General features: G+C 49.2%; 7 protein-coding genes across 11 annotated transcripts in view; 2 read left to right on the forward strand and 5 right to left on the reverse strand.

Annotated features, from left to right (window-relative positions):
- Window positions 1-4,712: 4,712 nt before the first annotated feature.
- On the forward strand, window positions 4,713-35,110 carry COL8A2 (collagen type VIII alpha 2 chain). Its single transcript, XM_014258529.2, has 3 exons — window positions 4,713-4,801; window positions 25,157-25,347; window positions 29,736-35,110. Exons 2-3 carry the CDS (start codon window positions 25,173-25,175, stop codon window positions 31,655-31,657), a joined length of 2,097 nt encoding a protein of 698 aa, XP_014114004.1. The 5' UTR covers window positions 4,713-4,801; window positions 25,157-25,172; the 3' UTR covers window positions 31,658-35,110.
- A 115-nt stretch (window positions 35,111-35,225) lies between these two features.
- ADPRS (ADP-ribosylserine hydrolase) lies at window positions 35,226-40,900 on the reverse strand. Its single transcript, XM_005529787.3, has 6 exons — window positions 40,667-40,900; window positions 39,258-39,354; window positions 38,297-38,504; window positions 38,023-38,207; window positions 37,831-37,931; window positions 35,226-37,315 (listed from the first exon to the last, which is right to left on the reverse strand). Exons 1-6 carry the CDS (start codon window positions 40,893-40,895, stop codon window positions 37,023-37,025), a joined length of 1,113 nt encoding a protein of 370 aa, XP_005529844.1. The 5' UTR covers window positions 40,896-40,900; the 3' UTR covers window positions 35,226-37,022.
- Window positions 40,901-41,050: 150 nt separating this feature from the next.
- Window positions 41,051-47,236, reverse strand: TEKT2 (tektin 2). The gene is made up of 10 exons (XM_005529786.3): window positions 47,123-47,236; window positions 46,008-46,179; window positions 45,516-45,641; window positions 44,609-44,814; window positions 43,973-44,116; window positions 43,379-43,493; window positions 42,933-43,040; window positions 42,412-42,555; window positions 42,131-42,210; window positions 41,051-41,450 (listed from the first exon to the last, which is right to left on the reverse strand). The coding sequence occupies exons 2-10, from the start codon at window positions 46,161-46,163 to the stop codon at window positions 41,249-41,251; spliced, it is 1,281 nt and encodes a 426-aa protein (XP_005529843.2). The 5' UTR covers window positions 46,164-46,179; window positions 47,123-47,236; the 3' UTR covers window positions 41,051-41,248.
- A 9,447-nt stretch (window positions 47,237-56,683) lies between these two features.
- On the reverse strand, window positions 56,684-81,946 carry AGO3 (argonaute RISC catalytic component 3). 2 transcript variants are annotated; one of them, XM_005529785.3, is made up of 19 exons: window positions 81,856-81,946; window positions 75,060-75,231; window positions 73,915-74,035; window positions 73,172-73,380; window positions 71,867-72,003; window positions 69,630-69,764; window positions 66,742-66,829; window positions 66,464-66,611; window positions 66,036-66,155; window positions 65,424-65,546; window positions 65,115-65,248; window positions 64,501-64,685; window positions 64,068-64,227; window positions 63,340-63,430; window positions 62,354-62,548; window positions 61,893-62,027; window positions 61,220-61,321; window positions 59,989-60,188; window positions 56,684-58,998 (listed from the first exon to the last, which is right to left on the reverse strand). In XM_005529785.3, exons 1-19 carry the CDS (start codon window positions 81,872-81,874, stop codon window positions 58,890-58,892), a joined length of 2,583 nt encoding a protein of 860 aa, XP_005529842.1. In that variant the 5' UTR covers window positions 81,875-81,946; the 3' UTR covers window positions 56,684-58,889. The 2 variants fall into 2 exon arrangements, with proteins under 2 accessions (XP_005529842.1, XP_014114006.1); XM_014258531.2 differs by having other exon boundaries at window positions 56,684-59,028.
- A 2,655-nt stretch (window positions 81,947-84,601) lies between these two features.
- On the reverse strand, window positions 84,602-107,656 carry LOC102107009 (protein argonaute-1). Its single transcript, XM_005529784.3, has 19 exons — window positions 107,546-107,656; window positions 100,415-100,598; window positions 99,588-99,708; window positions 99,276-99,457; window positions 98,890-99,026; window positions 98,654-98,788; window positions 98,312-98,399; window positions 97,075-97,222; window positions 96,853-96,972; window positions 95,918-96,040; window positions 95,388-95,521; window positions 93,987-94,171; window positions 93,669-93,828; window positions 93,287-93,377; window positions 91,442-91,636; window positions 91,181-91,315; window positions 90,191-90,292; window positions 89,202-89,401; window positions 84,602-88,777 (listed from the first exon to the last, which is right to left on the reverse strand). Exons 1-19 carry the CDS (start codon window positions 107,568-107,570, stop codon window positions 88,669-88,671), a joined length of 2,574 nt encoding a protein of 857 aa, XP_005529841.2. The 5' UTR covers window positions 107,571-107,656; the 3' UTR covers window positions 84,602-88,668.
- Window positions 107,657-109,058: 1,402 nt separating this feature from the next.
- Window positions 109,059-121,555, reverse strand: LOC102106829 (argonaute RISC component 4). 3 transcript variants are annotated; one of them, XR_001331935.2, is made up of 19 exons: window positions 121,227-121,555; window positions 120,426-120,546; window positions 119,275-119,456; window positions 118,735-118,871; window positions 118,521-118,655; window positions 118,268-118,355; window positions 117,689-117,836; window positions 117,493-117,612; window positions 117,138-117,266; window positions 116,853-116,986; window positions 116,207-116,391; window positions 115,798-115,957; window positions 115,571-115,690; window positions 114,466-114,781; window positions 114,060-114,194; window positions 113,200-113,301; window positions 112,786-112,985; window positions 112,193-112,693; window positions 109,059-110,666 (listed from the first exon to the last, which is right to left on the reverse strand). XR_001331935.2 is itself a non-coding variant. In XM_088067371.1 (18 exons), exons 1-18 carry the CDS (start codon window positions 121,436-121,438, stop codon window positions 112,585-112,587), a joined length of 2,733 nt encoding a protein of 910 aa, XP_087923497.1. In that variant the 5' UTR covers window positions 121,439-121,555; the 3' UTR covers window positions 109,059-112,584. The 3 variants fall into 3 exon arrangements, 2 of the variants coding, with proteins under 2 accessions (XP_087923497.1, XP_087923498.1); XM_088067371.1 differs by having other exon boundaries at window positions 109,059-112,693; XM_088067372.1 differs by lacking the exon at window positions 115,571-115,690 and having other exon boundaries at window positions 109,059-112,693; window positions 121,227-121,549.
- Window positions 121,556-129,160: 7,605 nt separating this feature from the next.
- Window positions 129,161-139,128, forward strand: part of CLSPN (claspin) — a 13,216-nt gene continuing 3,248 nt past the window's right edge. Inside the window, exons 1-18 of one of the 2 annotated variants that reach the window (XM_014258455.2) lie at window positions 129,161-129,248; window positions 129,998-130,127; window positions 130,623-131,080; window positions 131,402-131,563; window positions 132,162-132,251; window positions 132,471-132,543; window positions 132,797-132,905; window positions 133,443-133,996; window positions 134,468-134,659; window positions 135,082-135,266; window positions 135,636-135,838; window positions 136,002-136,066; window positions 136,442-136,647; window positions 137,224-137,384; window positions 137,471-137,697; window positions 137,891-138,005; window positions 138,713-138,794; window positions 139,101-139,128. The exon at window positions 139,101-139,128 is cut by the window's right edge and continues 64 nt beyond it. In XM_014258455.2, coding sequence (XP_014113930.2) covers window positions 129,210-129,248; window positions 129,998-130,127; window positions 130,623-131,080; window positions 131,402-131,563; window positions 132,162-132,251; window positions 132,471-132,543; window positions 132,797-132,905; window positions 133,443-133,996; window positions 134,468-134,659; window positions 135,082-135,266; window positions 135,636-135,838; window positions 136,002-136,066; window positions 136,442-136,647; window positions 137,224-137,384; window positions 137,471-137,697; window positions 137,891-138,005; window positions 138,713-138,794; window positions 139,101-139,128 — 3,079 coding nt within the window. In that variant the 5' untranslated portion in view covers window positions 129,161-129,209. The remainder of the gene's footprint in view (window positions 129,249-129,997; window positions 130,128-130,622; window positions 131,081-131,401; window positions 131,564-132,161; window positions 132,252-132,470; window positions 132,544-132,796; window positions 132,906-133,442; window positions 133,997-134,467; window positions 134,660-135,081; window positions 135,267-135,635; window positions 135,839-136,001; window positions 136,067-136,441; window positions 136,648-137,223; window positions 137,385-137,470; window positions 137,698-137,890; window positions 138,006-138,712; window positions 138,795-139,100) is intronic. The other variant, XM_014258456.2, reaches the window with a different exon arrangement.

A 139,128-nucleotide genomic window follows, 5' to 3' on the forward strand; every position in this document is an offset into this window, starting at 1 on the left:
AGTACCCTGCCCTCATCACATGGGTCCCCAGTACTAATAGGAGCACCCACCCCTACCACCAGGGCAGGAATGGCACAGGGAGGAAAGATACAAACTGGGAGGGTGACAGCAGCAGCTGGGCTGCTCCTGACAGCCCTTTCTTGAACCACCTCCGTTCAGAGACAGCTAGGTGCTGTGGGGTCACCCCAACTCCGGATTGGAGCAGCCCCCAGGACCCAGGGACTCCATTCATCCACCAGCTCTGGAGGCAGATTTATTAGCTCGTAGCCAGTGGTGTTTATGGTGGGCTGGACTGTGTGTCCCCAGCACATGATGAATTTACAACGTGCCAATGAGTGGATTTATTCCAACCCCACTGTCAGTGAATTAATCACAGCAGCCACGGGAAGGCTGGAGGTACAGGTGGGGAGAGATGCCAGAAGAGGAGGGTGGTGGGGGCACATGGGGGCATCACAGGGACGGTCCTGCCTCTGGTTGTGTTGAGCTGCGACGAGTTCCGGGCCTGCCACATCCCCTCCAGTGCTCCTGGGAAGGGCCAGCAGCCTTCAGGGCTGCCCTGGGGAGAGATCTAAACTTCAGCTTCCAATTCCATGTGCCATTTCCAAACAGAGGTCCGGGGGCCGCCAGCTACCACCTGGGCTGGTGCACTGCAGACAAGGAAGCCTTGGAAACAGTAGGTGAGTGCAGTTTTTCCATGCATATGCATATAGGAGCAGAGTCAGCTGCCAAAGTAAATACAACCCTTCCCTTTCCAAAAATGTCCTCCAGGAATTGTAAAGGATCCTGGATCAAGAATTCTGTCTCAGATCCTTTTTGCTTTCTATTGGGGGAAGTGTATGAACTCACTGCAATTCAGCCCGAGCAAAGGCAACGTGAGAGTGTTTTTTTATTGCATGCACCAAAGGTGCTGGGAGCCGGAGCCACTATGTGTACCCCGGGCAGGGCTCATGCAGGAAAACAATCCCAGTAAAGAGCTTTACAGCCACCGAGGAATGTGGAACCTCCACCAGCCCGGCCGAGCCTTGCAAAGCTAATTGCTTTGGGATTTGCTCTTTGTGGGGGTTGAGTCTCCATGGTTGCTGCCTCAAAGGGTCCCAGCTGCCCTTGCGGTTCATTAGGATGCTGAGCGGGGAACTGGAGATGCCTTTAGGAGGCTGCAGCGGTTGTGGGGTAAGGGAAGGAGCCCTTCAGTTCCCAGCTGCAGGTCTGCCCTCTCCCATTACAGTCGGTGAATACCCCGGCGGGGTCCGCAATGGGAGCCGGAGGTGGCAGCGGCAGCCCCACAGCTGCTGAGCTGGGCGCTGTCCCTGACCCCAGCGGGACCATTCCCTTCGATCTGACCCAGCGGGACCCATCCCGGGCTGATTCCTCAGGAAGAAACACAGGGATGTTTTTTGAGGCCGATGCATCCTCGTGTCTCCCAGGGTAAGGGCTGCAGTGGCTGATCGTGGTGTGGTGCTGCACCCACCGCCACCGCAGCCCGTGCCCCCAGGCCCCGGCTGCTCGCGTGTTTTCTTAACTGATCTTTTCTTGCTCATTTAAGTGACCTTGGAAAATGGGATTTTGGCTCTTAAGTCGTTCAGGGGCTTTTGAAAATTTGACTCTAAATACTTTCCAAAGTGCATTTGTATGAAGTAATTCTCTCCAACCTCCCACAGTGGTAGTCAGATTGCATTTAATCCATCACTGAATGTTCCCGAAAGCTGGGATCTGGCACCATGCTCCACACGGAGCCGTGGCTCACCCCGCAATGTGCCAACATCACCTCTCCCTGCCCGGTGTCCTCCTGCTCAGGCCACCTCTCACCTGCATGTCACTGCTGGCACAGCGGGGCGATGCTCCCAGCCCCTTGTCTGCCCTCATCAACTCATACCAGTACCCTGAGCAGGCACAGCAGCACACCCCGGCTCTGGTCAGCACTGCCAGCCCAGCTCCTGGCCCCCTCCCACCCCCATGATACATTTTCCCACTGAGCACCAAGGGCTGGTTTTCCAAGCACAATTATCCATCTTTGTGGAAACATGGAAACGATATTCCAATGCATGGAGCTGATTTGATTATGTCCGTGACCCACCGAAATTAAGTTAAAGCATTTTTCAGCCCTAGATTGAATTATGTCTCCTCCCTCTCTCTTGTTCCTCCAGTGTGGAGCAGCTGGATGGCTGGGACGGGGATTTTGGGGAGGCAATGGGACCCTGAGGTGCAGCAGTGCCCAGGGCTGCTGTGGCACTGGAGCTCTCACTGGTTCACGTGTGGCCCTGGCAGGGCCAGCACAATGCTGGGGACACCTTGGAGCCCTGGCACAGCAGTGGACACACAGCTGCCAGGAGATACAGGCAGCAGAGCCACTAAATCCCACTCTAAGCCCAGCTTCCCTCTCCCACTGGGAAGCAGAGCCATCAGCAGTGGCTCAGCACAGTGTTGAGAGGTATCAGTAGTTCAGCTCAAATAAATAAATTTTAAGTAGGATGAATTACTCAGAGTTATGGCACTGGGTGAGTTGGGATGTTGTTCTCCTTCCTGGCTCAGCACGGGGAGCTGGGATTGCTGCGGCCTCAGGCTGCAAGATTTGAGCTCACACCTGGATACCTTTTGGGCTGGAATAAAGTTAATTTCATTGTAATTTTCCCAACAGCTGGTACAGGGCTGGCTTTTGCCTTTAGTACAAGAATATTGATAACACACTGATGGGTCAGGTGTTGCTTGGAGTTTATTCAAGTCCTACATATTTTTCAGTTCCTTGCTCTGCCAGTGAGCAGGTGCACCAGCACCCAAACCAGAGAACAGGGGGCTGCAGTCAGAAGCAGCTGTAACTCCACAAGATAGAAAAGAAAGAACCTAGTGAGGCGTTAGAAGATCCCAGAGCAAAAATGACCATTGCTGGGCAGTGAGAAGAAACCTGTGCATGGCCAGGAGCAGCCAGAGTGGCACAGCACAGCTGATGTGGCATGGCCAGGGTGCCATGGCTGCACCCCTGGCTCCATCCTGGTGAAGGGACAGCTTGGGGAGGAACAAGCCAGCACAGGAGCAATGACAGGCAGCAGAGGCCAGCACGGAGAGAGGCTGCAGCCGATGATTTGCTCTGCGGGACAGAGGAATGTCTGTGCTGGCAAACAAGTCTCTGAGTGGAGGAAATGCTTTGCCAGTGAGAGCTCTGGTTAAACAACGCTGGTTCACTTCTGTGGGAGCTGCCGTGCCAGTGGAGGCCCCTTGCCCCTCCATGCTCTGCCCTGTGCCCTGGTGCTGCAGGTGGGATAAGGGCATGGGCAGGAGAGCTGATACTGCAGGAACACCGTGGCTGTGGTGCTGAGCTGGTGGCAGAGCAGCTGCTGCTAGCAGCCATCCCGAGCAGTCACCGTGTGCCATGGTTCATCCGGGTTCAGCCCTGGCCTGGAGAGGCCTTGGGGCTGCTCTGAGCTGCCCACTCTGGCCCGCTGTGGGGATTGGGGACCCCCAGCCTTGCCTGCTCAGGGCACAGAGGGGACCCCAGCCGCGTCCACCCTCGCAGGGCACAGCACATCAGCATTCCTGGGAGCAGGGTCCGGCCCCACGGCGGTTGCTCTCCGGGGAAAGGCATTGAGGGGGGATTAGCCGTCTGATGCCCCCCTTGCTCAGGCGCTTAATACGGAAAACAAACACCCTTGTGCACCCAGCGGCCTCCATCCCGACGGGCTTTCTCCGTGCCCGTTGCCTGAGCAACCCTAATCTGCCTCCCGGGGCACACCGGGGTCCTGCATCCCCGCGCCCATGCACCCCTGCAGCTGCGGCAGTGCCTGCGGTGGCCCGGCTGTGCCTGGCACGCGGCTGCCAGCGGGATGTCACAGCTCCTCCGCCTTGGCCGTGGGCAGTGCGGTGGCTGGGAAAGGCGAGAGGAGGGGGCTGCAGGCAGCCCGTTCTCCTGTGATTGAGGACACCTCCGTCCTAGTGTGTGATTTAATGCTGTGCCAAGACACGAGTCATCAGGACCCGGTCCGAACTGTTTTGCCCAGGGCAAAGGAATTTTCAGGGTGGCGGATTTCCCCCACCACAGAAATGGGGATCATCTCCTGCTGTGGCCCCATCTCCACAAAGGAAGTGGGCGATGGTTTTGGGTGAGCGTGGGGGCAACGCTGCTCCAGCCCTGGGCTGCCGAACGGGCCAAGAAGGGGAAAGAATGTTGGACCCCATTGGGCCCCATCCCAGGGGCAGGCAGCACCCAGTTCCGCGGGCTCTGCAGATGGACGGGAGCTCTTTTCCCACCTTTATGGCTGCTATTGCTGACATCAGCATCCCCGGGGCACAGGGCATCCCTGCCCCGTGAAAGACGGGCGGGTCTGGGGGCGGCCGTGCCCACGGGCCCCTGTCCCGGGTGGGGTGGCGAGGAGGGGCCGGGGGGCGGGGGCAGGGGCTCTCGGGGGTGCGGTGCGCGCAGTCTCCCTCCCGCGCCGGAGGAACGAGCAGCGCGGCCGGGCTGGGACCGGCGAGAGGAGAGTGGAAAAAAGAGGGAAAAGAGAGAAATCTCAGCAGCCGCCCCGGCGCGGCCCCGCTCCGCACCCCTCGCACCTTTGGTCCCGCTCTGCATCCCCCGCACCCCTGATCCCGCTCCGCATCCCTCTCTCCGCATCCCCCCTTCCCCCTTCGCATCCCTCCGCACCCGCGGCTCCGCTTCGCATTCCCCGCACCTCCCGCACCCCCGTCCCCGCTCCGCCCTCCCTCCCGCCCCGCTCCGCCCCGCGGGGTGCCCGGGCCGGCCCGGCCCGCCGCGACCGCCAGCGACCGCCCGTGCCCGCAGCTCCGCTCCGCTCCGCCGAGGGGAGGTGAGGTAAGGTCTGCGCCGCTCGGCCGGGATGGGGTTAGGGCCCCACCGCTCCCGGCCCCGCTCCTGCTCCCGCTCGCCTGCGCATCCCGCGGGCTGCGCCGGGCTCGGGCGGGAGTTGATCCCGTGGATTTCCCAGTCACGAGTCCTGCTGTTCTGGTGCCCTTTCCCAGAGGAACACCGCAGGACGCTCCAGCCATCCCTCCTCCGGCAGGTCTGAGACCGCTTTCCTCTACTTTACTTTTTCTCATCCTTTCTCCCTCCTCTGACCCACCTCGGTCACGTCCCATTCCCAGGGAATCCTCCTCAGAGCCTCTGCCGTCTCCCAGTGCCCAGACCTTTCTTTCTGCTGTTAGGAAGTATGTTTATGAGAACAAAAGTGTTTTGGGGAAAGTGCCGTGACCTTTGGGACAGCCACTGCTGGCACTTACTGCCCCAGCCCCGCCTGGAGTCTTGTCCCCTCCCGCAGCTCCCAACATCTGCACCCGGGTACCTGCACCATTCCCGGGTACTGGCACTGTGGTGCCTTCCACAAAAACCTTGGGAAACACAAGGTGCTTGTTTTTTTAAGAGTGTTGCTGTTAATTGGCTCCTGAGCTACCAGGTTCTCCAGCTTTGAACATTCCCAATAAGCCAGGAAAGATCCCCCCTGTACGGTAGCCCCAGGCCAGGCAATAACCTACCAGAGATATTTCTCATCTATGGGCAGCTTTGCTATAAGGAACATGTTTAATAAATCATAAGGCCGGTGAATTCCTGGGATTTTTATTGCTTCTGTAAAAATGCAGTTTTGATCCGTCTGCGAGGGATACTGGGAAACAAAGCGGCTCTTTTCAGAGCCGGATCCTGCGAATTTAGGACACAGACCTGGCAGCAGGGCTGGTGGCTGCAAGCCCCCTGGGCAGGGGCGGTGCCGTGCTGGGGCACGTGCTGTCCTGTCCCTGCTCTTTTAGGGATCAATGTAACCCAGGTGCCTGAAGCCCCATCTTGGCTTTCCTCACTCCGCTGGGGCTCTGGACACAACCTCGTGTGGAGCTGAGGCAGCGATGCCAGGGGAAACATCACAGCTGGAAGTGCAGTGGGGCCGCACCAGGCTTCCAGTTACATTTTTCCTTCTTGTCCTGTTGTCTAAAGGGAAAAGAAGCAGCAAGACCCAAACTGCTAAAAAATGGGAGAGGTTCTTGCAGGAAGACTCACCTGGTTTCCATCAGTCCAGCTAACCCGATCTCTCAGCAATGGGGTGGTGGATTCTCTCAAACTGGCCAGAGGAATGGCAGTAAAGCAAATTTCTTTGCCTGTTCCAATCTGAAAACTGGGTTTAGAAACAGGAGCAGAGCTGAAACTCAAACAGCACACAGAGATGTGAATCCAGCAGCTGTCAGGGGCTCATTGGGATTTCGGAAACCACTGGTTTGCCAGGGCAGTTGGTTGTGGGTTGAAATAGGTGGTGAAGGCTCTGCCCCACTGCACTGGGCCAAACTGAGAGGCCAGGTTGCCTTTGTCCAAGGAGGCAGCAGTGTAGTGATCAGGATTTGTCCCCTCTCCTGCCATGCTTTTGTTTTAGGCAGTGCAGAGCCTGGCCACAGAGGCGGGGAGGGAGCGGTTTCTTTGTACAGGGAAGCATTTAAATTCTTTGCAGTGATTCATATATTCCATTCATATGAAACACAGTCCTGCTGAGTGTGAATGGGGACTGCGGGGGGATTTTTTTAAGGCAATAAGCCCTAGAAGTGTCAAAAGTTATTCACACCTTGGTGAAATCAAGGATATTTCTGGCAGTGGCTCTTGGCAGGGGCTCAGCACAGCTCGCCTTGCAGTGGGTTTTCAGTTTCCCACTTGGATATGGAGCAGGGGGAGCACTGGGGCAGCGCTCCCATTCCCTGTGCTCAGTGCTGGAAGATTTCCTGGTGCCAGAGGGGCCCAGCATGTGCTGTGCCCAGGGGTTGTGGCCCAGAGCTGCCGCGGTCACACAGGACCCCAGGGCTGGTGAGCAGCCACCTCTCAGTGAGCCCATGGCTGGGTGAGGTGCTGTCCCTCGAGTGATGGCCACCAAGGCTGTGACTGTAGCTACAGACCAGCTGTCCCCATCGGGGCAAAGCCTGCCCTGTTTGCCCTCAGCACAGGGCACAACAACAGCCCAGAGAGGAGTCTTTTGGGGGGTGCTGGGACCTTGGTGAGGGGCTCCTGAGGTCAGTGACCCTAGGGGGGTCTAGCTCTGGGGGGCTGGCAAGTCCCTGTTGAGGAGCATTAGTCTGGGGGGAATCAAGTGGAGTGACTGGAGGCCAAGATATGGGGGCATCACCACGATGCCACAGAGTGCCCCAGGCGTGGGGGCAGCACCTGCAGGAGCTCTCACCTCTGCAGGCCGCTCCAGGATGCTTTGAACCACTGTAAATCCTCTTTGGAGGAACTGGGAAGACAGTTTTATGGCTGCTGGGGAGGCAGATTAGCAGGGTGCTGTTTTCAGTGCTGATCCATCACAGGATGCCGGCACTGCGTGGTGCATCCAAGTGCTCGGCTGCTGGCATTGTGTGCAGTCTCTCCTGGGAAGGTGAAGATGAAACCACCTGGTTTTAGTGCTCTGTCTGCTCTCTGGATCTGGGATGTGGGGGACAAAACCTCCTCCATGGGCCCTGGGGGCCATGGCTGGCAGTAGCTGGGCTCTTCACATGCCACGATGAAGGCCAATCAAAGGGATTTGGGCTGTGGCACCTGCAAAAGGCGGGCGTGGGGCTGGTTCTGTCTGTCCCTACACACCCCTCTATTATTCTCTCCTATTTCATCTTGTCCACAGCCCAGGAAGAAGCAGAATTTCCATTCCTCTGCACTAAAGAAAATATCTGTGACAATAAAATCTCACAGTTCAGAAAAGGAAGGGATAAAAAGACACCAAATTGCATTTGTCTTCCCTCAGTTTCTCAACCCACCTTTTTCCCTCTGGGAGATGGTGCCCCATTGACTCTGTTGGGCATGTGCTAGACTCTGAGCATCCCCCGTCCCCCATGCACTTTGTCACAGCTAATTAGAGAGGGAAATTAACTGCCTTAATGAAGGCAGCGGGGGAGGTGGGGGACACACACATTGACACATGCCCATTCCCTCTTTTGCACTCAGGGGTTCCCTGTGATGGGCATTTGGGGAGCAGGGCAGGATTCTGCTAGAACCTGGCTGTGTCCTGCAGTAATCCAGTGGGATTGGGACCCTCAGGGTGGCTGGTGAGGCAGTGGTGACACTCCACACTGCCAGCCCCCCAGCTCTCCCCTCCTGCTCAGGGCTCATCTGCACATTGCTTCCCTGCGTTGGCGACTTGGATGCCGGCACAGACATAATAAACCACTTTTCCTTTTCTCCCTGTCACTGGAGCCATTCCTGAGTCACATCCCTGGCAGCCTGGCTCTTCCCCAGGGCTGTCTGCTCTGGCTGCATAACCCTGTGCATCAGCTGCAGACTTCAAAGCAATGGGATCCATCCCAGCCGGGAAGAGCTGGAGGGATGGCAGCGCTCCGGGAAACATCTGCACGGGGCCAGGGGGGTACAGGGGCTGGCGTGGCTGCTGGGATGTGATGCTCTGCTCCCCAAAAGCCTGGCTCACCCCTAGGCATTGCTTGTCTTCCCCAAAGAGCTGCAGGAGCTGGACTCTTCACCAAAGCCTCATCCTGCCCTGTTCTCCCACATTCTCACAGAAGCATCCCAGGAGCAGGGACCCCACGGCTCCTGATGGCTGCTGCCTCTCTGCAGCACTCTTGGGCTTGGCTGGGGAGATGGGTCCTACCAAAAATGGGATGAGATTAAAAAAGAGCTAAAGGTGGCAGTGTGAGGGCATTTGCTGTCCCCTCAGCCCAGTGGCCGTAGAGTGCTCCCATGGCTTCTGGCTTCAGTGTCAGCCGAGTTCACAGAGCTAAGCTCCAGATCACAGGCAGCAACTGCAGCCAAAATCTGCAGAGCAGCCAGGTCTGGTCTCTGTGACCTTCCCTGGGGCCAAGCCCATCCCGCTGGCCCATCTAGAGACGTTTGTCCTCAGAGTTTCTTCCAGACACCTCCATCCAGGACAGAGCTTGGCAGGGATCAGTCAGGGAGGAGGACAACAACTTCAATGTCTACCTGCTGTGGATGCAGTGGCCGATGCAATGCCTTGCCCAGCTTGGCTGTTTTGCACCAAAAGTCTGAGTCCTTACTTCTTGCAGCACTCCCAGCCCAAGTTCTGCATTCCCCAGGCAGGATGTGGCCCCAGAAATTGCCCCAAACCAGCAGATTTCTGCAAACCTGCTGCACACCGGAGCAGCCTGGCAATGCTGGACCCCTGGGACCTCGCAGCACTCCTGTGCCTGCCCCACAGAGCTCTGGCTGTTGCTGAGAGTCTCTTTATTGTTCTGGTGGAGGGTTTTGTTTCACTGCTGCCTTCCAAGTTCCCAGGGATCTAAATTCTAAAGCAGGGTCTTGTAAAGAGCCCTGTCCAGATGGGCGAGATGATATTGCTGTATCAGATGAGAACTATCCCTGTCTTTATCCACAGACAAAGCAGCAGTGGGAGCAAACAAGGATAGAGCCTTTCTTCAGAGGCACATTAGCCAAATAGGAGACTTCACTTTGTTTTGTTCAGAAACCTAAGGCCTTGAGGCCAGACCACCTCAGGGCTGCCCTCATCCCTGCAGCCACATGAGGATTTACCCCTTTCCCCATGCCCATTTTCCTAGCAGGGCAGGGCAGCAGGTCCCGCCTATCTCATTGCTGGGGTGTTCCCTGTCCTGTCTCTCCTGTGGCAGTGGTGTCCATGCCCCCAGGGCTGGGAAGGTCTCAGCAGTGTTGCAGGGATTGGGCAGCACTCAGGCCTCTTCTGGGTACCCACAGAAGGTGGGTGATGCTTTGGTTGTGCCCCATCGTTGTGGGATAATTGAACCCACTCAGACAAGAGTCGGGGCTGTCCAGAGCAGCTGGGGCTGCTCCATGCACTCACTTGTGGTGATGCATAAACCCTGCAGCCAATTCACCTGCTTTTGGATTTCATTACAAGACCCAGAATTCAGCCCAGGTTTGTTTTAAGAAGTTACCAGAGGCTGAGAGAGCCTGGGACTGATTTATGGCTTCCCATCAAAATCATGTGGTTTCACCATGAAACTTGGAAGCTCTGGCTGCATTTTTCCTTTGGAGATTTTGGCTTGGTTCCAGGGCTGAGAGTGTGAATCCAGGGTGTGCATCAGGGCTGGAGTGCTCGGACTCTGCGACAAATGGAGGAGATAAGGATCCCCACAAGGAGAATATTTAATGTCAGGACAACACAACCATCGTTCTCAGAGAAGCACCGATAAGGCAGCGGGAGGCTTGGCATGGCACAAAGCTGCAGCAGGTCCTTTGCTCTCACTGTAACTTTCATTTCAACACTCAACACTTATCTCCCTCACATCCTGCTCCATGTCATCGTCCAGAGCAGCATCTCCCAAGCTGCTGTGCCCAGGCAGGCTGGGAAGTTCCACTGCCCTCACTGAAGTCCTGCTCTGGACTCACAGGGTGAACTGCCAGTGCCCACCGGGGTCAAATATGTGGGCTTTTGCCAGAGAAGCATATTTTCAGCCTCAAATATGCATTGTCAACAACTTCAGAAAGGTATTTCTCACTGCTCTGTGTGCTGTGAGCCAGCAGACAAGAACAAGACGACTTTTATTGCTATTTCTTCATATTTCCTGATATTGCCAGTCTGGCACTCACAACCCATGGGCAGATCCTGGCCTGGGCCTGGGTTTGGATTACAGCAGCGATACCTTTGTCTTTGCTTTGCCTTTAATTTCAGATGCTTTGTGCCCTGTAGGGCTGAGCTGATAACCCTGGAGGGCAGAGCCCACAGCCCCAGGGTGGGAAGCCTGGGTCAAGGGCAGACCCCAAACCAGGCCCATGCCCAGGCACTGCAGGCACACAGAATCATTAAGGTTGGAAAAGCCCTTCAAGTCCAGCCTTCAACCAAATACTCCATGCCCACTAAGCTGTGCTGTGAAATGCCACATCTGTTTTTTGAGCTCTTCCAGGGATTCTGACTCCACCACATCTCTGGGGAGCCTATTCCACAGTTGGAGCCAGGCCAACCCCCTGCCCCTCACAACAGTTCAAAGACTCCAAAACCCATCAATTGCCATGGGCCCACAGACCTCTCAGGGTCACGTTGTGGGGGTCTCAGCATCTAGCTCATGGCAGTGCATGAACAGAGGAAAAGAGCTTTGTGTTACATAAATAACAAGGTCAGGGCCCTGCGAGTTGCTCCTGCTGTGCACGAGTGCTATGTCCTGCCAAGCATCCCCGGTGTGGGGGCCAGCGGGACAGCAGAGTCCCTTCAGGGCTTGGGTGCCTTTATGGTTTTAATTTAGTGGCTTTTTAAAGTCAAGATGAAAGGGAGAGCCAGGCAAGGCCGCAGCAGTTCCTCCGTCTGCATCCAAAGGAAGCTGGTGGGGCCGTGCTGAACACCAGTGGCTCCATGCCCTCTGCCCGATCCTCCGCTTGCTCCTTCCCACCGCTGGCACAGACATGTCCACACCACGAATGGACCCAGTCTGTGCCAGCACTATGCTGTGCTAGGAAGTATCGGCTCCTGTGGCAGTGTGGGATGACACCTGAGGCCTGGCATGGGACACTCAGGTGTAAAGCACTTTGACAGCTCGGCACAGTTGGTGTTGATGGTCCTTTCCATTACACCTCCCATAGCCATTCATTAAAGACCACACGAGATGTCATTGCCAACCATCAGCTACGGGCCACGACAAGACCCCAGCACTCCTTCAGCAGCCATAAATTGAGCTGTACAAGGAGTCTGTAATTATTTTATGCCAAGCCTGGTATTTTCCTCCCCCCAGGGAGGCACTAGAATGAACAAGAGCAGGCCTATGCCAAACCATGCCCAGGCAGTGCTTTTATGAAATCTTGGGTTCGTCAGAATTAATTTCATTTAAAACATTCTTCTCATTTTTCATAAAGCACAGCAAATCTGCGGTACTTAGGGTAGGAATGCAGCCAGGGTGCTGCCGGGCAGACGGTGAATTACCCGCGGCAGATGGGCTGTGACGGTGAGGTCACCCCCAGTCCGGAGCTGCGCCAGCCTCGGCTTCCTGGGGGCATCTGGCTAGGAAGAGATGCTGGAGTGACTGTCTGGGAAACAGCCAGGCATGGGACTCCAGCAGTCCCATCCCGTCCTGTGCTCCCAGGGGATGTGGGAGTCCAGGTGTGTTTGTCCCCAAAGCTCTGTGAAGGTTGTGGCCATGAGCATTCCCATCCCAGTGCCCGGTGCTGTCCCTGCATGCCTGGGATGAGGCAACACAGAGAGTCTGCTTGAGTCCCCTGGATGGTAGCAGCTGACCCAGGGGTGGAACCTGGTCCAAAATCTGAGCAAAACTGCTCAGATTGCAGATTTCAAGTGATTTTTGGGGCTGGGGATACCTAACTAGGGCTGGGGGCTGAAGCAGTGTGGGAGCAAGGGTTGGGAGCTGGTGCTCCTGCCCTGTACAAGAAGGTGTGAAGACCAGAGCTGTGGGAGAAGCATACCTCTGTCCACTACTGTTGGGGCATGGGAGGGGCACCTTCCCGAAGGTAGGACCTCTGCAGGGCTGCTGCTGGAGGACTCTTGGCTTGGGATGGAGTTTAGTCCCTGGGGTCCAACCCCAACTGAAGAAATAGTTCAAAAATCACATCATTCTGGAGATCTGCCCACTGGGAAAGGGTGTAACTCCCCTCCCTTCAGCCCTCCCCCTCTTGCAGCCTCCCAGGACAGAACCCAGGTGAGCATCTCAGCCACTGTGTCCTCTTAGGATGCAAACAGAAGCTCGTGACCTTGGGTGACCCTGGGTCAATGGGAGGAGACACAGGACACCTTTGTGGGATTTAGAAACCAGAGGGAGCCAGTGGGTCTGTCCAGCTGGTCCCACTGCAGGCGGGGATCGTCTTGCCATGCTGGGAACCTCATTTGCTCTAAACTTCCACCTCCCACCGGGTCAGTGGGCTCCAGCCTGGGAGAAAGCTGTCAGGCGTGAGTTAGGGGGATTAGAAGGTTTAGCAGGTGTCAACCCTCATCTTTCATCCTGGTACAGGGAAATCCATGGCTTCATCTTCCCTGTTCTTGCACGAGTCCTGCCCTTTCCCTCCATGTGTTTGCTGCTAACTGGGATGGACTGGAAGATGGAACAGCACTGGGGTTTGCACCATGGCCAGAGCCCTCCGAGCACCAGCCAGCTCAGTTTTGGCTGGATGGGGTGGTCAGCAGCTCCAGAACTGTGTGGCACAGCCAAGTGCCCACTGATGACATTTGCCAACTGCAGGGTTGGGTTGATCCACATTGCTCTGCATCTTGCCATGGAGCGTGAGAGCACAGGGCTGGGTGTGCTGCTTATTTTGGTTAAATTGAGTTTTCTCTGGGAGATTGGGGGGCGCGGAGGGCCTCCAGACAAAAGGCTTTTGTGAGCAGAACTGCAAGCTGATCCCCTTTTGTGGTTTTGCTTTTTTGGATGATACAATTTGTTATTCCAAGAACTACCCAGTAAATGGACCCCATTAGCTGAGTCCCCAGAGCAGCTGGAGCTGGAGCTGGCGCTTGCACTGCCTTTGTCTGCATCCACCTTGGAGTGCTGGGGCCATGGCACTGCTTTGCCCTTGGATGGTGTCTGGGGGAGATGGAGGGGCAGGAGCTGCTGTCCCTCCTTGCTGGTTGTGCTGACGGGGCATTTTATGGGATTGGCCTGGGCTGGGACTAGCAGAATGCACTGGGTTCATTGAATTCCCTGTCACACTCATGTCCCTGGCACACACTGACAATAATTCAGTTGTTGCCACACTGCTGGGGGCTGGAGCTGGGGCAATCCATCTAGGGGCAGCCCTTCTGGCCCCTCACACAGGGCTGGAGCTCACCCTCACACTCAATGGGAGCTGTGGGAATTCACATCCCTCTCTGCCTTTGGGCACGAGCAGCATCCCCTGCACTGGGGGCAGCATTCAGGATCCCACTGGCATCCTTCCACCTGCTCCAAAGAGCCCCTGCACAGCCAGCACACAAAGGGCAGCTGCGGGAATGCCATGGCAGCCATGGCAGCCTGTGCTGTTGGAGCCTGGCCCCGGGGCCGTGGTGCCAGGGCACGGCCATCTCTGGCCACCAGGGCTGGGTGGTCTGGCCGGAGTATCCTTGGCTTGCTTGGCACTGCCTCCCACTGTGCAGGGATGCTGCTGGTTCTGTTTGTCTTGGCTCCGATGGGCTTTTTCCTGCTTGTAAGAGGCTGGAGCTGCGCAGGAGCCAGCGGGTTTATAAAGTGTCGGACACCTCTCTGGATGGTGCTGAAAGCTCCTGAATTAGACCTACCACCCTGACACGGGGCATGTGGCTGCTGAGTTCGGGAGACACCCGTCGCTCTCCCGGCTTCCCAACCCCGTCCTGGTCGCTCTTGCACAAGAGCCCTGTGTCCCCCTCCCTACCCCTCCTGAAGTGCTGGGACACACTGCCCTGGCCATCTGGGATGTATTCCTGCTCCCACCAACCTCCTAACGGGACATGTTCCCCAGGCCTGGCTGCCCCACAGCCAGTAGGGGTGTCCAGAAGTGAGCAGCAGACACCAGAGCCATGCCTGGAGATGAAAGGACGGGTGCGGGAGCATCCCAAGGGCACAGCGTGTGCTGCCACCGCGCAGAGGAGACATTGGCTGCCGCGAGTGGCCCCTTGGCTATCTCTGGTTGCAGAAGAACCTGGAGGAGAGTGCCGGCCTCAGCACCTCACCTCCTGCACTGCCCGGCCGCACACGGTGTGGGGCTGTGGTGCTGGGCTGCTGCGGGCAAGAGTGGCCAGAGGCCGTGGGACACTGGCCTCGCACGGAATTTGCTTTCCATTGGCTCATCAGGACCATGCTCCAGCCCTGGCAGAGCCCAGCTGGGGCCGTGGGAAGGGGCAGCCGTAACCTCCCAACAAAAGGAGCCCGGCAGTGGGCAGGAGACAGTGCCGGGAGCCAAGTGCAGGGGCAAAACCCCGTCCAGGGCTCCTCGAAGTGACGGCCTCCGCTCCCCGCTGCCTGCGGTGCGCCGGGGGATGGAGGCCGCCGCAGCCCCCGGTGCCTCCCTTGGGGCAAAGGTCGGCACATATGGGGGTTCCATTAGGGAACCGAGACCAGAGCCCTCCTCCCACCGTGCCCCCGGCACATTCCACCCAGGGCCTGGCATTTCAACATGCCGAGCCTTCAGAAAACAGCATTTTAATGCTCTTGCTATAAAAGCAGTGGAAAATGTCCGTGGGCTTGTGCAGGAAGGCTCCCGGGAGCCGGCCACGCCGTGGGTGTGCCGGGTGCTGGCTGAGCCCTCCCAGAGCAGCTGGGATGGGGTGTGATCCTATGGAGTCCCACATCTCTCCGAGACACCCCTGCAATCACTCTGCTGATCCCAGTTATTTCTGTAGCAGGGGTGAAGCTGGTGCTGCCTGTCCCAGGTGGGTTCTGCAGCCACTCGAGGCACGAAGGAGGTGTCACCTCACCCTCCCCAGGCATTGCCTGCTGCCATCCCTGTCTCCAGAGCTTTTCTATACCCTCTTCCCACCAGGCTGAAAGCTGAATGGCTCCTTGGGTATCTTTTATCTTCTGTTATTTTGTGGGGTTTTTATAATTGTCCTTTAGAAAAATAGGATGAATAGGTAAATTTAATTTTTCCCCGTGTTTCATTGCTCAGAAATGCCAGGCCCGTGTGGCAGCGTGGCACCTGCAGCACATGCCCAAACGGGGCTGCCATGCATCTGACACTTCCTAGAAGGCAACAAAATGCCCCAGGTTTGGTCTGATCCCTGCATCAGGTCTGATCCCCAGGTTTGGATCTATTTCCAGATCTGGGTCTGTTCCCAGGATCTGGGTCTGCTACTAACACGGGGAAATGATTGGCATAACAGTTGGGGTCCCTTGGGTGCAGTAACCATGCCAGCCCCATCCTGAGCACCTCGGCAGCCTCCTGGCACCTGTGCCAAAGGGACCAAGGCAGGGGGTCCTGGCTGGGCTCAGCAGCGTTCTACTGGCAGGAGGAGACCCTCTGGGCAGTGGGTCCCGAGTGGAGACTGAGGGAGGTTCCATGACATGACATGACACAGGCCGGAGGAGAACTCAGAGTGAGCTGAGTGTTTTTCCAGCTTGAAGCCTAAACAAAAGGTTTTGTAATAAGTGTCTCCTGTCCCCACGTTCAGTGTCCGGTTTTGCGCCTCAAAGCTTCTGAATGGGAGCATTTGAATGTACCAGATGGGAGCACAGGGGTGCAAAACCACAGACTGACCCTGAGGCACCAGACTCCATCCCATTCTCAGTCCCCTGGGACACTGCAGGGACATGGAGACAATCCTGAGTGCCGCTGGCTGCATGTCCATCCAGGGCCAGCATCTCTAACAGAAACAAATGAGTCCTACTAAGAAAATATTCCATATATTCTGCACTGCTTTCCACTGGTGCTGCAGCTCCAAGTTCCCAGTTTTGCTTGTCAAAGGGTCAATGGTAACAGCGACACCCAAGGCAGATGCTCTGGAGTCATGAAGGTCACTGGCTCCTCTGGGCCTTTCTTAGCCAGTTCCCAGCACTGTCCCAGCTTCTCCTTTCTCCATCCTGGGTCCAGAAGTGGTTTTTCCTCTGGGATGATCTGGGACACATTAAATCTATACCATTTCCCTCTGGTCTGGCCCTATCCAGGTCTGGTTGCTCTGCAGATGCTGTATGCCCTGAGCAGGGCAGAGCTGCCCAATGGTGTCACATGGGGAGGAGAAGAGCAGTGGGAGATGAACACATCTATGGGTGCAGGGATCCAGGCAAAGGGGGTGGTCTGGAACCCTTTCAAACAAATTCAATGGGATACTTGACTGAACTGGAAATTTGGAGCCTGGAAATGAGAGTGTGGCTTTGGGTCATAGCACGATGGCATTAAGTGATGTTGAAAGATGGTTATCGACAGAGATGGTGCACATGGCAGAGTGGAGACACTGAGTGGCACCTCATGTTCCCCAGGACATGTCATCCAGCTGTCCTGTGGGACTCTGCTGCCTCTGCATGGTGTCCTGGGGCACGGGGGGGTTTGGCATAATCCCCAGGAAAGCAGGGCCACTGGAATTCCCTGTGAGGCTGTCAACTCCAAGACAAAGGAAATGTGAAAACTAAAAAAAAAGAAAAAATAAATCAAATTGAAAAATCAAAGAGGCTGATTCAGCAATGGTGAAACATCTTGTGACAGCATCAGGCAAATTTTTTCCAAACTAAATTCTGGGAAGAAATCTGCTTGATTTTTCACAACCCACGTCTGTCCCAATGGAAAGGCACGTGGGGGTTGTCCATTGGGATGAGGGCATGTAGATCCATGGTGCTGTGGGGCCTGAGGAGCACAGCCTGGCAGAGAGGACGCCCCCTAAAATAGGGATTACAGGGCACAGGGGAAATCTGAAATCCAGCCAGGAACATGAGGCTGTGCCAGACGGGAGCATGGGATACAGGAGTGTCTTGTCAGGGTTCCCACTGAACACCTCAGGCTGGCTGAGGTCTCAAATCAGCTCACAGAAATTAAATTAAATTAAATAACATAAATACTGCCTGAAACGTGCACTCCATCCCCTTCCCTGGGTGTGGAAATGGAGAAGCAGCCACACACAGCTACTGTGCCAGGAGTGCTCCTTTATGGTGCATGGCCTTGGGGGCAGCAGAGGGTGGGGATGAGGAGGCGATGGCGAGGGGATGGGTGTAGAAATGGTGAAGGAATGGGGATGGCAAGGGGATGGGGAAGCCAATGCCGAGGCGATGGCAGGACGGAGGCACTGCCCCAGCAGGTAACCCCATCCCCTAGCACTACCCGCCAGGGAGGGACACAGCCAAGCCTCCCACTCCTGAAATTTATTTTAATGTAAACCTAGCTGTAAGGCAGCTTTTTCTCATTTTTAAACTATTTCATATCAATCCTTGGCCTGACATTTGTTTTCTTTGAGTGCGGTGGGGAGTGCGGTCGGCATTGCTGAGGATATCTCCTCTGGAATCTTGGCAGAGGCGGCTCCCTATCTTTGAAGAAACGGCAAATGCAAAACAGAAGGTCGATATTAGAGAAGCATAAACAATATTTTTCCCCTGTTAACCCCAGAAGCGGCGCAGGGGCCAGTTCGGCGACACGGCGGCGGGGGGACACTGACCCTCCCCTGGCACACGGCACCTGCCCAGGCCGAACCTCAGGCAGGGGCATCCCAGCACCGCTCCGGGCAGGTCCCATCACCTGCGGCCACGCCGCTGTCCCCAAGGGCTGGCACCCACCCTGTGGGACAGGGAGAGGTGGCAGTCGGGGGGTGGTCGCACCGGGAGGGTTTGCAGTGGTCGGGGAGGGGCTGGTGGAGCCGGGGGGGGCCCAACCAGGGTCTTGCCCTGTTGGAACCGAGCTCTGGAGTGTCCCCCGAGGAGATGCAGCTCCGAGGGTGAAGCGGGTCTCTCCGGATGTTTTGTCAGAGGGGTTTTGGGGGGGGATAATCGCGAGGAGGATGTGCGGGAGCGGGGGCTGCTTGAGAGGGCAGGCGCAGGCAGCAGTGCTGGCACCAGCCGGCCTCACCTGGGGGATTGCTAAAAGTCTGGAAGAGGAGAGGAAATGGAGATCAAAGGACCCAACAAAACCAAGGAGACAGTATTTCAAACTCTGGCGTTAAAATAAAATTACTGTTAGTATAAACAGAGCAAGGCAGGTTCTTGTCTGAGCAGCTGGGGCAGAGATGGGGGATATTCCTGGTGTTTTAGACAGGAGAGGATGTTTTCACAGCAATTCACACATTTACTGTCGTACCTGAGCAGGTGCTGAGGGAGGAGTGGAGAGCTCGGGTGGGAAAACCATGGGGTGGGGACACCGTGGTGGGGATGCTGTGCCAGGGACTGAGCTGCTGACCAGTAGCACCGGCTGTCCTGGGGCATCGGGAGTCAGCTCAGGGGTGCTGGCTCCATGTTGTCCCACTGCTCTGGAGCTTGTATTTACCACGGTGAGATGCCACGTCTTTCCTCTGGGAGAGCAGGTGCTGCTGCTGAGGCTCCTTGTTGCTCCCGGAGCCACTGTGGGCTCCCCAAGTGCTGTTATGGGCTCCCAGTGCATCCCTCTTAGCAGCAGTTCCCTTCCCGTGGGATGGGTGAGCAGGGCTGGAACAGCCACAGTGCTGCTGCCCCACCATGTCCCAGCCTGCAGCCCCCCAGAGGGAGCCGCCCTGAACACCCTTCCCCAGAAGGCTCATTATAATGAAGCTGGTGACCCCAGCACGAGGCTGGAAGTTTAAATGTCTGCAGTAGATGGCCACTTGCCTGCAAATTCCCTGAGACGGGAATCGCTCTCTGTGGGTCCCTCCAGGCTTAGCAGATTTCTTTGCAGAACACCCGTTGCCTTAGAAAACATTATTTCTGCACAGGAACTGCGAGAGCAATGTGGGTCTGACCTGCAGACCTCGAGGAAACTCCAGGTGCTTCCCACTGCTCCCCCCAGGACCCCCGGAGCAGGGCTGCTCCAGCCAGAACAGGCTCCTTGGGAGCGATGCCCAATGCTCCAGCAGCTCACTGGGGCTGGCAGCTCCTGTCCCTCCCTGTGGTGTCTGGGCAAACGCTCCACATCCCACACCAGGATCTGGGCACAAGTGTCTGTGCTTGGTCACGGCTTGAGCTTGGGTTTGCAGAGCAGTTTGGACCCTGCACAGCCCCTGTGAAGTCCCCTGGGAAGGGGTTCCAGCTGAGGGGATGGAACCCTCCAGCACCCTCAGCACCCTCATCCTTACTGCAGCCTAGCTCTGGCACTTGGCTACTGCTCTGCTCTTCCAGCCCTCAAGAACAGCGTCACATCTGTCCCCCGGGCAGGCAAACATCCCACTGGGAAGAGGAGGAGGAGGAGAGGGGAAGAAGAAGGGAAGAAAAAAAAAATGAATCCCCACAAAAATGTCTTCATAACAGGAAACGTCTCATAAAATACCTGTGGTTTGGCATATGTGATTCGACTGGTCAAACTATGCACCTGGCAGGGAACCCTGTTATTAATGCTGCAGCTCTGGTATTTCGGTGGAGTGGAGGTTGGCGGGGGGATGGGACCAGGGATTTGGGGTGCAGAAACCCTCCGCTGGGGCCAGGGCAAGGGAGAACATATCCTTTGGGTCTCACTCACCTCCGTGGGCAACTTCCCAGCTGTATATCAGTGAGGGAACTGCAGCACGACAGGGATGACGTGACCCAGGCTGAGCCTTGCCCCAGGCAGGAGCCTGATGTTCCTGCAGCTCCGAACCAGGGTTTTCCACCCACACCCGGGGGTCTCCGCCTGGCCTGGTGGTGCCCACTATTCTGCAGGGACGGCCTCAGCCCCACGGCAGCGATCGCCGGTGCTCTCCGCGCTTCCGAAGAATTTTGACAGCTGGAGGTGAGGGATTAAGCCCTGAGCCATGACCTGCGGCTGCGCTCCCGGCGCACACGCCCGGGGTCACTAATCGGCTTGAGCTGAGCCCTGACCCGGCCGCCGCGGGATCAAGCGCTGGCACCGCCCCTGATGCTGGCACCGCTGCAGGAGTCCGGGATCCCCAGCTCCAGGCAGTGTGAGCAGTGGGCAGCCTGCACCACCGTCATGCTGTGCTGGGCCGTGCCATGACCTGCTGGGCTGTGCCAGGCTGTGCCATGCTGGGTCATGCCATGCCATGCCGGGTCATGCCATGCCATGCCATCCCGTGCCAGGCTGTGCCATGCTGTAGCATGCCATGCCATGATGTACTGTGCCGTGCCATTCCATGCCATCCTGTGCCGTGCCGTGCCATGCTGTGCTATGCCCTCCCATTCCATGCCATGCCATACCAGGCTTTACCATGCCATGCCATGCCCTGCCATGCCGTAGCAGGCAATACCATGCTGTACCATGCCACGCCGTGCCAGGCTGTGCCGTGCCTATCCTGCTCCATTCAGGGCCAGGCGCGGGCACTGTGCGGGGGAGCAGGTCCCTGCAGATGGGGTGTGGCGTTTTTTCTTCGTCAAGGAAAATGTTTTCTTTTTCCTTGGGCTGCTGGCTAGCGAGGCTCCGGCTCCGGCTCCGGCTCCGGCTCCGGCTCCGGCAGCGCGTACAGCAGCCTTGGATGGGATCAGGTGTCATGCAGTTAAGGACAGGCTGGTGCCATGTCTCCCCCGCTCTCCGGCGCTGCTCAGCCGAGCTGCTCCCTGATGCCTTTGGCTTTCGCAGCCCGGCCTGCGGAAACAACGTGCTGCTCTCCCTCTTCATAGCTCACTTTTCGTTTTTGACTCGGTTTACTATTATTTTTAAAGCATGTGTAGCGCAAAGCAAATCATCGACCTCCCGCTGGACCCGGGCCAGCCCCGTGTTGGGCTTGGAAATCCTCCCTGCTTTATTTTTTATTGTAAATGACCGGAGGATGGAGCAGCTCGATGGGACACGGCGGCGGCCAAGCCTGCCTGCTCCAGCCCACCCACACGTGCCGGCTGCTCCCGGTGCTTCCCTTTTCCTGCGTCCCCCCGCCCTGGGAGAATGCGAGGTGCTTCCCACTGCTCCCCCCGAGCCACCTTCTGCCACGGCTTCCAGATGTGGCGGCTGTGCCTTGTGATCCAGAGCACAGAGACTGAGATGGGTACAGGCATGGGGAAGAGGATGGGGAGAGCAATGGGCATGGGGACAGAAACCAGGATGGGATGAGACCTCACCAGTGAGCCTGGGATGCAGTTGAAGTGCATCAAATTCCCCATTCTGCCTCATCCCTGAGCCCCTCTGCGGGGCTGGTGTGGCCCTGGGGTGGATGTAGGGCCAGAGCTGGGGTGCATGCCAGCAAGAACATGCTGTGCCCCAAACTGACCACACTTTGACTGCTGGGTTTAAACGAGTTCCCTATTGTGTCGACCTTTAGTCACAATGGCAGATCCCCTGTGGATCACATATATTGACTTAAAAAATAATTAGCCTCAAAGAGAGCAGGCGCAGGGCCGGCCAGGCCCTTCATTAATATTTAAGTAACAGGGGCCATAAATCAGCCCCAGCTCAGCCAACAGCCCTGGCCGTGTCCATGGGGAAGTGAGGCCATGGTGTTCACAGGAACATTGCCCAGTCCACAGGCATGAGAGTGCTGACATGGGCTCTGTGGGGAGAGTGGGACAGTGTGGGGGGCAGCAGCCCTCTTCCTCTGGGAATGACCAGGAGCATGCCAGGAACACGCTGGGAGCTCAGCAGGCTGCCCAGCACAAGCCACAAGCAGTTCTGGAGTGATGAAGGCAGCACGGACTAGTTGTTTTCCTGCAAGAACAAGGTGACATTTCTTGTATCTTTTCTCATGCTTTAAGTGTGAGATTTCTTTCCCTGTTCCCAGTGCTTTCATGGCATGCCAGGGGTTTTTAACACGTCTGCTCGCCACCTGCCAGGGGAGCCGACACTCGCACCATCAACATTGCAGCGGCAGCGGCTCTGAAGCCGTGCCAGGGGTCTTGGTGCTGGGTCGGGGCCCTGCTCTCCCCAGAGCCTAGCAGAGCGGTGTTGCTGGGCCCCGTCCTGCTCCAGCATCCCCAGAGAACAGCATGGACCCCTCAAGTGCTGCCCCTGTATGAACCCTCCTGGCTCAGCAGCTCCTGCTGGCCTTGGCTTTGTGTCAAGGGATGGTTTTGCTCGTACTGGAGTGTGCTGGGGAGGGCTGGAGCTGCCTCTGTGCCCAGCCTGGTGGCTGCAGTGCTCAGGCAGAGTAGAGTGAGCCAGGTGGGGCTACAATTGGGACCCCCAAAGCATCCCTCCTGCTCCAAGTGGGAAAAAAATTAATCTTGTTGAGTTTCTGTTTGCCATGCAAGAGCAAGTTCTTGATCCCAGACCCCAGGACAGGCAGGTGACCCCCAGGAGGATGGGCAGGTGTCCCTCAGGAGGATGGGCAGGTGACCCCTGTCTGTCTGTCTCTCTGTCTGTCTTTCTGTCTGTCTGTAGCCACCCCATACACATAGTGGATTTGCTACCATTCGCAACCTGCCAGGTGAGATGGGAGCGTCGTGTGGCTGCTCTGTGTGATTAATTATCACTTCATAACACAGGAGATTTCAAGTATGAAAGATCTTCTCCACAAGCACGTTGTGCACACTTTATCCATCATATGAGACTCCAGATGTTTCCATTTTATTGTTTTTAAATCACTGCCTGGAGAGTGCGAGTAGCAGGAGGCCTCAGTGCCGGGCATGGCCGGTGGGGACAGCACAGCACAGGAGACCCCTTTTTTTGAGGAATATCTACCTAGGGGGCTCAGGCCAGGCTCCCCCTGTTGCTCTGCAGAGACTGGGGCAGCTGGAATGACCCAGCTGAATCAAGGGGGTGGCAGAGGACACAGAGCAGGGAACTCAGTTTCACATCCAATACACAACAAAACCGAGCTCAGATTCCCTTGTCCTCTCTCCCCCTTCACTCTGGCTCCATTGTCCCTGCATCCCACATCTCACTGAGGGCTGAGGTCTCACAGAAGGAGGATGCAGTGCCCAGTAGCAAGGGGCTGAACCACCCCTGGGTGCTGCTCCTATGGCAGCATCCTGAGAAAACAGCCCAGTGGAGGGGAGGAGCAGGGTGAATCCAGCTCAGGTGGGAGAGGAGAGAGTTAGGAAGGGAGGGAGGTAGAGATGGAGGCACAGAGGTCATACCAGGTAAGGAAAACAAGTAAATAGCTGATTCAGGGGTTTGTTCTCCTCTTTTATTTAACAGAAACTGTATTTTTACAGCTGCAATCCCTTAAAATGGGATTCTTTCCCCCTTAAACAAATCCTTGTAAAATAATGCTTCATAAAAAGAAGCGTTCCTCTCCTCGACCCTGAAGACAGAAAAACAATAATGACGGCGAGGCTCCGGCCATGCTGCCAAGGAGGCCAGGGCTGGCTGTTACTCATGTCCCTGGCAGTGCCACCCGACCCACAGCCTCGGCTCCGGGTGTCTCAATGGGAATGGCACCGCTCCAGGCCCGTGGCTCTGGTGGGATGGGCAAGACAGAGCTCCTCTTCCAGCATCTGCCACCCGCATCCTCACAGGGTCCATCGTGCTGCTGGTAGGGCCATCCCTGTCCCCTCCAGCCCTCAGCTGACTCCCAGACTATTTTCCAGGCACAGGAGCAGCTGTCAAGGCTGCCTTTTCCCTGGAGACTCCAAAAACCTGCCAAGCCCTTGTGGTGTCAGGAACAATCCCATGCCAGGGCTCCCTGCTCCCTTGACTTAATTTGCTTTAATTTTGTTTTAATTTGGGTTGTTTTTTCTTTCAGCTGCAGCTTTTTTTTTTTTTTCCACTGCTGCTTCAGCAAAAGCAATTCAGGAAATTCCAATGAAACCCTGGCATGCAGCAGCCCTGCCCCTGCTCCCCGGCAGGACAGGCCATGAGCTTAATTCTCATTAATAACCACCACAGGTCAATTATTGCAAGGAGAAAAAGCAGCACAAAGCTCTGTGGCGTCATGTGTTGTTTAAGCTTCCAAAAATAAATGTTCTTTGCAAATCAATCTGTTTGCAGCTCTGCACATGCAGCTGACAGGGAGAGTTGCTAGAGGAAGAGAGTATTTATAAAGGGAGTTTATTTTAAATAAACAGGCACTTAGGGCTGAGGCTGCTCCCATGTCCTGTCCCTCATCCTCGGTGCAAGTTCCCAGTGCTGCCTGTGAAGCGCCACAATTGAGCCAAAAACGCAGCAAGTCTCTGGCTCCCACATTGAGGGTTTGGCCCAGCACCCACCTGGGAGCCTCAGCCCCCACTGACTGCCCCCAGGGAAGGCAGGGCTTGGCAGTGGCAGCCTATGCCTCTCACAGGGGCCTGCTCACTTGAGGGATGTGACAGCAATGCTGGGCTCAGTGCGCTGCAGGTCTCATCTGCCTTTTTTTCCCCCTCTTACATTTGTTAAAAACGTATAAGGCATGTGAGAGTTACCAGACACTCAGGGAAGCTTCTATAAGACTCCACTGGACACTCCCGTGGTTGGTTACAATGCAAGATGAGGGAAGAGCCTCAAGCTGTGCTAGGGGTTGTTGAGGCTGGACATCAGAAAGAATTTCTCTGTGGAACGGGCTGTGAGACATTGGAAGGGGCTGCCCAAGGAAGTGGTGGATTCCAAATCCCTAGAGGTGTCTGAGGAACAACTGGATGTGGCACTCAGTGTTTTGGGCTAGTGGCAAGGTGGGGATCAGTCACAGGTTGGCCTCAATGGTCTTGGAGGTCTTTTCCAACCTCAGTGATTCTGGGATTCCATTCTATAAAATGTATTTACCATGCATCTCCCAGCTGTGATGTATTGGGAAGGGCAGCATGATCTCTGATCCACAAAAATGCAAATTCAAGGGAGTCCCGCTCCCACGGAGATTCCCAGCTGGTCCTGGTGAGGTGGGGGTGTGTACCCAGTCTCACTGTTGCTTTGTCACTGTTGCAGGAGCCGTGGGAGCAGGATGCTGCCAGACGTCGTGGCGCTGCTGCTGATGCTGGGGACGATGGTGATAGTGCTGGGCCCTCGCTTGGCCACAGGCGGCGGCGTGGGGGGCTACACTCAAGTCAAGTACATGCAGCCCATGGTGAAGGGACCCCTGGGACCCCCGTTCCGTGAAGGCAAAGGGCAGTACCTGGGTAAGAGATGTACTCTGTGGGACTGTGGGAGGACACGGGGCAGTGGGGAGGGGACATGGCGCCTCAGAGCAGTTGTCATCCTCTACCCTCAGGGTCAGAACTCTTGGGAGCCACCTGGCACAGCTGCTGTCCAAAACACTTTGGGCCAAGCATGGAGGGACCATTTTGATCACTAACCCAGTGCAGAAGGACAGGATGGACACGGGTAGAGGCTCAGCAGGGAAGTGAAGCCCTTTGCTGGGGCTGGAAGGACACCCATGGGCCCCTTGTTCTGGGAGCCAGGGGACACGAGGGACCCTCTAGCCTCTGGCTCATGCCCTCCTGCCCCTCCCCAGCAGAGGGAAGCACAGAAGTCCCAGCACTCACCATCTCTGCCTCTCCCTGCTGTTAAACCTGAGCTGTCCTGGCAAGGTTTTTTCCACTCCTCCACCTATTCCGTTTCCTTGTCTGCATTTTGCACCAGCTGGGAAAGGAAAGAGTGCCAAGGCTGGAGCTGAGACCCAGCCTGGAGAGGGAAGAGCAGGAGAGAGACATTTCCTTTCTCAGAGAGCAGCGACCAGAAACTCCACACGTTAAATCGCTCCCCACCGAGTGATGTGCACCCAGAGGGGCAGAGACACCGGGGTTATTGTTCTGCACAGCTGGGGCTCCAGCACCTCGAGCCTTCTGTAACCTGTCCCCAGCTGCCCTGCCTGCATCCACCTCAGTGCTGGCACCACCATGGGATGGGGCACTGCTGGGCTCAGGTATCCAGACCCACCAGGTCGGTGCTTGGCCCTTGTGAAGAGCACTGGAGCTTCCCCACAGGCTGGACCTTCCCAGGAACTGAAGTCTTGGCTCTGGGAGGAGAAACTGAAGAAGGCTGGGCCACCGGTGGCTTATTTACTGGAGGGCTGAATGGCTTATCAGGAGTTCAGCTCAGCACATGTGTCAGAAAACACACAGCAAAATCTGGGGCTGAAGTGTGCTATAAGCCCCCCTCTCCCTGCCCCCTTCCCAGCTGTTGTAAAGCTGCTCCCTGAATCCCAGCCAGAGCCAAAACCTTCCAGCGTAGCACAGGAACACTTCAGCTGCTGGTGGGACTGGATTCAAATATCTCCCTGCTGTTCTCCCTTCTTTTTTTCCCTTCTTCCTATGCATGGGAGTGGCTTGCATTGCCTCTGAGCAATGCTGTCTATGCTGGGGAGAGCAGCAAGTGTGCCAGGCTGGGACAAGGAGGAGTTTGGACAAGCTCTGCCAGGTTAGACCGGGCAGAGGGGACATTGAGGCAGGGCAGAGCAGAGAAGTCCCCTGGACATTACTCCTCTAAAACCCTTGGGAAAGAGAGGACAGGTGGGGGACAGGAGAGGGGGACATAGTGACAGCTGCAGCCCAGGCCACTGGCTGTGGGGCTACACAGAGGCAGCTGGGGAAGCCAGTGCCTCCTGGATCCCACAGAGCTCCCATCTCTGCTTAACCTCTAATTTGGCAAAGAAAATCCCTGCTGGCCTTCTGCCCTGCTCGGGGAGCTCAGCTGACTGGCCACGATGGCACAGGGCTGTGCCGTGCCTCTGCGGGTTACCCCGACCCAGAGTGAGCTGTGGGAGGTCCCCGGGCTGCCCCAGCCTGGCCTAGGGACCAGGGGTTTTCTCCTGCCTCCAGGTGCCATCTGGTGAGTGACAGGTTTCCTCAGGGTGCCAGACACCTTTTCTCACTCAAAAATAGCTGCCCCAGAGCATAAAGCGAGCTCAGGGGAGGAGATGCTGCTAAATGCTGAAATGCTCAGGACGTTGAAACAGAGATTTGCATACTGGGATTTCCTTCGGCTTAATTTAAACCATGCTGATGGCCCTGCAGCCAGGTAAACCCAGGAGTGAGTGCTGTGCTGGGACACCCACTGCTGGGAGACAGTATTGAGAGGTGCTAAAACACTGATCCCACACAACATCCCTGTGAGCCTGTGAAACTCTCTCACAAGACAGGGCTTGGCAGCCACTCTGGAACAAGCTCAGCTGGGCTCTGCCACAGAGCAGCCAACCTCTCCTTCCTGCAGTGTCATCTGGCCGTGCTGGCCAGACCCACTGCTGGCTGCTCATGGCTGGGAACCACTTCCCATCCTGATGGATTATTCCTCTTACTGGACGGTCTGTGCTGCTGGATCCCTTCTCCAGGCAGGAGGGGTTCTTAGCGGGATGAACGCAACTCCATAGGGGCTGCAGCTCCCACTTGGCCATGTCCATGTTCCTCAGGAGGTGGAAAGCTCCTTGGTGCCCAGGTGGGAGCTCCCAGGGGGTCATTCCTGCCCAATCCCCTTCCCACTGCCCCAGCTGGCTCTGCATTAACATTCATGGCAGCTCAGTTCATGCTTCAAGGGGAACACAGAACCCCACGCTAGTGCTGCGAAACACAGAGCTCCGAGACATGTGTCTGTGGTAAGACATGGGCTTTTGAAATTGGACACCAGTGGGGCTGCAGTGTCCCAGTTTCTCTCCGCTGATGGTTTGGTTTTCCTGTCTGCTTTTTTGGCCGCCTGCAAGCTGGCAGCTCCTGCCTGGCGTTTCTCTCCACTGCCTTGTGTGAGAGAGTGTGTGTGTGCTTTTTCCTTCCTTTGTGGGTTCAGCTGTAGATCCTTGTTCTGATTCCATGCAAAATGACCTAGAAAAAGAATTTATTTCAAACCATTGCAAGAAAAAAAAAATTAAAAAATGGGGGGAGAAAACACATTGAAATAATTTTCTGGAGAATTTTTTTCCAGAATTCAAACCCTAGAAATAGTGCAGCACTGCACAGCTCCCTTGTCCTCTTTCCCACACCATTTTCCGGGGTGAGGAGCAGAAGTTTGCAGAAATCCAGTGGCAGTGTCATGACAGACAAGTATTTCCTTCATCAAAAGAGCCAAGTGACCACAGCTACAGCTGAGGGTGTGGGCCAGGCTTTGATTTATAGATAAGCTCTAAAAATGTTTCCATCACCCAAAGGAGAACACAGCAGCACTGGGCTGGGAAGGGCCAGAGCTAATTGCTGTGTTCAGGGCAGGCAAAGCCACCTCCAATGCTCCGGGAGCTGTGCCTGCTGCTGCCACAGTTATTCTTTTCACGTGTCTCAAATCTCCCATAAGCTTTTCCCGTTAACTGAGGAAATCTCCGTGCTGGCGGATCACAGCACGTGTGTCCGTGCTCCCAAAGCCCAGCTTGGCTCACTGAGGAGGCCAGACTGGCAGACCTTGGGGACCTGTGGCATGCAGCCTTGTATCCTGCTCCCACCCCAGGCAGGATCCATCCCCATCCCAGGAATTCATCCATATAGATCTCTTCCTAACTGGAATGGTTTCCCTTGGGCAGATTTGATTTAAATTCACCCAAGATGTCACAGCCCTTTCCTCTGCCTTTCGCATTTCTTATTATCGTCCCATGTACATGTGACTGTTGAGTATTTCCTTCATTTCAAACTGCCCAAAAAAGAGTTTGTCAGATTTATTCTTTTTCACCCTTTCCTGGTGTCACGTGGGAGGTGACACCCTGCCAGGGCCAGCCTTGAAGAGTTATTTATGCTCACATCTGTGCTTTCAATGCTGAGTTACGGTGGGCATGTCATCTGCCTCTCCTTGCCTTTGGAGTCTCTCAGCCCATTAGTTTCTTTCTTATATCCGTTTGCAAAAGACCTCAATAAATTCTTGAAATGTCAAGTGGTTGTGGCCTATTCCCAGCTGGGCTGACTCATTTGGATGGACCTGAGGCTGCATTTCCCTCACAGCTCTTGCCTTTTCCTCCATCCCCAGAGCTTTTTTGCTCTTTGGTTTTTCTCTGCCTTGCTGGACTCAGGAGCTGCGCCAGCAAGCACTGTGGGCATGGCCTAACCCATTGCCTCCTCAGGCTCTCAAGTACATGTCCAAGAGTTCTCTTTTTAATCCAAAAGGATTAAAGGCCCTGGACTTGTGGGACAGGCTGAGGGATTATCCTCAGTCTTGGCTCGCTCTGTTGCCATCCTCTCAGCTAAGCCCAGGCAGGAGCAACTGAATCCCACGGTGCTTTTCAGGCTGCTGGGAAGTGAGGCAGCTGGAGGTTTGAATCCAGCTCCAAAAACACCCTGCAGTAACTCATCACCAAATAGCCCTGCCAGAGCCGAGAGCAAGCACTGGCACCTTCCATGGTGTCACCTGACATCATGGAGGGATGTGAAGCTGGAATGAGAACTCTGGGCTTTGGCCTTGCCTCAGGACAGCCCTGCTGATGAGGGGACTCAGGAAGCTGCTGTGGCCATATTTAAGTGGAAGGGTCCCCCTTCTAGCCCAGCCCAGCCCAGCCCAGCCCAGCCCAGCCGTTGCTGAACGTACCCCGGTTCCAACATCGTAAGGACGCTCCTTGCCCACAGCCAGCTCTAGAGACACTCTGCGTCTCCTCTCTCCACAGACATGCCGCCGCTGCTGCCCATGGACCTCAAAGGCGAGCCAGGACCGCCAGGGAAGCCCGGCCCGCGTGGACCCCCCGGGCCTCCCGGCTACCCAGGAAAACCGGGCACGGGGAAGCCGGGAATGCACGGCCAGCCTGGGCCCGCTGGGCCCCCTGGCTTCTCGGGCATTGGGAAACCCGGCATCCCAGGACTCCCCGGAAAGGCTGGTATGAAAGGGATGCCCGGAGCCAAGGGCGAGCCTGGCATGCGTGGGGAGCAAGGGCCGAGGGGACTTCCTGGCCCGCCGGGGCTGCCCGGGCCAGCCGGCCTCTCTGTCAATGGGAAGCCGGGTCCCCAGGGCGGCCCCGGCCTGCCCGGGTTTCGGGGAGAGCCTGGCCCGAAAGGAGAGCCGGGTCCCCGCGGAGAACGAGGGATGAAGGGTGAGAACGGCGTGGGGAAGCCAGGCTTACCGGGGCCCCGGGGGAACGGGGGCCCTCCCGGCCCCGCGGGGCCCCCGGGGCCCGCCGGCGTTGGGAAGCCTGGCCTCGATGGGCTGCCGGGCGCACCCGGGGACAAGGGCGACATGGGGCCCCCGGGCGGGCCGGGTGTCACCGGGGAGCCCGGCCCTGTGGGGCCGCGAGGACCCCCCGGGATCGATGGGATCGGTGTCCCGGGCGTCGCGGGGGTGCCGGGAATACAGGGCCCCATGGGACCGAAGGGAGAGCCCGGGATCCGCGGCCTCCCTGGCCTGCCAGGCCCCACGGGCTATGGGAAGCCAGGCATGCCCGGGCTGAAAGGAGACCGCGGGCAGCCCGGGGCACAGGGAGCCATCGGCGATAAGGGGGAGCCCGGCGTTGGTGGGGAGCCGGGCGAACCAGGCCCTGCCGGCATCATCGGCCCGCCGGGCCCGCCGGGGTCTATGGGGCTGCCGGGCAAGCACGGGCTGCCCGGCCCCAAGGGGGACGTGGGGCCGAGCGGGCCCCCGGGAATGCCGGGGATGCGTGGAGACCAGGGCCCGAACGGCTTCGCGGGGAAGCCGGGGATGCCGGGAGAAAGGGGCCTGCCCGGGTCACTGGGACCTCCCGGCCCAACGGGCCCCAAAGGTGAACCAGGGTTCATCGGCCTTCCCGGGGTGCCTGGGTTGACGGGTGGCCCCGGGCCCAAAGGGGACGGTGGGATCCCGGGGCAGCCGGGGCTGAGGGGCCCCTCCGGCATCCCGGGATTGCAAGGACCTGCTGGTCCCATGGGGCCTCAGGGGTTACCTGGCTTGAAAGGGGAGCCCGGTCTCCCTGGCATTCCCGGCGAGGGGAAGACCGGCGAGCCTGGCATGGCTGGACCTATCGGTCCACCTGGAATGCCGGGAACACCGGGGCTGAACGGGCCACCAGGCCCACCGGGGCCACCTGGGCCACCAGGAGCTCCCGGGGTGCTGGACGAGACGGGCATCGCAGGGCTGCACCTGCCAGACGGTGGCGTGGAGGGAGCTGTGCTGGGCAACGGGAAGCCGGGCAAGCCTCAGTACGGCCGCGGAGAGCTTGCTGCCCGCATCGCGCCAGCCTTCACTGCCATCCTCACCTCCCCCTTCCCCGCATCCGGCATGCCTGTCAAGTTTGACCGGACCTTGTATAATGGACACAATGGCTACAACCCAGTCACCGGGATCTTCACCTGCCCCATATCTGGAATCTACTACTTTGCCTACCACGTGCACGTCAAAGGGACCAACGTTTGGGTGGCCCTGTATAAGAACAACGTGCCAGCCACCTACACCTATGATGAGTACAAAAAAGGGTACCTAGACCAGGCCTCGGGCAGTGCTGTGCTTGAACTCAAGGAGAATGACCAGGTCTGGGTACAAATGCCCTCGGACCAGGCCAATGGGCTGTACTCCACGGAATACATCCACTCCTCCTTCTCTGGGTTCCTGCTCTGCCCCACATAACGGCTGTTGGGCACTTTTCCTTTTCACCCACTTTAGCCATAAACTGTCTTCTTTTTTTTTATAAAAAAGTGTTTTAAAATTAATGCAAAAAAGAAAAATCACTGGGAAGAACGCGCAAGACATTGTCATGAGACCTTGCTTCACGCTGTTTGATCCAAGAGTCAAGAGGGTAATTGGGAAGGAGACATCTATCCATCTACCTTTCTTTTTTGGGGGGAGGGAGAAGGGAGGGAGGGGAGCAACTTCCTCAACAAAGCATATTTGGAATAAATACCCCAGTGACTGGACATCAAACACAGGAACACGCTTGGGATGGCAAGGATCTGGCTCTGTGACCCAGAGAGGGTCAGCTGGAAGACCAGACAGACCCCTGTGGTCTGTATCAAGTGCCCTCATTTCCCATTTGGAATGCTAGATAAATAAATCCTGCTGTGTCATGGCTGGCATGTTTGGTAACCAACGCAGGGTCCCGGGCACTTACACAGATCCGTACAGCAGGGATCCACGCTGGATTGAGAAATTTCCTTCCAAACCATCAGATGCCCAAGTTTCAGGCTCGCTGACACCTGTTTTTCCAGACTGTGCTTTGGGGCAGTCTCTCCAATTCACTCCGGGTTCAGTATGGTTGGATTTATAATCCTAAAGAGTGGAACACTTTGCATAAGCACCTTCTTCTAAGAAGTAAATATTATTTTTAACCCTCCCCCCCAGCATCTTTAGGAATAAAATCATCCAGGCACTGGTACCTGGGAGGATGCCACGACCGGTTGCAAAGGCAGTGAGGGAAGCTGGGACCCTCATGATGAACAACGATCTGCTCTCTCCATTCACCTGCTGGGAAGTCCAAGGGCTGGTCCTGTCCCGTCTGTCTCTGCAGCCCAAAGACTTGTTTGGCCTCAGGAGCATCTCTGCTCACATAAGGATGGCACTGTGAGGCCAGCTCACGGTGCTGCCAGCTGGTGTGACATAAGGAAGTGCCACCGATGGACAACTTGCTTTTCTTGTCTCACTATTTTGGGATGTGTGAACTCTTGCATTGGTGTCCCCCCTTTCTCTGGGGATCTTGGAATTAAGAAAATATAGTGCTAGTTCTAACTTTCCAAGCAGTGATTTCACCATGGTGCTAAGACTCATTTAAGAACATAATTTACAAGTGTAGTGCAATACGTACCTGTGACAGGGCACCAGCCCCGGGGCCACTCCATGACTTAGGCTGCCTGTCGTTACCACTTTGTCTCTCTAATGCTTGGAGCGTTACTGACCTGAGCATGAGCTGCAGGGCTCTAGGCCAGGCATGATGACACTGCCCCACATAGATCTTGTGGCTCTGCAGGTTTTGTTACAGTAGAACAGTCACTGCCACTCCCAGGACAGGGATGCTGCACATCCCAGGCCAGGAGCATGCTGCTGCAGTCAATCCATGTGCATATTCCACTGCATGTCCCTCTGCAAAGGCACATCCCTGAGAAACAGCAACAGTTTGGTCACCAGCTCTGACCTTTGCATTTTCCTAAAGCCTGTCTGATGGCCAAAGAAATGTAGCAAGACTGGGACTGGGCTTGTTTCCAGATGGACTCTGAGATATTTAAACAACTTTTCTTTTCCTATTTCTGTTTTGCTTGTTTGTTTTCTCCTCAAGCCTGTCCTGTGTTTCTGTCTCTTGCCATTCAGGCCTTCCTTTTAAAAACTCACCTATCCCTGAAATTAAGAAACACAAGAAGGAAATTTGCAGTTGGAAGGCCAGTGCTCTGGGCACTGCCTGTTGGGACTGTGTGTCCCCTCCCTGTGAATTTCTCTCCTTAAAGCTGCAAGTTTCATGCAGAGATGAAATTCCTCAAGCTGAAAGGTGTCTGATCCCACTGGATGTTTTTAACTCCTGAGAGCAGGGTCAGGACCATTTGGGTTGTGGTCCTAACAGGTTATTTCCCAGCAGGAAGAGGAATAGTCCCTAAAATTAAAAGTGGAAGCTTAGATGATTTTTCCAAGCCCAGGTTTGGTAAGGGAGGGTTCTGGGAGGGGATTTGTCTCCTTTTCTGTGGAGAACAGAGGGATTTGAGCTGGTCCAACCTTGCACAGGGCCAGGAGCTGCCACGCCTGGTGGGAGCTTCATGCTGCTCCTCAAAGCAACTTATTTATACTGTGCCTAATCTACAGCCCATCTCTTCTTGTTCTGTTCTGCTTCATTCCAGACTTCTTGTTCGAGCTGGCAAAAAGCAACAACCAAACTTCTCACTGTAACCACCCCCAGAATGAGTTTGTCCTGTAGATACTGTTTTGTAATTCCACTTTCCCTTCACGTGCAGAGCGAACCCATAATCACCCCTCACAGCTATCTAACCTCTTACATTTACAAACTAATGGAAAGCAAAGATATTACACGCACATAGTTAGGCTAAAAAAAAAAAAAAAAAAAAAATGCACAGGATGAGGGAGGCTGTTCACTCTTCAGAAGGGTTTTTTTTCTGGAATACTGAGTACATATTAGCCAGCAGAAAGGATTATTTTCTGTCGTGTGTGTGAGCGCATGGGATTTTGGTTTCAATCACAAGAATAAAAAAGGTTGGGTTGGATGAGGTATGTCTATTTTTAATGCTGAAAACTGCATTAGTTGTGCATTTTTATATACAAATTCTTACTATTTTTTTTAAATTTGCCTCTAGTATCTTCATTTCTAACCTAGTATATAGAGGTTTTTAGTTTTGTAAATACTTACTACATGCACTGTCCTAGTAAAAGTTGGTTTAAAATGCACTCTTTGTGACCCAAAACTGACCTGCTCTTCACAACTAAAACTGCAGTACTTGATTGTATTGACAAACATCAATAAAACTTACTGTATAGAGGGTGGGTTCAGCTGTGCTTTGTCCTGGGACTTACTCTGTCTCATACAGTTCTCTTACACTGTATTCCCACCTCAAATCATCTCGCTCATTCCCAGCACATTCCCTAATTAACAGCCTTATGCAAAACATTATTGCATGCTTCTTGTGATTAAGACTCCAGAAATTCAGTTTTAGAAAAGGTTGAAATCCATATCCTTACAGCTGGTGATTTTTAATTTGAGTGACTCAAGTTGAAGTCTTAGGAATTCCCTTTCCATGTGTTTTTTTTCTCATGATTTTTTTTATCCTACATCACTCACCTTGTGCACAGCCAGCCTCCATCCTGAGTGAGTCAGGAACACTCAGGACTGGTGACTTACCTGTAAAGCACCTTCACAAGCGCACAGTCCAAAGAGAATTTTCCCACCTGATCTCAGCTGGCAGAGGCAAAACTTTTCCAGGGAAGCTTGGCTGACACACAGGCACCTTCAAAAGCTCATTCCAAGGAGCAAGCCATCCTCCTGCCTAATGAGGCTCCAAGTGAATTCCCTGGTCTCTGCACCATCATCACATGCTGGATTCCAGCACCTGAACTCCATCCACAGGCTAAGAAAAAGGGGCCTTTCCAAAGGCCCTCCCTGCAATGCCCAGCATCAACTCACCCTTGTACCAAGAACCACTCCTGGTCCTCTTGGCACTGAGGATGCACAACTTCATGACTGGAGTGAAAACACCAAAGCAGTGGCTACTTAACAAAGATAACTGAAGGATTTTACTTCTTTCCAAGGAAACTAGGGCTCTAGTCTTTAAACAGGAGCTCTTTGCTTGTCAGGAGTTCCAAACATTTAAAATTATAAAGCTGCTTCTTCTTTTAAAGAAAAGAAAAATATCTTCTTTTACATAATTACATTAACCTGGTTGCCCCTCTGGCAGAATAATGTAGAAAACCTGGTATTTTACAGCTCAGATCTGCAGCACAATACAAAAATATACAACAGACAAAAATTCCACATGTTCCCAAGACAAGAATCCATTTATACAAGGAAAACCCATTTAGAGCATCACACAAAAGACTGGAACTTGAAGGAAGCAGACTACAGGGAAAACTGGAAGGACCCGTGGCAGCCAGATCCCCACATGTGCATGCAGCTTGACACAGCCACCATGTGCTGACACCACTGGGGAGCACCATGGCCATTTCCCAGTGTCACAAGACATACTGGAGAAATAACAAGAGTTACACTGTCACATTTAAGTTTATAAACATTTCCATATGATGACTTTTCGTTTTCAATTATTAAAAAGTTTCCAACCCTTTCTATATGTGCCATTCCCAAGCTGTTTCTCCCCTTTTGACCAGCTCCACTAGGAAAAGGTTTTAAATGTAAAATTCTGGAACACAGTTGTGCTAGAATGTTCTTGGCCACCAGCACCAGCTTCTTTTAAATACTGATGTCCCCAATTAACCCACCTTTCCTTTTAATTTTGGGGCAGTTTTTACCAAGTACAGAGGCTAAGACTGTGATAAGTGACCTCCTGCATCCTGCTCAAGTCACTTTTGTGGCTGTCTGCAGCAGAACCAGGCATTCTATCCCTGTACTACTTCCACTCCCACATATGCACTCCACAGAAGCTGGACTCTTATGTGGATCTGTTTCAGTTTGGGGTACTCTGTAATTTAAACAGGAATGTCACTTGGTGCTCTGGGCATATACAGGATGCATGGATTAGGAACATGGGAGCAGCCAGAGTGGCTGCAGCAGTGTAACAGCAGTTGTGCAAGGGGGCACAAAGTGCAGCAGGTGCCTGCGGGATCATAGGGTCAAAGGCCAGGAAGAGAGCAGCAATTAGTGACACCCTCTCCCAGCAGGGACAATGAGCCAGCCGAGATTGTCTGCAGGCATCAAAGGTCTCTCACAGAGCCATCAGCAAGGCAAAGAAATCCCTTCTCCCTTCACTGGCCCTTCTCATTCTGCCTTTAAGGCAACAAACCTTCCCAGAAACCTACACTCCATTATCCTAATTCAGCATAGGTGACACCTGGGCCACCAGGCCTCTCTGGTGACTCTTGTGACATCCCTTATTTGGGCAGCTGAGGATGATCTGCTGCTGTACCAGGAGTGTGGATCCTCCCAAAGCCACTGGACAAGCCACTGACTACCAAAACAGCCCATGGACACAGGAGCAGAGTAAAACAGGGAGAATGTCTGCAGATTCAGACACCTGCCAGTAACTGCAATGACAAATGGCACAATGGTGGACAAAGCAAGCAGCAGAAATCCTATGGAAGTGAGACACTTATGTACACTCAGGGAGCTGCACCCACTGTCCAAGTGCAGCCACTTCCCAGCTGATCTGTGACTGAAGGGGATGTCCCCTCTTTTCCAAGCTGGCGCTGGCTCCCAGCTCCCAGCAGCAAGCACCCTTCCCAGGTGAGGCTCACTGGCGTTGGCTGATGGTGCAGATCCACCACTGGGTCTGACCAGAGAAGCAGAGCTGACCATCCCTTCACCTTCAGAAAAGCCTTGGTGCTGCCCCAGAGCTCAGAGCCGCTGGCAGTAGAGTTCATAGAGGCTGTTGGCCATCCTCTGGGTCTCCTGGAAAGACTCACAGCTCTGCTCCCAGCTCGGGGGCACCTGCTCCTCCCCGTAATAGGCACCGGCAATGGCCCCCGCCATGGTGGCGATGGTGTCCGTGTCTCCCCCCAGGGAGATGCAGAAGATGATGGTTCTCTGCAGGGCGTTGTAGTGGTCAGGAATGTCAGGATCAGTGTCCATGCAGCGCAGGAAGGAGTAAATGGCAGTGGGGACGGAGCGCAGTGCAGCGATGCCATTGCCTGGAACACACCCCGTCAGTACCCTCTGGGCTTCCATCCTTTTCCCTTCCTACTGCAACTTGATGTTGCCAGTAACTTTCCATAACGATATCATGGATTTTACCAGGAAAAGGTGCATAAGTTTGTCCCTCAGAAACTCCCCAGTTCCCCAGTACCACTCACATCCTGCAGAGCAATTCCCAGTTACCCCAGTACAGCCTGGCCATACACATCTACTCATTCCCATTCAACATGATGGCCCAATAGCCCTTAAAGAAATCTTGGAATGTTAAGAAACATTAAGCAATGTAAATTTCCCTTAGCAAGACATTTTTTTCATATCAATACATAGAGAAAATCACTGGGTTGAGACTCAGAATTCCTGATTGGTAAGCACAGGCCGCTTTTTCAGCATATTCTGTACCTGACAGGCAGCACAGACTGAAGAGGAATCTGGGGGAATATACATCTACCAGGCTTGCTGAGTTAGTCCTGCTTCCAGCTTTCCTAATGCTTGTACTAAGAAATGTACTCACCCAACTCAAACAATACATCTGCTTTGGGAACACTGCTGAGCTCCAAAAATTCCTTGATTTTCTTTAGACGTCTGGAAAATGGTAAATCCTCAAACCCCAGCCTGCAAAGAGAGAGTGCAGTCAAGAGGAGAGAATGTGAAGAGCCAGAACAAATCACCACAGCAGGGTTGGGGCTTTCCCCAAGCTACTCACGCTCGGGCATCACTGAGAGACTTGTCATTTGCCTCCACGTGTTCCATGTGGCTGATGAGCTGCTCCAGGAAGGTTTCCCTGCTGAGCCCTTCCTGCAGTGCCAGGTGCACAGCCAGGGCCTGCAGGATGGCCCCATTGTAGCCCAGGGAGTTGGCGTGGGTCAGCTCTGCACTCAGCTTCGCAAACTGCCAGAGAAACCCCAGTGTCAGAAAAGCTTCCTGGGACACTCCCCTGGCAGCAGGGACACCCAGAGAAGCCCAGAATGTTCCATTACCTTCTTGACATCCTGGACGTCGGAGTAGACGAGGGAGATGCCGGCCACTCTCATGGCCCCGCCATTCCCGTAGGAGCCCTTCCCATTGAACTGGGCTCTAGCGGGCTCAAACACGTCGTTGCACTTGGGGCTCAGGAGCTTCTTGAAGACATTGACCACGGCCATCCCATAGCCCCTGTTGGGCTCCTTCTTGTATTCCTCAGCAAACCTGGCAGGGTGGGAAAACACCCAGGGGTTTGGTCTGTTACTTGGGGTTTGTGATTGGATGAAGCCTCTTGCTAAAGTGAATTAATAACACACATGTAAATCAGTGACAGCCAGGGCTCAGTGATTCAGTTCTGCAGGGAAACAATTCCCAAAGAACAGTGTGAAAGAAGGATGTATAAACATCACCTTCCATAACCCACTTGTTTCCCTCTCAACTCTGCCTCAAAATAGAAGCAAACTAGAAACATTTCCGAGGGTCACAACCACAAGGAAAGTCTTTTGTTCAAGTTCAATGGAAGAGTTTTCTAAACAAAGAAATACTTTCCCTTAAGTGGAACCAAATGCTCTCAGGGCTGGGGATTCAACAGGGAAATGGATCATAAACAAATTCAAGCTGAGCTCACTGCTATTCTCTCTCTAAATTAAGGGCAGTACAAACATAAATAGCAACAAATAAACATGAAACAAAATGTTTCTGGACTCTCTAAGCATTCTCCTCCCCAAAGGTGAACACACACAAAGCTGACACACAGTAGCACTGCGCTGTCAAGGCAGCTTCAGACTCCACACTGAAGCTGACGCTGCTGCACAGTCCAAGGCATGGCAAAGCAACAACAAACTAAAGGATTAACCACCTCTTTCCTAACTTTTTCCCCTCTAAATACTAGTAATTAGAATTAGTCTGCCTCAGGCCCTGACCCCTTCCACAGACAGTCACAGTGATGGTTACACCTTCAGGAAGCCTCATCCTCACCTCTTGGCCATGTCAACCTCATCGAACTCCTGCTTGGCCAGCAGTGACTGCACCACCGACCTGCTCATGGCCGTGTCGTCCGTGTACGGCAGCGACTCTGCAACGGGAGGGCAAAGAGTGACACCAGCAGCCAGGGACAAACTGCTCCTGCCCTTTGCCAGCACCACCCTCATCTCCAAGGCCTGACTGCCACAAATTGCCTGGAACAGCTCTGGTTGTTCCCTGGCAGTGTCCAAGGCCAGGTTGGACGGGGCTTGGAGCAACCTGGGACAGTGGAAGGTGTCCCTGCCCATGGCAGGGGGTGGAACTGGATGATTTTTAAGGTGCCTTCCAACTCAAATCTGTCTGGAATTTAAGTTCCCCAGCACTCTGAGGTTGACACTGCCATGGTTGTCAGAGTAAGGAGACACAGCCAGGGAGCTGCATCCACAGCTATAATGACACAGAATATACTTCAAGATTAGTAAGAGCCAGGAGAAAATGTATGACATCCAGAGGCATATATATGGACAAGAGTCAGGCCAACACAGAATCACAGATTTCCAGGACGGTTTGGGTTGGAAATGACCTTAAAACCCACCCTGTTCCACTTCCTGACATGAGCAGGGACACTTTCTACTATCCCAGGTTGCTCCAAGCCCCATCCAGTCTGGCCCGGAACACTTCCAGGAATGGAGCAGCTACACCTTCTTTGGGTAACCTGTGTGTCAGGGCCTCTCCACCCCCATAAGGAAGAATTCCTTCTGAGTATCCCATCTAACCCTCCTCTCTGGCAGTGGGAAGCCATTCCCTGTGTCCTGTCACTCCAGGCATTTGTCAATAAACTCAATCTTTCCTGCAGACTCCTCTCATGCACTGGAAGGCTGCAATCACTTCCTAAGAGCTGAATAACAACTCTGTTCTTCTCTCGCTCTTCTACTCAAGTTTTGGTACCACTGCTCACTGCTGACACCCCAGCACTGTCACACCCATTCACAGCACACTCCACCTCAGCTCCCTGGAGTAGGAGCAGCGCGCCGAGCAGGGCAAACCACAGGTCCCTCTGTATCAGCGGCGTCCCTAAGGAATTCCTAGGAAATCAGGAATGGGTGTTGAATCCCCACAGCACAGGGGCCCAGAGCAGGGCAGGGGACAGCCAGGGCAGTTACAGCTGAGAATGCCCCATAACCAGGTGAGGGGTAAGGACCTGGGGGTCCCACGTTTCAGTGGAGCAGAAGTGTTGCAGGTTTTGCAGGTTGGGCGCACCCCAAAGCCCAGTCCTGGGGGTGCTGAGGGAGTGGGGCACAAACATCCCAAAGCCAGAACACCCAGGGGAGTTCTGGGACCTAACCCGAACCTCTGGGGTGCCGAGTGCCGTGCGGGGTTTGTGAAGGGGGACCAGGGGATGTGCCGCGCTCCCCCCCACGCACCTCCACGTGTGCTCCCCGCCGCTTCCCCTCCCTCCTCAGGCGACGCCGGTTCCAGCCCTTTGAGGAAACTCAGCAGCTCCGGCAGCTTCACGACGCTCCTGCCTTCGAAAACAGCTCCCAGGCAATCACCCAACAATGCCCCGGCCAAGCAGCCCCGGAACCGAGCGAGGCCCGGCCGGGGACGAGCCGGGAGCTGCCCGGGGCCTGAGGCAGAACCCGCCGCCGCCATCTTGCCGTGCGCGGCGCCTTCTTCCTCCGGGCCGCCAGGGGGCAGTGTGCACACTGCCCCCTGGCGGCCCGGAGGACCGAGGTGCCCACAGCACACTCGCCTGTTCCTTTAATCCCTCCTGGAACCCAGATGGATTTAATCATCGCGGATGACAACTGGGGACAGGCCCTTTATTGTTTATAAATCTCCTCGGAGCGCGGGAGGCTGTAAACATCATCCAAGGGCCAGACAGTTACAAAACAAACTAGGAGGAGAATTCCATTCTCCCAAAACGCAACACAGATGTCGCTTTTCCTCGCTACGGAACTGAATCACCGGGAGTTTTCCCCCGCGCTTGCACAATTCCCTGTAGGCTAAGCCAGCTCCAGCTGACTCTTCCTCGGCAGGTTCCTGGTGCGGTTGATGGCATCGACTTCTGGTTCAAATTTCTCCACAGGGACCACGAGCTTTTTCCGGGCGTCCATGCACTTGTTGTCCAGCTGCAGAGAATTGGTTTTGTAGCCAATATCAGTTTGAATTCGGTGAAGTTGTCGGTAAAGAGCATCCAAGGCATCCCTAGGAATGAGCAGATGGGACAGGAGCTGGGATCAAATGCTGCATTGCTTCCCAGGAACAGGCTTCCCAGGGAATGGTCACAGCACTAAGCCTGCCAGAGCTCAAGGAACATTTGGAAAATGCTTTCAAGCACAGGGTGGGATTGTTGGGGTGTCCTGTGCAGGGCCAGGAGTTGGGCTCAGTAATTCTTGTGTGTCTCTCCCAGCTCAGGATATTCCATGATTTTAAACTGGACAGGAAACACCCAACTTCCCACTTTCTGACAGCATTTGGCCCTGTACAAAGAGGAAACTCATCAGATACTTATTGTTTGGGGCAGTGAATAGCGAGGCTGCACACTGCTCTGAGAGGGCAGCAAGAAATGTGCACCCAGGGAGCTGCCAGCACACAGCAGCACTTCTGTTCCTTCCTTGTCACTCTCTTTTTTTGTCCCTTTTGGCCCAGCCAGGGCCTGGATGAATTCAGAGTCAAGCAGGGGTCAGAGGAGCCTCATTCCCATTCCAGCACAGACCCTTGTGCCTGCATCCTGCACCCACCAAGCCCAAACACTGCTGCCCCTCATGAGCCCAAGTACCACGAGCACCAAGAGGCTGGAGGCGTGCCCAGAGCAGGGACACCCACAGCCTCATCCGGTCAGGCCAGTGCTGAGCACTGCTGTTCCTGGGCAGCAGGACACTCACTGTGACTCTGTCCGCTTCTTCTGGAGCACACGGATTGTCCCCTCCAGCTGCTGGACCTCGTCGGTCAGTCCATACTGAGCCTGCAGGGAGGAGGGGACAGCACTTAACAGGGTATTGTCAAAGGCCACAGTTCCTTCACTTCCCTCTCCCCCAGCTCTGACATTTCCTTGCTGTGCTATGTCACTGTAGGATCCATTGCTCAGCTGCTCCAGAATTCATCCACGTTTTTCAAAGCCCCATTCCCAGTCAGTTCCCTGCAGGGACCACGCCATGTGAGGTACCTGATCCCGGCAGAGTTCAATGTGGGGCCGGTAGGTGCGCGTCTCCAGGCGGGTGTGAGCCACTTTCAGATCCAGTGTTCTCTTCCGGAGATCTTCCTCCAGCTGCCGGATCTCCTCCTCCATTTCAGCAATTTCCTCCAAGGTCTAAGGATAGACGTGTCATGAGGGACAGCCCAAGATACAGACTGGGAAACTGCTCCTCATGTCTGTGGGAATGTTACTGTGCTGGATAGATTTTACTCAAGGGCTTCTGAGGACTGAATCCTCGGCTTCCATATGGATCAGGATGGTGCTGCTAAGACAAGGGGTGAGATAAAAAGGCCCAAACCTGGCAGTGCTGCCAAGCAGTGCCAGAAAAGCACTTATGAGAGGTGGGATACTGCTGGGGTTGTATGTGTGCCACTGAACAGCAAACGTGTAGAAACTATGCTCAGGCTGAGTCACTTTCCATGTAACAAACAGCCTTTGGGATTCCATTCCCAGCCAGGGTTGTAGTCGATGACCAAAGAAACAACACTTACATTCTGCTCCTGCCATCTCAGCTCACTAAGGGCTCCTTCCATGTCTCTAATCCTCTTCCTCAGTGCAAACTCTGTAGCTATACGCTGAGCATCCAGCTCATTGTTTGTCTGAGGAGAGAACGGCTCCAGTCACACATGGCTGCAAGGTGTCTGTGTCCCCCCCAAGCTGTGCCTGGAAGGCTGGGACAAGCCCAGGAGCAAAACTTGGGTTTGGTTGCTGCCACATGTGTGCAGGTCACACTCCCCCAGCAGCCAAAAGGCAGGGATCAATGGACAAGGACATGTCCTCCAGCTTGCTGAGACTGCTGCAAGCTCTGCAGTATAACCAAACTCCTACTTAAACTAGGAGGGCAGCTGCTCCCAAACAGATACAGAGACATGCCTCCCACTCTCCCACACCAGATCCAGAATGGCATCACAGATTCTGGGCCAAGAGAGCAGTTTACCTGGGCAATGCTAAGTGTGATTGCTCCTCGGAGATCAACTGAGGCTTTCATTTCTGCCTCAGCATGGTCCTTGTTGCACTGGCTGTTCAGTTCCCACTCATGAAGTGCAGTTGTTCTGTGAACAAATCAGTTACAAAAATAAATGGAGTTTGCAAGACATTTTAAAGGAACCACCTGCCGCAGGCCAGGATGGCAGCACAAAATTATTCTGGTCACATCTTGCCTAATCTCCTCAGAAACTGAACCCCATCAGGCCCAACATCTGCTCCACCCAGGGACACATCCCAACCATGGAAGGGAATGCCAGGCAAGTGAAAATGGCACAGCTCAGGGGGACCAGCTGCACAGAGGTGACACCACCTGCTGAGTGTCACCTACAGCCAGACAGGAGGGAGGCAGGGCACCTGGCCCCTGCTGGATTTGTGGTGACAAAGACTATCTCCCAAAAGTCTGTGGCTTCCCTATGCCACAGCCAACTTCTGTTTTGAGCTCTCTCCAAAACTCTACCCATCAAGCCCCACAGCATGGAAGGAAAAAGTATCCCAGGGCTCGGGGCAGATTTGGCCACACAAGGACAGATTTTTTTTTCCTTACCCGTCTGGGATCCGTGTTGGATTGACCTTGAAGGAGATGTTACCAGAGGTGGGACTGAAGGACATGCACTGCCGATCAAGTTCCAATGTTTCCACCTTGTGCCTGTGGTCACAGCTCAGCTGCTGATGAGCTTCCTTTAAGAGACTGCAGAGAACCAGGCTTGAGTCAGTGGGGAGCAGGCCCAGGGCAGGGGCAGCTCACAATTCCCAAAGCCTTCATCACTGTGTCAGTCAACTTTGTGATGTAAATTATGAGCTCCCACACTCCCTGGGAAATGGGCCCGACCTACCTAGCAGTGCCTGCCTGGTTGCCTCGGACCCTGCACTGCTATTGCCCTGGAGAATGGAGCTGCAAAGGACTCCCTGAGTATCAGGGTCTGGGAGCTTTAACACCTTGTGGCCACTGATTCCTAAATGGGCAGGTGGTACAAGAGATCTGGGACAAAATTTCCAAAGGGTGATTGTGAAGTTGCCCTTGACACACCCTTCCCTGCAAACCCCAGACCCTGAAAATCATCCAGGGCTCGTGTGTAGTTCCCTGCCTGCCTGCCCATCTCAGCATGGCATTAGAGGCATATGAAGTATCTGGGACCAAGCAAAAAAGAGCAGTCATCAGCCAAAAGCTGTCACTCCTCACCAGAGCTGTTTGAAGGCATCATCCACTCGCTGCTGCAGTTCTTTCTTGGTTTTCTCAATCACCTTCACCTCTTTGAGTAGCTCCTCTTCCACAGGATCTCTCACCACATCAATGTCACGACGACTCTCACGGAACATCAGGCACTCAATGGCAACATCCAAACACAAGTTCTTTGCCTGGATGGCATTTTCTGCTGCTTCCTTCACCTGGAGGAAGCAATCAACCACGTGTAGGAGGGATCTTTTAGAGATGGGAAAGAGAAAGGAAGGGGAACCCACCCATACCATCATTAAGAGGGATCACATCGTCTTTGCAGTTCTGAAACCTTTTATCAAGTCTGGAATAAAAATTTCCAGAGCCAAACACCGTAGTCCTCTACACCTGCTATTTGCATTGAGAATCACACCTTGCTGGGGATTAACAACTGCGGAAGCAGCAGCAGCCTCTGGGTTTAGAACTCACAGTATCAGAGATCTCCCACTGCTATTCTCTATTTAAACCCAAAAATTTTTGAAGGATGTTAACATACTTCTTATTATCCTTCAGAGATTTATAAAAAGTCCAAACAAAAAAATCTACCCAGAAATCCAAACAGGAGCATGCAATACACAGCTGCATGACATGGCTTGGCTGAGCCAAGGACACAGTGGTTTGTTTTCCAGGAAGTCATTCCATCAAGTATGGATCTCAGTATAAAATATATATATATATTTATTTATTTATTTTTATATATCTATATCTATATCTATATCTATATCTATATATATATATATACAAATATATCTAGTGAGAAGCCCCCCCTTGAACTACAGATGGGCTTGCCCATTGCACAAGACGAGCCTCAGTTATTTCGCATCCCATGTTGAGAGTGTAAGTTCATTTCCAGCCATCTGCCTTCCCAACATACTTTGGTTAAGGCATCAATTTCCAAATCAATCTCTGTGAGGCATTTGGCCAGGGCCTCTCTCCATCTGTCCACGCTGATGATACGATCATTGAGGCGGGTTCGGCTGTTGTGCTCATCCCATCTTGCCTGGAATTAGAGAGAAATGCCATTACTCTTTTTAAAATTGTAGTTGTGAATCTTGCTGAAACCCTTCCTCATTTTCAGGACTGACTGAGCCTCTCACAGGAATACAACACCTTGCCATTTGGAATCACAGTCATTTACTCAAATGGAGAGCACAGAGAACATGAGTGCCAGTGAATGTGCGAAACACACAAGGGGGATTTCATGACAGTACAGATACATCATTGCAGGTGGGTTTACAGGGAGCAAATGTCCATATTTAGCATGTTCTGTACAGGTACCCATACACCCAAATCTAAACACTCTCCCCAGCTCCTCAGCCCACTATCCTGACAAACCTGTGAGCAACCCCTCTGCCAGAGGGCTCACCTGGTTGCCAGTTTCATTGCGGAGAGCTCGTCCTTCCTGCCGGATATGATGGGAATTAAAACGCTGCTGTTCAGCATCAGCTGAGATGAGGAGGGAGTTGTTCTGCCAGTCTGGCAAGGTGAAGCGCTGGCCTGGCTTTATACTTAGTGAGGCCATCTCGCTGAACAGGTGTCTGAAAGAAGTGGAAGATTTATGTGTTTATTCATGGAAATACACCCAAAATGGAGCTGCAGCCAAAATCTACAGAGCTCTTCAGGAGAAAAGCAAGCAAGTAGCAAGCTACAACCTGGCACCTGGCCTAATGCAGACTCAAGTCCTTAAAATGGGGGAGCACAAGGACAGATGATGGGAGCCATCCTCTGCCCTGGGCCAGAGGGAAAAACCCTGTGCACCTGTCCCACCTGTTCCTCCCTAGGAATGGAACTGTTTTCAGGGACAAGGAGCTGCTCACAGCACCAGCTTCTATATGATATTTACTGAGTTTGGACAAAAACAGCTGAGGACATGACAGATTTTGTTGTGCTACCGCTGAAGGCTCAGCCCAGGGCTGTGACCCCAGGGGGCTCCAAGGCTTTGAAGGAACAGCTGAGTTTTTAAGCTTATCCTTTTTTCCAGCACACCATGCACAACGGGCAGAAACTGCAGACCCCACTCCAGAAGGTCCAGGGAGCTCCCGAGGGGGCTGCAGGTGCCCAAATCCACGGTCAGGGGCAGTTCTGGGACAAAATCCCTTGGCAGCGGGATATGCCGTGTCTGCCGCAGCCCCCGCGGGCACAGGGCGCTGGGCCGGAGCACCTCAAGCACAGCCACCGACATGAAGTTGGGCTGACGGGGATGTCCAGGCCAGCAATTCCTGAAGGGAAGGAAGCCTCGAGGGAGGGCACAAAGGGCCGCGGGGCACAGGGTCCCGACCACAGGTGGAGGGGAAAGACGGAAAGGGGAGAAAGAGGGAAAGGGTTCAGCCGCCACCTCGCAAGGGGTCTCACCCCGGCTGGTATGAGGGCACTCAGCTCCTCCGGACCCACCGTGCTCCCGCTTCCGCCTCAGGGCTGGGCCAGGGCGGGGCCGCTCTCTCCCCTCACCGTTACCGGCCGATTTTCCCCCTCTCCACTCACCGTTCCCAGATGACCTCCACTTTCCTCTCACTTTTAATGGTCGATCCCCTCGTCTCCCCTCTTCCCTCACCGTTCCCGGCCGATCCCCGCTGTCCCCTCACCGTTCCCCGCTCTCGCGCGGGGCCGTTGCCGGGCGGCCCCGGCGGGTGCGGCGGCGGCTCTTGGGCGGGTGTCGATGACAGGGACACCGCAAACTGCAGCAAAGCAGCGCCCAAATCGGCGCAAAATAATATGGTTTAAAAAAATCCCACGAAATGGCCCATAAAAGCAGGAAGGAACCGGGGGTGTCCACTTCCAGAGCCCTTTCTCATTTCCACAGCAGCCATCCTGCCCCAGGATGTGGGCACTTCGACAAGCTCTTGCCTTTTTTTTTTTTTTTAAGTTTAGTTAAACGGCATTAAAATACAAAGTAGACCAAAAGTAAATGGCTTTCTCTCCTTAGATGCGCCTGGCGTGCCTCTGTCCACATTTCCCCAACCCAGACCAACACTTCCATCTGCTCCTTGCTTTGGGAATAAATCAAAATGATGCAAGTATAAATAGTCTCACACACGTGCATTTCAAAAAAAATTTATTTTTCAAATGAATACAGTTTGTTTACAATACACGCAAGTTGATGGTATCTATAGCCAGCAGAGATCGATGACTGCTGTGTCCTATACACAGTCGTACAGAGGTTACAGATGCCTACGAGAGGGAAGGAACAGTGAGAGAAGTCGACATTTTACTGTGCTGGAAGGAAAGCAACTCTTGCAACAGGTAGAAAATTTTGGCAAGAACAATTTTTCCGGAAAGGGAGAAGGGGCAGAGGACACGGCTTCTGCTTAGCAAGTACATCTCAAACACCAACACGTTCCCTCCCACCCCGCACAGCTGCAGCCCACGGTACAAAGAGGCACACATGGTCAAGATGGTTAAGTAAAAATAAAGGCTTTTACCAGTTTGTTTGCCATCCATCTACAATCTATTTGTGCAATGTCTCAAGTCACAGCTCTACTTTACTCTTGAAACATTTCCCTTTTGCTTCGACAGCCCCCAGGACCTTCATGGTGGGAACACATTCGTGTTCCTGCCGAAGCAATGGGACACCAAAACAGGGGAGCAGTTACCAGCATATGAGAAAGAGCAGACACATGGGAGAGGATCAATCCACGAGGACTGGTTTATTAGAATTTCATTCAGAAAAAGAATCCCAAACAGCATGACTTTTTTAAAACAATTTAAACACATGGTGTTAAATACACAAAATTTCTATGTGTGACATTGTTTCCAGCAGTCTCCAAAACTAACACAGTTCACTGGCCAGTGATGTTTATGGCACACACAATGCCACCTGGGCCACCTTCTGAAAATCCTTTAATATTGGCTCATAACCAAAAGTTACCAATTACTGTGAAAGTTCTGAAGTAACACCTGCTGACAGGCAATGTCTTTGTCCATGATCACGGACCTCCAGCCAGGTGAACAGCCCAGTTTTTCCCCATCAAGCACCGTTTATCCATCATGAGGCAACCTGGGGAGCTGAACTACTTATACCAAGGGAAAAGAAAAGAACATCAGGCAGGAGGGTCCATACCCTGCAAGCCCAAAGTGTCACTGCTCCCCTGGAACACTGATCTGTACACCAGTGCCTGTAAAATCAACATTTCTGACTCAAAACTCACTCTGCCTGCCCCACTGCTGTGCTGCAGCTCACTTTCCACATCTGCCTGCAAACAGATACCAAACACAATGAGCTAGAAGCAGGTTTTTCTACAGGAAAACATGTAGTTGTCTCAAGGTGAGGTTCAACACTGAAAACTGCAAAAATGAGAAGATTTCACTGAAAAACAGAAATCACATTTAAAAAAAAGTAAACACTACAGCCACAGGAGAGAAGTGATGCACAAAAGCGAGTACCCAGAAGAAGCCATTGTGCACTGCAAAGTTGCCAGAAGCCAAACTCCATCTCTGGCATTCTTCCTCTCACCAAGTTTTGTTGGTGTTCAATTATCCTCACTACTTCTGGAGCAATACTCAAGTTTTCACTCTGCTGGAACACCATCAGGTTCCAAAACTTCCAAAAGTTCTTTAAATTCAGCATTGCTCAAGTGGGCATCACTTTGCTATTACAACTGAGTGGACACTACCTACCAAGACATATATTTCCTACCAAAGAAACTGGTTTTGAAGATATTTAAGTGATTTGCAAGTGTAAGCAAAATGAAAGTTTATTAGTAACTATTTTAAAAACTAACTTTTGCACACCTATACTGAAATGGGTTGTGGATCTATGATTTATGGGCAAGCATGGCCCTAAACTCAACATACAGCCATATTTTTGTGTTGCTAGATAGTGTTACAGAATTAATTTTCCAACTGCCAAATGCATTTGAAAGACCTGTGTAGTTCTCAGCAATAAAAAAAAAAACAACTGTAATTTAAAAAACCCATTTAATTTCAAACTTGCCCTCTGAGCATCTGTTTTACAACAAATGGGTTCATTTAAAGAAAGCAAGATGGCAAACATGGGACTGACCCCAAGGGGCTTCAGTCTTGGGCAGAGCTGCAATGGGATGGGAGGCAAGAGCTCCAGCTCCCAGCAAGAATGGGCTCCAAACAACTGGATTCACTGGAAGATGCAAACATGCAAGAATTGCACGGGTTTATATCATGAGTTCACCTTGTCATGACATGGTTCACCCTCAGATTACCTAGTAACTTACTCTCATAAGGTGACATGAATCATCACAAACATTTTCTAGATGATAAATGAGGCAGAATTGTTTCCCCCAGGTCAGAAAGGGAACCTGCTTCAGAGACAGCTGATTCCAGAACTCCTGGCTGGCCAGCTTACCAATGTCTCAAAACAGCTTCAAAGAGAACTTGGGGGAAAAGCTCTTCCATTTTGGTCTGAAAACCCACTTTTTTTAGCAGCTTAAAGCCCAAACTGGCATCTAAGCACACAGGTGCCTACTTCTGCACAGTGCAGTGTCTACAATGGGGATCTGGTGTCAGAGGATGGGGGATTGTTCCTCTTTCCACACCCAAGTGACCACACGATTCTGTTCCCAGACACAGCCACCCCCCTGCTGCTGGCAAACTCCTTTTTGAACTTATCTGTGATGTTTAATCCTCACCTCCACGTTCCCACCGAGTCAGAGCTTTGCACTGCTCCCTGACATTCACTGGACAACATTCCCCCATGTCCCTGCAACCTCCATGTGGGTGGAAAGGGGAGAGGCAATGGAGTGTATGGAAAGCTGCAGGAGCATGGTAAAGAGTGAGGACATCACTGGACAGGCAACATTCAAATAAAGGCAGAATTAATGATTCTCATTAGATAAACATATCAAGGTTAAATTTTATTTTAAAAAATTGCAAGTCTACCAGGAAGTAGGTTTATTTGATGACATTACTCTCCAGAAACCACTTATTTTAAAAGCTTCTCCTCTCTGGGTAGTTCTAATTCACAAATAATTCAGGGCTTGCTTTGATTAAGTAATTCAACAGAAATCCAAGTCTGACCAAGGACTTTGAGCTTTAAAAACAAGAAAAATACTAACCATCCTACCAATGCAAGTACAGGTTTTTCCAGCTCTGTTCCTGGTCAGAAAAAGGCACATACTTGCTCTCAGTGAGTTCAAGTCCAACACAAAAAGTTCAGGATACTCAAGCTCATGTCTGATGTCCCCATCAATGTCCCTGAAAGGTGTGAGCTGATCACAGCTCACCTGACACCCACCCACGTCCTACCCAGTCCTTTGTTTCTACAGGCTTTTTTCACCATCCCACTCTCACATCCAGAACTGATCTGTGCTCCACTCAGTCAAAGCAGCCTCAACATGGCTAATTCCATACAGGCAGTGGAGGGAGAAAGACCCTGTTGAGGGAATGGGGAGGTAAGAGCTGAGTAAAAGCAGAGCAACTGCAGTGCTACAGCAAAATGACCTCTACACCTGCCTGCTCCTGTTCCTGGGAGTCGGGTACACCTCCAGGTAACCAGCAATCTCTCAGGGCATCTGTATTGTATAGAAGGGCCACATATTGCTCACAAATTTGAAAATCACAACTCCCTTGGGTCACTGCTGTTTGAACCAGTGGATCCACTGGAAGTTGCATCTGTTTCACCCAAGTAAGGGATTCCAAGGTTTGGATAAAACCACAGTTTGATTTCAGGGGGGAGCTGTCACAGGCACTGCCACCTGCTTGCAGCACAGTCCTGGAGAAGAACAGGCACCCTTAAAAATATACAGGAACATGCTTTTTCCCCTCATATATTAGTTTTTGAATTATCAGTCAGAGAATAATAGAGTAATTTGGGTTGGAAGGGATCTTTTAAAGCTCATCCAGACAAATCCCCCTGCTGTGACCTGGCAGCTCTGGACCAGGTTGCTCCAAGCCCCAGCCAACCTGACAGCTTGGATGTTTTCAGGGATGGGGCAGCCACAGCTTTTCTGGGCAACCTGTGCCAGTGTTTTATCACACACATTGTAAAAAACTTCTTAAATCTAATTCAAACTGACCTCCCTTAGTTTAAAACCATCACCCCGTATCCTGTGGCAACTGGCCCTCCTAAAAGTTCACTCCCATCGTTCTTACAGGCCTTTTTAATTACTGAAGGGTACTGAAGGAAAATACCAACTGTCAAGTTTTGCTTTTTCATTTCCTACAGGAGGCAAAGGAGGCTCTGCTGCTTCTTCATTAGCATCAATATTCTGTTTTGATTTTCCCACTTGGTAATTTTTAAAGTCTGAATAACTCCTACTGCACTCTGTTACTCTGAGTCTGCCCTTTCAGCCTCTTCCACCTTTTTTCTTTCCCTTGTAGACCTGTCCCAACAGCCACAGGATCTCAATGTCCCACAGGTTCTCCATCTCCTTGAGAAGGTCCTCCCTGTCCACCTGCATCTGCTCCTTTGTTGTGTTTTGGTTTGCTGGGTTTTTGTTTTTTAAATTTTAAAGTATTTTAATAATGTCTATTTTTAGTGATTTGTTAGCTCTTATTTAATTTGGATACTTTAAACCATCATGCACCCTCCAACAACAGCAACAGAAACACTTCTACTAGAATTAACTTCCCATGTGGCAGCTCATGGACACCAAGGCAAGAGATTTGTGTCCAACAGAAAAAACTGCTTTATCAGGTGCAAGTTCATTCCTTTTGATAGAAAGAAAAGGCACCAACTTTCCTTCTAAATCTCAACAGGTTCAGTATGAAGGAATATACAGATCCAGTATAAATGAAACAAAGCAGCTGGTTGACAGACAGGGGAGGAGATGGAGAATATTGCTGCAAACAAGCTGATGGTACAAGGTTTTTGGCCCTTTTTAGTCTAAAAGATAGAAACAGCTACAACTAAAAGGGTCAGGAGACACAGTTTTGGCTCAGAATTTAGACTGAAAAATGCTTTCTAAACCCCAGCCTAATAACATTGAGAAATTGGAAATATAAAATAATTGAACATCATGGCAAGCTTAAATACCAACACAGTGGCATTGGGCACTGCAATAAGACAAGAAAGTTGGTACAAGCTACAAGAGACATTGGATCATGTCTCAAACTTTAATCAGAAGAAATTGCAGAGCAGAGAGTCAACTTGTGCCTGGGGAGCTGCAGCATCCCCTGAACAAGGTGTGAGCAACTCAGCAAGGGCATTGCCCAGTGCTGGGATTCTGAACCCCATGTATTTTGCTGACTATGCCAGAAGTTCTGCTTGCTCCTACAAAATCTGGACATGAACATATTCCTGCAAAGAGACCACTTGGAATTACTCAGTGAGTTCTGTGGCTAAGCTCCTGATATTTAAAAATATCCTGACATCAAGTTATTCCACATCTTGAATGCCCAACACTATAAACAGTAATAAAATGCACAAAATCATTCTAGTTGTAGAGAAACAAGGTACCTTGCAAGCACTTGTCTATGGCAAGCGGGTTAATTGTCTCCTCTCAAACACAACTGGTTAAGCCAACTTTCTTTGGAGAAGAAAACCAAAACACTCAGAAACTTCTCCTGCCTAAAAATAAGTGTTAAAAGCAACACACAGAGCAGACACACAGACTTAGCAGACACACAGACTGAGCTGCACACAGACCACCAATAAATATATAGAAACACCACAACAAAGGACAAGGCTCATCATAAAAGAAAAGTCCCATAACTGCTATTCAGACCAATACCAAAAGAAAGGGAAGTGTTTTTTGCAGGCATGTGCAAGCACATTACAGTGTCATCAAAGCACAACTTTGCTATTATTATTACTTTATGCAGCATTACAAGGTTACTGAGGTGCAGTGTTTAATAGTCTAGTCTACAGCTTTTCCTGATTGCAGGAACGCTCACCAAACTCACCATGGACCCACCCCCTCTGTGGCATTGCCCAGACATCAAGCTGCTCCCATCCAGATCTCAGCTGGCAATCAGAAGACCCACTGACCCATCCTGAACACACACAAGCCATGTGAGGACCAACCATCTCCCAGGCCATCCTTAAGACATCTTTCAAAGACACCCTTCAGTTTGTCTCCATCTTTGGGAATGTGCTTCCCCTAAGAGAAGATATTCTTCGGGAGGTATGGATTCCTCTCGGCACCAGTTATGTCCCCACGGCTTCTCCCACACCCCAAACCCCCAGCCCCCTCAATATGAAGAGGTAAATCACATAGACCAAACCAAACCTAACTACAGCCTACCAGCTGAATTTGGTGATCGTTCCTCAATGCCTCTCCCTCCAAAGGAAAACACCTTCCTGGTCATTCTTGGTCCTGACTCAGAGAAACTGATGCTTGAAAGTACCTAAAAGATACCATCAAACACTTGGCATTTTCAATAATTTATCTTAAATTTGCAGCCACGTACAACTGGAAAATAAAAATCTACAGCACCATCTTCTAAAAAGGCACTTTCTGAGGACTGTCTTGCTTAAAAAAAATAAAAGTCACTCCAAGTTTTAAACAGTGGAACTGCTTTGTTTGAAAAGGACCCTACGGTCCTGACCCATGTCAGGTGAGGGGGTACCTCAGACAGGATGTAAAAGGCCAGGGCAAGTGGGATGGAAAGTGGATGGAGTCTCCCCAACACTCTCATTCTTGCCAAACCAATGCTTTGATATTTTCCCTTGAACGCCTCTCCCTTACAATTACTTCCTCTCCACATGCACCTTTGTCTACTCAGGGGACAACAATTTGGGTGTCATGAAGATCGGAAATTTAAGATTCTGCCTGGGAAGTAAGATGTAGGATCCTGTATCAATCTTGCTCATACCTCAGCTACAGAAAGTACAAAATCTTCTACCAGCAGAAAGCATCAACGAGCTCAAGCTCTAACCACGATATTTTACAAAAACAAGGAGTGAACTGGCTAAGTGAAGTTTGATTTCAACATGTGCCAAACCAAAAATGATATTCCGAACACACAGCATCAACCTAAAGTACCATCTTTGGGTAGAAAAGACAGACAGAAATCTTTCCCTTTGACAACCCTATGGAATTTTTCACTAGATCAAATCAACCTGCCAGTAGCAGCCATGAAACTCCACAGCACTGAAAGGGACAGAGCATTTGCCCGGCCTGACCAGAGACCACGATGGCCATTTAGAAACGACCACGTTTGAAAATTGAATTTACAGGTCCAACATACATAATCTGAGCTTTTGATTCCTTAGTTATAAAAGTGCTTTGAATAAGGTTCTAAACCCTCAGTTCACAAAACAGGGAAAATACCAAAAGTGGACAAGATATGAAGAAAGTATAAGAAAAGGGGGAAGAAAAAAAAACAAGGCCTCAAGCTTGAGCTTGGAATTTCACCAGAGTGAACTTTAAGACTAGTAGAAAACCAGTATTTGTAGCTGGAATTTTTACAGTAGACTACATGGTATCTCATGTTGAGCATTTTATAGGACAAGTATTTGTACATAAAGAAGTGAAAATCATTTAGGACCAAGAGCATCTTGAAATAATTTGACTGACAACTTCCAGAAACCCATTTTACTCCTGAAAACCATTTCTGTGGCCAAACTCCCAAAAGAACACTGGAATGAATCCTATAAAAATAACCTTTGGACACGTGTAACCAGATGACACACGGAACAGTGACACAGCGATCCTGAGTCAAATGGCCACGGCTCAGGTCCCTAGAAAGGGAAAAAGGCGACTTACAGTGGAGTCACTCCTCCTGTTGGCAAATGTCGCGAGTTTAACACCTCAACCACAAACATTCTATGATTCTCTCCAGCCCTGGATCTAGAGTGGCCAGGTGGGAGGTTTGGGCAGGGCTGACTGCATGAGGAGGGGCTCGGTGATACCCTGGGGCTGCCCCCACCATGGGAGCACTTAGTGGCACTTGTTCAGTACAAGTGAGGTCTCAATGCAGTGTCTGAGGAGACGGGAACTGCTTTTCTCCACAGGCAGAAACCCGAGGCCGGTGTCTGCAAAACAAGAAGAGCCATCAGCCTGTGCCCATAACCCTCTTTGGACTATCCACAGCCAGCTCCCAGCCGGAGAGGGGGATCTGCTGTGCCACTCAAGATTTCCTCAAACAGCACATAAAATTTGAGATTTTTTTTTCTTTTTCTTTTTCAAGGAGAGCAGGTACAAAAATAAAAGAAATCCATATACTCTGAAAATATACTGGAAACTGCCACCACAGATGAGGTACCATTTATCCCGACCCCCCACCCCCAAACTGCAAACATCAAAATATATATGTTTTTAAACAAAAGAAGAATATCTGGCTATTTAATCTCAGTTAAAATGACAGCACCCTTTGTTACACTTGATATTTCACACCATTAATTCTCTTTTGAAAAAAACCCAAGATATCTAACTAACCTTGATTCCTTGCTTTTCTCCTCATTCCTTAGTGCAGTAATTGTCCATCTCCATTTAAATAAATATAGCAGCTACAGCGTCATAAATGTGTGGCCCTCACAACGTCAGTAACTTGATATCGTAATACAAAGTATCGGCACTTGACGAAGATATTTGCAAAACTAAGGAGAGATTAAAACTTCCAAATACTCTTCACATGAAAACCAGGTACAATGTTACCTTGAAAACTGAAGTCACTTTGCCAATGAAGTTTCTTTAGTTTTTGGTGAAAGTAGGGAGCAAAAAAGCTTCTCAAATCCGAGTCACCGAGCGTGGGCAGGATGAGAAGCAGCTTTGAAAGGAGAGTTAGAAGGCTTTGTAAAAAGGAATTTTCAGCTAAATGCCAGAAGTCCACAAGAACTCTTTGTAAAATTGTTTTCTTTAACAAAAAAAGTTCTCTGTTGCAAAAGAAATTTCTGTATAAAGCTTAAGCTGAACCTTTTACAAACGGCTCTGCTACTGAGAGAGCTTTAGGAGAAAAGTGTCAGGCCACAGACTGGAAAAAACATCTCAGAGACTCACTGAGAAACCACCTCACTCAAAGGACTTGGTTGCAGCCTCCTCCCTGCACCACGTGTGTCCGAAGGCACTCGCAGGGACAGGGCACTCTGAGCTGGGACCCCCTGGCTCTGGGGGCCCCCAACCCCTTGGGGCCCTGCTGAGCCCCCCAGCCACCCCCACCTCCCCTATGAGCACCCCAGTCATGCCCACCCCCACCACTGTTTCCAGTGCAATTTTAGCTTTGCCAAACTAGTATTTTACATTATTTTCCTTGGTTTTGAGAGATAAAATAGGTATCTACATCAGCTGTTAGTAAAGCTCTTGCAGACAGTGTTGTGAACAGCACTATGGACATTTTCATACAATATACAAACACACAAAATACAGTACTTGGTTTTTCTGGCAGAAAAAAGGGGGTTCATGCCTGGTGAAGCAAAATGGGCTCAGATTTTAGGCTCAAAACACAGTATATTGGCAAACAGCTGATTTGTTGAGAATGAGGAGAGAAGCTACTTAGACCAACCAGGTTTTCATGTGAGAGCAGGTGGAGGTCGGGAGGGCTGGGATCACAGCAATGCCCATACAAACAGCTGCAGTAAATATACTATGAACCAGTGCAAATAAAAACAGTCAAAAATGCAGTTCACAAGTTTACAAAGTGCAAAACTACCCAGTCCCCTTGTTGAATAAACGCTCGTCTCTGACATCTTAAACATTGGTTTTAAAGTGGAATGAAAGAGTCCCATTGGTTTGTTTCACATTTCAGTAATTTAACATGTTAGAACTATCCCAGCCCTCTTTATTTGCAAAGTGAAATGAAGTTACCAATAACTTAATTTTAAAAGGAAAGTCACTATCAAAGAGGAAAAAAGCCTAAAAACTTTTATTAGTTCCAGACATTTTACTGATGTCAAATAGGTTTAACTAAGCATGTAAAAACTGAGCTCTTAATACAAAACCCTGTCCATTTAATTCAAATATGCTCCACATTTCAAAGCCAAAAATAAGGCCAATTCCTTTGTTAAATCAAAAGACTGCAGCAACAAGTAAAGCTTGCAGAAGTCTAGAAGCATTTTTTGTATTTTTTTTGATTTAAAAAAGGAAAATTCAAGATTCCTTCTGACTATAAAACTTTCCTTTCAAAATTAAGGCTTTTACTTTGTCCTTTTAAAATCCTGGAGGTGTCCATTCTCCCACAGTCCGTGGTACAGACAGTGCTTCAGTACAGCTCAATGGACACAGTTTTTCTTTAGAATGCTTATTGCACTAAAAGATAGCAAAACAAGTTGTCAGTTTCTTTTTTTTAAAAATAAACATGATTACATTTCTAAAAAATAAAAGTTGCTGTTGACCATATGTTCTGTAATAATTAAATTAAAGCATTATTATTATTCTAATAAATATAAAAGAAACAAAAGGAAGCTAAACTTCAAACACACATACATATGAATCACATTAAGGTGTGAGAGGCAGCAAGTAAAGTAGCAGGTTTCTTTTTTTTCCAAAAAGACCTTAGCTCTAAAGTTTCAGTTCTGGTGATTACTGTATGTCATCCCAGAAAACCTGGGACATCGAATCTTACATGAAGCTTCAACAGATTTGACTCGCCAGATAGGAAAAAATTGAAACTTTTGGACTAGGTAAAACAGCAGCTTTAGTAAATTCCCCCAGGGAGCAAGAAGAGTTGGGTCACTACTGCCTGCACATGAACCACGAGCTTCTTGGATTGCTTTTGAAAGGGAACTCTTGGAGCTGGGAACTCCAAAGCTGTGAGAAAAGACACAAAGGCAGCCGTTGGCTAAATTAGGTTCAAATTATTGGATTAGTGTGCAAAACATCTTCCCCCACTCACTGCTTCCTAGCTAGTGTTGCATTCCAATGCACTTGGATATGTTCACACATTCGAATGCTCGATGGCAATACTGAGAGAAAGATTCCTCAATGCATGGGGTTTAAAAACTTATTTTCTTTTTTGCACACTTCCCTTCTCCAAACAATCACTGTGATTGTTCCTAAAAGGTGGTTTGTTTTTTGTTTTAAATTACACAACAGATTTTAGTTTATTATTACTTATTTTTTTTGCAACAATAGTTGTGCTGCCGAGCAACTTGAGGTAAAGGCAGAAGAGGGTTAAACTACGAGAAATAATAATTAAAAAAAATTATGGCGGTGCTTCCCACAGGAGCCCGCCCCAAAAAAGCAGTTGGCTGGTTTCATATTGCATAATAGTGCTGTGTTCCTGGATGAAGTAAACAATCTTCCTTGTGTCAATTTAAGGGTGAGCCTCTCGCCCCTGCACAGCGTCAGCTCCAGCACGATGGGAGGCACAGCCCCTAAACCAACCCCCTGGAAACATACATTGTATGTGGCTTAAGTTCTCAGTTCTCCTCTCTGTGAGTGTCTCCCGGGTCATTGACTTAAGCGAAGTACATCGTGCGTAAGGTGTCTTGGTGAATCTGTACAGCCTTCGCCAGGGCCTGCGGGTCTCGCCCGTTGCTCTGTCCTGACACGTGGCTCCCTTCAGCACTGCAGGGAACGAGGGAGAGACAGGCAGGGCTGTAAATTGTATTAATTTGGATCAAAAAGCTGCTTCTGCATCTCTTTGACAGAATCACTGAGGCTGGAAATGACCTCTAAGATCAAGTCCAACCTGTGATTGATCCCAACCGCATCACCCAGCCCTGAGCACTGAGTGCCATGTCCAGTTGTTCTTGAACACCTGCAAGGATGGGGCTCCACCACCTCCCTGGGCAGCCCCCTTCCAATGCAAATTTCTCCTTTCTGTGGAGAAATCCCTCCTGATGTCCAACCTGACCCTCCCCTGGCACAGCATGAGGCTGTTTCCCCATGACTTGTCCTTGTTACCTGGAAGCCCAACCAGCCCTGGCTGCACCCTCCTGTCTCTACAACTGAGAAGGTCCCCCCGAGCCTCCTTTTCTCCAGGCTGAGCCCCCCCAGCTGCTACCCAAAGGACTGACTTTCCAGACCCTTCACCAACACAGCATGAGTGTCAGAACTGGACATTGAGAAATATCAACTCGTGTTCACCCAGCAACCTTGAAGCTTTTGACAAATCTCTTCACCATGGCTACTCAGCTTGTTCAGCTAAAAATAAGCTTTTTATAAATACACTGATGGCTTGAAGGTTATAAAATATTCCTGACGTACAGAGTTAGATAAGTGGAAGCACTTAACATTTGGTTCATTCATGACTACTCTGATCCTATAGCAAAAAAACTAAATCCATGGCTTGATTCCCTCAGACCACGTCAGAGTCATAACTAAATACTTCAGTAGCTGAATTCTTTTAATCTGAGTGTTATTCATTAAAATCCACCAACCCACACTGGTTTGATGTAGAGCAGCAGCTGCCAGGAGCGATGATCTAACATCAGTCCTAGAGGCAACGAAAACTAAGTGCAAGACCAGCAGGAACCGCCTGTATTCAGGTGTCTTTAGGCCTGACAGTAGAGGAGAGCAGCAGGGACTAAACCCTGAGCACAGTCTGGGATTTACCTGTCGTGTTCCTTGTCCACGAGGTGGTAGCGTGCTCTGAATGCCACCAGGTGAGCGTAGTAGGCAGGCGCGGGGATGGAGACGGAGCGGGTGCAGCGCACGTATGTGTGGCACAGCTGGTACGTCAGTAGCTGCAGCTCATCTGCTGTGAAACAGTTGTCATCCCACAGGACATGGTAGTGGGAGGGACGGCTGGTTCCCTGCAGAGATGGGGATGGAGGGTCACTTCTCTGGATTTCCATAAACAAGCCAGGTTTTGATGTTCAGAAAGGGCCAGACTATCTAGCGTGAGCTCCTACATAACAGCAGCCAAGCAAGTTCAGTTTTATGTCAGGCCTAAATGTATTTACAGATGAGTAAGTCTAACATATACATGACTATATTGCTCTAAATGTTCTTGCTTGGATAAAACCCCTTCTACATAACCCTCAGCGATCAGCATCTGCTCCCAACATGACTAAACCACAATTACAGCATCTTTTACCTACCTTCAATTAAACTGTTTCTCACAGAGAAACATCTCAGAGAAATAACCAGTGCTTTTACATCCCTCCAGCTCCTGAGCACCCTAATTGCAAGTATGAACACTAGAAACTCAAGTTAAATCTTACAGTGCACCTGAATTGGGTAAATAGTTGTGCTTTAGCCAAGCTAAAAGTCTCTCTTTTTAAAACAAATACACCTGAAGTATCAATTTAGTTGAGGTTGTTTATGCTTTGCTATATTAAACACAATGAGCTGCAATTTCAATAAATTTCTTTTTCCAAGGGGCCAAAACCAGCTTCCTCAGACACAATGTAAAGATTGACAAAAAACCCACTGAAATTATTCAAAACTGGAAAAGAAGTAATGCCCAGCCAATCTAAACAAAACTGATGACAATGCGGTCAGACTCACATGATAAAAATCTACAGAACAAATTTCTTTTTACATTTTAAGCAAGAGTCTGATAAAAGCTGAAATCTTTTTTTTCAGAAATAATGTTACAAAATAAAGTGGCTTCTTTAAACACAAACTTTAAAAAGCACCACTTACCATCAGTGCAAATTTAAACATGTAGCAGAGACCACCTCTTAAGCAAATCATTCTCCAAGTCCCACAAAAATGTTTTATCTCAGATAAAACCAAGCTAAAAGAACATTTCCCTGCTAAATAACTGTAATCAGGTGTCACAAAAAGGAGAAAAACAATGTGTTCTAAATTCACATTTACTTACACAAAGCGACCATACCTGTATTCCAGCATGGCTACAGAGGTAAAAATCAAATTCGTAGGGGTGTGTAATGTCTGTATCTACAGTTGTCCCAGCTGGAATATTGCCACTGCGTCCAACCTAGAGAAGAGGTTTGGTAAGTGTGGCCTCAGCTGTTTGTAACAGCTCAACTGTAATGAAAAATGCAAGCTTCTATTCACCACTGGCAAGGTTTCAGCACATGAAGTGCCACAGAACTGTGTGGAACGTGCCACTACATCAGCCTCGGAGATTTGACAAGGACACTGGATGGCTCTCCAGCACTTTACACAACACTGCACCTCCAGCGCATCAGAACTTTCTGGCTCAGACTGAAGAGCTGCACAGATATTTGTATTTAGAGTTGTCAGCTTCAGTTTGGATTGACTAACTCAGAAAAAAGGTTCCACCATTTTGTACTTTCTTCTATTACAACTGCTAGAGATTGGTTCCAAGTAGTCACATGGACTTTAGCTCCAATGAAAGGTTGTGAGGGTTTTTAACATACTTAAGGTCAATGATTTTTCAATTTGAGGCCCCATTTTATCAAATCAACACCTCCTTGCATGCACATTCAACCAGAAGGACAGAAGCCCATGCTAATATTTTCTCCAGCAGCCTAAAAGCTTGACATGAAGCTTTCCCAAAAGGCTCCTCAGAGGGCAGTGATTACCCTTTCTGTTCTGTCAGCACAGAACAGCCGTGTATGGTGTCGCTTCTGCACCACAATGTAGGTTATTCCAGGCTGGTAATCCTTCTCCAAACTGATGCAGGCTTCTCTAATGGCCAGCAGTTCATAATACAAAACCTACAAGCACAAGAACAGAAGAATTTAGGTTTTCTTTCCATTCTATCCTATATACACCACCTAACTTGGTGTAGTTAACAGTAGGCACAACTTTAGCACACAGCTGGTAATCTCAGAAAGTACTTAGAGATATGTGGTTTCCCAAATTTGTAGACTTCTCCTTCCCAGACAGGAAAACAGCTGCAACTCTTCTTACCCAACAAGATAAAAAATCTCTCTCCTTAAAAGTCTCAATTATTTTGTGTAAATGTAAGCAACTCAAACAGTACAAAACAAGACCTGCAACTATTACGGAGTAACAGAAACCTTCAAGAAACTGAACCAACCTGTCGGAACTGTCCCTCAGAGACCCCATCCCTGTAGAAGATGATACGGGTGGGCTTGAACCGTGTTGATTTGTAGAACTGGATGAGCAGCTCTCTGACCATGGAGGCCAGGTCCTGGATGATCTCCTGCCGGGGCCGCTGGACTCTCACCGTGGCACAGTACCGGCTGGGATGAGCATCCATGCTGCCTACAACCTGCAGGGAGAGTGCAGCAGGGAAGGGGCTTCAAGATCAAATCTATACCAAAACAATTAAAAACAAAAAAGCCAAGAGCAGCAAGTACAAGATATTTGTGCTAGACAACAACCACAGTAACACTTTCAACAGGAACTTGTATTTGGTACAGGTTTAACACCTTTTGCCCCCAAGCATCCTGAAATGCACCTGCAGAATTTGTCTTCTCACTATGGCATAGTTTTATAATCCAGACAGACTTTTTTTTCTGTGATGTTTTCTCACCTTTTACACTGAGAGAAACCTCCCTTAGTTAAACACAAATGCAGTTTCCATAACTGCAATCAATGACAACTAAAATACCAAGGGGACGAAGTAGGAGAGGATTGACCAAGCCTCCAATCACCACCTTGAGTTCCTGGACTGTACCAACATAAAAGGTAAGAAATATCAAAAAAAATTCTGCCAAATCAGGCCTTTAATTACACTTTTCTCCTTTAAAAAGACAAAAAATGTTACTAGCTAATGTCACCAAGCTGTGTTATTTCCTTGAGAGTATTTCTGCTGAAATATATTATTTAACAATGCCATTTTACCTTGATTTAAAAATTAAAGAGCTAAGGAACCACTCTGAAGTATCAGGCAGTTTTTTCCTTTTAAATACATGGTTTTTAATGTCATTGGGAATCTGTACAAAGAACTGGCATAAACCCTGAAAAGTATTTGATACAGATATAGTCCATGAGTTGCATTTACTGTTCTAACATTTACTCAAGATGAAAAAAATACCATGTAAACTTAATAAAACTTACAGCAGCAATGGAAGGCTTCTTCCCATCTCCAGCTGGAGGGTGAGTGACATCAGCTCCCAAAAAGATCACTGGCTGCTGGAACACAGAAGGTCTTCAAAAAGAAAAAAGTGCTAAGTCACACTTGTAGCTGAAGAGCTGCCGCAAGGTCATTACTCACTGTGGGGGTTGTTTGTGTCTCAGCCTTATCAGGTACCTGGGCCAAGGCTCAGCAATGGGATCTTTGTGCACAAGAGGTGAACTTGGAACCCTCCCCAGCAGAGCCCAAAACACACTGCAAACACACTGCCAGAACTGGGGCATGATTCTGGTGGGGAGCAGTCTCAGGCCTTCAGTGGAGTGGCACAGCCAGGGGCTTCAGAGGCCCTGGGGGTCCCCTGGGCACCACTGAGCTATAGCACCAGCATACACATTACACTGTTCTCCAGTATCTGAGCACCAGGATGGTCTTACACTGCCTTTAAAATATTCTTCCTCACACAACTGTTCCTCATTTCAGCTTTGATAGTGATCAAACATTTGACAAGAATCTTGGCTGAAGACCTAATGCACAGACCAACCACCACTCCGAGCCTGTGCTGGAAGGAATTTAATTCTACTTCAAATACCACATACTATTATCAGAAGACTATTTTAACTTAAAACTTGGCCACATTTAAATTTTGGGTGCTAAACAGCAAATGTAACCACATCTGTTAAAAGAAAACCCAACGCAATCTCCAGAGTCTTACCGTTGATGAGGTACAAGGATGTTGTTGATTCCTCCTAGTTTAACGTTAATCTTCAGGCACAGGTTTGAGAGGGTCTGTGGAGATGTTTTAATGACGTTCTTGACCTGAACACATTGTGTGGCCATTCCCAGCAGTGTATCTCCCACGCGCTTCACCTCCGCTGGGAAGCAAATACAAGGAGACAACTTGAGTCCATTCAAGGTTATTGCTGCATTTCTATCTTAGCTAAGTCACAATAACTTCAGAGTACATACTCTGCAGTAACTTCTAACTTATCTGCATACTCAGACCTGCTTCCAATTTATCTTCCAACACAAAACAGTGGTTTCTAATACTTAAGGGATGGTTCTGAGTGATTTTTAACATATGCTGGGCAGCAGATTTCTCCAAATGATACCTGACATAACAGGTGCAGACAGAGGTGTGCCCTTACCATACACAGGTGTCTTCCCTGGCAGGATGACAATGATGAGCTGAAGCCCTGAATAGGTGTTCTTGAGGTGTCGGAACATGGGCTCCACGCTGTCTGCACCCTGGGCATACTTGCAGAAGCAGGGCTGGCCCTGGATTGGCATCCCAGCATCCTTGGAGATCTTGCGCAGCTGGTCTGTGAAACCCCTGAAGAGAGGAGATTTTTGGATTTTTGCAGTAGCAACAGTACATGAGAACGCACAAAGGGACAGAACCATCAAAGGAGGATGATTCCAAAGAGCTTTTAAAGCAGCATTTAAAAAAAGGTTTGTTATGTGAAGGCTGTACAGCTGTGAAATGCCACAGGCCAGAATGGGTTAAAAAATAGTCTAGACACCTTCAGTACTTTGTTCAAGATGTCAGAAGGGACTATATACAGTGATGTCACAGGACAAACACCCCACAGTGTACCCAGTACAGTGTTTTGACTGTAGCTTCCAGCACAGAAGCACACCAGTTCGGATTCTCACCCTAATATCTCACATTGAACCCAGGTAAAATGCTCATTGAAATCCTACATTCATGTTTCACTCCATTAAGAGAACAGTCCAAAGCCTGAACCACAACATGCCTTACTTCAGAATTTCTTCTCTGCACTGTCTCTGTGTTGCAAAGCAAGCTATGGCCCACATCTTGATCTCCACCCCAGTGTGGAACTGTTTCCCTCGCATGTCCCACACGCCGTGGCTTGGTGTTGCCACGGTTCGATTCTGGGGAAACAAAAGCAACAGACACTCAAGCAACTGAAAAAGAAGCAGCCAGTGCTATTTGCAGTTTCAGGATAACAAAGAAGAGTTTATTATTCAAAGTCTGATCCCTGTAGAGTCAAGGTGTACAAGAAATCACTCCTCAAAAAGGAAACCAGAGGAAAAGCCAAAGCCTCACCCGTCCTCCGTACTGCAGCATCGGGGCTGGGAGCACACGTCCTGTCACATGGGCCATCTCATCCCGCACTTTGAACTGGAACTCTTGGACAAATGGATCTGCATCATAATTTGCACTTCTCACCTAGGAGAGATTTTTCCATGTTACATGGAAATGTACATGTTATTTTACATGTTATCTGATTATAATCCATATAACAAGCCATAGGCTAACAGGAACATTGCAGAAGTGTTCTTACAACAATTTCATTGAAAAAGGCTCAGAATTGACTGCTCAGCACTATCAACCCATCCCAAATGAAAACAATTACTACCATTAGATATATTGGATGAGATGGTTTCTGTTCCCTTCATTATGCAAGTGCTCATTTGGAGTTTGTTCGTTCTAAAGGATTTTTTTGAGTGTTTCTTCACAGTAAATTAGTTGTAGAGATAATAATGCAAGAAAGAGCCTGTAATCATACTATCATTGCAGGCCATTTTAAATACATCCTATTAAAAATGTAGTTAAAATCTATTCAGCTAAAGGACAAGGAGGAATGAAAAGACTAGGAAGTTCTGCATGGATATAATCCAGCCCAGTGTTCCATGGAGCTGGGATTGGGGCACTCACCAATCTGCTGATCTCCTCCTGCCTGTCTGGGGCAGACCTGGCTGTCGCTTTTATCATGGTTGATGTCTGATTGTCTGTGAGCTTCTTGATACAACGCTGGCCTGCCACGATGTTACACACCTGCACGGGGAAATCAGAAGCATTGATTCACATCAGAAGCACTCAGATCACATCACACTGTACACACACCACAGTCTGCTGTCACTATAAACCACAAGCCCAACATGTTTAAGCAACTTCCTGTTCTTTCTTGTATTTCTACACTTTAAAGCACTTTAGGATACAGACATTCTTTAGTCTGAAATTAAGAGGGTTGAACATGTAAACCTGTGAACACATTTGTATTGCAAAGAGCATAAATTCTTAATGTTTTGCAAACTGATAGAACCCATCCAAACCCAGCTGATCAATCAGAGTAAGGCTCTTACTTCTAAAGGCAGGTAGGTGTGTTTTTGTTCCTGTCCCACTTGCAGACAAGGAAGGTGAGGGTATTTCAGCTGGAGGTTGTATTTCTCTCTGAAATACTGTGCTACTGTCCTCTCCACAGTCTGGCCATTTTCTAGCTGTAAAGGAAAGCTGAGAAGACAGACATGTTAGTAAAATATTAGTTGTCAAATAACATTGTCCCAAAATTAATGGAATATCAGGTCCTGTTACTCAGTGTGAAACTATCACACATTTCATGCTCTGACAAAAAGCCTCTTACGTTTGATGACTTGCAGGCCGTCTTGTTACGTTACAGACACGGTACTTCCTTCTCATTGTCCCACAGTGAGTCACTTCTACCTTTAGGCCTGCATAAAAGCATAAAAAAACCCTGATGCCATAACTACACAAACATGTACACAGAAGGCACAAGGTTTCAAACCATAGAACATAACAGCTTTGGGATTGTCCTAGGTTGATTATGATGTTAAATTGTATCCCCATTTGTCCACCTAACCCAGACACAGGTTTTGTATTCTTAAAATTCCATCTAAGAGTAAAAGTGAGTGGAAAAGAAGCACCAAGTCTGTTATCAGAGACTGTACTTGCTCCCCCCACATCGGGAGTTTTGACTACAGCACAGACAGACAACAAGAGACAGATCGCCTTGGCTTTCCAACTAGCCGGAGCAGAGAGGTCTTCCTGGACTGTTTTCTTTCCCTTTTTCTGAAACGAATCGAAGCTGCTCTGAACTGGGGACTCGGGGGAGCACCGGGAGCTTGCACCCGTGGACTACCGGGAGCCCAGCCTGGGCAGCGGCATTTTCCAGCACCAGAGGGACTGATAACAGAGCAAACACCCACAGGAAAGAGACCCTCTGAAATTTGTCATCTTTTCTGAACGGCGAGAGGTTTTGTAATTTGGTATCGTTCATTTTTGTGCTGGGTAGGGCTGTGCCTGTGAAATAAACAGGTTTTTTCCACTTCTCTCAGAGAAATCTCTTCCCAAACCGGTTGGCGGGGTAGGAGAAAAGGGCCATGTGGGTTTGCTTCCCAGGGGAGCCTCATTGGAGGTTTTCTCCCAAATCTGCCCTAAACCAGGACAAAAAATTTGCCCTAAACCAGCACCAAATAGCACAAATGTAAGAAACTATTATTCTCTAAACATTTTTACTTTCATTATAATTTGAGTTCTGACTAATCCTCATTACTATCTTCAGAAAGAAAGCATGATGTAGAATATTTAATGTTCAGTGTCTTCTGAATTTCATTTAGTAGTTTCATTTAAAAAGCACTGACTGAACTCAGAGAGAAGTTTTTCACCATATCCTCTTGTTCTCATTCTCAGTCTTGAACATCTCTCCAAACTATCAGTTCCAATGTATTTGAAATTAAAAGGGCAAGACCAGGTTTCTACTTTATCATCTTTCCCCACAGCTTTTTATTTGTTTGTTTTTACATTCAGCCCGTAATTTTCTTTAATTTCAGTGACCAAGTTGAACTTTGAATTTTGAGCATCTCGCCTCAAAGCATCCAGCCTACATACCAGAGCCTCTCCAGACTTACCTCTGCCCACAATAATCATGACAGTGGCAGCTCCAAGAGGCTCTGGGGGCTGTCGCTGTGACTGTGGACACACTGTGCTGCTCACACAGGGCAGCCTCAACATCTGCTGGGAGCACTGAGCTTATCACACAAGGGCTGCACAGCATCCACACGCTGCTGTCTTTCTCCAGCCCCAGGGGACAGAAAGCAGCTAAAAACTGAGCCTGGGTATTCAAAGGATTCACCTCCAGTAGTAAAGTCTAATACTGGTGAAGTCTAGTAGTAAAGGCCTTTGGGAGAGCAATTGGATGGCTCATCCTGTTGAGGTATGTGGACCACTGACTGAACACCCACTCAAAATCAGGTCCCCAGGTACCAGACACCAGACTGTATTTAGTTTACTGGGGACACAGACATCACAAAGAAGCACTGGCTGTACCTCCTTGCTCCCTGACAACACTAACTGCATCAAGAACGTCAGCATTACTCACAGTCAAAAATAAACCACCACTGCCCTGACACGGCATTAAGAGAAAATAGAGAAACCATGGGGCACTGTGACCACAGACAAGGGCTGATGAACACAGAGATATCTGGAATCCATTCCCTGCTCTGTCATTACTCTGCTGTGACACTACCAAGGCAGTGCCCTCCCCCAGTGCTGCTCATACACAGCCAGCTCTAATGCAGGGCTTGTTTTGCTGTATGTGGTCACGTCCTGGCTGGAGCTCTCAGACCCTAAAGCAGCAAAGACAAGTCTGAGAGCAAAAGGATAACTTTCAACATTTTCTGACTATGGTAACAGAGCCTCTGAGGCATCTGAGATTAAGAAGAGGCAGTTTCTCAATCTCCAGTTACCTGCCCTACAGAATGAAGACAGGTAGATGCAAAAGGGGGCATGCTAGGACTAATACAAAATAATTCCTGTAAGTCTTTTTTCAGTCATGACTATTCTGTGAGCACATCCCTTTATGACTAGAGTTCAAATTTACTTTTTAGTTGCCCAGGATTTCAGTAGAGTCTAACGTTGCATCAGGTGTTTAAGAACTGAGCTCCTTCACATCTTTTCCCTCTGCAAATTACACTGCAATGAAGGATATGGGAAAATACAAACCTGAGTAGCATATATGGAGTGAAACCACTCAAACCAGCAGCTTATGCAATTCCTTTGGAATGGAATTTGGCCTTCAGCTGCAAGTGGTACTTGTTTTTCCACAAGACAATCAGTTATTAGAATTCACTGTAAGAACACTCTTTCAAAGATTCAATGTTAGCCTTGAAATCAATGTTCACTTTGCCACAGCAATGAAACAGCAGGAGCCCACACACAATGCCAGGTAGCCTCAGGGACCCTGGGTTAGGAGAGGCTAGCACCAGCCACTTACCTCTGCCCAGGCAATGAACAACATGCTCCCTCTTGGCCTTTAAGGCACTAGGAATGTTCTTCAGCTCTGCAGAGCAGCACTGTTTCTCTCAGTATTAGAGCTACATACATGGACACTACAATTCTCTTGGCAGTTCCATGCCCTTCTGATGCATGTTAACCAGGTTTCCAATCAAAACAATTCCATCAGAATTACCTTTATTGTGTCACCTGGGACAAAACAGACCCATTTCTACTCACCCTTTATCTCTTTGGTGAATTTTACCCGATGAGAATCAGTCAGAGGTCTTGGTTGTTCATCAATATTATGAATGTCAAGGACTTCACACATGAACTGAATTACGGGTTGTGCTTTGTAGAAGGCAGTGGCAGAAACTACACAGAGCAAAACATTAAGTGTAAAAAACCCCAGTCAAGGTATTGTGAAGCATTTCATACATCAATATTTCTTAGAATTCCACGTAAACCTCAGGCACATTTAGAAACAGAACAGCAAGTTCTGCAAGAGTAAAATATCAAAAAGCCAGGAAAAGGTCCACAGTGACACATCTGTTCCTGGTACAGTCATTCTGCTACTACCTGGAATTTCAGAGGTTTGGAAGGGTTTTTCCCCAGAGAACATTTATTTCTAGAGAGCTGCAGCACCCCAGAGAGACATTCTCATTCACCTCTGAATGAAGCTGCAGAGATAGGACTAATACCTCTCTACCTCAGACTTTTGAATATTAAAAGCTAACATAATTCAACATACAATATAATTTTGTCAATTACACAATCTGCTCAATTACTGAAACAGTATCTGGTGTAGACATGAGCACTATTTTGACTCTGCACAAATTGTGTTCATGTAGTGGGGAGCAGAACCCTTGATCTATTCAAATCTCTCACCCTCCCCACAAGCTAATGACACTATCACTTTAAGGGATAATATACTGTTTTTAAGCATGACAGCTGATTTATTCCATGCAAGGAAGATCATAAATTACCTTATGGACTAAGTTATAAGCAGCTGAAACAACACCTTTGGCAGGAAGGGTGAGGTGGGACTAGACAGAGTTCAGACACAAACTCTTCCACACATTTAAAACTTTAAATGGTAACAACAGTAAAGAAATACTCAACAAGCATTTATCAGTTTTCCAGATCTCATGTACCGAACCCGCCACATATCTGTGCTGATACAACCCAACATTCTTCAGACTTATGTCACTTGAGCAGCCTACCAACCTCACATGACACATCAGCCAACACCTCCAGATGCCTAAGACTGCTCCAGATTTCTGAGTGACCCCAAATCCTCACTCTCCCCACCCTGGCAACATGTGGGTTGTCTCCCACAGCAACATTTTCATGGAGAACCTCATACAACTAAACAACTGAAAAACCTCCAGTGATGGGATTTGAAGGCAATTTCACAGCCTCAAATCAGGAAACAGAACAGCTCTGTGAATCACCACTTACAACGGACTTAAAATTTCTCATTCACAAGGAAGGACTGAAAAACTTCTACTCCAAGAATTAATACTACACTTGCTAATGCTGGTAAGAAAAACTTGCCTCACAAAGTAACAGCACAGTACATCATCAACTGGTGTAAATTCATCCTCTTCTCCTGCCTGAACTGCAGTTCTCTCAGTACCTTGCACATAGATACCAGCACTGGTTCTTTCTGGGACAGGTTAGGATTTTTACATTCATTTTTTAAACCACAGCTGCTGTTAGAAAGGCAATTTTACAAGAATAAACCGTGTGACTTCAGTCACACAAGAATCACCACAATTTACGTAAAGCAGAACACGTGGACTTACAAATTTCCAGCAAGACAGTTCAACATCTGCAATATTTTATTATGCTCCAAGACAGATGCTAAGCACAACCTGACTTGGAGTGCTCAATGTAGAGCAAGACAGTTTACCTTGGGTTTATAAAGCCTTTCAAAGACAGTGGGAACTGAATGCACATCAGAGAAAACCTCAGGCAGCACCTGCACCTCCACCACTGACACTTTTCCATAAGGGTTTTAACAACTAAATAGAGTCGAGTGCTCACAGGATGAGGAGTCTGACAAAGGCACCAGCCAATCTCAGATCCATTCATCTGGGACTCAATAAAGTGCTGCAGAGCTCATGCTTTTGCATAAGAAAGTCTATCCCAATCAGCCTTATTCAGAGAAGTGTTTGGGTTATGTTTTACAGAGTTTTCTTGGAAGTACTGAGCACCACTCACTGTGTACAGCTGCACCGAGACACAGCGCAGGCAACCTGCCTCTGTCACTGGGGATGCACCAGGACTGAAATTAAGTAGGAAAACAAGCCCTGTGCAATTCCTTTTTACACAGGGATATTGGTCTTTATATGGCAGCTAAATTTCTGCTCAAACATTGACATGATGACAAATATAAGAAAAAAGACTAGAATTTCTGGGTAGCCTTTGCCATACATGTCTGGTCTGAATCTCAGCCCTGAATCTCCACTTACCATCGATGTTGAGCATCATTTTCCACATGGCAGGCCGGACTGACTGATGGAACCCAAACCAGACCTCCCTGCCCCCTCCCAGGGGGTGGTCATAGCCTTCTGGAGCTGAGAAGAAGGAGCGGCCCACAGGGGTGTACCTAGTGAAACAGGTGGCCACACATTTATATTCTTGCTTTCCAAACATAAAATTCATGTAACAAAGACTATAACACACAGCATTATTATTTTTTTGGCATTTTGTGCACCAGCAATCTGTGCCAAGAAGCAACTATAAACAAAATATCCTGAATGCTTCTGTTCCTATTGCAGTGCTTTTAAATTTAGACAAAAACATTCACTATTTTTAGCAATGCACAAACCACTTTCAGTTTTTACAACAAATCAAGAACTAAGTTAACGTACCCTTCCTGATCTTCTGCTTCAAGAAAGTGGAATCTCCACCACAGCAGAGTTTGCACAACAGCCTTGTCTACACTGACCTGACCCTTAAATACCACTTTTCCTATTTCATAGGGACCTTTTGAATACAAGATACATTGAGAGAAGCAAAAACTATGGGGGAAACAAAGAACTAGAGGAAATGATGTTTCTCTCACAAGTAGAAAACAGCTGCTCCTGAGCCTCCACACCTCCTGTTTTGTAATGCACAGGCATTAGTATAGAGGTTAACATCTTCAGATCTGGGGAAGCTGAGGAACACTGGATTCCAAACAAAACCACAGGGCACTTTTTTTAGGAGTCAGCTACACGCAGTGACACCTATCAGAGCAAAGCCATTGTGCTGCCTAAAGCCAACAAACTTCAAAAGCAACTTTCATTGACCAAATCAGGTGAAATTAGCCTTCTCTAAATTTCAGGGTTCTGAGATAAAATAACAAATATGAGACTTTGTTCAGCCAGGTACCTGGTCCCAGCCATGTATTTCAGATGTGAGAAGCGTGCACCGGTCACAGTATATCAATGGATTAGAGAGACCTGTGCTTTTTCACAGGCACTGCCATGACTTGGCTCAGGTTGAGCAGAACCAGGACAGCAGCACTACAGCTCACTGGAACCTCTCAACATTTCAGTGAAGACCTATTATAAATGCCTGCTGTTTCTTGATCTTTTCCAACACACATATCACCTGCTCTGCCTACAGAAATACTTGTACAGGACTGGCTACAAGCTCCCCTTTCAGCTCACCAGCTGTGCTGCAAAGGGGAATGAGCAGTTTCTCTTTCCACCTGTGAAGAAATGGGGATGAAGGTCTCCCAGTGGGGATACTTCAGGTAAAGACAGACCGCAGGAAGACAGTGAACCTACTTCATGGAGGGGAGGTGTCGTAGCACCACATCGACAGCATGAACAGGGTTAGTGCTGATAGGTTTGTCTAGTTCCAGAGGCTCAGGCAAGGTTCTTCCTGTCAAAACTTCATGCAGCAAGTGCCAGCTCACCCGAGAAACAAACTTTATTGACACTTTGAAGGGACGATCTTTTCCACCTTCTCCGGGTAGTGTCACATCCAAATCCACCTGGGCAGAGGAGAAAAGAAAGAAATAAAAAGCTTTTTAATCTGGAGTCTGGTAGCCTTGCGACTACCCCTGTCCGTAACTGGGCCAGAGACTCAAAAACTCAGATATTGAAAAGACAGCACATTTGATGAAAGTACATTATCAAATGCACAAAGTGATGAGAACTGGGCCCTGACCAAGCAAAAGAAGATAACTTTTTGTCAGCTCTAATCATTAAGTGATACATTCTAGAAAAACTCTGGCTTGGTTTTTCAATTCATTCACAAGATCATATGTTGCAGTCTGTAAAATGAAATGTTTTAATCGATTTTGCTTTAGAAGGCAGCTACGAAATTCTACAGGAAGTTCTGAATGCAACTGTTCCATGAACATTTACACACACTGGAATTTGCAGGAAATGTATCAGAAGGACTCAGTTTCAATACAGATACTGTAAGATAGTTCCAGCTTTTCTGACATAAGCAATATTTAAAGTTGGCTTTTTTCCTTTCCTATGAAGCTGCTACCAATACAGCATCATCCCAGTTATCTTACCCCAGTAGTGGCCACAGGAAGTGGATTGGCTGTATAGAGGCTTCTTTTCCCATCATAAACTGGTCTACGGTCCCCAAATATTGTCACTTTAAAATGCTGCACCATAGAGTCCACCACGTCCCTGGAAAAGGGATATTTACATTGAAGATGTTTCTGAGGAAGGATCAGACCCAAGCTGGCTCTCACTCCCTAGTGTTTTGCTGAAGTAGTTGCAATAAACAATACTTGAGTGAATTATAAACACCCACTGCTATTCCAAAAGGTGCTTCACATACTTGAACTAAATAAATAAACACTACAGAATAAAATAAGAATCAATGCAAATGTTTAAGTACTGGGAAATACTGGTACTGAAATGATTTCAGAAACTCCTAGAAATGACCAAGGCCTTTGCATCATCTTTATTATGGAATACAAGGACACTGTTACCTTGGGAAAAACCCACAAAGTGGTAGTGTGAAAAAACAGTACAAACCCCCAACTGGAAGCTCTGCCAGTTCATTGTACTGTCTGCAGCAATGTTTATCTGTTCCTCAACTGATAAGAGTTTTGAATTCTGCCTACACCGGTTATAAACATGAGATGCCCTAACAAAAAAGGTTTGGCTTTAAGTCCTTAACAACCTGAGTTTTTACAAAATCATGTAAAAGCCTAATCCAATTTGCACACAATTATAGATTTGCCTCCCTTGCTTTATTATAAATTGATGGCAATAAAAATTAACCTGACACAAGCACTGAAATTACACTTGAAAAACCATCATGAAATTTTCAGCTTATACAAAGATGCTTCTTGATGAGAGTAGTAGATAAAAAGAGACTTTTGGAACACCTCCAACTGTAACAGGCCTTTGGAATCTGAATTCTTTGGGAAATCTTGGTGTTTCAGTCGCACAAAATGGAAACACTTTCCTTCAGCACATGCAAACAGCAGCAGCTCTCAGGCACCATGTCCTGGTCAGGCAATATTAACCCAAAGTACTTCAGGAAGATGATACTGACTTCCTCTTCAAGCTGAATGAGCAGCAGCACTTTTACCTCCCAGCTCGGAGGTGGGGAAAAGGAAAGAAATTCTCCCTTTCACAGCTCTTGATGTTAATCAATATTCACATTGGTATAATCTACAAGACAAATGTGTCTTCTCACCTGTTCACCCGCCGAGGACACTTATCTGGTTTGATATCCACCTCATAGAGGTAGACATCAATCTTTGGGATTTCAACTTGGAAGCAGTTGGCCAGCAGTTTAATGGGTTTGCCCATGGTGCCATATCCGGGACGTCTGGGCACCATAAGCAGGGGCTGTGCCCCCACGGGTCCTGCAAAGGAAAAATCCCACAGATTAGGAGAAAAGCACAACAGACAAGCCCCTGAACCAACTCCCGGGACAACCAGGTGGGCACCAGAGCCAGCACACTTGAGGAAAGGAAATCAGCTGTCTCCAACAGCATGCTGCCCATGAAATTCCAAACAAATGCTTGCCCATTATTAATCCCTAAGCCTCCACCTACATCTAGACGGTTCTCTTACTCATGAGCTTCAGCGATCAGCATGAATAAAATCAGGAGGTTTTGTTTAGGAGATTTCCTAAAACAACCCAACTAAAAATCCAAAACAAAACAAAACAGAAAAAAAAAAAAAAAGAAAAGAAAAGAAAAAAAAAGAAAAAAACCCCCACAAACCAACAACAACAACAAAAAACCCAACAAAAAAAAAATCCTTAAACAAAAACCACCCCAAAAATCACACAGAAAGTTTTACAAGTCTTTTCTGAATACCCTGGTAATAACCAAGTGGCTGCAGAGTACAAAAATACAGAAGTAGCTCTGGACTGATGCACAGGATTTGAGATAAACTCTTCATTTCAGCGTCAATATCAGCTTAGTCTTGGAAGACAGATTATTCTTGAACTTTGCTGGCTGAAAATGGATGAAGAGTAAGACCATTACCTCCCATCTAACTGCCCCCATAAAGCCAATTTGCCAGAAGAGTAAAGAATCAGATTAAGACAGGATTGTAAAACTCTTGATTACTTGTACAGTAGAGAAGAATAGCCAGGACTGCTAAGAGAAACATCCAAATCTGCACTGAGATAGGTATTTTGAAAAGTAGCTAAAATACCTGCCCAGATTTGTTCCATTCTCATCTATTTAATTTGTTTTGCATCATTTACATGAGAACCCTCCACTCAAGATTTGCATTACTCATGCCCTACAAATCAAACACAGTAGTAAACATAGCCTATTTCCCAGAACTTCTACTAGTACTTCCACTTAAAAATACCTCTTTCCAGTTAAGAAACAACAATAACCCCAAAATGCTTGGTAGCCTGAGTTTTGAGAAGTTACTCGTGGCACAAATGTCCTGATTAACAGAGCATTCAAGCAAGGTAGTGCAAAGTTCTCCCCTCTCCTCCTACTCGGTGACGCAGGCAGCAATTCCAGCCCACTCGTTTTCATAGCAGAGTTAAAATGTCAAGTGCTGGGAAAAAATATTTTTTATTTGCCTTTTGATTAATCTCCATAATTTCTGCAAAAAAAACTGTATTATCTTGAAGGAAATCATGTCCTGAGAACAGGTGAACATCAAGGCCAAGTTCCTCTGTAACATTTGTCTGGCTCTAACCAGAAAACTACTGAAAAATTCTGAGTGGGGCTGGCTTGGAGCCATAAGATAAAACAAAACAGAAACCAAGAAGCATCATTTAAAACCCGCTCACAGACTCTGCTTATGCAAAACTTGTTCCAAGCATCTGCTCTCTTCAACTTTTCCTTCATTTTAATACTCTCACATGAGTAAAAGCAGCCCTAGAATTTACTCCAGCTATATTTGCAGAATATAAGCATAAGCAAAAAGAAGTTACTACAAAACATTTAAGTGGCATAAACAAGTTACTAGTTTATTTTAATATTCTGAAGACATACACACCATAGTTTATATTTAGTTCCTATATGAAGGAAAGACTAACAAAACTGCTAAAATGAAGATAACATTAAAAAGATTCTTTTAGTCTGGTCAGTGTGTCCCACTCACCCAGCCCACCCTGGAAGAAGTTAGAACCCAGATTTTGGCAAACAGGAATTAAATGACCAATAAATGAATCAGAAGTGCAGGTCTACATACTGTTCAGGTATAATTTTGAAACATTCAGCTATTTTGCTATTATTGTGTGAATCATAAGCTCCCTTGGACAAATGAACTTAAAAACATGAGTATGCCAGTACTGCCCAGATACAGGAGCACCCACTTAGAAAACCTTGCTTTCAAGAGACACTGATTTGCCAGATTCTATTGTGAAGGTCTTGTGTTAGCGGCTTCAAAGCTGTGACTCAAACCCAAATAACCAGCGATGCTCTGGGAATGGTTCCGCCGCCGATCTATCGGTGACTCACCCAACCTCATGCCTAAGTCCTGTGTCAAGCCCATGGAAATAAACATACAAATCAAAAATATTCCAAGTACTATTATTCTGCAGAGTACAGGATGCCTGAGTGGCAGATCCTTTCCTTCAGGTCCTTTAACAATTGCAAAAATAAAGTGGGTCAAGGCTCAAAAACCTTTCTCAAACCAGCAGGACAGTGAGGCCTCCTCCACAGGGAACAGCTCCTCAGTGCTTCCAGAGACTTCTGCACTGCTCAGCTGCCCAGAGACTTGAGAGGAGAAACTTCTTTGTGTTAAAGAAACCAATATAAAAATGAAATTGAGGAAACTGCCATTACAGCACCAGGTAAGTACCATAGAATCATGGAATGGTTTGGGTTGGAAGGCACCTTAAAGATCACCTTATTCCTACACCCTGCCATGGGCAGGGACACCTTCCACTATCCCAGGCTGCTCCAAGCCCCATCCAGGCCTGGCCTTGGACATTTCCAGGGATGGGGCAGCTTCTCTGGGTAACCTGTGCCAGGGCCTCTCCACCCTCACAGGGAAGAATTCTTTCCGAATATCCCACTAAGCCAGCCCTCTGGCCGTGGGAAGCCATTCCCCTGTCACTCCAGGCCTCGTAAATAGCCCTCTCCATCTTTCTTGTAGGCTCCCTTCAGATACATTCCTAAGACGTTCTTAAAAGTCCAAAGAAAACTCCCAATCAAGTCTGTTCAGTGTGCTGGAGTAGAGCTCAATTCATAAAACCAGCTCAGTAAAGTCCTCAGCACTAAAACTCAACTGACTTATAACAGAAAGCAATGAAGGCACAAACAGCAACTAAAACTGGTGTCTCAGACAGATTTTTGGAAGGCTTTTGTGCAGCAAGGGAGCACATCTCAAGATTATGGAATGGATTGACTTGGAAGGGACCTTAAAGCTCCCCCAGTTCCACTGTGGAAGTCCCTCTAATGGTTCCAATGAGCTCTGAGTGAGAATCTTTTCTTCCACGCAAGTGTCAATGTTCCAATCAAGCTTAAACACAGCCGAAAGGGACGGTGATTCCTCGGCAGCCCAGCCAGCACATGGACATGTCTGGCCTGCATCCAAACACTGGCTGCACCTACCTAGCAACCAGAGAAGCCCTGTCAGAATAAAGCCTGAACACAACGAGCAGGAGCTCAGAAACCTGCAAATGCATCCAACACACCATTGTACGAAAAACTGCAGCTTCTGGCACGCACAACATTTTTACAGAACGAAGAAAATCCCTGATCTCCAGCAGGATGCTAATAGGAAATGCAGATTTCCTTACAGAAAGGGCCATCCCCACCGAGCTTCCAGAAAAAAATTATCCTCTTTCCCACTGTGTCTTCATCATTATAAAGCCAAATTGTATTAACAGAAATAACTTAGTGGTTTTATTTTTGTTTATACAACAGTTCTAAATCCTGGATTAAAGCTGGATGGATGCTGGAACAGCCCAAAACACATCATCAAGACCTGAGCAGGTAAATACAACTTACTCTGGCTCAGGAACACGAGGCAGATTTGTGGAACCAATCACAGGCTGGGCTGGAGCTGCACCGGGGAGAGCTAGAGCTCTCCATGGAGGGGGAAAAATAAAAGATTCCCTTTTACAGGGGCCCTGGCCCCTACTCAGAGCCTGTAGAGTCCTAAGAAAATCTTATCACTAGCAAAAAATAACCTAGTTCTGGATTAAAAAAATACATAGAGAAGGTTTGACTCAAACGTCGGTTTCAATGATCCAGCTCCGTCTGCCAGAAATCATGAATTGCCTCATTTCTATCACTTGGCCTTGCTGGGTGGCATTACATTATTTATGATTAATGCAATCCATGTTTTCTAAACATTCCTTCTCGCAATCTAGGGTTTGGTTTTTTTCAAGGTTTCAAATACTAAGTCATGTTCAAACTCATCAAAAGCCAACATTTGATGCCGTGGTTTGTGACTGCCAACTTCACAAGCAAATACTGGTGTGGTAACTCATTCTGGCCTAATGGATTTACAGAAAACACACTGAAGTGTATTGGGAGAATTTAAAAGACAATCAATGCTTCTGAACCATTAAAAAAAATCTAAATACAAAAAGCTTTAAGCCCAAAAAAGCAGCTTATATGCACACAGTGAATGAAGTTAATACCCAATTGCTCCGGGAGAAGAGAATGTGCCAGCCCACACAAACCCTGCAAGGGTTTTTCCTGGAAGGTATTTCCACAGACTAAAATCAGGAAGGTAAAAATTAGCTCAAGAAATAGTCTTTGACATCTTCACCCCTGAGAAAGTAAAGCTCCGGGGATGAAACAATTTGTGAAGTTCATACTGCAAGTCGAACAACTTCCACAGCAACTCCAAAGGAAATCTGCCACTGTATCTCACAGTAGAATAACTTTTGAAGGCAACTATGAATCAGCCCCTTCCCTGCTCTACCACACCCACAAAAAGGGGACTTTTAATGGGTCTCCCAAATCACTACTCTCAATCAGAGAGAAAAACCACTTCTCGGGATTTTCTCTGCCCAAAGTTTGTATGATACTTGTGAACATTAAGGATGCCTGCATTGCTTCATTAAAAACTGAAATTAAAAAAACACAATTTAACACTTTTAACACAGAAAGCTGTGAGCTTTGAAAGAACAAGGTAGGACAGGGAAATGAAGACAGCATTGATACAACTTGGTTACACCATGGAACATCCCCTGTTGGTTGAACCTCCCTGCCTTTTGGCATTCTCCTGGTGGAAGTACAAATGCCTGACCTGTGCAGAGAGCAGCTTCTCCTTCACTTTCCCCACCAAACACTTTATTGCTGTTCCTCAGTTTGGTTTCACCACAACCTACGTCCCAAGTAGCCACCTTCACATCTTGCCCCTATTTTTAGTGATGTGAAAATTCCACAGACCAGGATAGCCATAATACTCCCCAGATTCCTTAAGCTAAGCCTCTCACACAAACAGGAAATCACCTACAGCACTGCTTTACCCAAGATGTCCTGGCACACGCTTCCAGACTTTACTCCAGGGACACTGAGACACCAATCTTTGTTCCCCTCTCTGCTTATTTTATCCCATGTTTTCTCTTCATGCACAGAAAACAAAGCACATCTCAAGTGTCTTTCTCTCTTTCATGACAGAGCTTTAATCCTCATTTGTTCTACCAAGGATGGTTTGTGTCCTCCTGTTCCAACACCCCAACATTTGGAATGTGAACACTGCACTTAACACTTCACTCATCACACAGCATAGGAAGAACCATCCAGCATGCTGGACACTGCCAGAGCCCAAAAGGAACACTCTGCAGCAGCTTTGATAAAATCCAACATATTGCAGCCTAACAACAGGTAAATCCACTCCAAAGGAAAACTAAACCATTTACTTGCAAATCTGTTTATCAGGAAACAACTACAATTGCACCAGGTTTTAATCAGAGTTTATTTAATACCGTGAAAGAGAGCATCATATGAATTCCACCAGATTGTTAAAATCCTGCATCTTAAAATATTCTCAACCCATCACAGCCTCAAACCAGGCAACAGCTGAGGTAGGGAGTTTTTCCAGCCAAATCCATCATTGTCCTTAAGTCTCTATGTTAGAAAAGGCTCTCCATATGGAGATGGGAAGGCACGTCTTGTGTTAACACCTTCAGTCTCAGTCTTGTATTTTCACCACCTGTGGTACCTATTCAAGTGACAGACATGGAACTCCAGGTGGCTTTGGACATTCCCTTTGCCATCAACGTACAGCCAGGGAACTGCTGATTAAACACTGCCCAACCCTGCATCCTCCTCTGCTGTTCTGCCAGACTTGGAATAAATTACCTTGAAAAACTGAATTAGAACTTTCTTCTCCAACCCTCAAAATCCATTTAAACAACAAAGTTGATAAATACTGAGCACGTGCTTCTCAGCAAAAGGATCAAACGGCCAAAATATGAAGATTTTCATAGAATCACAGAACGCTTTGGGTTGGAAAATAACTTACAGCCCATCCATTCCACCCCCTGCCATGGGCAGGGACACCTTCCACTAGCCCAGGTTGGTCCAAGCTCCGTCCAACCTGGCCTTGGACACTACCCAGGGATGGGGCAGCCACTACTTCTCTAGGCAATAGCCACCTCGGAATGATTATTGTGAAGCAGCACACCCAAAGGCACAGGAATGAGCCCTAAAAGTCAGCGCGCTGACACACAGGGGCCAAACACCCGGTGTGTGCCCGGCAGGGGCTGCTCGAGGGAGCGCTGCCCGGTCCCGCCGGGCTCTGCGGGTCCGTCCCTCGGGCACCGGCACGGCGCGGGTTACGCAAGCCGGACACACCGGTTATGAAATACCGACAATTCCTCCTCCACCTCCGGCACGGGAATCAGGGCCCGGAGAGGCTCGGCCCCGGCTCTGCCCGGTACCGGGGCCCTGCCCGCGGGGCTCAGCTCCTCCCGCCCGATCCCCCACGGGATGGGCTCGGCCCGGCCGCTGCCCCGCGGCACCGGGGCGAGCACCGGGAGTTGGGGGGATGGCGCGGGGGGGCCGTTCCCCAACCCCGCCAGAGCCCGCCGGGCCCGCCCTCACCTGCGCTGCCGATTTCCATTCATGGAGCTGGGGCGCAGCCGCTCGGGGCTGCGGCGGCCGGCGCGGGGCTGCGCTGGGCGGCGGTTCCTCCGCCGCGCTCCCGGCTGGGCCGCTCCCGGCGCTGCTCCCGGAATTCCCGGCGCTCCCGGTGCCGCTCCCGGCGGTCCCGGCCCCTCACGCGGCGGCGGAGGCGGAAGTGGCGTGGCCGCCCCACAGCCCAGGCTCGCGCGCCCGCTCCCGCCCCGCCGCGCGCGCGCCCCGCCCGCCGGAAATCCCGCCCACGCTTCCCCTGCCCCCGTCCTTTCCGGGGGAAGGGGAAGAGGCGCCGGAAGCGGGCGGGGCGCGAGCCAGCGCGGTTGCCACGACAACAGCGAGGGGGAGGCGGGAACGGCGGCGGGAGCCGGCGGGGCCGTCAAGGCCGGGGGAGCGTGGGGCGAGCCCCGCGGGCACGGGCGCCCGCCCCGGAGCGGGATGGACGGCGTTGGGACACCGGCACGGCCCGCGCCGGGAAAGCACAACGTGACCCCATCGGGAGTCAGAACGGAAGCACCGGGGGGCTATTCCCGACCCCGCAGTGCTGTGGTATTTCAGTACAACGCATTATGTCTGCGGCGTTTTCTACCTGCAGCAGCAGCTGCCATGTGCGGCGGCTTCGAGGGCTTCCAGCCCGGTCCCCAGTGAGCTCAGCTGATGCCTTCTTAATCCTCGCTAACCTAGCCAGAAGAACCCCCGCGCTCTGGCCCCGGTGGCACCTAAGTGTTGTCATGCGCGGGACATGGACACGCTAGGAGCGCCGAAGCCGCCGGCACGGCCCGTGAGCTGCCCCGGTCCGGGAACACGCGGAACGAGTCCGGCTGCGACAGCGCTGCGGGAGCCAGAGCGGGGTCGGGCCCTGGACGGGCTCCCCAGGGAATGGGCTCGGCCCCGACCCTGCCAGAACTCGGGGAGTGTTTGGACAACGCTCTCAGCGGAGGGTGGGATTGTTGGGGTGTCTGTGCAGGGCCAGGCATTGGACTGGATGATCCTTGTGGATCCCTTCCAATTTAAGGATATTCCATGATTCATAATTCGATTATTCATTGTATCAACATAAATTCAGAGTTTATGCTTGCCCTGTTCTCATTTTTTGAGACTTTTTAGCGATGTTCAGTACCGCTCCGTTACGGATTTGTTACACAAACTGGCACCAAACAAGCAGAGGGGTGAAAGAGGCAAATGGCATGCCGGGAAGACATTTGAAAGTGAGAGACGCAACAGGCTCAGTGCTGGCTCAGACACTGACACCTTTACCTCTATTTCCTCTGCCCTCAAAAGATCATTTTTTAGTAAGAACAGTATTCTGAGACTTGTTCAAATGGGTTTGAACCTGCTACTCATTGTGAAGAAAGAACATGACTTTTTCTGGTAGTGAGAGGGGCCCTTCCCCTGGGAAACAACTGAGCAGGTACTGAAGAACTCGAATTTTGGGCCAGAAGTTAAAGACCCATAATCCAAATCTCAGGGTCATTATTAAGAATTGGCATCCCAGAGATTCCCAGCTGAACTAGTCTTTAAAAGCATAAATTTAGTTTTCAGGTAAGTGACACAGGATTTTAAACCCATGCAAATTAAAGGTAACCTACTAGAATATTTCCTTAACTGAAATTGGGAGTGGGAAATGTGATCTCCAGGATGAAGCAGATATGTGAGAGAGAGGCATCTCTACAAACACACATCCTTCAGGGGCAGCACATCCGGTCCCACAGCTCGGGCACTGTAATCAGCACCAGGGCTGGGGCTCAAATGCCAATCTAACACCTGAAACCAGTTTTCTGACCTGTTTTCCAAGGACTCCAGACCCAGCTATACAAGGCACAATTTGCTGTTGTACCTCACGCAGAAAAAGCGCCTTTAAAACTGCTAAAGATTCTGTTATGTAGTAGGAATCATTTAAAATAGGTGATACAACCCACAAAACAGCCAGGTGTGTGCAGGACCTGTACAGGTGCCCAGCTCCGGACAGAACTTTCTTGTGCTGCAGTTAGGTAAATTAACTGATGAGTGTCTGCATGCCATTAGCAAGGACTTCCTTAAAATTCCTTGGCATTATTCAAAAACCCAGTTACAGCTCAATTGCTAAATCATTCATTGGCTTAAGGTCTGCCCCTGCACCTTTGTAAAGTAAAACAAAGAACTCCTCCAACAAAGAACTCAGAGGATGGCAAACAACCTCCAATTCTGGACTGTAAAATTCAACCATAAGCTGCTGGCATTGGAGAAGGCTAGGATGTTTGCAAGAATTGCAAAGCTGGGAAATATAAAACATGATGTGAAATGTAAAACATGAGGCACTGCAGAAACCCAGAGGATCAAGTTTAACCTCAACCCAAAAAGGAGTCTGAAATCTGTCCTTAAAGCACCTCAGAGCCAAGAGCCCCTGAAGCACTCAGAGAGGCTGGAGGAACAGCAGATTTTGATATACATTTCTATCATCTAATAACCCAGGAGCCCAAAATCAGTCAGTTCTCAGGTGATGCTTTAATAAAGTGGAATTGTACTATATTCCCAGAAGTTTTAAGCATGTATTTGTTTGCTTAAGTGTTTCCTCTCATTGGACAGTGAGAGGTGTTGGATCCTCTGCAGTGTCTGATGCAATTCGGCTCCAGTCAGTGTTTCCCTGTTTGTCCCCCAGCCTTTCCTGAGGGAATGGCTGGGATGCACGTGTCCCTTCCCCACGCGATGTGACTCAGGAGTATTTTTATGTCAATAAAAACATATTCACATTGCTTTTATTTAGGTCTTCTGCCAACAGTTACAGGGTAACAGACACTTGGGACTGCAAAGTTGAAGTTGCAAGCAAAAATCAGGACCAAGACAAAAAAAAAATCCACAAATGCAATTAAATCAAATCCAATATAAATACAATGTTCTGGAGCTCTTTAATCATACTGCTTTCTTTAATAAAGAGGTGGTTAGGATCTTACAGTATTTTTTTGGCCTAATCCAAGGACTTTGTTACTCTTCACCAGTCTTAATTCCACACATACAAAAAAAAAAAATTGATATTCAACCTTTAAAATATAAGCCATATTTTCTTAATAAAATAAGTTTTGTGCTGCTGCTTGTTTAGTAAGTACTGTACATCAACTGTTCACGGCTATTTAACAAATGGACCATACAGAGTTCAAGCTAGAGCAAAAAAAACCCACAAGAAAAATAACAACCCAAACGGAGCATCCTGTAAACACCCTATGTACAGTCCCACACTTGCTCATAGAAAGGAGGTACGAAAGGGGCTGGAAATCGAACACAAAAGCACTGGAGTCCTGGAAATTTTCTTTCACAACTACTGAAGTGCAAATCACTCGGGCAAGATACAAATTTCACTTGTTTATTGCTCTCCTGCTGTCTGGCTTCCCTTCCTGAAACAATCACATTCTTTTATTTCACACTGATTTTCCAAGAAGAAAACCTTCCATGAGGCAATGCTGGATGCTTGGGCTGTTTGAGACATCATGTGCGATCCAAGAACACCCTGACTGCCCTGGCAGCTTCGGGGAGAGGGCAGAGCAACCCTCCCGCCCCATTCTTTTCAGATACAAGGTAAGGGAAACGACAGCATTCAACAGGTAAATGAAAGCTACTCCTCTTCCCACAGAACTGCATGCACTCAGCAACACTTCGAATCGCAGGTGGAACTCGTGCGCATGGAGAAGGCAGAGACTCGGAGCTGATCGGGATGCCCGTGTGGGGTGTGTGGCTAACTACAGATCCTGATTTGTACCTGGGGTAACACCTATCCGCTACAGGCAGCAAAACGCACCTCAACATGCAGCTACTTGTTTGCATCTCGGACAAGAGAGGGGGAGAAATGCCAATGCTGGAGCGCGGAGAGGGTACGGTGCATAGTCTGGTATAGAAAACATGCAGGTCACTCCAACCTCTCTAAACTTCTTCAAAGTGGAAACAGGGTTTAAGGGGCACAGCAGCTACTGAGATTGGCTTTTTTGTTTATCCAAAATCATGAAAACCCAACACAGAGGGGGAAATAAGGTCAGAACATGATCTGCAAGACAACAGCTGAGTTTCAGAAGCTGTGAAGCTTTTGTGTAGTTAAAATTGCTGTTAAAAGTAGGTGCTACATCAGCAAGTCTTCATTCATAGTTTTCTATGAACAGCCACCTTACAAATGAGTGCAAATCTTAAAGGTCCATTTTACATTTCAAGTCTCAAGGTTAAAAATAAATTGTTACAGAGCAACAAGCTGTTTCTGTAAATGCCCACACTATCTCTTTTCAAATGGTTAAAAATGGCACGTGCTATGCCACAGCTACTAAAAGACATTTCAGAATTCTAGACCCAACTAAAACACTAAAATAAAAACAAGGAACCAAAATACCTTTGCCCCTCACTGCAGAGCAGCAGCCAGGTGCGTTCCGGTGTAATGCTGGTGAACAAACTGATTTGCAGAGAGAACCTTGACCTTGACCCCGGTTTTATAAATAAGGAGGAGCCTTCTAACACCAGGTGAGCGGGAACAGCCCCTCTGAGATTGTTTTGCTTTCAGTGAACACAAGCCAGAGTTCGGAGGATGAGATGGAGGTGCTGATTGGTGTCACTATGCAGGCACTTGTGTAGAGGAATGTAGGCTTCTCATGTTGACACTTAAGTGTTGATGTGTTCCCTACGCTCTAAAAGCCTTCCTAAGAGTTCCCTACCTACTGACCACAGATGGTTCCTGGTCTCCTCCCCATCACCTTGAGGGTATACAGCAGTGGAGGTTGACACAAGATGCAAAGGAGGATATGAACCAAACACTGTGGTCTTGAGGAAAACAGGACTGTGCTAAACGTAAAATCTTCACCAAACGTGACATCAGTGGGCTCAGCACTTAGTTTGCATAGCATAGTGATGTTGTCACTGTTCACAAACACGTTGCCCCAAAAGGAAATGGGAAGAGTGAATTCCCAGGGTTAGGACAGCACAATGGGCCAACATGACTGGTGTGGTTTTCATGAAGGCAAGGCAAGTTTCAACGTCAGAAAGTACAAACCAAAGACGTTTTCATGTGCTTCTGTCCGCGCATGGGCCAGGGGCAGCGCTTGTGTGGGGCCACCTGGGAAATGCGTTCAGCAGGAAAATGATACCAGAGCTCTTCCCCTCAGAGCGCGGCAGGAGCGTGTGCCTCATTTGTCTCTTGAAGGAAGTGCTGTGAACACTTTCATAGAAAAAACTCCAGATAATGTGCCCGGATGATATTGGTACTGAGCTGCCACCACGGTCCCGCCACCGTGCGTACGGTCACTGTGCAGCAAAATGGGTCTGAAAAGCAGTGACCAGGTTCCTGTGGGGGAAAAGGCTGTTTTCCTGGTACAAGGACAAATCAGGAGTTTCCCCCGTAACAACAACAGGGATTTCATCATTCTAAGGAACAATCTGGTGTGCTTTCAGAATAAAAACCCTGGGCATGAGAGCAGTGATACCATGACACAAAGAGCAGCAAAACCTAGCAGCAGAGAGGGTGAGAGCCTGGGGTGCTGGTGGTGGAGATATGGTAGGTGGGAAAGCAGGCCTGGGCAGACACGTGCCGAATGCACATGGGCAACGAGCACTGTGGAGCACCTGGCACAGCACAGGCTGCAGTCGGCAGCACTCGTTGGACAGAAACTGAGAGCTGTGGTGTGAGCATACAGCCTCAGGAAGTGTGGGGATGTAAACTCTGAGAATGTTAATGACTTGTGGATTTTGGCAACAGACTCAGTATCGTATAAAAATAATGTTTAGTAAAAAATCCCGGTGTCCATCATAAAAATTCAGGGGGGAAAAAAACCTAAAGAAAAAACACGGATAGCGCTTTCTGTCCTCATGGGATTGAGATGCCCCCATTTGTCAGAAACAGTTTTAAATAACAAGTAATACATTGGAAACAAAAATGGGTCAGCAGCCATTAAACATGTCCTGTATGAAAGTGCACATCTTTCAATGGGGTTTAACCACTGTGAGGTCATGATCTGACACAAACTGCAACTGAGGACCATAGAAATTAACTCCTTCCGATGGAAATATGGACCACCATCAAGACAAGATTACTAGTTTCCTTACAAGATTAAAAACATTGAAATTTTGCAGCATCATAGTAAGGCACTCACCCATGGAAAAGTCTGTGACTGTTGCTTCGAGCGGCAGCAGGTGACTAGCTTGTAACACGAGGAAGACAGTTTTCAGTTCTGAGCTAAGTGCTAGGGTGCCTTACATTATCCAGGGGGAATTACTCGGGGGCAGGGAACTGTTAGTGTTACATTTCTCCTATAAACTAGTTGTTCGTTTTTTTTCTTTTCCCCTCAACCCATTAAAGCATCTCATAATCTAAAATATTAGTTTTATAAATCTAGTCTTCTGTTTTAAGGCTCTAAAAATCCCCTCCCCCCAACACCCACAAAAATACCTACCAGTGCCTGGTGGGCAACGGAGGACCAAAGCCGCCAGTTCACAGTCAGGAGTCTCTAGTATTGCATCTTAAAAATGAAAACCTGCTTCCGCCTCCTGGGAGTTTTATCCCTTCCCTTGAACGCCTTCATGTGTTTGGTCAGGTCAAAATTTTGCAAAGCCAGAAAAAATTAAAAAAATTATCATCGTCATCAGTCTCTTCCAATCCTACAAAGGTGTTGGATCGTTCTGTCCCATGGTGCTGGTCTCCCGCCTCGAGTCGACACTGCCTGCGCCCTGCAGTGATTTCTCATTGAAAAAAAAAACAAGGTGTCCCAATGCTTCCTTTTTTGTATGGCTCCTACAAATCTGAAAGCTTTCTTGAGTGAGGTAACAAAAGTTAGGCTTTCAAGCAAAGTACATGGTACGTAAAGTGTCCTGATGAACCTGCACAGCCTTTGCCAAGGCCTGGGGGTCTCTGCCGTTGCTCTGTCCAGATATATGGCTGCCCTCGCCACTGAAAATCAAGGAAATCACTGTGTAATTATTTCATATTTTCCCCATGGGAACACTGAGAAACTCCCCTGGAGATGGGGATCAGCTGAATGCTGGCAGCACAGGAAGTCACCTCACTGCAGTGCATAGGGATGCTGTGCATGCTGGTGATTGTGCCTGTACTGCAGGTTCCAGCACCTTGAGGCAGCTGGAAATGCTCAGACACCCAAGGAATGCTCCCACAAGCCTGGGAGGAGTTCAGGATAGGATTTAACCCTCCTTTATCCCCATTCCCCCTGTACTGGGCTTTAAGAGGATGCAGCTACATGCAGGTCTTCCCCTAGAAAGGCTCTGCTGCAGCAGTCAGACACAGGCACTTTCAAATATCAAGGTACCCTGGCCATGCATGGCTCTGCCCTCCCAGGGCCACGGGCTGTGCTTCTCACCTGTCGTGCTCCTTATCCACGAGATGGTACCGTGCCCGGAACGCCACCAGCCGGGCGTAATAGGCTGGGGCCGGGATGGAGACGGAGCGGGTGCAGCGCACGTAGGTATGGCACAGCTGGTACGTGAGGATCTGCAGCTCGTCTGCCGTGAACCGGTTGTCATCCCAGAGCACGTAGTAGTGGGACGGCCGGCTCGTGCCCTGGGAAGGAGGGGGCCGGTGTGAGAGATACTGCTTGCACCCGGATGAAGCTGCCTCGCATCCCCATCATCCCCTCTCTGATCCAAATGATGTCAGCCGGCCTAGGTAGGAAGGATGCCTGTGCTTCTCTGCTGTGAGAACCCTACATAGCAGCGAGGCAGGAAAGCCCTTGGCACCAAGATGCAAAGCAGTACTAATGCTGCTGCCTGGTGCCTGCTCCCTCTGTGCCACACAGCCTACTTCATTCCCCACTGCATCCCCATCGCCCTGGGCCAGCTCCTGCTGGCTGCACAGGGGAGGGGAAGCTGAGCAGCCTCCCTTCTGGAAGCAGCTGCAGATTACACGAGTGCAGTTTTTCCAGTCTGGTTTCTGACTAATCTTGGCTGCCTGCAGTCAGGCAGCTGCAGAGCAGGCAGGGACGGCTGGCCTGGCTTTCCCGCCAGACAGCAGGTCCCTACTGACAAGTGGGCGCCCCAGCACACTCAGACACCAGCTGACAAGCTGCTGAATTGGCTACTCTGAAGGAGAAAAATTTCTTAGGAGAGACCCTTGGCTTCGGGAGAAAAACCAAGTACGTGCCACACAATGCAGCAGCAGCACGGACCCGGCACCTGCTTGCCAAACCACCGCAGTGGCAGCTCAGATCCAACTATCCTCAAATCCAACTGCCCACATCTCCATGCTAAAGGGAGGCTGTGACAGGGCCAGGACAAATGCACAAGAGCACAATCTGTGACATCAGTCAAAAAACCCAGCAGCATCCCAGGAGCCAGCGCTGGAGCACAGTACCTGAATGCCTGCATGACTGCACAGGTAGAAGTCAAACTCAAAGGGATGGGTGATGTTGGTATCCACTGTTGTTCCTGCTGGGATGTTCCCACTCTTTCCAATCTACAGGGAATAGAAAGAGATCCAAGCACTGCAGAGTTTGGTTATTTCCAGTTGCCAAGAGCACTGTCCTTAACACAGTTAAGGACATCTGCCCTGCCCCAGGACCATGGTGGAGGGTGCCCATGTCCATTTGAGATGTCAAGATGGTCTCTAAGTGCCCATTCAGAGGGGAGAGAAGCAGCTCATCCTACTCTGCTCCCCGCCCAAATAGGCCTGCTGGCATTTTTTGCAGGAATCAACACCAGGCATGACAGGGAGACATAGCAAACAGCATGGGAAAGAGAGCATCAGGGTGAGGGCTGGGCACGGGCCCATCCTACTTTAGAGATGAGGATTAAGTGAGCAAAACTCCAGGGACGTCTGTAGAGCATGTTCTGGAGTCTGTGCCACAGGATACTGGGGCTTTTACATCCTAATCAAAAACTGTCCTTAGTTCTCAAGATTAAATCTTCCTGCTCATGTGGAGCAGTCTGGTTAGACTCGATCTGACCATTAAATTCAGATGAAATCTAGGAACAGTGACAGCAATCAGTGTTACCGCAGAGTACATATGAACAAGCTGTGAGCAAGCAAGGGGTTATTCAACCTGTCATGTCAGCAACTCCAGCTATCACCAAAACAACAGATGTTTTCAAGCTGACAGAGGCTATTTCAAGAGTCACTAGGATCATCAGCACACAGTAACTCATAATAACAGCAAACAGCTGGCTGGGGTTCTAGAAGCAGACTAATCCATGTGGCTGTAGGCATTCACTGAGCAGCACGTTTCATTCAGAATGAACTCTCCCTGCCAGTGGTGAGATTTCCCCTTGGCAAAGCCAGGGCTGGCTCTTCCATCAGACAGGGATGAATCAGCCGCCTCCAGCCCTGGCACCCTGCAGCACTCACCCTCTCATTCTTGTCTGCACAGAAGAGCCGGGTGTGATGCCTCTTCTGGACGACGATGTAGGTGATGCCAGGCTGGTAATCCTTCTCCAGCTTGATGCAGGCATCTCGGATTGCCAGGAGCTCATAGTGAAGGATCTGGAGAGACAAGGGCACACAGAATGAGGGAACACACTAGCACCCAGCTGTCTCTGGGCACCCTTAAGGAACCTTACGGGAGCTGGTGCAGCCCCGCTGGCCAACAGGGATCTGAGGGTTCCTCACCTGTGGGAGCTGCCCCTCAGGAACACCATCGCGATAGAAGATGATCCTGGTGGGTTTGAAGCGTGTAGATTTATAGAACTGGATGAGGAGCTCCCTCACCATGTAGGACAAATCCTCAATGATCTCTTGGCGAGGACGCTGCACACGCACCGTGGCACAGTACCGGCTCGGGTGGGCATCCATGCTGCCCACAACCTGCAGTGACAGACAGGCCAGGCCCATGTCTTACACCAGAAAGGACAGAGGGGATGTGGGACGTTCCCAGCCTCCACCTGCTTCCCAAACACACAGCTGGCCATGGGCAGAGCACCTGAACTCACAGATCAGATGGGACAGCAAATACTGTACAGGCAATCAGTGCCCAGACGGGACATCCATGGTCATGGCCACATGCTGATCTCACACTCTGCCATGCCCTTTTAAACATTTGTGGGAATTTCCAGTGAGACAACTTTGGTTGGTGCCACTGAATGCTGTGGCTGTGGGGGACTGCTGCTGCTTTGCCCCTGCTTCACTTCTCCTTCCCAGCAGTGAGAGGAAGTGGGGCTGCCCCTGGACATGGTGGGTCGAGTCACTGCATGGCAATCACTGAGCAGGGAGTTCCCACTGCAGTGCAGGCAGATCTCAGACATGTCAGAGCAACAGGTCAAGGGCAGCTTGGCTTGGCTGTGACACAGGGCTGGGGGAACAGCGTGAATCAAGTGCCGGCCCATGCTGGGGAACAGACACCCAGCTGCCTCACTCCCCACACTCAGCAGCAACTGTGCCATGTGCCCCATGTCCCCTGAGCAGAGGAGAAGCACCACAGACTCCACATCCTCAGCAGTGTGAATCTGCTGCCCCAACACTTCCACTTTCGCTTTGCAAACAGAGCTCTGGGGCTGGGGCTCCCCCACTGGAGCCAATGTGTACAATAAAAACTGTTCCTATAGTTTCACAGCCACAGACCCACTACTATTGTCCAATCAGCAACACACCAAGGACACGGTCAAGTTGCTCCAGAGGCTTTGCCCTTCTCCTCCCCTGCAGCTTCAAAAAAGCTTTCACAAAAATTAAGAAAAAAGCCCCAGTGGTCTTGCACAAACCACAAAAGATATTTTCGGAGGGGAAGCTCTGCTGCCAGGAAACAGCCTGTTCTGTCCCACCCACACCTACAGCAAACAACCCAAAGCCTTTCCCAACCCCTTCTAATTAAGAAAAAAAACATTCCTCCAAAGACACATTTGCATGCCAAGGAAAACCTGAGTTGTGAGTCTTGGAAAGTTAAGAACTTAATAGGAAAATTTTGATGTGCTTATCTTGCATGGCAACGAGCACAGGGGAGAGTCTCCCAGCCCAATGGAGGGCACAAGCTGTCCCTGGCCCTGCTGGCACTGAGCAGAACTTTGCTCCATGGATGCTCATTATTCATTTGAGAAGAGGCAAATCCTCCTCCACAAAGGGCTTAGAAGCCCAGTCACTCCAGTTTTCCCCATGTCCCAGACCCCAGCTCTCCAGCAGGGGGAAGGTCCCTGAAGGGCTGCAGCTGGACAGGGATGCCCCAGGATGACTCCATGCAGCACTAAGCTCCTGGCATTCTCCAAGGCCATCATGGGGCTGGCACATCATGAGCCCCATCTGGTGGCAGCTACCAGTCTCCCTGCAGTTCCCAAAAACTACAGCTTCCCTGCACAGAGGCAGGAAGGGATTGGGATGCAACTTCCCAGGACTGGGATAAGAACACTTGACAGGGTACGGGCCCACCCTGAGAAGTGTCACCATGGGGACAGCAATAACATATGGACACAAGTCCCATTCCAGCTCCTGCATCCTGCAGGGTTTTTGGACACCAAGCTGTGAACTTACAGCAGTTATGGAGGGTTTCTTCCCATCTCCTGCTGGCGGGTGAGTGACATCAGCCCCAAGGAAGATCACTGGCTGCTGAAAGACGGCAGAGCTGGTGGGAGAGGAGAGAAGAGAAAACAAGCTGTCAGTCTTTGGGGCCATCTCAGGGTGATGTACAACCCAATGGAGATGAGCAGATGGTATCAAGGATATCTCCCGACCTCCAACTCTGGCCTGGACACATCAACAGCTTGTTATCAACAAGGTGAAACAAGTTACAAACCCCCATTTCAAAGAGGTACTTTATGAAGGCCCTCTCTTCTCTATGTAAAGCCAGGCAGACAGCACCACAAGGGACTTGAGGTACAACCCCGAAACTATGCGAGGCAGTAGCAGTACAAACCGTTGGTGAGGCACAAGGATGTTGTTGATCCCGCCAAGCTTGACGTTGATCTTGAGGCAGAGGTTGGAAAGAGTCTGTGGGGAGGTTTTCACCACATTCTTGACCTGGACACACTGCGTAGCCATTCCCAGGAGAGTGTCCCCAACACGCTTCACTTCGGCTGTGGGCAGAGGAAGCAGGTAAGCAGGTAAGCATACAGGCAATCAGCCCTGCACCACTTCCAGCAACACCCTTGGGAATGGGGAGAGAGAACTCTGCAGGAGCCAGTCCTGCAGAGCCAGCCCAAAGCCCTTCTTTCTGTGCTCGCCCCAGACGCACCATACACAGGCGTCTTCCCTGGCAGGATGACAATGATGAGCTGAAGCCCTGAATAGGTGTTCTTGAGGTGTCGGAACATGGGCTCCACGCTGTCTGCACCCTGGGCATACTTGCAGAAGCAGGGCTGGCCCTGGATCGGCATCCCAGCATCCTTGGAGATCTTGCGCAGCTGGTCTGTGAAGTTCCTGTGCCAGGAGGAGAAGCCGTGAGCCCTGAGCCCTCCTGCAGGACAGATGTGCTACCAAGCACAGAGCGCCACAGCTGAGTGCTGCAGCACGGGACAGAGACAGGGCCAGCACATCACCTATTGGTGGCTCTATGGCACCCAGCACATGCATGGCACAGGAAACACAAGACCAGCACATGTCAGGGTTAAACTATCCCCTCTTGGTGCCGTCTTACCCACGTACTGACTCTTTCTTAATGCAATGGAGCTGAGCCCTTCTCCCTTAGGAAGCTGGAGCAGTGGAGAACAAACCTGCTGCCTGCCACAGCTGATTTCCAGGTGACTGCAAAGCTAATGTCACCCTGCACTTACCATAATTCAGCCATACTCTGGATTTTTGGAATGCGAAGGATTGATTTGATGCGGCGAGAGCCAGAGGGAACACAGGGCTCACAGCTCTGCTGCAAAGGGATCACGGGAAGGAATGTGGTGTCACTGCCACCTGCACCCAGGTACTGCAAACATGGACACTGAGCTCCTCCAAACCTCAAACACTGACCATGCCAAACACCCAGAAGAGACACACAAAGCACTCACCTCAATGCATCCACTCTCAGTCAGGAGAAACCTGAAGCCCCAGAAGAATCCAAAACCAAAGTGACCATTTCCCTAAGTCAAATAAACTGTTCCTGCTCTGTGTCACTTTGCTACAGAAACATATTCTCTAAATTACTAAAGCTTTTCAGAAAGCCCAAAACTTCTCTGTAATAACCCATGGAAAGTTAGGATGCTTCCTACATGAATTACATAATTTCAGATTATTGGAGAAACTTTTAATCCTCAGAACCCCTTCTCTCTGAGGAGATTCAGTCTAGAAGAGTTCAATACAGCTTCAAAGCTGGCAGTTTCATCTCTGAATACTGCAGCTCTCTGATACAAAGAGCAGATCGAGGAGAGCTTGACTGACAGCTCACAGGTACTCCAACCTAGCAGCTTTGTGATGGCTTAGGGACCATTTGCAGCCGGGACAAACAGTTAGGCTCCCTGGATAAACCAAGAGCAGCAGGAACTGGACACCCCACATTAGACTGGTACCACAAGCAGTGGAGCTTCCTGCAGCTCCAGCACTGGTGATGCCAGACACACAGTCCCCAGCTGTGAGCAGCAGTGTGGCCACCTCTGGAGCCACGGCCCCTCTGGCTTCCCCCACCCACATGGGCTGCCCCTTTCCTTACTTCAGCACCTCCTCTCGACACTGCTTCTGCGGGGCAAAGCAGGCAATGGCCCAGACTTTGATCTCAATGCCGTTGTAGAACTGCTTCCCTCGCATGTCCCACACGCCCTGGTTGGGAGTTGCAATGGCCCGGTTCTGCAAGGCAAACAGAGGGTCAGAGCGCGGCCGCAGCCTGCCCAGCCCCGCAGCCCCAGAGCCCCTGCGTGGGCTGGGGCTTTGCTCCCTGTCCCAGTGCTGGAGCTGATTCCCTGGCGATGGGCAATCCACAGCCTCAGCTCCTCAGCAGTGACAGAAAATTCACCCAAGCTGCCCTATGCTGAGCACCCCTCTCCTCATCACCAATGACTCTTGGCTACAACTTTCAGAACCAGTTACATTACAAAAAACTCAAAAACCACAAAGCTAAGGCACTTTGATAAAACATTCCAGCTCTAACATGAAGGTAACACAACTTTTGCTAAGAAACAGTGTTTCCAGGTGTTGACAGCATCTCCCTGCACAGTGCAGCCCAACCCAGGCAGCCCCACTTACCCGGCCTCCATACTGCAGGATGGGAGCAGGCAGGACCCGCCCTGTCACCTCAGTCATATCATCCTTCACCTTGATCCCAAACTCCTGAATGTATGGATCCAGGTTGTAGCTGGCATTCTTCATCTGCAGAGAGCAGGAAGGGCCACAGGAAGGACTAAGACCAACTGCTGCATCCCAGGCAGCTGCAGCTGGCCAGCAAATGTGGGCACCTGAAGCCCTGTGCTCCACAGAGCTGCACATGGAGCAGCTCTGACAGGGGAGGGCAAGCAGATCAACACTGAGGCTCAAACCCTCTCCTGCAAACTGACCCAGGGGGACCTAATTTTGAAACATACTAAACAATGCAACTAACAGCACAGCCTGCTCCTGAAATTTAAGATTTCAACAGGAAAGTTCAGACTGGCAAGAAACTTAACAAGAGTTCCAGAAGGAATACCAAATGTCCCTGGCTTCAAAAGCCATGCACATATGTACAAATGTACACATTTGGGGAGCAACAGCCCCGTTAACCAGTGACCAGGCACGGACAGAGTTCCTGTACTGCAGCCCCACCACATAGCCCCACTAACACCCACAGCCAGGAGTGTGTCTCTAATCTGTTTCCCATTTTTAGTTCCAGCTCCCTTTGGGTCAGGTTCCATCAGTGCAAGGGTGTGAATTTGCTGTATGTGCATTTGCATGGTCTCTTTGAGCCAGGCTCCCCTGTGCCAGTATCCATTACATACACACAGATACCTCTGCACAGGGATTCAGTGGGAAGAGGGGGATAAAGCCCCACCATTAAGCTCACCAACACCTTCTCAGTGGGTCACAGCTCTCCACCACAGAGCAGCTGAGGAGCAGGACCATGGCAATGTCCAACACAGACACAACACCATAACCTGCTATCAGTGCCAAGCCCCAATCCTGCCCCCCCAGGGACCTGTGTCACGTACCAGGCGACTGATTTCCTCCTGTCTGTCTGGGGCAGACCTGGCTGTTGCTTTTATCATGGTTGACGTTTGATTGTCCGTGAGCTTCTTGATGCACCGCTGGCCTGCCACGATGTTACACACCTGCACGGGGAGGGGACAGACAGCAGCCATGTGTTGGGGACAGGTAAGACACAAGGGGACCACAGTTGAGCACAGCCCCAAACAACAGCTGCCAACACTCACCTCCAAGGGAAGGTACGTGTGTTTCTGTTCCTGGCCAACCTGGAGACAGGGCAGGTGAGGGTATTTCAGCTGCAGGTTGTATTTCTGCTTGAAGTACTGAGCCACTGTGCACTCCACTGTCTGACCACTCTCCAGCTGCAGCGGGAACCTGGAAGAGGCAGGACATGAAAGATGCACCTACTCAGAACAGACACTTCCAGAACTCAGGCACTATGTACTGTGGCTGGGCAGAGGGAGCTGCTGGGCTCCCACCCTGAGCTGCCATATAACAAAATAAAAAGCACAAGATATTTTCAGAAATGGAGTCAGGAATACTCTTACCCCAGTGTGGGAGTGAGGTCCCTAAATAAAACTCTTCCTCACTAATCCAGTTAATCAGGGCAAATGTTTATTGCAAGACATGCCACACATGCCATGGCTGGGCAAAAAAAATAAAGCACACCGGCACTCCGGAGGGTTTCTGTGCCTGGTGTCCTCCCTGGGAGTTGAACTGGGAAAGGCTAACTGGCCTCTCCAGGTACAGGACAGCAGTTGCAGGGTGGGCAGAGGGAGGCAGGAGGGGAACATTTCCCCTCAAAAATAGAGGGGAAAAAAAAGCCCAAACTTCCTGGCTGCAGAGCTGAGATGTGCCATGACACCTGCAGCTGGAGCGCAGTACCCATCCTCAGCCAGCACCAGCTGCTCCCAGCTCCATAAAGAGCTCCATGAAAATTCAGAATTGACCTGATATTCTGTAGAGAACCAAAATTACAGGAGAACCAGGCTGACTACATCAGCGAGGTGCCATGTTCCTCCTGCTCTCACTAAGCCCCAAGGCTGCAACCCAAGGATGCTGGTGCACAGGAGACACCAAGGAGTGCCCAGGGCCAGGCTGCTCCCAGGCACGCACAAAAAATTCCACAGCAGACACTTCTGTTAGCCCCTGACAAAGTCTCTGCTCTGGCAGTGACTATTTTAAGAATGAAAAAAAACAAACCCAGAGGTGAAAACTAGGACAATTCCTGGCCTATCGGCTCCCGCCCCCCACCATGCTCCGCCTGCCAGACACAGCATCCTCTGCACTCCCATCACCCTGCATCCCACTCCACACATGGCACAGGGCTGCGGAGCCCCTGACACGTCTCCTTTTGCCATCAAAGGCTGGAGCTTCCTGTTCAGTTCTCCCTAATGACACCAGCAGCTGTTAACAAAGAGAACAGCCCAGATTTTTCCAAGGGCATCTGCCCACCCGCCTTACGTCTGGTGGCTGGCTGGCCGTCGGGTAACGTTACACACACGGTATTTCCTCTTCATCTGCCCACAGTGGGTCACCTCCACCTTCAGACCTGAAGTGAAACAGGGAGACACAGCACAGTCATGATGAAGATGGGAGCAATTCCCCTTTGCTCAACTTTCCCAGGACACTGCCAACAGTTTCCTTAACTAATTTCCTGCTTGAAGATTCTCCAACAATAGCATGAGGGAGGCAGTGGTGTCCCAGAATCAAAATGTGCAACCCCACCTCACTGCAGGGGCTAGGTGGGACACAAGCCACAGCCAGTGTCAGGGGACAGGTTCCAGAGCTCCCTGGGGGCTCTACCTTTGATCTCCTTGGTGAAACGCACTCTCTGTGAGTCCGTCAGGGGCTTGGGCTGCTCATCGATGTTCCGGATGTCCAGCACCTCACACATGAACTCGATGACAGGCTGGGCTTTGTAGAAGGCAGTGGCCGACACTGTGGGACAGACACCACCATGTGTCTCTGCTCTCAACCCGCCTTCCCAAATACATCTAAGCCCTCCCACTGCAGCTCCCCTGCATGAGAAATAACGTCACCATCAATGTTGAGCATCATCTTCCACATGGCAGGCCGGACTGACTGGTGGAAGCCAAACCAGACCTCCCTACCCCCTCCCAGGGGGTGGTAGTAGCCTTCAGGGGGGGAGAAGAAGGAGCGGCCAACAGGAGTGTACCTGTGAACCAGGGCAAACCGTGTCAATGGCACACACACTGGGCCCACAGCAGCACCCCCAGATGCCCAAGCTGGCACCCTGCCAGCTGCATCACCCCCTCTATTTCTTTTGCAGGAGCACCCAAGGACAAGGCTGGCACAGCTACCTCCTACAATGACTGTCAAGGCCAGTCTCAGCCACAGCAGCCTGCCAAGGGCAGCAGTGCCCTCCCCTCCCTGGCACAGCCCCATTGTCCCTCAGTGCAGGTACCTCATGGAAGCCAGGTGCCTCATGGCAACATCCAGTGCCTGGACGGACTCCAGTGGGACAGGGATCTGCCCGCTGACCAGGGCCTCATGCAGCATGCGCCAGCTCACGATGGCCATCCATTTGATAGAGACCTTAAATATCCTGTCCTTGCCTTCCCCTGGGATTGTCACCTCAAAGTCAACCTGGGTGCAGGAGGGAAGGGACAGTGACCATGGCATCCCTGCAGGGACGAGTCTGGGTCATTTTCTGCTGGTCTTTCCCAGGCAGGAGGGAGGTCTCAGTGCACACATGGGGCTTGCTGCCCCCTCTTACCCGCTCATTCCCAATGGGTAAGGCCGTGACAGTGTAGATGTTCTTCTTCCCATCATAGACTGGTTTTCGGTCACCAAAGATCTGTGGTTTGAAGTGCTGCACCATGTACTCCACGACTTCCCTACACAGGCAAGACAGAGGGGGCAGGAGGAGAGAAGGGAGAGGTTTGCTTTGTCATTTTCTTTACAGCCTTTTGCAACCTGTCCAGTCTTCCTCCCTGGGGCAGCTGAGAGCAGAGCTGAGACCCCTGGGGCAGGAAAGCCCCTGGACAAGCAGCCACATGCCTTGTCCTACAGCTTGGTACATTGGCTTTGGCAGGAGTGTACATGGCACTGGGGGGAAGAAGGAGTTGACATGGCACAGGGGAACAGGGGAACACACAGTGGCTGGAGCTGCTGCAGTTATGACTCGCTGCCGAAAGCACATGAAGCATCTGCTCACCGGCCCTCGGGGCACAGAGCTCTACAGGCTTTGAGGGCAGGAGGGGTCAGGCAGTGAAGAGCACATCAAAAAGACAAACAAAGTACATGATGGCCCGAGGTCTGGAGTTGCTATTTTTAAATCAGGGATTGTTGCCAAAATAGCACAGCTGCTTTGGAGCAGCAGGGACTGTGCTGAGGCTCTGGACCCCTGACACTCCCAGGCCAGGAAGCAGCACTGCTGCACAAACATGGCTGGGGAGTCCAGCCACCTGTGGGTATCGTGCAGTGCCATGATCCCTGCCACTGCTGTGACCCCTGCCATAACCCTAAGACAGGCACTTATAGAGCCTCCACTAGGAAACTTGAAGCAGGGAGCAAGTGCCAAACCTCTAATACTTGCCTTACCTGTTGACTCTGCGTGGACATTTATCGGGTTTGATATCCACTTCATAATGATACACATCGATCTTGGGAATGTCCACTTCAAAGTAGTTGGCCAGGAGCTTGATGGGCTTCCCAACAGTTCCTATCCCAGGCCGACGTGGTGCTTGAAAAACCTGCTGCAAGGGGGGCAGGTATGCGCCTGCAGCTGTGGAAGAGAGCACAGGTCAGAAGGGCTGCCAGGGACCCCATACTCAGACAGACAGACAGATCTCACAGAGTCACAGTGCTCTCCATCACCACATCCTGAACAGGAAGGTAGGTCTCCCACTACCCCTCCTCCTGGCAGGAGGTGGCAGTGGCAGAATTCAGAGCAGCACACCAGGAAGCAGCTTCCCTGGGCACCATCTGGGGAACACTGGTGCCAGCCGAGCTGTTGAAGTGCAGTGCCAGGGCACAGCGTCCCCACCAACTCCCTTGGCACAGGCTCCAGCACTGCCACCTGCTATGGGAGAGCAGCATCAGCTCCACTGTCACAGTGGCCCTTTCCAAGGGGGTGCAATTCCCTGGATAATCTGTCAACAGGGACACAACACATATATTTCCCCTCCATTCCGCAGCAAATTCCGACTTACTGCTGGAGGGAGGATGCCACGAGAAACAGGAAACACATTATTCCATCTGCACTACACAATTGTTGAACTGCTGGGTTTTGCAAAAAAAACCCCAAAAAACAACAACAAAAAACCCAAAAAACCCCAAAAACAAACCACAAACAACAACAAAAAATCCAAACCAATCCCAAATCCCCACCTGAAGCAGTGTGGGGACCTATAAAGAGGGAAATACCAGTTTTTCCACAATTCCCATTACACAGACTCACTTATGAAGTTCTGGAGATGCATGATGGCACCAGTACATGGCTACAGGACTGAGCTGCATTTCTAAATCAACAGCACCCTTGCACTCAAATGTACCTTAAAATATTGCCACAGAATTATTCCACCCCGCTACTCTCTGAGGTGAGCTCAGCCCTTCCTGCCCCATTCCCACTTTGCCTATCTCCACCCTTCTCAGTCTGCACCTTCTGTTTGTTCCTCAAACACCACAAGGTCCGAGCCAGCTGGGATGGTGTGGGGATCGAGTGTGGGGGTATTCAGAGAGCTCCATCTGCGCGGCCAACTGTCCACATTGGCCCGCAAAGCAACCAGCTCCAATTCAAGCTCTGGAACACATGGTGCTTTCAGCACCCCTTTCTCCCATCCACTTTCTTTTTAAATCCAGATTTCCATTCCAGGCTAAAAATATCAGAAGCAGAAAAACAGTACAGCAGCAAACTAAGCTTCAAATTTGCCTTTTACTTTTGGACCCAAACTTCACAAGACTTTTCCTGCCCATGGAAGGCCACCAGTGCTGCAGGACACCTAGGGGATGGGAGAACTCTTGTGAGCATCCACGGGCTGAACTGCAGAAGTTAATTCTCCAAAGCCAACCTCTGCTCCTGCTTCTGCCCTGCAACAGGAGCTCAAGAGATTCAAAATCTGCTGGGAGACCCAAGCCTGGGTTCACCTGGCCCCAGCACCTCCTCAGACAAGACAGCACAAGACTTGGAGCAAGGTGGGGATCCCTGAGTCCACTGTGGGGCTCAGACTATGTTGGCACCCACAGCTGCCCCAGGACAGGGTCACTGCCAGCCACCCCCCAAAAAACATCTGTGCTGCACTTCAGAAGCAGCTCATTTGAAGGAACTGATTTTCAGATGAGCTGCTCCTGGTGTAAGTCATGTCTCCACATGATTAACATTTCTTGGCAGTGGCCAGCTCCCTGGCTGCGAGCTCATGCATTTTTAAATCATGGCTCACAAGCAAAGAGGTATTTGCCTCCAGTGCTGCTGCAGCCTCCAGTCCCTGATTTTGAGTGAGGAACCATACCACCCACCTGCATTATCTGTCAGGGGACAGCAGCTCTCTGCTATAGCCACATCAAGCCCAGCATCCATAGCTTCTCCTCCTCTGGATCATCTCACCCCCCAGACAATCCTGGCAGCCGTGTGTAAGCAGGACTGCACACTATGTGCCCATAGTAACCCCACAGATGCAGGGAACACAGGGCAGTGGCCACAGCTGGCCAGCTGCTCAGTGGCACTTGGGTGCCCAAGTGGACCTGAAGCCAGTTAGGGGCTGGCAGGAGTTGCAGAGATGTGACCAATTCGCCCCACATCAATCCCACACTTGGCACTGCTTTGGTCACTCCAGGCTTTACCATGCAAACCCTTTTGCCAGAGGATCCCCAAATGCTTAATGAACATAACACCCTGCAATTAGGCTCATGAATCACAGGTGAAGGAAGGAGCCAGCCTCCAGCAAAACAAAAGTTGGCTCAGAATTTTGATGGGACACAGAAGATACAGCAAATGCAGGGTAAGATAAATGGGCAGAGTGGCCAAAGGGAGCAGCACCTGATGGCACAGGAGATGCTCTGCAAAGACCAGGGAAGGACCATGACCAGCATCGAGGATGGGCAAGTTCAGCCCTGGGCTGACTTAAAAGAGAGTTTTATTTTGGTGACCATAACACATGGTCCTGGAATGTGACAAGCCAAAGCAGCTGACCAGGCAGCACCTCCAGCACATGAGCCAAGCTCTCACCCAGCCTTGGCTGCTTCAGCCAGGTGGGAGAGACCCCAAAACCCTTTGGTGAACATGCAAGCTTGGCTCATCCTTTCACATGCCACATTCCTGCCCTGGAGCACTCAGGGTCCCTCCATGATTTGCTTCAGTGAAAGCCACCCTTCTCCTGGCTCAGAAGATGCTGCCAGAGAATCCCGGACAGCTCGACTGTCATCCCCAGGCACTTCATGCCTGAAGCCGGCTCAGGGCAGCAGAAAAGAAGCCAGAAGGAAGAAGCCCCGTTAAAAAGCTACCCAGAGTGCATGGAAACAGGGGGGCTTCCAGCACACAGGGGGGTCCTGCATACCTCGGCTCTCCATGGGAGCTGCACAGGCTCCCACTTTGTCATGTAAATGCGGGCGCCGGGGCCGGGGGCTGCAGGGCGAGTGTTGTTCCTGCAGCACAATGCGGCCAGTGAGCGGGATGAAATCCGCTGCCATTAGAAATTCCGAGGCCCGGGAGGAATCACAGACTTTCGCACACAAAGCCGTGCCTTGGGGACGCGCCGGTGGCGGAGTATCGACGCCCTTGCGCCGGGTACCGCGGGCAGAGACGGCGGCGAGGGCAAAGCCACCGAAGTGAAAGCAAGTTTGAGGTAATTAGCGCTGGAATACGTTTTGTTTCTGTTATTTATTGTAACAGCTGGGGAACACGACCCGCTGCCCAACAGCTGCCTGCGCCGGGCGAAGCCGCCGGTGGGACAGCATGCAATTACCATGTCATTGAAATCCTCTCCAGCGCCGCATTCAGCCGAGGGGCCGCGGGAACGGGGCCCAGACAAAAGAGAGTTTTATTGCGGCGGCGGCGGGTCCGCGCCGGCCCCCTCTCCGCACATCCACCCGCCAAAATACAGGGAATCAGAGATGTGCAGACGGGGTCGCGGCACAAAAAATGCCACCAGACATGCAGCGTGGTCCATCCTCACCCCGAGACATCTCCCATCCTAAACCACACCAGAAACAACACGTACCCCCTACCCCCGGAAGCGAAATCCATGTCGGGGAGCAAAGCAAGGGGAAAGGCAGTGGGAAAGGCAGCTGCTGGGGAGGGTGAGCAATTGGCATTCCCAATCTCCAGGCTCGACACCTTCAAAACCACTGGCTCTAAGCAGCAACCAACGCCATTTCACAGAGCCCAAACTTCAAAAAGCCCCATCTCAGCTCTGCCAACCCAGACATCACTGCCTGTTCCTTCCTGAGTGACCTGAGCACTGCCAGGGTCTTGCACCTGTGGGTGCTTTTTGGTTTGACAGCAAACTGAGTTTCAGCAGGTGATGCATATACGGGACAGAGGCTCCATCTGCAGCCATCAGAGCTCAGCATTAAACCTGTCTATGCACCAGAGCCTGGCTGCTACAGGCAAGGCTGAACTGCCCAAACTCTGCTCCTGTCCTGCACTGGGGTGGTTGCAGGCAAAAAAATGAGCCAAAACAGGCTCTAAACCGTTTTACTACAGACTGACATCTGAAAGCTGCTGAGCTCTTTGTATCCTCACACAAAACATTGCAAAGGACACTGCTGTGCTTCCCACCTGGAAATCACGGGTGACACACTAAAGTGCAAGCTATAAACCTGCCTGGCCAAATGGGTGTCCCTGCACCCTGGGACGTGCAGTCACACAGGTTGAACTGGGCAAGAGTGTGAAGCTGCAGGTGCTGCAACAGAGCACAAGGAACAGCAGCAAGAGTGGTGCCAACTCCATCACACCTGCATGCAGGAGCTGTACTCCAGTTGCTCTGGCTCTGGAGGGCAGCATGGTGATGCCAGAGGTGTGATGCTGGTGGTTCAAACACGGCTCAACCATGAGCCGACCCCAGAGGGTCCTGCCAAGCTGGCCTCAACTGTCCAGCAGCTCTCTTTTCCATCCCTCTGATGGGGTTTGAGAAGCACCGGCACAGCAAGTGCCAGCACCCCTGCTGAGCACACCGGGTGGCATATCCAGGCTATGCACTCTGCACAGTGACCCCATATGGGGTCCCTGCTAATGGCGCCTAGGCCTGGGAGACTGCGAGGTCTCCCGCTGCACCTGCACTGCCCAGGCAGTGCCGGGAGTCGCAGACAAAGGCGGCCCCCAGTGCTGGAGGGACAGGACAAAAGTGACGCCAGCTCCTCTCCATGTCCCACCACGACCCCACAGTGCCACCAGCTCCCAGAGCGGAGGCTGAACCTGCCTGTGGCTCCGTGCAGATCACCCTGCCTAAGGAGCAGCTTCCCTGCCTGATTTGGCTTCCTCCTTGCGTCTGCCATCTTAATAATTTGTCTGTGTTTTGTTCTTCCCAGGGTTTAGGGAGAGGCTGCAAAGAGTGTTTAGAGATAAACCATCCGTACTGTTTCTCCAGGCAAGGTGCTTCTTCTGGCTTTGTTTCTCAGTCTAATCCTGTCCCAGAACCAGGCATACGCAATTTTGTGTTTCCTGAAGATAAAGAGCCCCAACAGATGGAGCAGCTTTGGGGTTTTCGCAAGGTTCAGCACAGGAAGACAACAGTTGAGATTAACAGCCTTTAGGAAGTTTGTAAGGGATAAAGAAAACTGAAAGTTGTGGGAAAATAAGTTTAATTTTTAAAACCACTGCATGTGTGTACCTCCCTGAGTGCTGCCTGTGGGTCAGATGTCCTGGGTTTTCCCACTGCCTTTCCAAGCATCTCCATGTTGGGCACATCCAGGCATACACCAGTTTCTGCTTTATTGCTCTGATAAGCCACAGCACCACCAGAGCTTACATGCAAGGCTCAGCCTATACCCAGGGGAGCCACAGCAGGGCAGGATTCACAGCACCTCTGCCAACATGGGGTTCATGAGTCCCCTGCCCAAGGGGTGAATCTGGGTGGGAGCAGATATCCTTTAGCCAAATTTGGGGACAGAAGGGGAAACTCCCAAGGGTGCAGCAGCAGAGCCCTGCTCCCAGTGCAGCCCTCACAGGCCCAGGGACTGAAACCCAAACCTGTCCACTGAGTGCATCCCCATCCCAATCCAAGAGATTCTTTTAAAGCACCTTAAGAGCATTGTTTCGGGCTGGGGTAGAAGGGTGCCCGGCAGCGTTATCTGCGTGGCTCTGAGGCAGCAGCACTGCTATCGCCCCAAGGCGCCAGCAGAGCCAGCAGTGCCACCAAATCACAGCTTCCAGAGGCCATAAATCAGCCCAAACACAAAGCACCAGAAGCCAGAAGGTAACACAGGCACAGGGAGATTTCTGTGCCACACTTAAAGTAAATATCCTAAGAAAGGACTGAAGTTTACAAACACTCAGCAGGTTTATGTCAAAATCTCACTAGGATGATGTGTTATGGTGGGTGGCAAACCCACCAGCGCAAGAGAGATGGCAGGGCAGCAACTGCTGATCCCACTGCCCTGTCCCTCAAAAGGGCAGCAGCTCCCCATCCCCATCACCCCGTGCCTCAGAAGGACAGTGACCTGCATGGCCATCACCCCATCCCTCCTTCAGCTTTATTTTAGGCACCAAAATCCTTCTGCGACTCAGGATCGCAAGTTGACGATGCTCAGGCCAGGCACAGGAGCGAGCGGCAGCCGATGAGACGGCGTGGGAACAATCTCCAAACCCCTGCGGAGCTGCCCGGCTGCTCCCATCGCCAGCCGGGCGCACGGAGGTTGTGGCAGGGGACACGGGGGTACAGGGTGGCTCTGGAGCTCGGCCCCGCGGGGCCATGCTCAGTCCCGGCTCCGCGCATGCCCTGGCACGGGCAGAGGAGACGCTCCGTGCTGTCACGGCACACGGCGTCGCCGGCCTCGCGCCAGCTCCAGCCTGCGCCTCGCTCCCTGAACTCGGGGAACGGGGAACTGGGGGATGGATGGGAAGCAGGGGGATGAAATGGAAGCTGGGGGGGATAAAATGGCAGCTGGGGATGGGGGGGGGGGGGGTCTGTGGAATGGCAGGGAGAGTGGAGGGTGGTGGAATGGCAGCCGGGGGAATGGATGGCGGTGGTAGGCAGGGGGAATGGAATGGAAGCTGGGGGAAAGGATGGGGAGCTGGGGGGCTGCTGCTCCTGTTGCTTTGTACAGAACATTCCCCTTGAGCAGGGCTCGCTCCGCGCTGTGGGGACCTGCGGCTGGACGTGACCCCGGCCCTGTGCCCCCTCCTGAGAGGTTTCTGCGAGTCTCTCCATCGCCCCTTCCCCTGCGCCCGCACCGCTGCTGTTTTCGGGGCACCAGGGGGACGTGCCTGCCCTGCAGCCCCGCAGCCGCCCCCACATCCCCACTGCTCAGACCCCCGCGCGCCTCCGACAGCCCCCGATCCCCGGTATCGCCCCAGCACATCCCGCGCAGCCGCCACATCCATCACCACCCGCCGCGCTGCCCTCCGCACACCCTCCACCGCGCTCCCCCACCCCCCGCCCCGATCCCCACCCGGTATAGGCCCCCTGGCCCCCGCCGCACACCCGCCCCCCGGCCTCCATCCCTTTCGCCCCCCGTCGCCCTCTCGGCGCTCCACGGTGCGCAGCGCTCCCACCCCTCCATCCCCGCCGGCGGTACCTGCTCCCGAGGGTCCCGCTTCCATCCCATCCACGCGGGCGCCGCTCCGAGCCGGGGGCCGGGGCAGGGCCGTGCCGGGGGCCGGGGCCGGGCAGGGCCGGGGCCGGTGCCGCAGCCGCCTCACGCCCCTCACGCCGCGCGCACGCGCCGCCGCCGCCCGGCCCCGCGCGCCACAAAGGCGGCGCCCGCCGGCCCTGCCGCCATCTTGGGGCCCGCGGGGAGCGGAGGGACCTAGGGGACCTGAGGGTTCTGCTCAGGACCACGGGGAGTGCCCAGCCGGGACCTCGCTGCAGCCGGAGGAGCGCTGCCCGGCCGCCGCCCCCCGGGCCTCCGGCTGCGCCGTTGCCACAATTATTTATTTCGTGGTTTTTCCTTTTTTTTTTTTTTTTTTTGTGGGTGTGGGTGTGTTTGGTTTTTTTGTTTGTTTGTTTGTTTTGGTGGGTTTTTTTTTACTTTTTTTTTTATTATTTTTTTAGTCATTTTGTGCGGGCGGGCCGAGGAAGCGGTACTTCTTGCATCGGCCGGTGTATGGTCATTCCTGCAGTGCCCTGAACCTCGCCAGGCCAGCAGCAAGGCAGGAATTCCCCGTGGTCCTGCTCTATCTAAATCAATAGAACCGGGTAGAGCGTCCCTTTTCCATCCCGTTTCCCACCACCTCCCAGACCTGTCCTTCCCAGGAAATGCAATTCCCGATCCTGTGCCTTGACGTTGTCAATAACATCATAAACCCCAGGAGCGTCATTCCCAAAACGAGCCCAGGTGTGTGTTCCTGGCTGGGCCATTCCAGGAAACCTGTGGAAAAGCCACAGGATTTCATGCTGTCAAAGCATTCCTGCCTTTTGCTAGACAGCAGCTCCTGCTGTCCCGAGGGAGTGGCTGGAGCAGGACCCAGCTGGGATTTTGGAGTCAGAGCTGCACAGACAGCAAGCCTGTGGCACTCAATCCTATGCATCACTCAGTTCTGGGTTCCTGAGGTTTGGTCCAAGAGGCCTTGACATCATGTTTGGAAGACACCAGGATGAGCAAACCTTGGGGAAACCTCCAGGTTTCCATGAGGCTGAACAACCTCAGTGCCAAAGCCCCAGGACTTGCCCTGCAAACAGAACTGACACCTAATGCAGGGCTGCAAAAGGTATTGGCATTTCAGACAATCCTGTCCTGGTTTCGGTCACAGTTCCCATGCTCCGGTCTCCTCCAAAAGCTTTTCCTGTTCTTCCTGCATTATTTATAGTGCAGTGCAGCTGTCTGAGGAGATAAACCCTAACCTCACATAGAGAAGATGAAGCTCTCAGATATAGAATCCCCTCTCCAGGCAGGTACAGACCATGAACACCAAATTTTCTCTGTAATTTCCCAAATATTATAAAAACGGGCCCATTCTGAACCCCACCCCTAGGATTTGCAATTTCAGCTTCCTTTAGGATCTTGGGAGATGTCACCCATAGGTATTTCTTTAACTTCCTAACTCTTAATGCATCAGAAATACATATATTGTGGTAATGAGTTCCACAGGTGACAGATTGTGTACAAGTTTTAATTAAAAGTTAAATAGTTTAAGACATTTGTTTACAGGCAACAGTGTTGGTTGCTCATTCTGTACATTGCATTTATTGGACACCAATAAGGAAAAACAGAACATTTGGCACGAGAATGCCAATTTTTTTTTATTATTATTTTTGGACACATGAACACAAAATACCCCTGCAGGCTAAAAAAAAAATACATTGCAATTGTACACGACCAGCATCTTACCTCAACATGGGGCTGTGAGCCCCAGGACAGTTTAGAAAGTACCTCGTATTGCTAGAGACATACATCCAGTCCAAAGTTAATAAAATACCATTTGAAACATTACAAGTCTAACAATATAGAAACAAAAAAATTACATCAGAAGTCAAACTGAACAAATGCAAACATTTTACATTGAAGTTGCAGCCTCTAGACATAGAAATATGAAAATGTCAATAGCAAGGTCTAAGAAAATCTCTAAGTGATATTTAGTGCAAGATCTTTCCTCCAGTGCACAGGGAAAGAGCCTCGCAGTGGATCAGGATGGGGATGGATCAATGCCCTCTGGCCCTGCCTTCTGAAAATGAAAGCAGAGTCACTCCCTCGCTATTGAGCCAGAAAACTCCTACAGCACATCCACAAAGGGGTTGGGGGTCGGTGCTGTCAGACACCAGCTCTGAACCAGGGCCCTTCCCCATCCAAAGGGCTGAGCGAGGGTGGACACCGGACATCCCGTGCACTGACCTCTGCACCCTTTGGATGTAGCTCCAGGCACAAGCCTGGGTAACTGACAGACAACAACAGCCAGACTGGTGGAGACAGGCTAACTAGGGATTGCCAGAGCTTGTTCAGAACTCAGCAGGGACAAAGCAAGCAGAATCGGGTGGAAAACAGGATTTCTGCCCCCTCCCCCCCCCTTTTTTTATATATATATATTTTTAGATATATCAACCACCCCCTTCCCGAACTCTTTGAACTTCGCTACATTTAAAATCTTTCACACCACAGAGCTAAACAGTGGCCAACAGGCTTTGTTTATAAAAAAAAAACCCAAAAAACAAAAAACACCCTAAAACTACAGCTACAGAATGCACATCTTCCCATTGATTGACACATGCAGAACGAGTCACTCAGGCCCACAGGGCTCACCCAGGTCCTCAAGTCCTCCAGACTTGGGCTCAGACCTGCCTAGGGCAGCACTGCTGCAACTTGGATCCTGAACTTCAGTGCTTTCCCACCAAAACTCCAGCCCTGTGCCCGGAGTGGGCTCACACCAGCCCTGCTCGGGTGCTGGCCCAGGGCTCACCAGGGGCCAGTGGTCCACCCGGTCAAATATCCAGTCACAGGCAAACCAAGGAGAGGCTCTTCCTTCCCTCAGTCTCAACCAGGAATGCTTGGCACTGGACAACTAATTGGTGATAAAGTTCATTTCTTATGCACCCCTGTTAAACCAGCCCCATTCCTAGTGCACAAACTCAAATTAGGGATCTTGGATCCTACCACCTCCAACAGGTGCTCAGGTGCTTTTCAAGGTGCCAAAGTTCTCCGTGTGTGTTGGGTCAGTCAGAGTTCACTCTAAAAAGGGTTTCTGTATCTTCTCCCTGAACGAGTACTGAGAAAAGCAGCGGTCAGTCTCCCACCCACATGTCCTGATTTTATTACACAAGTGAGGTATTCTTTAAAAGAAAAGTTAAAAAACTTAAAAGAATCTTTTAGTTTTTTCAATCTAAACCTGTCCTGGCACGTGCCAGGAGCAGGGTTCACTTCAGTCCCATTTTCAACAGAAATGAAAAGAAGTTAAACTTAATTTATGAGACGTTCTACTGGCAAGGAGGTTATAAAACTGTTTGAAGATGTTCAGTGTACTCTGGTACAACTGAAAACAACAGCATTTAGAAATGTAAACTTTCATTTATTTACAAGCTTAAAGACTGAAGGAAACAGCATTTCCTATTGCTGAAATTTGGAGGGGGCTGGTTCCTAAGCTTTGGGACAGCAGACAACTTAGCAGCAAACCCCACACAAGTATCAGAGACCACAGTGCAATCCTTGGGCTTCTCAAACTCCTCCTCAGTTTAGGAATAAACTTTAATCTGCACTAACTCAGGTATACAGTAAGGAATCTAGTCTTAAATTACAATGTTCATGGATTACAGGAATACCAGGGAAACCAGGTCCCTGTTCTGGATTACAGGTTGCAGCTGAAAAAAGCCAAGCAGATTAAAAACCCTAATTTCTAGGCTGGGACAGAATCAGCATTTGAGACTCACACGGGTTCAACATGCTGTATATGCAGTTGTGTGGGCAACCCAGATTCCCAGGAAAAAAAACAGTTAAAAATGCTGGTACAAGTCCTCAGGTTGCCTGTCACACAACACATTTCAACTGCACACGTTGGCCTTTCCTACATGGAACACCCAGTTTCCAAGCTTATAAAAAATGTCGTAGACAGGACACCAACAGTGAATACAAAACAGTTAAAAATAATTCTTAAAAAAAGCATGGAAATGCGTCTTTTCTAATTTGTTTCAGAAATTGCCAAATTGTGTGTTCAGAAAACGACACGAGAATGTTGGTTAAAGTCATGCACAATCCTCAGCTAGAAAATTACACTGTTTAGGGGGGCTTAAAAAACAAAGATTTATTGCCAAAGTTAAACCTTCTATGAGAAAAAAGTTTTAAAATCACTTAGATTTATCAAACCACACAGCAGCATAAAGTGGGCACTTTTGTAAAAGTTTGCAAAATACCTAAAAGCTAAATTTTTTTTTTGTTTTATCATTTTTAGAGGGGGAAATGATGGTTCAGTACTTGTTATGATACCATGGCAGTATTATTTATAACCATTATCATCAAAATCTACTGACAGGCATCACTATTGGTTATATTACACATTCACAGAACAAGAACCACCTATTAACTCGCAGTATAGTGCAATTGCTTTGCAGCCCAAGTCTGCAGAGATTAAAAAGATAATTAGTAAAACTGACAAAAAACTGCAATACCGTGAAAGTTATGTTCGTTAAAAGGCATTTACAGTAGTGAAGTCTAAAATCTCCATTAAAAAATCTATGGCCCCACACGACAGAAGGATTACAGCGAGCTGGATAAAACATTTTGCCATCACATCATACTCACAAAGCAGGGCACGGAGACAGAGCAGCAGTCACCGTCAGCTCATGGGATGAGGAGAACTGAAAAACCACAGCTAGCAAAAGATTTGATAGAAACCTTTCGTGCGAAGTCCTTGAAAAATTTCAGGATGATCAGCCTTTGCGCTTTGAGGTAAAAATTCAGTCCAATGCATCAGAAAAGACAAGTCTATGGATTTCTAGTACAGAAAACAATGAAACAAATGGCTCAATTGTGTTGGTGCATCAGACGTTGCAGTGAAGAACAGATTCAGTGCGACTGTCCGGAGCTGCTGGTAGTGGGCAGTCCGAAATCCCCTGGCCCTGGATAGAGCAGGAGGCTTCCAAACACTTCAGGACTGCATGGGTTGTTGCTTTGCCTCATCTTCCCAGGTGCTCTCAAGCAAAATACATGGTGTGCTGGGTGTCATGGTGGATCTGCACAGCCTTGGCCAGCGCCTGCGGATCGCGGCCGTTGCTCTGCCCCGACACGTGGCTGCCCTCAGCGCTGTGAGCAGACACACACCCATGAACAACTGGGACAAGCAGCATAGCTCAGCTTCTCTATCTGCTTAACAGGATGATGAGGCCATTCCTTACCTGTCATGATCCTTATCCACAAGATGGTACCTGGCCCGAAAAGCCACCAGCCTGGCATAGTAGGCAGGCGCGGGGATGGAGACGGAGCGGGTGCAGCGCACGTATGTGTGGCACAGCTGGTACGTCAGTAGCTGCAACTCATCTGCTGTGAAACAGTTGTCATCCCACAACACCTGGTAGTGGGAGGGCCGGCTGGTTCCCTGCAGAGAACAGGTGAGCAGTGAGTTGGAGAGCAACAGCAAGGACAGAGGTGGTACCTGCAGGCTGCACCTTCCAGCAGGCACTGAGGAGTCAGTGCCAAGCAGGCACCGACACACTCTGAGTCTGCCAAACGACAAACAGAAGTGACATTTCCCATGGGGACAGCTACAAGGATTTAGTTGCACAGCCTGAGCACAGCGGAGCTGACATTACCTGAATTCCTGCATGGCTACAGAGGTAAAAGTCAAATTCAGAGGGATGTGTGATGGTGCTGTCCACAGTAGTGCCTGCTGGTACGTTGCCACTTTTACCCACCTAGTGAGAAAGGTTTATTATTAGTCCATGGGCTTTTTTGGATGTGACTCCAAAATGCTTTCAAAGGTAGCTTCTATTGAAAGCTGCTGGAGAATTTACTGCTCAAAAAGGTGAAAATATATTAAGGTCGTTTACACAGGAGGAATGAAAATGTTCTCTGTGAATTCATTTTTAGAAACTTCACCAAATCCAGCTGGTGTGTCATCAGAGGAAAATAAAACCCTTGCCAGCACCATTAAAACTGCAGAGTAGGATAAAGCCTACACAAGTAATTCAGGATCTGAAAATGCAGATTCCTGAGATAAATTTATTTCGTACCCTTGTTTGCTCTCACACCCCAGAGATCTGGGTTTTTAAGCAAACCTCAGATCAATCTCTTCCCTAAAGAAGGTTCCTCAGCTGGCCTGTGGACTTCTGCCACAGGCACATCTTAGATACACCTGGAGACAGGGAACAGAGTGAACAGCCAGGTCAGCTCATCATCAGGAATCCTGGAGTAGAAAAACCCAGGACACGTCTCCAGGTATACAAATACCAGGATACTGAGCACACCTATTTCAAAAGGGGGAACAAGCTGTTCTATCTGATGTAGAGCAATAAAAAAGGGAGGAACTGGTTATTTTGGTAGAGAAAGCCTGTTACCAGCCAGTACTGCTACTGCTTTGCAGCTTTAGTGGGCAAGACAGATCCCACCCCATTGAATCAAACAATGCCACTTTCCTGTGCCATCACCTCCCCCTCATGGAGTCAGTACTTGCCCTTTCAGTTTTGTCAGCACAGAACAGCCTGGTGTGATGCCTTTTCTGCACAACAATGTAGGTTATTCCAGGTCTATAATCTTCTTCCAAACTAATGCAGGCCTTCCGGATGGCAATCAACTCTGGCCAAGCTACCTATAAGCAGAAGATTTAACTACTGTGTGATGAATTCAGTAGGTATTTGATTATTTTTTTACCTGTCTACAAATGCCACATTGTCAGGGACATGATCAGACTGGTAACTGTACATTGTGTTTGCCCAGGACAATTCAAGGAAACTTAATTTTTCCAATAACAAATATAATCCACATAAATAAACATATTTTTTCAAGGGCCAATCCCTTATAATCCACGTAACTATATATCAATCCCTTTTCATGAGTAACAAAAAATTATCAGACAATACCTGTTTCATCTGTCCTTCCGACACTCCCCCTCTGTAGTAAATGATCCTCGTGGGCTTGAAACGAGTGGATTTGTAGAACTGGATCAACAGCTCCCGCACCATGTTGGTCAGGTCCTGGATCACCTCCTGGCTGTAGAGTAGCTCCTGGGAGGTCTCCTGGCGCGAGGTCTGCACGCGCACCGTGGCACAGTAGCGGCTGGGATGCCCATCCATGCTGCCTACCACAGCCGCGATGGATGGCTTCTTCCCATCCCCGGCTGGAGGGTGAGTGACATCTGCTCCCAAAAAGATCACTGGCTGCTGGAATACTGAGGGCCTGTTTGATAAGATTAAGGTTTATTAGTTAGAATCACAGAATTCCAGAAGGGTTTGGGTTGGAAAAGACCTTAAAGCCCAGCCAGTTCCACCCCCTGCCCTGGGCAAGGACACCTTGCACTATCCCAAGTTGCTCCAAGCCCTGTCCAACCTGGCTTTGAACACTTCCAGAGATGGGGCAGCCACAGCTTCTCTGGGCAACCTGTGCCAGGGCATCACCACCCTCACAGGGAACAAATCCTTGCTAATTTCTAATCTAGACATACTCTCTTTCAGTTTGAAGCTATTACTACCTCTCCCTCTCTGGCCTCCTTGTCAGCCCCTTCAGATACTGGAAGGTACTGTGAGGTTTCCACACAGCCTTGTCTTCTCCAGGCTAAATAACCCAAATAATTAATTTATTATATTTTAAAAAAATCCTCATCCTGACTTGACAGGAGAGGTAGCCTCTTATCAACTCATAATAATAAGTAAGAACAGCAAAAAGAAAGAGGGACAGGAATAAAGAAAAATTACAGCTGAGGAAGGTGCATCCAAAGCGCTAAACAGAACTGAAACCTGTGAGTCTTTAAGGGCAACATTTTCTGCCTCCAGCACTTACAGTCCAGAAAGAACAGAAAGTGACAAGGACAGGATCAAAGGCAGACCAAGTTACAAGCATTGATTCCAAGTCACTCCTCCTCATTCCTTCTCTTTCAATTTGCACACAAACACGGGATGCTTTTGGAGGTGGCACGAGGAAAAGGTACATTGAGCGAATCCAAAGGCAGGAAAGAGACAGGAAAAAAACCTTGGTGAGTTTGGTGGCTCTGACTGCTGGATGGCTCTGACTCCCCTTGGCTCAGGGTTTACTGGGAACACTCCAAATGCAGACATATCCTCCACTGTCCACTCCAGACTGTGGGAATTTCTAAAGTGTGTTTTATTTTGAAAAGTATCATTTTAGCAAACACAACAAAACAACACCATTTTCCTTGACAATGCAGACATTACAAAGAGCTTTTGATTGAATCTCACCTTTGATGAGGTACCAGCACATTGTTGATTCCTCCGAGCTTAGCATTGATCTTCAGACACAGGTTGGACAGCGTTTGTGGTGAGGTTTTGACCACATTCTTTACCTGAACACACTGCGTGGCCATGCCTAGAAGAGTATCTCCAACCCGCTTGACTTCAGCTGTGACAGAAAATAAGGCAGTGGTTCCTGCTTGCTCTTATTTTTTTCAAATGTTACTGTAATTCAGATCCTTGAAACTTCACTGACAAAGGTTCAGTTTGCTCTTTGGTAATACACAACTTCTCCAACCAGGCCTGACAAACCAGCTCCAAAACACTCTTTTAAAGAGAACCCATTGCCTCCTCTGCCTCCTTCCTGCCACCCATTTGCAGTAAAACTCCTGATCACTTTACAGCCCCTTCTCCATACCGTACACAGGCGTCTTCCCAGGCAGAATCACCACGATCAGCTGCAGGCCAACATAAGTCAGCTTTAAGTGTTTGAACATGGGCTCCACGCTGTCTGCACCCTGGGCATACTTGCAGAAGCAGGGCTGGCCCTGGATTGGCATCCCGGCGTCCTTGGAGATCTTGCGCAGCTGGTCTGTGAAACTCCTGAAATAGAAGTGGATTTGTTCTGGCCTTTTCACTATGGTTCACTCATCAGTTTTACCAACCAGATCTATGCTGTTTCTGCTATTTCACAGCACTACAGTAATTATTTTTTAGCAATTCTACCCCCATCAAGAACTCACTAATATTACTCTAATCCTCTCTGAGGAAGGTCATCAGCTTCTGTGATTTTACAAGCCTTACAGAAACAGACATTTGAGATGAACATCCTGAGGCAGACTCCCAAACTAATACTGATGCTCTGGTAAATTTTCACTAATTTATCTGAGCATTATTGCAACCATGATTTTTACCAATCAGTGGTTCACAAAACATCTTTCTTTAGGATTCTGTAGAGTAATTTGAAGGGCAGGGGAAAATCAATCTATACCACACATTACCTTTCAGAGACATGAGAAAAATATATCTTGAGATAGAATCCTGAATAAATAGGAAATACTTACTTCAGCAAGTCTTCCCTGCATTGTTTCTGAGGAGCAAAACAGGCAACAGCCCAAACTTTAATCTCAATGCCAGCATAGAACTGTTTCCCTCTCATGTCCCACACACCTTGGTTTGGTGTGGCCACAGTCTTGTTCTAGGTAAAAACCAAAGGCAAATTAGAAATCAAGTGCTGCTCCATTTTGACTGTAGCCCACCAGAGGAAGCCTCATGAGAAGATACAAAAAAACACCTCATGAATTTCAATAACCTCAGGATAAGGAGTTTTACAAGACATGGAAACTCACCCTGCCTCCATACTGCAGCATTGGGGCTGGCAGAACTCTGCCTGTCAGCTCTGTCATTTCATTATGGACAACAATTCCAAACTCCTTCAGATATGGATCAGGCCCACCAACCATACTGTTACTTTTCACCTGGGGACAGGACAAGTACTGATGTCATTACACTAAAGTTTCAGGTGACTCCGCCCTCTTTGTCATCAACAGCCTTTCTGTTTAGAAGGATTTGTTTTAACCAAGACAGACTTTTCTTCTTCCAGACTTCCCTCTTGGTCATGCTGCTCAACATCACCTGCTCCAATGCTATGGAAAAGCCATGAGAAGTGACAAACACACACTGTGCAGCTGCAAAAATACTCACCAGTCTGCTGATCTCCTCCTGCCTGTCTGGGGCAGACCTGGCTGTTGCTTTTATCATGGTTGAGGTCTGATTGTCTGTGAGCTTCTTGATACACCGCTGGCCTGCCACGATGTTACACACCTGCACAGGGGCAGGGAGAGGTGCTGTGACACCATTTGACAGAGGACACCCCACAGTGCAGGACTCGGATCCTTACCTCCAGTGGCAGGTACGTGTGCTTCTGCTCCTGTCCCACTTGCAGACAGGGCAGATGAGGGTATTTCAGCTGTAGACTGTACTTCTGCTTAAAATACTGAGCTACTGTGCACTCCATGGCCTGCCCGTTCTCCAGCTGCAGAGGGAACCTGGAAATTATATTTGTTCTGGTTAGACTTCGTCAGATTCTTTTAAAGGAAAAAATGGTATGAAAAAACTATTCCAGACTACCTTTAGCAAATCTCTTATTTTCCTCAGTTACTGGATCTCTTCTTTATGAAAAGATTTTAGACTATATACTGATTTAATAGTATTTTACCTATTTTTAAAATAGGAGCTTTTGATAACTGTTTTTTAAAGCCAGGATATAGTTCAGTTTTCCTGAGCTGAAGGAAGTAAGGCAGTAGTCAAAACCCACACTATTCCTCTGCTCCACTAAGACTTAACATTCCTGTAAAGCCACACAGCTGCTTCACCTCCAGAATCAACTATGCCTGCATAAACAATATACCAAATATATTCCAGATATATTTAATAGGTTGAAGATTTTAAGAACTGCCAGGCTGTGCTTGATACATACGTCTGGTGACTGGCTGGTCGCCGGGTAACATTGCAAACTCGGTATTTTCTCTTCATCTGGCCACAGTGGGTAACCTCTACTTTTAGACCTGAAAACCCAACAGAAAATAAATTCAGGGACAGGAATCACCTTTGAAGAGGATGAAGGCAAAAAGGAACAGCCCAGTTCTCCATGCGCCTTGCAAATTTTTATTACAACATAGTACGAGCAGGTTTCAGTATTTTCTTGCAGCAGCTTTAGGACAAGCTTTTACCTCTGATTTCTTTGGTAAACTTGACGCGCTGGGAGTCTGTCAGAGGTTTGCTTTGTTCACTGATGTTCTGGATGTCCAAGACCTCACACATGAACTCAATGATAGGCTGGGCACGATAGAAAGCAGTCGCTGACACTAAGATAAAAAGACAGGAAAATTAACTGGGAAGCACAAAGAACTCTGTTGCATGAGTGAGGCAGAATCTCCTACACACCATCAATATTGAGCATCATGTTCCACATGGCAGGACGGACCGACTGGTGGAAGCCAAACCAGACCTCCCTGCCCCCTCCCAGGGGGTGATAATAACCTTCAGGAGGGGAGAAAAAGGAGCGACCCACAGGGGTGTACCTGAAAAAATAAGAAAATTAAAACTCTGATCATTTTTTTATATACTTTTTACATTCACACCTATAGTGTTTAAAACACCTTTCTACAGCATGTTATAACCGTCAGAGCTGACTTATGGCAAGCACACAAAGCGTTTTGTGACAGTGCAGCTGGAAAGGGTACAGCAAATTCCTGTTAGAAACATGACCAGCAGACACAAGGCCTTAGTTCAGATCACATTTCCCTATTCTAGTGCAAATTTGTAAGGCAGGTGTTGAATTACATGGCTGTATCCCTCATCCCTTCTACCACAGGATTGTAACGGGAAGCAGATCAGCAGCAAGGAATAACGAACACAAATGTTAAGATGGATAGAAGATAAATCCAGTCAGGAAGGCTCTACAAGTACCTCATGGTACCCTACCTCATGGAGGGAAGGTGCCGTGTGATTACGTCCAGTGCCTGTACAGAATCTTCAGGAACTTCATTCAAGTGCCCTGCCAGAGCTTCGAGCAGCATCTGAAGGCTGACGACTGACACCCACTGAATGGAAACCTTAAATGTCTGGTCCTTCCCCTCTCCTGGAAGTGTAACCTCCATATCCACCTGCCACAGGCACCAGAAAATTAAGCAGAAGCTTTTGTTATGGATTGCAGACAGACACAACACTCAGCAACAATACAGTTTTCTCCTAGGTGTCCTTTGAATCTGTATTTTTGATTATTAGTTTGTGTAATGACCTTAAAACATTACAAATGGTTCTCTCAGGACTTTGACAGTTTGTCATTTATTCATAAGAAACTGCACTGAAGTATCTTTAAATGTAAATTTTAAGCAGTAATTAGTATGGTGACATCAAAGCTCTGGAGAATGGTGAGTCACTTTTTTAAGTCAGACAATTAATAAAAGGATGTTTTGTGAATCAAATGGGAAGGCAAGAAAAACTTTTGGTCAAAAAGGAGACTCACTGGGAAACACAGATCTCAGAGTTTTGGCACAGCACTTGGAATGATTCTCACAGCCTAGAGGGTGACTGTGAACTCATCCTCGACATCCCCCAAGGCATAGCAATGACCAGATCCCTTGGGATCCCTTGAGAGATCAGCAGATGGGCTGAAGTTTTCTTTAGAGCTGGGGTCCCTGTGCAACGCAGGAACAGCTGATCCGGTTGTTCCCATGGAACAGGAGGATGTATCTCCACAGCACAACTAAACCCAGCCAGAGTCGTTGTCACCTACAATGACTTTATCATTCAGCAGCAGAAGGAGGGTCAGAACAGGGAAAAGGGAAGTTCCCATCAGGGTGAAAGAAAAATACTCTCCTTACAGCTATAAGAGCACAATGTAGTTCTCAAGGCTCATGATATTCTGTAGCTGAAGAACTGAGAATCAGAAACCCAAAACCACAAACTTCAGTAAAACACCAGTGAGCTCCTAGAGACCCTGACTGGTCCTGCCTGTCACTTCCCAGACTACACCAATAGGTGTGATAGTGTTTTGGGTTTATGTCAATAAAAGAACACTTTTCAAATAACACTGTAATAGTTTTCCCATGGAAACTTAAAGCAACACTTACTCTGTCCCTGCCAATGGGTAAGGGGTGTGCAGTGTACATGTTCCGCTTCCCATCATACCCAGGCTGCCGATCCCCAAATATCTGCATCTTGAAGTGCCTCACCATCGTATCCACCACCTCCCTAGGCAGTGATTCATTGAATTAAGTGGAAGAACAGAAAAATCAGTAATGAGCTTACACAATTTAAAATTCTTTTTTTTTTCACTTTTTCTCAATGGAGCAAGATATGAAAACCAATAATGCAAGAAAGCACCCCCAGGTCACACCAGAAAGCTGTGAATGTCACCTCCAGGTTAAGACACCCAAGTGGCACACACAGGTATTTGTACAGGTGTCTGTACAGCAGTCTATCAGGTGGCTGTCAGCAGAGCTACAGCCAAAACAAGCAGAGGAACCTGGAGGGATGTTCACACACAGAAGCAGACACAAGCACCTGCCTTGGGGTTGGTGGGAGCGCTCTGTGGAATGATCCACGTGCGGACTCCAAAATCTACAACCTGAAATGCCTCCCCTCAGCTGCTACACATTTGTGTAACAGGCTGTGGAACAATTACCAGGGACATTGACTTGCAGACTGTAAAATAAAACCACTGGAGGTCAATGCTCAGTACATTTCCCAGAGCCTTCCAGATTACAGGCCAACTGCAAGAATATTATAGTTCACTGAAAAACAACTGCTGATCAAAGTACAAATACAAACAGACCTTTAGCAGATGGAGAATTCCTAAGATGCACAGCTTTCCTACATTCAGGTATATACACTTAATTTAAATCAATAAACCTTTATTAAGTAACTCCTACCTGTTGACTCTTCGGGGGCGTTTCTCTGGTTTGATATCTACATCATAGTGATAAACATCAATCTTAGGGATCTGAACCTGGAAGTGATTGGCCAGGAGCCGGATGGGTTTCCCAACAGTGCCCAGGCCTGGGCGACGGGGCGGCTGGAAAAGGCTTGTTGGGGGCCCTAGGAAAGTCAGATAATATGTATGAGATGTGATGGCCCACTCCATGAATCTCTCATGCTATGGGTGATTTTTTGACTGGGCAGGAAGAAATCTTAAGCTTTCTGAGGTTTCAAACAGAGGCATTCAAAGAGGCTCAGTTTTCCAGCTGCTCAGAACTTCAAGGTAAAAAACATGTTCCCTAAAGATGTATAGGTAGGTGCCATAAATCATTCTTAAAGTTTTAGTGGAATTTATTCATGACCGTGGTTAAAACTTCACAGAGTCCTGAGAGAGAATGCAACCATACAGATATTATGTATTTTCATGTAATGCAAAGATAAATACATCCCTACCTCCATTTCTAAAACAAACCAACAGCCACAAAAGCCACACTTTGTCATTGTTTTCACTAAAGGCTTCAAGTTCAGATGTCAGTGATCCAATTTAAAATTCCAACATAAAGACAGGAGTGAGGGAAGGTTTAGGCTCTCTAAGTAGAAGGATAAGGGAGAAACCCTTAGATAGGTATGGACTCCTACAGGCATGGAAGAGATATTTCATTGGGACAAAAGGAGAGCTTCAGGAACAGATCTAAGGAGGAAATTGTTAGAGGCCTGGAAGCATTACTCACATGCAAGCTGGTCACTAGGGAAGCCTTTAGTTACCCTCCTCAAAGTGTTAAGATCTGAGATACCATGTTAACGAGATTAAACTGACTATTTTTTAAATCAATCAGAGCCTCAGCTGACACTGCACATAAAGCAAATGACATTGGTAAATTTTCACGGGTTTGTCTATATCTGAGAAGGGCTCAGTGTGATCAAAGTGTCTTCCCTCTGTTGTAGAGTAGCAAAGGAGAGGACAAGCAGACTCACTAGAATGCAATAAAAAACCTATCATAAAACTTAGGGCAATTTTAGCATTATAACCTGACAGCATCCATGTAAGATGAAGTCTCAGAGTTTGTACCAGGAGAGAGGCGAGGTAGGCAACTCCTATTTGGGTACACTTCAGGGTGCAGCAATAAACTTTAACACAGCCATAAACTAAACCCAGGACCAAATCCCAGGGGATTCATACTGGATTTAAAAGCTATCCATTGGCTACTGCATTACCAAATAAAATTACCAACCTGAGGACACCAGCCCTGGAATATTTTTAAGCAGAAGGAACACAGAGCATGTAAGCAGCTGAAGCCCACTGCCGAGTCAGCTCTGCAAAGCTGCAGTGGCAGGGGACTGTTGGGGACAGACACCCCACAGGACACGTTCCTGGCTCCACACTGGCCTGACAGATCATGCTCCATCACAGTCAGACCAGTTGTGGGGTACAGTTAATGTTTAAAAAAACTACAGCTGTCTCAACAAGCATGAATCATTGAGGGCAATCAAAGTTTGCTGTGCTTATTTGGATATGAGAGATGATCCATTAATCCCATGCTAATTAGTCTGAAGGAAGTGCAGGCACTGACCTCCTGCAAGAGATTAAATGACAACTATATTTACGCATTTTCCTTCCTTGGTATTGACAAGTTCTGCAAAAATGCACAGTAACACTGCCCTCTCTTCTGACCCAAGGAGATAAAACTTACATCTCCACCTTCCTAAAGTTATTTCTCAAAGGATTCTACAGCATCAGCTAAAAGCTGCTTTCCATTTGAAGCCAGGCTGCCCTGGCATCACAGGATTTTTATCTTATCAGCCTGACTAGGGTTGTATGTACTCTTATATTTTAATTTCTCTTACCCCCCAACCATTATGTACTAAGCACCTCAACCGAATTGCTTCAGACAGGAAGCAGTTTTCAAAACTGAAAGAGGATCTGCTTCTCCAGCTGGAACTCAGGGAGACCACGATACATCACATACATACCAGCAGGCTCTGAGTCAGCCCTCACTACCTCAAACTCTGGATTCTTCTGGAATTGCACCTTTGTGTCAATAAACGTTTCCTATCACACCAAAATTAGCATCACTTCACTTATACCAATCGTTTGAATGGGAACTTGATGGGTCAGGTGTACAGGCCACTGAGGACTAGTAATACATCCTGCGGGCATTTGATGGGAGAATAATCATGGAATAAGATACAAGCAGGAAAGCACCACATGCAAAAACCCACCAATATTTAAACGAAGTTTGTTACAGAAACAAACAGCCGTATTTTCAGACAGTATCACCTTAAACTCTCAGAAATGGCTCAATGTCAAATATAAAACTTATCACTGCACAGGCTGCAGGGCGCTCATCGCTGTGACACTACAGCCCTGCCTGTCCCCTCGCTGTCGCTGTCCCGCTCTCAGCCCCGTCCCGTTCACCCCGGGGAGGGCGAGACGCGTACCCCCAGTAGCCCCGGCAGCAGTAGGGCCGCGAGGACATCCGCAACCCCTGCGCAAAGTTTCGCGACCCGCTGCGGCTTCTCCGCATCGGGAAGCGCCGGCGGCTCCAAGCGGGCCCCGGTGCTGCCGGGGAGCCCCGCCGGGCCCGCGGCCTCCTTCCCCCGCTGTCACGGCCCCGCAGGCCGCGGCCCCCGTGCCCCCCCCCCGCGCCTCCCACCGGGTCCCAGCGCCCCCATGGCGGCAGTGCCGGCCTCGCTGCTCTCGCCGCCGGCCCCGCCCCCCGCCCCGGGCCCCGCCGCCGGCCCCGCCGCCGCCGCGTAGCGCTTGATCTCGGGAATATTGGGGGGGGGGGGGGGGTCCGGCGCGGACACGGGGGCGGCGGGGCGGGAGGCGGCGGCGGCCGAAGAGGAGGACGAGGAGGAGGCAGCGGGGGCGCGGCGGGGAGCGCTCCCCGCGTTCCGTTTCCCCGAGCGGCGGCGCGAACAATCCCCGCGCTGCGCCCCCGCCGAGCCCGCGCGCGCCCCCGCCGCCGCCAGCACGCGCCCGAGCGCGCTCCCGGGACGGGGATGAGGAGGAGAAGGGACGGAGGAAGAGGCCGCTCCGCGCTGCCCGGCGCCGCCGGCTCGCGCACGCGCGGCGCCCCCCCCCCCCACCCGCGGGAGCGCGCCCGCCGGCCGCGCGACCCCGCGGCCGCAACAGGTGACGGCTCTGAATCACGGAATCCCAGAATATTTAGGTATTGAATGAAAGGATCTCTGGAGATCATCCAGTCCAACTCCCCTGCCAAGGCAGGGTCACCGGAGCAGGTGACAGGAGCGCGTCCAGGTGGGTTTGGAATGTCTCCAGCTAAGGAGACTCCACACCCGCCCTGGCCACCTGTTCCAGTGCTCGGTCACCCTCAACATGAAGAAGTTCTTCCTCATGTTACGGTGAAACACTGTGGTTTTGTTTATGGCCATTGCTCCTCATCCAGTTGCTGAGCACCACCGAAAAGACCCTTTACACTGGTGCCCAGCAACAGGGTGAGGAGCAATGGCCATAAACTAAAACACTACCTCAGCATGAGGATGAACTTTCCATAAGGCCAAGCATTATGGAACAGGATGCCCAGGGAGATCATCTCCCCATCCAGAGAGGTTCCAAACTCACCTAGAAACTTTCCTGTGTCACCTGCTCTGGGTGACTGTGCCTTGGCAGGGAAACTGGACTGGATGATCTGCAGAGGCCCCCTCCAACCCCAACAATTTTGTGATTCGGTGAAAAGAGTCTGGCACTATTCTCTTGGCATCTGCCTTTGAGATCTTGGTATGGATTGATGGGATGCAGATGCTCCAGACCTCAAATAATCTCTGTGGCCTCTGCTGGACCCCCTCCAGCATCTCCTTGTCTTTCTTGTCCTGAGGAGCCCAGAACTGGACACAGCACTCCAGCTGTCTCTCACTAGGGCTGGGTGCCAGGATACCCTCCCTGACCTGCTGGCTCTTCCCAGGGTGCATCTCATGCATGTGGCCCTTCCAGAGCTACCTCAGTAGGGGTGAGAGCCACTGCCCCTCGGGTACCAGGAAGGAGGGAATTGTCTATACCTCTCCTGTTCTGTCCCAAAAGACACCTGTTTGCAGGTTTAATAATTAACCCAGAGCTCCAGCATGACAGCTACACTAATGGTGCCTGCCCACCCACAGTGGTGCAGCTCCAGCTTCACCAGTCCTCCACTGCTCCCCAAAACCAGGGAATTCTCCCTGCTCAATTAATGACACGCTGAATAACTCACAGTACCAGCTAAACAGCCTCAGCAGGGTTTAAAACACCTGACAAAACAAGATTTGTATAGGTCAGGTGAGCCACAGCACTGAATCTCTCAGGGTTGTGACCACCAGCCCATGAAGGGCTCTGTGGACAGAGTGGCTGATGATCCATGAGGGCTGGACATCCATGAGTCACTGGCACCTCATGGTGACCATCATCATGGACATCACCCAGGAGCTACCTGGGAACCATCAGCGGTGGGAACCCGCTGTGTTCCACTGACCAGGGTGTTCAGCTCCTGGGGTGAACCTTGCCATGGCCATGTCCTCTTATCTTCACAGACAATAAATTTATCCTCTGTTAAAGAGACAACACTTCCATCCATGTGCCATTAAATAAAGGGCCTAGGGACTTTTTGCTTTTTTAAGCAGTTTGTGCTATTTTAGTGAGTTGCTCCCTTGTGCACCCCCTGGGTTCTGTTTAACCAACAGCTCTCTGCTGACTCACCAGACAATCAGAAGTCAAAACATTTTATAAATAATAAATGCTGAGTCCACTTTATTTGCCTTTTTTAACCTGTGGGGCTGATATTTTTTCTAGTTGAAACATCAAAATCTATTTTTAAATGAAATGAAATCTGGGATTCTCACATAGATCTGAGATTCTCTCATAATTTCCTGACAGCAGCTGATGAACACCTGAGTGTCCTGGTTTAGGGCAAATTTGGGAGAAAACCTCCAATGGGGCCCCCCCCCGGGAAGCAAACCCACGTGGCCCTTTTCTCCCACCCCCCAACCGGTTTGGGAAGAGATTTCTCTGAGAGAAGTGGAAAAAACCTGTTTATTTCACAGGCACAGCACTACCCAGCACAAAAATGAACGATATCAAATTACAAAACCTCTCGCCGTTCAGAAAAGATGACAAACTTCAGAGGGTCTCTTTCCTGTGGGTGTTTGCTCTGTTATCAGTCCCTCTGGCGCTGGAAAATGCCGCTGCCCAGGCTGGGCTCCCGGTAGTCCACGGGTGCAAGCTCCCGGTGCTCCCCTGAGTCCCCAGTTCAGAGCAGGTTCGATTCGTTTCAGAAAAAGGGAAAGAAAACAGTCCAGGAAGACCTCTCTGCTCTGGCTAGTTGGAAAGCCAAGGCGATCTGTCTCTTGTTGTCTGTCTGTGCTGTAGTCAAAACTCCCGATGCGGGGGGAGCAAGTACAATCTCTGATAACAGACTCGGTGCTTCTTTTCCACTCACTTTTACTCTTAGATGGAATTTTAAGAATACAAAACCTGTGTCTGGGTTAGGTGGACAAATGGGGATACAATTTAACATCATAATCAACCCAGGACACTGAGGAAAAAACCAGTTTTACCAGACCAGTAACAAAGTCCACAGCGTCTGGCAACATTTCCATGCTATTATTCAGCATATCAATGTATAAAAAACACATATGTAGGTCTACAAAAATAGTACTTTAAAAACAACAAAACACCAAAGATACAATCTCTGACTCAAGAAATCTGCAGGACACAAAGGCTCAGTCCTGTAAGATGCTGAGTGTGATAACTAAAGCCTTTACTCGCTGCATTATAAATTAAATTAACTTGATAAATATTACAGACATATTGACACATTCCAACTGCTACAGCAGTCAGAAACCTACTTCTCTGTTAACCCACTCTTATATTGAAAAGAGCCACATTTCCAGGGGCAAGACTGGATTTGGGAATGACAGATCAGAGTTATGACAGGATTGGTTCTGAGGATTTCCTTCTAAACGCATCATCTGCTACAAGTTGAGGAAGCAGTTGTTTAGCAAAACACAGATTCCTAAATTAGCTTTTATAATATAAATATCTTAATATGGGGCTTGATCCAGTGCTAAAAATCTGTGTTACATTTAGAATATTCTTAGTGGCAAACATTTTACCTGTTCCATGGCTGCCTCTGTGTGCCAGGTATGAGTAACAACCCAGGATCAGAAATTACATAATAAGGCCAATCTTTTTGCCACCTTTTTCTTGTCAGCTGACTCTGACTCTCATCCTGATGCAGCAATGAGAGCACAGCCCTAGGGAGGTGCTTGTGCAGAGCCAGCATGTGTCCCCCATTACTAAATACTAAGTATTCAATTAATTACTGTAGCTCCTGCAGCAGCTAGAGAAAAGCAGAACTGTGGTAATTGTGGTGGTTTTCATGGACATTTGCTTTTGTCATTTCCTCTGTTCTCAGGTTTGTTGGCTCTATGTGAACTGCCATGGTAGATCAGTCCGTCTGCTCCCTGTCCCTAACGAAACTATAGCTGGTAGCGAACACCCCCAAAATTGACCGAACACCCCAAAACACCTTTTTTTTATTTTTTTTTCCCATAGGCTTGCCTTCAGTGATAGCCGACTCCCACTGGTTGACTTGGAAGGAAATGTAACAGTATATTCCCAATTGTAGATCAGAACGGGGTCTTTGACACTCACCCCAGCTCAGGGCTCTCCCTCCAGCTACTCACAAAATAACTACAGAACTTGAAGTAGCAAAAATGGATAAGGTAGAATATTTTCACACTTGGATTGACTCTGTACTAGAATATCCCTGTACAGGCCATTCACCTTCCAGCTGGACTTGATGATCCTTGTGGGTCCCTTCCAACTTAGAATATTCTGTGAAATCTGTGAAGTATGAAGTTATTTGCATCTGTTGAGTAGTTCTTCATTGACTTATGTGATTTCAGTAAATTTTTCTGGCTTCAGAAGCCTTTCTTTTCTTCCCTTAAGGAGCACTAAGCAGCAAGGTCAGTAAAGAAGTCGTTAAACCTACATAATGAGACTTGATGACTTACGAGAGGTAAAACTTAAATCCTCTATATGTAGAGGGAATATTCAGAAATTCAAGAGATAAACTGAAAGAAAGTTCAAGAATTTACCCAAAAGGTTTGAGCCTTCATTCACCTAACATGAGTAGGTTGGCTCAGAGTATGTCTGTACAGCAGCAAATGGAAAATGCATGTATTTTATTCTGTAAATAGGGCACTGCTGACAGTAGTAGCTGCGTGTATCTAATATCTATGAGCTCGACTCGTGTGCTCTCACCCACACGGTCACCCGGAGACACGACATGTACCATACCCCGAAGATCAAAATGAAACATAGCCTCTGTTTAACCCATAAAACAACGTGAAATATTTTGCAACACAGCCCCGTCCCCACAATGTCGATAACTGGCAGAGCTGAAAATCCCGGGGACCTTCACGGTCCCTCCCAGCCCCTCACTTTTTCTCACGTCCCCTCCCGGTCCCTCACAAACGCTCTTGGTCCCTCAAGTCACCTCTCGTGCCCTCACGATTCCTCTCAGTCCCCCACATCCCCCTACGTCCCCTCTCGTTCTGTCTCAGCCCTCACGTCCCTCTCGGCCCCCCTCGGCCCCTCACATCCCTTTTCGTCCCGTCTCGGCCTCTCACGGTCCCTCATGTCCCTTCACGGTTCCTCATGTCCCCTCACGGTCCCTCAGGGGCACGCACGGTCCCGCCTCAGGCCGGGCGCGAGGAGCGCCCCCCCTCTCCAGGTGGCGCAATAGTGTACACTGGCGGGAGCCACGATTGGTCCATGCGGAGGGGGCGGGGCCTCAAGGAAGCCCGCCCAACAAGGCGGGAAGGGGCGGGGCTCATGGGGCTGTTCTGGATAGCCATTGGATGGTCCCGGGCCGGGGCGGGGTCACGGCAGCGCGCGAAGGCTCGAAGCGGTCCCCGGGCGGCGGGAGCGCGGGTGGGCCATGGCGGCGGTACCAGTAACAACGGAGGGTCCCGTTGAGGTGAGTCCTGCCGTTCCTCTCCCTTCGGCATGGTCGGCCGGCTATTGACGGCGGAGGCAGCTGGTGGCTGCCTGCGGCCTTGCCGTTCCTCAGGCTGTGGCGAGGTGGAAGGCCCGAGAGGGACAGCGAGGGAGGTGGTGGTTCCAGTAACCGTTCCGGTAGGGTGCCCTTTCCGGTAGCAGTGCCGGTGGCGGTGTCAGTAGCCACCAGCCACCCCTACCCGCCGCCCTTGATCGCGGGCGGTCCCGCGCCGTCACCTGCCTCGCCCTTCCTGGCAGACTACAGCTCCCAGCATGCCCCGCGCCCTCCCTGCCGGCCGCAGGGCACGCTGGGAAGGCTACGCTCAGCCGGTGTCCGCGGGCGCGGTGCATGCCGGGAGGGCTGGTAGGCGCGCGGTGACGGGTCTGAATAAAAATAAATGAGTAATGAAATAACGAGTAAAAGTCGTTCATTCTGAATACAGTCATATCAGTCAATGTCAATTTTGTGTTTTTGCTGTGCAAACTAGCACATATATTACCCTATATGTGAATAACCATTTGTCTTGATGAATATGGTAAATATCAATAGTTATAATATTACTAAATATGTAAATATCAACATTGATCGTTAGGCTATAAAAAGACTGCATGTGGATTTAATTGTGTGTAAGGGCTTAGCTAAGGTTTTGGAATGAATTTGGATGCAAGCACTCAGGACTACCTAAACAATATTTTCCACATTAAGAAAAACTGTATTTTGCTTTGTAGCTTCCACTGTCGGATTTGAACCCAGACTTGCAGAAACCCCTGGACAGCGACTCTGACAGCGGCCAGGGCAGCTGTGAGACGGCCTCCCCAGGTCCCCTTGGCAAGGGCACAGCATCCTTTGAGGACAGAAGTCTGTAACATTTCCATGAATTGTTTTTCTCCAACATTGCATTTTTTGTTTCATAAATACCTTTTAGGAGGTTGTCACTGTTTGACCTGTTGGAATCCAAACTCTTGTTGTTGCTCAGAATGTGGGCAAGCATCTTTAAACCTCTGAAGAGTGTTTTTTGAGTTACAGAAAGAAAAAGACTGAGTGGAATGTGTCTAATTTAGTTATTCACTTTCTTTCTTGTTTTGTTTCATCTGTGTAGTGTGATTTTTCTTACTATTTCAAGGCAAGACACTACCAGTGAAGGGATTTCAGCTTTGCCTTTTTTTTTAAGTTTAAAAACCTTTAACATCAATTTGGGTTAATTAAATACTGTTCTCTGGGGATTTTGAAAAGTTGAGTTCAAGCTTATTTGCTGTAAATGGTGATATATGTCAAATTTAATGGATGTAGATTTGGTTGTTTGTTAATTAACTTGTGGCACTTTCCTTTTTTTATGTTTGTGTGTTTTGCCAGATTCTGAAGAAGAAATTTTTGTGCATAAAAAAGCAAAATTCCAGAAGGTGCTTCAGGACAGTGAGTGTGAAGAGGGGGAGGATGGAGGCTCATCTGTGCAGGAAGATAATTTGGGTGGAGACAAGGAAAATGGGGAGGAAAAGGAGAATGTTGCTGCTGAAAAGAATAAGAAATCCCGTCGGGTCCACCCAGCTGTACTGGACAGTGATGACAGTGACACTGGTGACCAGTTGCAGATTGAAAACCTTGAAACAGGCAGGACATCTGGCTTGCTTGAGGGTGAGCTGGAAGAGGAGAGACCCCTAAAATCTGGGAAAAAGTACAGAAAACATAAACATAAACGCAGTGTTGAAGAGGAGCCAGCAAAAGAAACTGTAGCAAAATTGAGAAGAAGGAAGAAGGAGAAAATAATGGAGTCCATTAAACAACTGACAAAAACAAAGAAGCCCGTGGCTGAGGTGGGTGTTTTGGCAGAAAACCTCAGATAATTTCTCGACTAAGTTAAATTTATTATTGCTTGTGGTTATTCTGTTCCAAAGCTTCAGTGTCGTGTCCACATTCCTGCAGCAGGTTTGGGATCCACAGGGATTTATGTTACACCATACAAGTCTAAACTGCAACGTCTGCAGATTCATTTCAATTAAATTGCATTTAATTTGCAGTTTAAGGTAGTACAAAACCTAATGCCTGATGATTGAATGCCATTTTAAATTAATGTCAAAGAACCAAAGGGACATTCTGAAAGGAATCACACGAATAATTTATTCTCCTGGAAACAGGTGGATGGTGAGCGGTTTCCCTTCAATGATAGTGGATGTCTTCTGGATGACAAGGAACTCTTTGATAATGGCTTGGAAGAGGAGAATGATCAGCCCCCTGAGGATGAAGAGTCCCTAGAATCCATACGAGCAGCTGTGAAAAACAAAATAAAACAATACAAGGTAACAGTTGACTACGATACAAAATTAATGTACTTTCAAAGTGATAGAGAATAAGTTAAGGTTAGATATTGGCAAGAAATTGTTCTCTTTGAGGGTGAGGAGGACCCCGCACAGGGTGCCTAGAGAAGCTGTGGTTGCCACATCCCTGAAAGTGTCCAAGGCCAGATTGGATGGGGCTCGGAGCAACCCAGGATAGTGGAAGGTGTCCCTTCCCATGGCAGAGGGTGGAATGGGATGATCTTTAAGGTCTTTTGTAATCCAAATCATTCCATGATTATTGGATTTAGTAGGAATTTGTACCTGAGCAGGTTCTAAAACTCTTTGACCATGGTGAAGTTGTACTGCTGTGGCAGAAGAGAGGAGAGCCTTCTGGTTTTTGTTTTTAAAGATGGAAGAATATTCTCCTGGCAAATTAAAAAGATAATGCTGGAGTAGGAGCTCTGGATTCTGCCCTTGTGTGGGGTTTGTGCTGATTTATGAGTACACTTGCTGGCTTTGCTGACCAGTGGTCATTCTGTACAGTTATTTGTGATGTTTTTGCCCTTGATAGTGCCAGTATATAGACAGAAATAGTTTAATTTCTTTTTATGCCCCATAGAACAAAGAACATTTTCTGGACAGTGAAGGCTACAAACATGTATTTGATGAGGAGAATGAGGAGCCTGTATTAAAGGAGCCAAAAAGGAAGGTGAAATCTTCATATTTTTTTAAAGTTCTGTATTGTTGCGTGTCATGACTAACATGTTTTTGTATGCACAGTGTGGTTTTAGTTAGTTATTTTTTTTAACTGGATGTTTTAGTCTGACTCTTTTCTGTTTGAAAGGGAAAAATAAGCTATTTAAGAAGTAGAGAAAGAGCCCCATGTTTTGTTTCCTGACTTCAGAAGCCTTTCTTTTCTCCCCTTAAGGAGCGGAAAGCAGCAAAGTTAAGTAAAGAAGCCATTAAACAACTACACAGTGAAACACAACGACTTCTTAGAGGTAAAACTTAAGTTCTTTATATGTAAAGGGGTATAAACTGTTCAGAGATTCAGAGGAGAAATTAAAAGAATTCACTAAGGTTAGAGCCTTCTTTGATCTAACATGACTTACTGAGGGTTGAAGGCTGCAAGACCATTTTTATTGAAGGACCTGTTAAAGGTATTTTTGTAACTAATGAAGATAAAAATACTAGTTATCAAATAAAGGGCTCAGATGATGTTTTAAATCTTCTCTCACCATCTTTCCCTGGCAGAATCATCTGTGTCTCTCCCATATCATGTGCCTGAGGCCAAAACTGTTCATGACTTCTTCAAGTACAGACCTCGACCAGCATGTCAAGGAAATGCCATGGCCCTGCTGAAGTAAGGATTTAAACCTTCCTCATCCAATTTTTTCATAAAATTTAGGCATCTCTAGCTTTTATTTTGAGGTTAACCAGATTTTCTTGGGCTCCTTTAAATCCATAAAAGTAGGAAATTAGGAGAATGTCATTGCTAACATTAGGCAATGTTGCTTTCCCGACAGAGTCGTACTATAGAAGTGATCAGGGGCAGGAGTAACTCATATGAAGGAACTTGCTGATGCAGAGTTACTTTAATGGGATTTAGGCTGAACACCAATATTTTACTTGGGCTGTTTCTTCTCTGAGTAATGTGTAGTAAAATACTGAAGCTACATTAGTCACAAAATGAAGGCATTTCATAGTGTGATGCTGTAACCAGTACAAAGCTTTTACACTTCCTTAAGTTCTCACAATGAAGTTTTCCAGATTTCTGTCCTTCACCTCTTCCTACACATTGACAATAATTAGAAAATGTTTCTTTCCTTTCAGTTTGTCCTCAGCCTTATTTCCCTTTCACACTAACCATGGTTGGTACGTTTCTTTCTGCCTTTGTTAGGTCCTCTAAATACCAGCTGCCCCTAAATGAGGAATCTGCAGCCATTGGGAACTTGAACAATGATTGCAAAGATGGGCCAATGGAAGGTGATCAATCAGCAGTTACTGAACCAGAAATGAGCATGGGCAGAGATGTTGATGCTTCTGTGACTGAACCTCTTGCTGCTGAAGGGAGGAATTTACCAGAGGACTGTGCTGAGCAGCCCAGGCAGGACAGGGAGGATTCTCGTGCAGTTACAGGGACTGTAACTGGTGATAACACAGGGGAACAGCAGCTCTCCAACTGCCTGAGCACTGACTGTGATGAGCAAAAGGAGAGTGAAATTCCTTCAGTATCTGGAGATGCTCTCATGAAAATAGAGGAAGCAGCACCAGGTGTACAAGGTGAAACAAACAGTCAACAAGGGGAGCCTGGACTGGTGGCACAGCCTGAAAAAGTGAGGAAATCCAAGCTGGATAAACTTCGTGAACTGGGAATAGATCTGTCCATCCAGCCAAGAATCTGCTCTGACAATGAATCCTTCATAAACCTTGATGAAGCTGATTCAAATAAAGGTATTACTTGTGTTGTAGTCCAAAGCAGTGTTGATCTGATCTTGGCTGGAAAATTCAGAAATATTTAGGTGATAGAACAGTCAGGCACATCCACTTACTAGTGTGGATTCTTTTTGAGACATGTTAACAGAAATTTAGAATTGCCTGATGGCTGGGAGGCTGGGCTGGAATTGAATTCAGTTCTTGTGGACAAATGGTAGTCAATGGCAAGATAACTTAATATTGCCTAAAGCAAATTAAATACAAGCTACAGCAAATATATGCTGTGTTGGTTTATTATTAGTCAAATAAAATGGTTTTGCAAATATTATAGTATTCAAGATTTAGCTTTTAAACTAGATTTTAAACTTATTCTTTTTTAAACTTAGCTTTAAACGAAACTTTGGGAGCAAAAAAAGCTCAAGACATACTCTTACTGCAACTTTTAACAATCAGTACTTTTACATTGATTTAATTAATATGTATTTAAAGAACTAGAAGACCTGAAAGCACGTTTCTTGAAGCACACTCTCCAGACACTGAAATCCAAAGCAGAACGGGCCATAACCATGAACATTATCTGTAAGGAAACGACATCTGATGGGAAAGAGGAACTGAGAGCAGACGTAGTGCCAGCAGTTTTGGCTGCAGACAGCCTGCAGGAAACAGTCCACACAAAGCCAGGTTGGTGGGGGAGAAGAAGAGATGAGGATTGAGTTGGAAAACACTTGTCTTTATTTTCCTGTCTCATGCTCTGTTTCCCAATGCTGTCCTACAAAATACAGGTGAAGGGATCTTCATCTGTAAGATTACTGTGTATGTTCCCCCTAATGGATAGCCTTGTTTTAATTAAAAAATTCTTGGTAGACCACTTAAATAGCAGTGGTCTGTGTAGGACAGCCTCAGTCAGATCTTTGTGATTGGTTCCTTAGATTTTTCATGCTTCCATGAGATGCTGTCCCCATCTCTGGAAGTGTCCGAGCCCAGGTTGGATGGAGCTTGGAGCAACCTGGTCTAGTGGATGGTGGTGGAACTGGGTGATGGAACTGGGTAAACTTTAAGGTCTTTTCCAACCCAAACCCTTCCCTGAATCTTTTCCTGTGCAGGTGAAAAGCTCCGGGCCCTGAAGGCCAAGCTCCAGGAGGCCATGAAGCTCCGCAGGACCGAGGAGCGTCAGAAACGACAAGCGCTATTTAAGCTGGACAATGAGGAAATGCTGGAGGAAGATGAGGAAGAGGAAGAGGAGATGACAGATGAGTCTGAGGAGGAAGAAGAAGAAGGTGATCACGAGGTCTGTATGCAACATTTTTCCACCTCATCAGCTTCTCCGTTCTGCTGCTTCTCCCCAGTGGAATAGGACTTTTGTACACTACTAATTGGGGAAATTGCTAAGAATTCTTCCTAAAAGCTAAAAAATTGCTATAGCTGCCCTGTTCAGGGTTTGGATTGTCTAACCTTGAATTCATGAGTATTTTCTTTATTTGTCTTAACACTATTAAAACCAAATAGAAATGTTTAAAAGATTTTGATGCCACTTCCTCTTTTTATAAATCCTTGGCTCATTTCTGGCTGGGCCTAAAAGGTTGCATGCCTCATCTGGAGTAGGGTTTGCCATGATAATAAGCATTATATCTGTGCTCTGTTTGGGGATGTTTCTTAGAATTCAGAATTTGTGCTTGATGAAGCAGAGGAAGATAATGAAGATACAGAAGAGAAACACATCGAAGATGGTGATAAAGAAACTGACAAAGAATCAATCAATGGAGAAAAGCTGGAGAAATCTGAACATGGTGATTCTGTTTTAAAACATCCTTCAACAGAGTCTACATTGATGCTTTTTAAGGACAGCTCCTCAAAAATGGGGTAAGTAATCCAAGCCTTAAAAATGGTGACTGAAAAATTTTAAATTTGATCAGCATGTGTAGATTTTTTTATTTAAAGTGCTTTTTATAAATATTTTTGTGTTACCTTGGTTTTTTTGCAGTTCATTCTAAATTTATTAGCAAATACCTTTTATGAATTGCAGATATTCTCTTCCTGATGAAAAACTGGAAATGGAAGAAACTGTAGACAAACGACCTACCAAGTTAGGTAAAGTAGAATTATTATTCTAGATAATTGCTTTTTTTATTTTTTTTTCCTTTTTTTTTTTTTTTTACTTAGTACGTGTAAAAGTTTCTATTAAAGATTAGTATTCAGTATTTCTGTTATTTCGTCACCTGTATATAGTTATACAGTATGATTTTTCCAAGTTTAGATTGATGAAAAAATGGGTGGGCTTGAAAAAACTAGAGGGAAAAAATGTTCAGAATAATACTGGAAGAAATATGAAATGTCAGAAATCAATAAGAGAAGTAAAAAAGTGTAATATGCCTCTTGTAAGAAGAAGGAAATCCAGCATGACCACAAAATGGACTTTCAGCAAGGTGTTGCAAAAATTAAGCACTGTTTTTTTTTCATATCCAGAGGATGATGATTCATTTTCTCTACCAACACTGGCAAAGGAGAACAGCCACAACAGCAGCTTTGAGTTCATTGGCTCCATGATCCCATCCTACCAGCCCTGTAACAAGCAGGCCTCTAGAGGAGGGAGCTCCTTACCTGCAGCAGGGGGGTTGAGGTCACCCTCCCCAGGTTTCTTCAAAACAAGTTTTATCAGCTCTGCTTCCAAGGTGAGATTCTCAGTCCTGGTCAGGTCTTATACTAACACAGTGGAAAGTAAATAAGTATATTTTATCCTGATGGTCAGATCTATTAATAGAATCAAATCAGACAAATTTGTATCAGTAAGATTTCAGAAGAACAAACAGCCCCTTGGGTTTGTGTACACATTGGAATGGATAAAAATGACATTATAAAACTTATATTCTATAGCACCACAGAAAAGATGCTATAATCTGGATTTTATATATAAAATATGTGCATCATAAATATGGTTTTTATGAATGCTTACATGGGCTGCACAACATCTGATATTGAACTCATGTGTGTATTGAAGCAGCATGGACATAATTTGACTACTGCATGGTTTGGGTTAAAAGGAATCTCTAAGCTCTTCTCACCCCATCCCCTGATATGGGCAGGGACACCTTCCACTGTCCCAGAGTGCTCCAAGCCCTGGCCAGCCTGGCCAGGAACATTTTCAGGGATGGTGTAGCAACGGCTTCTCTGGGAAGTCTGTTCCAATGCCCTTTGCATTTAAATTTAGGGTTGTTAAATAACATATATTTTTGTATTCCCTTGACTAGAGCTCAGGAAAGACCTCTGAGCCTTCTCTTCCCATAGAAGATTCCCAGGACCTGTATAATGCCTCTCCTGAGCCCAAGAGTTTATTTCCAGGGGCTGGGGAGTCAAGGTTTCAATTTTCTGTGGAAGATGACACTCAAAGCCAGCTGCTTGATGCAGATGGGTGAGTGATGGGTGTAAAGGATGGTGTTTTGTGCATAGGATATGCAGACCACAGCAAGATTTTTCTAATTACAGCCTTTCTTTCAGGTTCTTGAACGTTGGGCAGCACAGGAATAAATACCAGTCCTCAAAGCCTCAGCTGCCACTGGCTAGCATGGATGAGAATGCCATGGATGCCAACATGGATGAGTTACTGGACCTGTGTTCTGGACAGTTCAGCAGCCAAGCTGAGCATGTGCCAAACGCCAGCAACACCAAAAAGCAGAACATGGAGGAACTACTCAATCTTTGTTCAGGAAAATTCATGTCTCAGAGTATGTCCTGAATTCTCTGTTCAGCTTTGCTGGTTACTTGATTTAGAAATTTTTCTCTGAGGTAACTTCAGGTCTGGGCACTGGTGCCACATGTGGAATTTCGTCTTATTGGCAGCATATGCTGTTTTATTTCTAGTGTGTTCTCTGACTCTTTAAGAGCAGAAATAAGTTACCATCTTACTGCTTTCTGTAGCAGGTTCTCCACCATGGGCTTCTTCAGTGTCTTCCAAGGCAGAAAAAGACAGTGACATAGAAGATCCAATGGCAGAGGCTCTGGAGCTCTGTTCAGGCTCCTTTCCCACAGACAGGTTAGCATTGCTCTCCTAAAATTTATAGAAGTTAATTCTGGTAACTGTCTTGTTTCATTCTTAGAAGTGTTTTCTTGTTTAACATTAATTTGCTGTCAGTGAAAGTGTGCTTTGTTTTGGAGGTGAAGGGGAGGAATATTGCAAATTGCTCAGCAATTACACTCTAATTGGCAGCATAAGCTGTTTCTCACAGCAATTGTGAAGGGAACTTCTTTGTCTTTCACTGATAGTGAAAGAAACAGTGAAGTACTTTCATTAAACTGAGAAAAGATGTTTAAAAGTGGGACTTTTGGAGTCTCTTGTGGGCTGTTGCCAAACTGCTGTAACCAAATGTAAAGTTGGATACTTGGAGTTTTTTTATAGATTAAAGTAGAAAGTGTATGGCTGCCTGACAAAAGGATAGTGAGGCTTAATAACTGGGAATGTTAAGGGGATTCAAGGGGAATTTGAGAGGGGGAAAACAGTTGGAAATTATGCTGTCCCATGGTTTCTGCAAATGAAGACCCGAAGTCTTAAAACATCAACTCTAATGGGGATTTGGAGCATTAATAGCTAGATGCTGCTGGCAGATTGTAGCTCTGAGCACAGCACAGCACTCACTCTGAGCACTCAATTGCCTGATAGCAGCTGAGGTGGGTGTTGAAATTTTGCCTTAATTTCCTGGAAGTAAAATGAAAATGCCTTTCTCTCATTTATGTTTTCCCTAGGGAAGAGGAAGAAGAGGAGGAACAAGAACAACTTGGTGGTTTTCAGCTTTTAACAGATGATGAGGCCTTTGCAAGTGAAGAGGTGTGAACTGATGAGAGCCAGGCAGCTGCTGGATAAAATGGATAATTCCATTTATCTTCCTAGGTTTTTAATGTATTCATCAATGCAAAGTACCACAACTTCCATAATAAGCTACTGAAACATTTTTCAGAGCAAATTTTGGATCATTTAAAAGATCTCTTTAATATAATGATACAGAAAAATGCAAATCCTCTGAAATATGCCTGATGTTTTAGTGTCTTGTTAATTGAAGAACAGACAAATCTGTCATTACAGCGAAATCCACTCTCAGAAATTCCTTATTTCTGAAAACTTTCTCTTTGACAGGATGAAAAAGGTGAAGATAGTGTTGCTG

The sequence above is a fragment of the Pseudopodoces humilis genome, chromosome 27, assembly GCF_049639895.1.
Source record: "Pseudopodoces humilis isolate 2021_Gansu_Grassland_sample_001 chromosome 27, ASM4963989v1, whole genome shotgun sequence".
NCBI lineage: Eukaryota > Metazoa > Chordata > Aves > Passeriformes > Paridae > Pseudopodoces > Pseudopodoces humilis.

What these genes read in the sequence shown, in the direction of transcription:
- COL8A2 (XM_014258529.2), top strand. Translation starts at nt 25,173, where the DNA reads ATGCTGCCAGACGTCGTGGCGCTGCTGCTGATGCTGGGGACGATGGTG. An exon ending in AGGCAAAGGGCAGTACCTGG is followed by an intron (nt 25,348 to 29,735) that starts GTAAGAGATGTA and finishes CTCTCTCCACAG; the next exon opens with ACATGCCGCCGCTGCTGCCC.
- ADPRS (XM_005529787.3), bottom strand. Translation starts at nt 40,895, where the DNA reads ATGGCGGCGGCGGGTTCTGCCTCAGGCCCCGGGCAGCTCCCGGCTCGT. An exon ending in GAGGTTGACATGGCCAAGAG is followed by an intron (nt 38,505 to 39,257) that starts GTGAGGATGAGG and finishes CCACCCTGCCAG; the next exon opens with GTTTGCTGAGGAATACAAGA. An exon ending in ACGTCCAGGATGTCAAGAAG is followed by an intron (nt 38,208 to 38,296) that starts GTAATGGAACAT and finishes TTTCTCTGGCAG; the next exon opens with TTTGCGAAGCTGAGTGCAGA.
- TEKT2 (XM_005529786.3), bottom strand. Translation starts at nt 46,163, where the DNA reads ATGGCCTCACTAAGTATAAAGCCAGGCCAGCGCTTCACCTTGCCAGAC. An exon ending in GCAATGAAACTGGCAACCAG is followed by an intron (nt 45,642 to 46,007) that starts GTGAGCCCTCTG and finishes CTCTAATTCCAG; the next exon opens with GCAAGATGGGATGAGCACAA. An exon ending in CCAACACGGATCCCAGACGG is followed by an intron (nt 43,494 to 43,972) that starts GTAAGGAAAAAA and finishes ATTTGTTCACAG; the next exon opens with AACAACTGCACTTCATGAGT.
- AGO3 (XM_014258531.2), bottom strand. An exon ending in ATTCACCAAAGAGATAAAGG is followed by an intron (nt 66,830 to 69,629) that starts GTGAGTAGAAAT and finishes GCTTTTATGCAG; the next exon opens with GCCTAAAGGTAGAAGTGACT. An exon ending in GTGCTGACAGAACAGAAAGG is followed by an intron (nt 61,322 to 61,892) that starts GTAATCACTGCC and finishes CCTCTTCTCTAG; the next exon opens with GTTGGACGCAGTGGCAATAT.
- LOC102107009 (XM_005529784.3), bottom strand. Translation starts at nt 107,570, where the DNA reads ATGGAAGCGGGACCCTCGGGAGCAG. An exon ending in TCCTGCAGTATGGAGGCCGG is followed by an intron (nt 95,522 to 95,917) that starts GTAAGTGGGGCT and finishes TTTGCCTTGCAG; the next exon opens with AACCGGGCCATTGCAACTCC. An exon ending in TGTCGAGAGGAGGTGCTGAA is followed by an intron (nt 94,172 to 95,387) that starts GTAAGGAAAGGG and finishes CTCCTGGCACAG; the next exon opens with GAACTTCACAGACCAGCTGC.
- LOC102106829 (XM_088067371.1), bottom strand. Translation starts at nt 121,438, where the DNA reads ATGGAGTGGGCCATCACATCTCATACATATTATCTGACTTTCCTAGGG. An exon ending in TGCAGGGAAGACTTGCTGAA is followed by an intron (nt 116,392 to 116,852) that starts GTAAGTATTTCC and finishes CTTCTATTTCAG; the next exon opens with GAGTTTCACAGACCAGCTGC. An exon ending in GTGGATAAGGATCATGACAG is followed by an intron (nt 112,694 to 112,785) that starts GTAAGGAATGGC and finishes GTCTGCTCACAG; the next exon opens with CGCTGAGGGCAGCCACGTGT.